Below are 121,896 nucleotides of genomic sequence, written 5' to 3'. Positions count from 1 at the left end.
CGAAGCAACGCTCGCACCATTCCCGAGCTCGTTCGAACGCGGAACGATTGTCCCATTTAACAACGCGGGGATGCAATTTTTTCCTCTTCCCTAATGTACACATCGTATATCGGTCTCTCGATCGGGAACGAAGACAGCGCGATTCGTTTGACCAGTCCGTGCTTGAACACCGAGAAGCATTGTGAGCGCGCCTCTCTCGTGCCGGCAGGTTCTCTCAAAGCCGTCATTTCCGTCTCACGGGGGAAATTCTCCCCAGGATACGCGCCGCGAACCGCACGGGACACCTGCGGGTCCGCGTGCGCTGAATCGAGGTGCACCTCTCGCCTGCGAATCGCCTGCGTTCGATTTTTATTATGTCTTACAAAAAGTATACAATACATCATGTCGACCGGAACGCAAGGGGATAGTTAGTTCGTGCGCGATCAACGTCAGAAGAGGCGACGGACGATCGTCTCTCTCTCCGAGGAGAAATTTGCCCAAAGCTTCTCTTGTGGGAAATGAAAGAGGAGCCAAGGTTCTGCGAACGTTTAGAACGACAGGTTTCGACGGGAGGAGGTGAAGGATCTTCAACAGTACATCCCTAATCGCATCGATGTGAATGAAAATTGTCGGAGAAAGGGACCTCTCTTTCGATGAAAGTCGTGAAAGTTTCTCATCAGGCTGCCGCTTCTAACAAACGATACGTCCGCGCAAGCGAAGATACGCCGCAAACTGATGGAGCAGAAGGCAGTCTGCTGACTGACAAAGTTACCTCATCCTCGCCTCTTCTGACGTGAACGTCAGCGTAGACTTACGATACCGATCCTAAAGCTTAGCGCGGATAAGAGGGAGGAGGCTGGGGCGGGGGGGGGTGGATTAGATAGTCCTTAAATGCTTGAGATCATCTTTCGCATCATGCACACCGCTAACAGTATTTTCTCCCATGCAGTATTCGAAGTTCCGTTTTCTCGTATTGTCTGATATTGCAGTCTGGAGGAGTGTATCTGGAAGCGCAAAAGGAATGAGCCGCCGCGGGACTCGCCGAGGCTGGCAGTGACGTACAGCTGCCAGGTAGCCGTCAGTGATAACTTCCACAGCGGGGACGACTTAGGGATTTCGTGGATGGCTCGCGGCCATATCCCATGTTACATAGAAAATTCATCGGCAGCTCTCTCTCGCGCGAGAATGTTTTTCCCGTGGTACATCCATAATACATTTCACTTCCGGCGGACCGTATCCCGATACCGAGCGTCGCCGAAGTTAAAGGTAAAAGTCGGAAAATAAGCGCGAGGAATCAGATTATCCTGCGGGGCTGGTGGCAGAAGCGCGTGCGTGTGCCCATATCCCGATGTTATCCGTCATCGCCAACAGTGTTCACCATCAGCTGCAAGAAGGCTGGGAGGTTATCGTCGTCGTCGTCGTCGTCGTCGTCGTCGTCGTCGTCGTCGTTGCCGTCGTCGTCGCGCGCAGGCGTGAACTTTTTTTCTCGGCCTTCTTATACCTTTAATTTTGCACAAGCTCGTCGCGCTCGTGAGAAGCGCTACGAACGATCGTCGATGAAATTCTATCTATGAGAGGGGACTTTGCTAAGACGTGTCGCGTTTCATCCCGTCTTCACGGATCAGTAAAGTGAATTAAAAGGATATCTTAGGCTCGATTAGTTTTCGCGCGAGTTTAATTCAGCACGATGTTCCCCGCTGCGGGTAGATTGCGAAAACTACCGCGGTAGCGGAAAGGAGAACGAGTGGGAGAGGAGGAGCGGAAAATTCTAGAACGGATATTTGGATTTTTAGGCTTTTTTGCCAGGGTGTTTTCGCTCGATAAGGAAGATATGATGTTATTTACGACTCAATAAGCGCAAAGAAACTAACGGCTGCAACAAGCCACGCTGCGAAACTAAAGTAAATAAAAGAAGCGCCATGAAAAAGATAAGCGTGGGTACACAGCGGAACAACAAAAAATCAAAAGAAAAGAAAAGGAAAGAAAAAAGAAATGAGCATAGTTCAGAAATCGTACATTATATCAGCTTCCGCGTGAAAAAATATTTATGCGGGTAATATCGTGTAAAAATGTAACAAAAAGAGAACGAATAAATTTTGCGTCGCGCGGAAATCAGCGTAGCGCGTGTATAATCTGGGGAATATCGCGAGAGAACGTTGCGGGGCCGGAGAGGGGGAGGCTGAATGAAAACGTGTTATCGTTTTACCGGTGTAAGGACCGAAAGGGACGATACGAAGAAGACGATAATTCACGCAGATAAAAGGAAGTTGGCTAATTCTCTCCTTTTCCGAGGCTCTCAGAACTTTACACCAGTGTTCAATCGACCCACTTAAGACTCATAAAACAAACTTTTCGAGCTGTTCGATCGTGTCGTGAGAAAAATCCGCGAATCGCTCGCTGCTGGAAGCATCAAAATATACGAGCGCCGAGAAACGTGAACGCAAGGGCCGACGACGTACCGCCGACGGAAAGAAAGAAACATTAGAAAAGAGTAAGATTCTTAAGAGAGGGAGAGAGAGAGAGAGTCTCGCCGATCGACTTATGTCGACTTACAGTCATGCCGATAAATATCGGCAACGGAAGAACTGTTTGGTCCCGCGGTGCGAGGAGTGGAAATATCGCGCACGTAAGCGAGACTCGGGCGTCGCGCGGAACAACATTGACCGTCTCCGTTGCGACGTGTTGAAGCGCACGTTTCTGAAGCTAACTGCATCCTCGGTCCGCGGCACGTCGGGATGGCGAAACGAACCGACTGCGAGCGCGCGATAAACCAACCGCCGTGCAAGCAGCGCGCATACGTAACTATCCGTGCCCCCTTGTATATAGCGGTCCTCGACGGGCTTACACGTCGTACCTCTCGGGACTTTAATAAGCGTAACCGGCGGGGATTAAGCGAGCGGCCGAGAAGCGACATCGGAATCTACGGCCGGCCATACGTAGAGAGAGAGAGAGAGAGAGAGAGAGAGAGAGAGAGAGAGAGAGAGAGAGAAAGAGAGAGTGTGTGTATGTGTGAGTGAGTAAGAGAGACGGCCGTGCAGCTGCAGCTGCAACTTTGCAGGGACGACTTTGCGTCGTAGTTCAAACGGAACGGCAAGCCCGTTTAGAAGTCGTACGATGGAATCGTCGACGTCGTCGGGCATCGCGACGACGAAGAAAATGGAGGCTACGGCGACGGCAGGCAGGACCTCCGAGGTGAGCCGTGAAATCCTCATCCCTTCGGCTCTTGCGCGGTTCGATGGGGCCGTATCTCATGCGGCCGTTCACGCCGCCTTATCCGCCCCGCGGATAATAATACCGCACAATTACTCCCGAGATGCCCGAGTTCGCGAAAGAAGGGAAATAAAATCAGCATAAAGCGAGAGCCGCCAAATGGCGCGGCCTCAGCGCAGCGGCAGCGGCGGCAGGTCTTCTAATGAAAGCGCGGAGGAGGCCGCCGAGGGGGTGGCAGCGGCGGCGGTGGTGGCCCTTAAATTAATTCACGATGAATTACGTCCGCGCCAGCTGCGCGGGCAGTTGTGTTTATTTATGGTGGAACTAAGATCTTCTTCGTAGTCCTTAAAGGCGGATTCGCCCTTATAATTTCTCACGGTGGCCGAGAGAGAGAGAGAGAGGGAGGAAGAGAGAGAGAGAGAGAGAGGGGGGGAGAGAGAGGGAGAGAGAAAGAGAGAGAGGGAGAGAGAGAGAGGGGGGGAGAGAGAGAGAGGCGACCCGCCTCTACGTCGTTGCCCGCGTCGGGTCCCGAAGAGGGACGATAATCGTCCTAGAACGAGAATTCCGTGCGACGAAATAAGAGGGAGTGAGCCGCGAGCGTGTCGCAAACGAGCGCGATTCGGACCGCTGGCTGGGAAAAGCTTCGCTATTCTCTTTCTCTCTCTCTCTCTCTCTCTCTCTCTCCTCCCCCCTCTCTCACCCTCCCCCTCACGCGCTGTTTTTCACACGCCGAGAGCGCAACCATTCATTGGCACTCGCGAGGACGCTCGAGGACACTTTGCGCGTGAGCGCAGATTTTTTATTTTTTATTTTTTTATGACTGCCCATTTCGACGTAGGTGGTGATGACGAATGCGACACGTTGCATATTACATCGAACGCGCGATGGGCCGTTGGTTAATTGAAGGGCTCCTCGGGAAAGCGTTGCAAGCGACAAGTTTATCAGACGCGACGTTTCAGTAGAGCAATGTGAATGGACTACGACGGGGGGAGTAATGGTTCTTCTGAAATATTAACCCTCTCCCTCTCCTCCTCGGTACACCCGTGTGGTTGTATATTTCATCGAATAAAGCGTTTCTGTCAAATTAGCGCGACGCTTCTCTGAAAATGGCGCTCACGAGGGGAGAATTCGCTACTTTCTTCTTCTTTTTTATTTTTGCGCGAGAATTTCTGCTATCGGCGGGAAAAAAATAAAATATGAAACAAAGGAAGAAAAATCAAACAACCGCATTTGGATAAACAAAAGCGGTTTATATAAAGCGGAACAACACTGACGGTTTTTCACGCTGGACCCTTTCGGCGCCGAAACGTTCTTTCGTCCTTATCGGCAGTCGGAGAGACTGTGATCTGAACGCGTAGCGCTCGGAACTTTGTTTCGGAACTTTCGCCGATGACTTTGTAATTTGGCAGGACGGCGAAAGTGTTTGGCTCCTGCCGCTCCCGAGGAGTATTTCGCATGAGAGAAGATTATTTAAGAATAATCACAAGTGTGGCCGCGAAGCGACACATTAGCGACAGATCGGTGGGGAGTGCAGCGATGGTGGAATGGATTTCACCGAAGATTGGACACACGCATATACGTATGTATATACGATGGCGCCTGCGAGAGCTGTCGACGAGATCTGATAACGAACCGCGGGTGTAACGAGATGCAATTTCGCTCGCTATAAAAATCCAAAAACCGCGTGCCCGCGGGAACGGCCGATTTATTTAGGCGAGTGAATACAACACGCTCTCTCTCTCTCTCTCTCTCTCTCTCTCTCTCTCTCTCTCTCTCTCTCTCTCTCTCTCTCTCTCTCTCTCTCTCTCTCTCTCTGTCGTGGCGGGAGCGGCGCGTGGCGAAGCCGATGCGATCGATTTTATTATTCCGTGCGGCCGTGCTGGGTCCGCTTTGCGGAACCGCGTCCGAAGGATGCAGGATGTAGACCCGAAAACAGCCCGGTCGGCTGACATTTTTCACACGCCATTAACGTCGCGACGCTCGCTGTTGCGCGACATCTAGTGTAATTAAAGCAATCATTGCAAAAACGTCACGCAGTAGCGACGTTACTGCGGTGTGGCTGAATAAAACTGACCGTAATTAAAGAATCTATCGTTACGGAACATAAGCACGCCCTCTATGGGATAGAAATATAAAAATATAATTAATATCGCTTATATTTTCTCTCTTTTACTCTCAGTTCCTCTTTTTCTCTTACATTCTCTCTTCCTCTCTCTCTCTCTCTCTCTCTCTCTCTCTCTCTCTCTCTCTCTCTCTCTCTCTTCCTCTCTCTCTCTCTTTCTCTCTCTCTCTCTCTCTCTCTCTCTCTCTCTCTCTCTCTCTCTCTCTCTTTCACATACACGCACACGCATACACACACACACACACACACGTGCGCGCGCGCATTTTTGGGCACGTTTGCCCGGAGCAACTCGCGTGTCAAAAAAAGGATCGAACACTTACGAGTTGTTTCGCTCACGCCGGAAACGAGCAATCGGATATCAGACCGGATATCGGATCGTAGAACGCGCGATCGACGAGACTTGTCGTCGGTACACGTTGCGTTTTGATTAGACTGCTCCTAAATAATCACAAACGGCAATTCACGCGCAACGTAGACTTCGTCGTAAATATCGTTATTGTCGCAAGTATTTTCTATGTGTATTCACTTGGTTCACTGGAAACGCGTCAACGTCATTTTATAATTGTTACTTTTTATACTTTTGCTGATAATTTCATTTTACATGTCGGGGCTGTGCAGGTGAAATAATAAGTTTCATGTCATATTTCCTATATAAAGGTCTGTGTCCCCTCGGAACTGAAAATACACGGCCAACCGATGCGTTTGCAAAAATATCTAGTTCCGTTAGCCCGAAATACTATGTCAGATTCACCGGCATGAAAATAGTGAAAATTTATTGTCTTGTCACTAAGCCGTCTGATGTGAGAAAACTGGAATTATTCTTCGCGCACATGTGCGGCCTTGTTGCTCACTATTTTCGGATTACAAATGTATTATCCGCTCTTTGTTTAGTTTTGCGAACAGTTACTACTTGTCACAGTGTCTTACAAAGTATACGTTTGAGTTTTTTATATCATTACATCATTTCTGTCTCTGAGAAAAAAAGCGAAAAAAAAAGCTTTTAAATAGATGCTCTTAGCGTCGTTTATTTCAATCTCCAATCAGAACCCAGAGCTTTACGATCTCGACAGTCGCTCTCGAAGAACAAAGTTCCCGCGTAAATACCCGTTGAATATCATTCGATTTGACTTGAACCGGAGAATTCTAATATCTATGGTCGCTCTTTCTCTCTCTCCCTCGAAAGTGGAACACTTGAGTTCTACCGGTCATCGAAAATCACTCACCGCGGAGTTTCTTTATCGAGAGTCGCCGAGATATCCGAGTCGGCGAAAGCTCCGGCGGAGCTCTCCGAAATAAACCTTCCTCGAAAGGGTCACACTTAATTCCACGTTGACCATCGGCGGAGTTTCACTGTCGAGAGCCGTTGGGTAATCAGCGCCGCGGAAAACCCTCGAGTAATGAGCAGCAGCGAAGGCGGCAACGGCAACGTGCAACACGAGGAGGGGAAAACTTGGCGACGAAGAAAACAAGAAGAGAAAGCGGAAGGAGAAGGAGAAGAGGTGCGATCGCGCGTCCGCGACTGGGGCGTGTGGCGGGCAGAACTTCGGGGCCGCTCTCTTCGGCAATCGCGAGTGGTCCGGCGGGGTGGGGTCGATCGAGAGGATTCGCCGAGACGGACGAAGCTCGCACGCGAGGCGGCCTCGCCACTTCCGGGCCTTCCGAACTCGGTTTAAAGCTGCGTCGATATTCGTTATAATCGCGATATACATATTCTATTACACACCAGCGATCGTACAAGGAGGCTACCTATGAAATCGCTACGCCGCTCGCGCGTATTCGCTGACGGAGCGGCGGGGAGGGGGGAGGTGTAGGTGGCACTAAAGCCTTAGATTAAGAAAGAAGCGCGAGCGAGGTCTCGTTTGCTGATTGGCTGACCGCCATATTGGTCCCGTAATGAATCTCGTGTGAAACCAAATCTCAACTGGCGTATCGTATGTGACAAAATAATATATTCGTAACGTTATTTCCTTATAAAAAACATTTTAGACATCTATGAGACAAACAAAAAAAATCATATTATGATAATAACCTCACTTACTTTAATGAAATATTGATGTATCATGTATCAAGGTGGTCTGTATTTCTCAACTCGATATGATATTCCATAATTTCAAGAATCTCTTATTTAATGTTAATTACAACGTTGGAATTAAAATAAGAGCGTTTCTGAGTGACTTACAATTGACACTTACGATTGACTTTACATCAGACACGCAGGTTGCTTTTGTGGTCTGTTCTTTTGGACTGCACTGCTAAACTGCTGCAGTAAGTTAAAGTGAGACCACTACATTTTTTCTCACCCTAACTTATCGCATCAGTTCAGCAGTGCAATTAAAAAGAGCAGACCACTAAACAGCTGTGGGCCCAACATGGCGACCATAGAAAGCATGAAGAGAGGGTAACGCTTGCGCTTCCTTCTTAATCCAGGGCTTTAAGTGGCACGAACGTGTTAGTTACCCTGACGTGTCAGTATGCACACATATACACGTGCAAGCGCGTGCCCGCTATATGATACACGTACATATATACATCGCGCACATAGATTTGTGTGTCACGCCGCCGGAACTGAAGAGTTATGCTTTCCCGATTGGCGGGAATGCCGCGGGACGTCGCGCGACGACTGTCGCCGCTTCGTGAGATGTGTCCTCTCTCTTTTTTCCGGCCTTCGGTCTCTATTGCTTCTCGTTGTCTTCTCTCGTGTTCCCTCGTGCTTTGGTCGCTCCTTTGTCGCTACTTTGTATTATCCGATACACCGGCGCGCGCATGCGCGAAGGTACCTCGATCGACCGAGCGTTCGCGCTCGATTTGATAATTCGATAATGCGTGATCGAGCGCAGAGAGGATCGATCGTCTGTCGCGTAAAATTCGCTGCTTTGCTCGACAGCCAGTCGTGCATTAATTTTTCTATTAATCGCCGCTGAGAGAGAGAGAGAGAGAGAGAAGACGGCAAATGAGACGGCGACAGGCGCGAATGCGTCGCAAGATAAGGTTACGTCGCGTTTACATGAATCAAATTTGTACAAATGAGGAAATCGGGGGTATTGCCTAAAGTATGTGAAGAATAGCACCGAGCGAAATCATGAGAAGCTGCTCATCTGAGAACGTCAGCTCAGAATTGAATTAACGTAGCACTCACCGATCGGTCCCTGATGCAATCGTTAAGTCGCAACGATCAAGATACGCCCCGCGTCGCGTATGTTCGTCTTCGACCCCACCTGGTTCATCCCTTCCGCGAGCTTCCGGCATTGATTAGGTCTACGGATTACGAATAAGCCGCTCGAGGACAACGATACGTCGTCGTAAGCGATGGTGGTGGTGGGGGTGACGGTGAGGAGACTTTTAAGCCTGCCCGAAGCTGCTTCCGTCGCGTATTGTCGAGCGAGTTGTTGAGCGCTCAACGAAGCCCGAAATTCGCGTTCATGCCTCCTACGCGAGGACGGCGTTTCGCCGAGCGTGAGATGCACGCCTGTGCTTCGTTCCACGCGACTTGCCGCCGCCGCTGATCAGCCACTGGAATCAAAGAGTCACGCGTTCGAAGAATAGCTTACCGGAGCTGCCTTCGAAAAGAGTCAACCCGACAGCCTGGTCAACGACGAGGCACGTCGCCGACGTGTCTCCCTTTGCCGGAGCTCACTCAGCAGGCCGCGACAGAAGCAACTTCGGAACAACTTGTGTCGTCGAGTGTCGATTGAGTGACACGCCTCTCCAAATGTGGTTACGCTGTCGCCGAAATCGGTGCCACGACCCGCTCTCCTTGAGATTCGCTCTCGGCTCGCGTATTCTCGCCTCTCACCACCACCACCTCCGGCAGACGACCATCAGCGACACCAGCGACGACAAGACGACAGAGAAGCGCCGCGGGCACGGGTCGCTGCCCGATTTCGCGTTGATCATCGGCCGTTTCTTGCCGCCGCGGATTGCGGACGACGGCGTGGCGACCGACGCTGAGCCCACGTGTCCGTGCACCGTGTTGTCCACCGGCAGTGGCCTGTTCTCCATCTTGTCTATCTCCGCCGAGCCGTACACCACCTCGTCCTCCTCGTCTTCGAACGACAGCTGCACCGCTGTCTGCGTCTTCGCCGGCGCGGCGATATCTGCAACAGCGGGAAGAAACGCGGTTTCCGGCTGCGGGCAAGAAACACTTACGAGTTACGGCGAGGCGAGGAGGCGTGGAAATGCCCCCGGTCACTCGCGGAGACACTGCGGAGAGCGGTTCGCAGCCGTGGCTCGTAGAATAATGCTGTTCTATCGTCGCGCGACCGAACCAAGTATCAAATGAAGCTGCGACGTCGAGCGATCACCGGCCACGTTCCAACGATCATCATCAGCGCGACGATGGACAGATTAGGCTCTCTCGCAACGCCGATACTCGCGTATCTCTGCATCACCTCGGGACGAACCTCGAGGTAGCCCCGTAGTCGTTGCTTCGACGAGTGACAACATTGCGAATTTATCGGCGCTTATCCCCGAGAATTCTGACACTTACGCTGCAAACTTTACCCGTCGGGAGTATCGTGAACAAAGGAAAAAAGGTCAGGTCGAGAGGCGCTCGGAGATAAGACAGCTTAACCCACATGCATGCTACTCCCATGCAGGGACTTTAATAGCGGCCGCGGGTGGACACGTGCGTACAACATCCGTGTATGTACAGCGTGTTTTCTAAAGTTTCCTTCGAATACGCCTGGAAGTGTATCCCATCGGGCGGTTCTCGGGCGCAGATTGTCCCACGACGAAAATCGATCGGACGCCATCTTCCTTCGTCAACTTTATATTATTTTCGACTTTGCGAGGACCCTGTTAGCGCCAGGCGGTCGGTCAGTCAGTCAGTCAGTCAGTCAGTCAGTCAGTCAGCGGGCCGAAAACGCGAATGGAGCTGTTGCGAGCGCATCTTTCTTTCTTCCTTTTTCTCTTGTACCGTCACCTTTCAATTCCGCCACGCAAATACGTCGATTCTTAGGTCCGGCGTAACGGCTGGAGAGCCTGCTCTCGAAATCGATCGGTCGATAACGCACGACGATTTACGAAAGCGCGCAAGGTGCACTCGCGTTCTGCAAGCCTGCGCCCCCCTCCCCCCGCCCCAAGTGAACGTATCCCGGGAGAGTCGCAAGCCAGCCGTGAAATCCGACATCGCGCGCGCGCGTCCTGGCGAAAAGATGAGGATTGACCGAAGGGCGTCTACCGCTGTGATATAGGAGGCAGATCCTCGGAGGTTTCCGTCCGCAAAGTGACGATGCTTGTACACGCGAGGCGTGTTTGCCGTAAGGAGGAAACCCTCTTATTCCTATCATCCCGCGATCAGTCTCGGCTGAGAGAGCGCGGCGCGGTCGAGACTCGAGCAACAATTTCCACGTCGAGCTGCCGGTACGGAGGACTCGTTAACCTCGCGACCCGCCGCATTAATGTAGGAATAACAGGTCGTGCGGCGCGAGAGCAGATTTCACCCCTCGCCTCGCCGCGCTCCGTCGCCACGCGAGATACACCATGAGTGTAACCGAGTTGCAACGTGGCAAAAAGCCGTTTCACCGCGCGCCGTACTTGGTCCGCGCGCTGCGGGAGCAGTCGAGAGCCTTGTTACCCGGCCGCGGCCCGTAAGATCGTTTCGTACGCAGCTACGCACCGGCGTACAGCGCATTTTGCGCCGTAACGCGTGTTGGCCCCAGCGGCAAACACACGGCGGGCTCGCGGAGACGAGAGGATTTTACCCTCTCCGGTAAAACTTTAAATCTCCGGGCGTAAAAACGGCAATGGGGTTGGCGTTCATATCGGGGATTGGCAAGGGAGGACGGGGGGGGGAGGGAGCAGGGGAGTTTCGGCGAGAGAACTCGGCGATATTGTACGGCGGAGTCTTATTCTTTATTTAATGTCGGACGAGAGCTTCTCGGACGTCGCCCCGACCGGGGGCTTGATTCACGCGACTCGCTTGCCGGTCCGACGGGAAGTTCCGGCGGAAATCTTGCGGAACACGCCGCAATAACGAGCGCTCGAAGCACAGCGGAGTCCGATTCGATTGCGATTCGCGCTGCCTTTTGCCATAGTCAGGCACGGAGAGGGAGCATCGTCTCGCTTTAAACGCCCGCCCGTGAACGTGAGCAAATGACTCCCCTCCCTCCCTCGGCGCCGGTCTCCGATATACTCGCTACGATTTTCCAGATATTAGTCACGAAATACAATTTTCCACGTCTACAGAGCCGAGCCGAGAAACGCCCGGGCGCGGCCGGTACTAATAAATCCCGACGCAGCGTTATCTCCGAGGAAATAATTGTTATCAGCCGGGAACGTGCGGGAAATTAATCGCGGTACGCGCCACACTTACCGCGCGCGATTATAAGTACGGTAATTCATTCACAGGCCGCGGAGGCGAACTTTTCATCGTCCTGCGGCCTGCCCGCGCCGCGCGCAATTATCCGCGGTCTACCCGCGGATTTTATTTCGCGGCACGGATCTTAATCCCCGGTGTTCACGAATATCGAAAAGAGAGTAGACACACGGAACTACGCGGAAGCGAGAGGAGAATGGTTGAGGCGGGCAGTTGAGGGGGTTGACGGCGGGGAGAACACAGACGGTGGGAAGAATGTACACGTGTATTGAAACGAAATGCAGCGCAGATAACGAAATTCTGCCCGTTTTGACTGCGTTCCGTCGTGTAACCGAATTAGGTATTCTTTATGGGCTCCCCGGGAAACTTCGTTTGATAACGGGTCGAAAACGCGCTGTGTACTCACCGTATAATCGAATACTGCTCTCGACATCGCCGAGGGAATTTTTGGCCGCGCACCGGTACGTTCCCACGTCGTGTTTCTGCAGGTTCCGGATGGTGAGGATCATCCGGACCTCGAACTGCGACTTCGCCACTGCCTGTACGTCGTGCCTGACGCTGGATATTATCATCGCGCCTTGGGAACAAAGCGGGGAGCAAAGTTGATTATCCCGATTCCGATAGAATAGACACGAGGCCGCGAACGACACGAATTTCTCCACGAGAGAGCATGCATTTCTATCGATTGACACGCCGGCAACAACAAGCAACCTTCCGTCGACCGACCGATCGTATGTGCGATTAGAAGAGAGAGAGAGAGAGAGAGAGAGAGAGAGAGAGAGAGAGAGAGAGAGAGAGAGAGAGAAAGAGAGAGAGAGAGAGAGAAGCAAAAGGTGTATGTCACGGGACAAGTGAATCGCGTTCGGAGAATGCGGGTAACATTTACGGAATGCATTTGGAATGTATAATTAAAGTTTCTTCCGACAATCGCACTTATTTCCAGGATATTTGAATTCAGCCAAACAAACACCGCAACGAACTGTTCGTCTTGATCATTATTCTGTTTATTCAATTATTTCGATGATAGTATTCTGGTAATACGATAAAATCCAAGGGTGTACCGCTGCGTGCATTTGCTTTGGATTAGCTGAATCGTTTCGAATTATTTTAATTAAACTCCAGAGAGAAGACGCCATCGCGCTCGCGGGCGCGCGCGCGCGTTGCGAGAAGTTGAAGGCACCAGAGAGGTTACATCTTCTACTATAAATAAGACATCTCTCGCCGGTTCGCCGCTATGCTTTCTTATTACACGTTGAAACAGTTGCATATAATGGGAAACAAGTGAAAGGTATCTTCCACGCGAGACGAAATTGCATACGAATGCGTTGGAGCGAAGAGCTCCGGATAGCTGAGCGTGTGTTAAACCGGCAGCGAGGACGTCTGCTCTCCTGCAAGACGCAATCCACCGCGGGAATATTTCCGCGAGTCTGAATAAGTAGTATTCTCTTATATCTATCTAAAGTTTTCCCGGGAAATTCTCTCTGAGCCGCGATATTATATATCGCTGTGATATGTGACTGCTCGCGTAGTCAAGCAATTTGCGATACCGAAACTAATTTTTCAATGTTCCCGATGGAAGAGCCGCTGCTTCTTACCGTCGTCGTGTGTACACGCGCGTGTTATCTCGTGCGCGCATCGCGTCTGGGACACTCCGAGAAAATTAGCTTAGAACGGGAGGGACTTACGCGCACTCGCGCGCGCGCGCGCAGGCTTTCAATTACGCCGAATAAGTTCCCCGATGCGCCGATGATATGGGAAGGGAATGCGCGATAGCGTTCGATAGCCTGTACTCGCGTGGTATCTTCCACCCTTGTACATCGGAATCGCCTAGACTATAAAGTACGGGCCATAATCGGATTTGTCTTGCGAGGGTAATTAACGTTTGAACATTTCTCCGCTTGTTACAGTCGGTAATTAGTTAACAAACCAATCGCCGCTGTAACGGACCGTGCTATTTGCGGCAAGTAGCGCGCCGGTCGAGTTGCTTCAACGTGGACGCGATTTATTCGCGTGTGCGCCCGCGAATTGGAGTATAGTTTCTGAATTATTCATCGTCGCATTCGATAACTTTATTCCGCGAGGAAGCGCAACATAAATCGTTAGCGTGTTACTATTCATTTTATCATTATTTCTTCATTAAAATCAATACACGTCGTATCGTTGAATAATAGATAACACATGCATATGCACGTGTGGGGTATCAAGATTAAGAGTTAAGAGGCTTTGCGGAGGAAGTTATTTCCAGTTGGCGGCTTTAAAGTTGCATGGCTATTCGTGAGAACGCACTTATCGTGTAACTCAAGAGATACGTGTCGAATCGAAAGGATCTGAACGTCGATATTATTCTGCATGAAATGTTGAGGAAAAGAAATTCGTAATTGAAAATGTACGATCAAATAGCTCGTACGATCAAACCGCAGCGTATCGCTAAAATTTTCGTCCCTTTCCTTTTCCCTTAAATATATTTTTAGTCTGCCCATAAGCTCCATCTGTGTCTCGCTAAATGTAGCGTATTTTTCTCAATATTTATATTTATATTTTATCAATACGACGTATCGAGAACATCTCTTTCAGCGTCTATAAACAACATCTCCGTAATAACTGTAACTGATACACAAACGATACGAGGAAGTATGCGGCGTGTCCTTTGATGTCCTCTAATCTGATGTCGCGATCGACGCGCGCCAGTCTGCCGCGCTATTACGCTAAAATATCGTAGCGCCGAAGTACCGCGGTACCGGGAAACTTGAACCTCTTACGGCGCGCAATACGAGAGTTTTTAGTGAATGAACCAAGCGTGTCATCTCACCCTTGTCGTTGACCCAATAGTTGATCGACTTTGGGGACGCTTCGACGAAGCATTCCAGGACCACGTCGGTTCCCAAAGGCGCGCCGACCAGCTGATTGGGCACGTGAATCACCGGCGAAACTGTAAACGAAATCGGAAGATACGATTGCATTTTCGGTGGGCGGCGGGATCGAAGTGCAACGGAACTCTGTCGGACGTTGTCCGAACGGTAACCGCTATTACTCACAATGAACGTTGATAAAAATACGTTTGCTGACCGCGGGCGGGATGCCATTACTGGCGATGCACAGATAAACTCCCATCTCGTTCCGCGAGATCTTTGTTATCTTCAGGTCCTCGCCAAAGTACTCGGTCATGGCATTAGATACTAAGAACGGAAACACAATAAACTATATATAATTCTTCTTAAAGTATTTTAAAGGCGTAAAGGCGTATGCCTCAGCCGTAAGCTGTTTTTTTTCTCGATTCAGAAAAAATCAACATTAGTTCAACTTAATTTATTAGCTTATTCGGCATATAATATAGCTCATTAAGATCTAACGGTACGTAAGATGTTGAAAAAAGTGTTTGGCATTTGTAACTTTAATCGCGTAATGAGAAAGAATCATAGTCATAAGAGAACCATTTTTATAAGTATTACTATAATATTGGCGATGGAATAATCATATATGTGTATTGCAACTATTTTTTCGTTAGAACAAAAAAGATACAGTTGGATTCAAGATACTATGTATATAATTTTAATGATATTAACTCACTCTCACAATGTAAAATTTAAACAAATATTTATCGTACAAAAAGAGGAATGAATAATTTTAGCCTGTGCATTGGAGAAGGATGAAAATTCTCTTTATCGATTAATAAAGATAAATGTATAATACAATCAGAATAATTTCATCGTCAATAATAGCAAGTGTAAAATAATATAAAACTTATTGATTTGAATGCGTGCTTTCTTGCTTTATTCAAATCAATTTTTCCCGTAGAGTACCCTAATTTAATGACCGATGTTTACGTAGCTAGTAGGAACGCTAAGTGACAACCTGTTTTTAGTGGCTTTTGTTTTTAATGGAGAGCAACTATTAAATATGCTACCGTCCATTAAATTCAACGCAGTTTAATTTATTTTTTTTTTAAGTCGCGCTTTGCTTTCAAAGAGAGAGAGAGAGAGAGAGAGAGAGAGAGAGAGGGAAGACATTTCTCGTAAATTCTTATTTAATATGGAACCTTTTAGGGCTGTATATTTTTATTAATAACTTAACATCTTCCGGCTTTGCAGTTTACTTCGTCATTCGTGGTTTGCGAGCTAAAAATGAACATTTTGTTGCGTTTGCAGAAATTAATAAATGATGGTGTGTAAACGAATGAAGAAAGTATAAAGCGAGCGATTTGTCATTGAAGTTACTAAGAGCAACGCCCGATAATGAATAAAGTAACATCCTCGTGTAGTGAAATTATACTCGCCCTAATTATGCTTCTCCGATACTTTATCGCAAAACACGCCATGTCTGTACGCTATATTAGATGTACAAATGAATAATCCAAATTATTTTAAGCAGTTACGAAATTAATTTTAAATTGAATAGATTTTCCCGCTCTTTTGTGATTATGCAATGTTGACATATAGCTATTAAAAAGAATATATAGTTTGGCGAAAGGCCCAACATAACCTTCAAAAGTATTCAGTTCAGTACAGTCGAAAATGGCAACAGATAAGGTGCATATCCGACACTGCATCTTTACAAATTCCAACAAGGAAAAAATGCTGCAAAAGCGCGCGAATCGATTTGTTCCTTTCTCGGCGAAGGTGTTGTACATCGTACGATGTGTGCGCATTTTGGTTTAAGCGGTTTAAAAGCGGTAATTTTAGTCTAATCGACAAACAACGCCTTAGAGGCCCTCCGAAGTGCGATAATGATGATTTGGAACAACTGCTCGCTGAGAATTCGGCACAAACACAAAAAGAGCTTGCAGAACAGTTGGGAGTAACGCAGCAAACGATTTCCAAACGCCTACATCAGATGGGAAAGATCCAGAAAGAAGAAAAATGGGTGCCTAACCGCATGAACTCACTGAAACCAACAAAAATCAACGAGTGGCAGCGTGTCTTTCTCTTCTCAATAAGCAGCGTCGAAAGTCTTTCTTGTGGAAAATCGTTACGGGCGATGAGAAATGGATACTCTATGACAATCCGAAACGCAGAAAGTCATGGGTAAATCCCGGCAAATCATCAAAATCGGTCGCAAAACCCAATCGCTTCGGAAAGAAGGTTCTTCTCTGCATTTGGTGGGATATCAAGAGCGTGATTTATTATGAGTTGTTGGAACCGGTTGAAACAGTTACTGCGGACTGCTACCAACGTCAATTAATCTGCTTGAGTCAAGAATTGGAACGAAAACGCCCGTATACTGGCAAAGGAGAACGTCCAGTGAAATTGTTACATGACAACGCCAGGCCATACATTGCTTCCAATACAAAAGACACCTAATGAGTCTTGGCTGGGACGTCTTGCAGCACTTGCGGCGTATTCACCAGACATTGCTCGATCCGATTATCACTTGTTCCGGTCGATGCAACACGCCTTGTCCGATATGCACTTCCAATCAGTGGATGAGATCTGAAAATGGCTTGACGACTTTATCGTGTCCAAAGACGTAACATTTTTCCGAGATGGAATTCATCAGCTGCCTGAAAGATTAAAGATGCTTAAAGTTATAGAAAGCAACGGCGAACACTTTGATTGAATAATTTAATTTACTTTCTTTTAAAATAAACCTTGAATGTAGCTGAAAAAATTGGATTATTCATTTGTACACCTAATATTTTATATGAGGTCCCTATTGCAGTTTTTAAATTCAGTCGTACATTTTATGGCCACTTTGCATGTAAAAATGTGCCGGATACAAATTAAACATTCATCAAGTTTTTAATAATTGCGTTGCAGACTCGGTAAAAAATGACATAAAAATTGAATATATTAAATATAATTGCCATATACGCATTTAAATTTTTTTACGCAATTATCTTCTAAACTATACTTGTTACTCGAAAAAAATAAAATATTTCAGGTAAAACTTACTCAATTTCGAGGAGAACGAGCACAGTTCTTTTTTTTTAAGTGTAGGCACGTCCGAAATTTCAAAGTGACTTTTATTTCTTAAAATAAAACTATATATATATATATTGTTTTTAACTAGTCCTAAAGCCCATCCAACACGAGTTTATTAACCCATAATATATAGGTCTCTCCAAATCATTTGCGATTGATAAGGTCACTCAAAGTCTATCTTAGCTAAACGGCCTGAAAATTTTTCTTATCTTCTGTTCCCAGAAGAAAGACCTTGGCCGACTCTGCCATTGAATGACAGCTCTACTCCTTTCAAAGTTACTCGGGTAATTTCTTGGCAGATATACGTGATCTGGTCTCTCATATTATCTGATGTGGTGGGCTCTTCCCGGTAAACTTTATCTTTTAAAAAGCTCCACTAGAAATCTAAAGGCGTCAGATCCGGGGACCTCGGTGAAAAAGGTATTTTACTTTCTCTTCCTACCCAACGGCCAGGAAAAATGTTATTGAGCGCTCTTCGAACTCTGCGGTCACTACGAGCAGGAGCACTGTCATGCTGAAATCACATTCGTACTCTGGTAGCGAGTGGGACATCTTCCAGAAGTAGTTGAAGTTCATTGATTAGAAAATCGTTATAACGGGTTCCAGTCAGTGCGTACCGTTAAAAAAATGTAGGTCCGCTAAGTGGCCGTTTACGTCACTCCAAACGTTCAACGATCACTGATGCTGACATTCAAACGCTCAATGCCAGTGCGGATTCGTGTCCGGCCAATAACAGGCATTATGTCTATTTATTTGTCCACTGCTGTTGAAAGTGGCTTTGTCGGGAGATAGCACGAAGGAAGAAGAGGTCATGTAATATTTTTCACCGAGTCCATGAGACGAAACCGCAATCTAGTTGCACAGTCGGCATTAGTTAACGCTTGATGCAGGGATATATGATGAATGTGATATCGTCTTAATATTTCTCTGTGTCTTAGTGATTCTCTATGAAACGAATGCTGATACGTGGATCTACTACTATCGTTGCGAGGATGACAATTTTCGAATCTTCCAAACAGCGCATTGCGGTGCCACTGCAAAAATGCTTGCCGAGCACGAAGTTTACAATTGCGAATCACCACATGTCGACCAGAATGTCGACAGACTGCAAAACAACTGCCTAGCTTCCCCATAACTTTACCGACGCTCACACAAAATCAAGAGCTCGATAATTTTATTAGGCGGATAACCTATTATAAATTCATTCGCTACAGGAAGAAAGTACGAGTAATACTAAAATAATATATTAATAACATGAAAAAAATTACAATCTAATGTCTTAATAAAAGTATCGTGTTTGTAAACACGAGCTCCGGGAATTCATATCATTTATATGAGTTAATATTACCCTTACAATCGTGCCGACTATTTCTACGTTAAGAAAAGTTTTTTAGCCATTCGACTAAGATAAATTTTGAATGATCAATCATAATGATCTTGGGGGACCCATGTGTCATGTGTCGACGAACTTGTTTCAGAGGTAACTATGGGACTATAATCAAAAAGAAATAGTCTCATTAGAGAGAGAGAGAGAGAGAGAGAAAGAGAAAGAGAGAGAGAGAGAGAGAGAGAGAGAGAAAGAGAGAGAGAGAGAGAGAGAGAGAAGAAAAAGAAACTAGTAAAAGTCGCTTTGAAATTTTGGAGGTGCCTTCACCTAAAAATAATATGTTCATTGCGTAGGATGTTCCCTTTAAAACTGAGTAAGTCATATTTCATCTGGAACATTTTCTCGAAAAAGTTTGGGAGATAATTCCACGGAAAGATTAAAACCTGAGATATAACCTGTATATACTAAACTTGCCATAAAATAATCAAAAAAGAAAAAATATCACGTGTCGGAATATTGGTTCTGCATTAATTCTGCTAATTCCATCAAATTTCAATAGAGTTTCCATTGTATTATTATTATATAGGATATTTTTCAGACATGTGTTCTATGCTTACAAATTAAGTACGTATTCCATGATTCGATATAAATAAGAAGGAGAAGTACAAAGATTGCAAGATAATATAAAGTACAAAAATGGCACGGAAAGTGCAAAATGCAACCAAAAGAGATCACATTGTAGTTCTATTTATAATTCTCCACGTCGGTGAGGGCGCTCATGTACGAAATATTCGAATCAGCTGCCGGAAATTGTAACATACCGACGTACATTCTCCGCATCGCACGCCATATCGGGACGTAAGGTAAGATTCGTTTATAAAAAAGTACGCAACGCTCGAGTAAACAGTCGACAAGAGTAAAGTCACGCGCGACATTTATCAGTCCCCGACTACACGACGTTCGCATTCAGTGACTGAAGAACGGCAATAATCAACATTCCTATGTGATTCGCATATCTAAATTTTGTCTCTATATGATCATCTATATAATCATATCAAGTTCTTTATGTGTCCATGCTGAAAAAGAACGCTATTAAATCAAGAAAATTCATTCAATTATAAATAATCATAGATATTAGTTATTTTAACTGTATTTGTACAACAGCATCTTTGTCAATGCAAACATATATAATTATAAAAGATATCTCATTTTAAATCAACCAAGCAAAAATCTCAAAAAATATAAAAGATACTAAGTTAACAAAAGTTAGGGCGCGCTATTGTAACACATGTATTGGGTTGGCAAGAAAGTAATTTCGGTTTTTTAGTGTGAAATAAAACTCAATTTTTTCTATACAAAAAATGAACTTTAATCGGTCAAACATTTTCCATCCTGTTCGATGACCTTTTTCCATCTTTCTGGTAGCTTCATGATTCCGCGCTCATAGAACTGCTGGTCCTTATCAGCAAAAAACTCAACCAAGTGCGATTTGAGATCATCGTTGTTGTTGAAATTTTTACCGTTTAAAAAGTTTTGTAAACTTCGAAATAAATGATAATCCGATGGTGCAAGAACGGGGTTATATGGAGGATGCGACATCACTTCCCAACCAAGCTCCAATAATTTCGTACGTGTTGCTAAAGATGTATGGGGCCTCGCATTGTCGTAGTGGAACACGATTCCTTTACGATTTGCCAATTCTGGCCTTTTCTCTTTGATTGCTTCCTCCAATTTCATAAGTTGTTGGCAGTAAACATCCGAGTTGATCGTTTGGTTGCTTGGAAGCATCTCAAAATACACAACACCTTTGTAATCCGACCAAATTGACAGCATGATCTTTTTTTGATGCAATTCAGCTTTCGATACGGTTTGTGTCGATTCATCATGCTTGGACCATGATCTTTTTCGATTAATGTTGTAGACGATCCATTTTTCATCACCAGTGATAATTCGCTTCAAAAAAGGATCGATTGCATTACGTTTGAAATGCGTATCGCAAATATTGATCCGGTGTGTCAAGTGAATTTTTTTCAATTCGTGCAGAACCCAAATATCCAGCTTCTTACCGAGTCCAAGACGTCTTATGTGATTTTCAATTGTTCTGTGTGACACATTTAACCTTTTTGCAATCTCTCGCACAGTTATATGATGATTTGATTCAATTATGGCTTTCATTTTGTCTTCATCAACTTCAGAAGGTCGGTCAGAACGTTGGTCATCTTTAAGTGAAAAATCTCCACAAAATTTTTTAAACCAATTCTGACACGTGCGTTCTGTTATGCAACCAACACCATAAACTTCACATATCTCTTTATGAGCCTCAGCCGCTTCCTTGCCTTTACGAAAATAAAAAAGTAAAATATGATATGTCGAAAATGATCATTTTTGCACTTCATGTTAAAATCGACCGTAAACCAACAGTTGTAAACAAAATTACACGGAATTTGTTTCTATAGTAACCTAAGAGTGTCAACTACCAAATCTGAAAAGAAAAAAATTATAACATTGACAGAAGAATAACGACACAAACATAACGCTATCTATTGGCGCAAACCGAAATTACTTTCTTGCCAACCCAATATATTCTTGAGACTAAATAGAATACAAAGGTCTAATACTATTTTTTCTTTCGACAAATAGTTAGTGAAATATCGTAAGTTAAATGTTGAAAAAATTACAAAGTTTTTCATAAATATCTCCAAAAATATTAGATAAATAAAAAAGTGTTTCAGACAAAAGTTGTTCAAATTAATTGATAGAAGATGATATAATATAAAATTGAGATTCCCATTTAAGAAAAGTAATCAGTATATATCGAAAGTCTGTAAACAAAATGATAACAATATAAAGTTGTTTCATGTTCTCTTTGAAATCATACAATATTTGTCCGAAACGTTTCTTAGTATCTTTCATATTTTTCGAGATTTTTGCTTGGTTCAGTTAAAATGGGACATCCTATATATGGTCATAAAGAGAGAAAATTCATATATAATTATATACAATTATTCGATCGAATTATTACGAGCAAGTGAGAAATGAATAACATGTATCGCATCGCGACGTGGCGTATGTGTCGTGTTGTGTTGGTTACAATTCTCGTCAGGTAAATCGAATATCCTGCTGGGTTTCTTGAGATACTCCATCGGGTTCTCATCGGCATCGCGTTAGTTAAGACGTGTTAACCCTAACCTAACTTTCGATTAAATCGCAGTGCCGCGAGCGTCGGTGTCGCGAGTGAATATCCGAAGTGCCTCGACGAAGCAGCTGGAAGCCAGGACAAAGGACGCATAATGCCGAGACATGGGCAAGCGATACGTCATGTATTTCTAGATATGTCAAATCATTTATTATGCCGTTTGGCGAACTTGGAGAATGATGAGGCACTAGACTCGAAATTTAGGCTAACACCCATAGCGATATTTTTTGATAAATAATTTTAACTTTATAAATCTTTGATTGCTTGTCAATCTGTACCACATATAATAAGAAACGTACAACATAACGATTAAATGCAGAGATAATCGGATAATTCGGATCGTTCTCGAATGAATTTCATTGTTTAAACCTCAACATAGAGAATACAGCGGTAAATGACCATATGCAGAATCAAGGTGGTACAATATAGCTTGTTACTATAGTTAGATGCAGTTTGTATTAAGTCGCTATAGTTAGATCGCGATATTCCGAGCCGGTCCTTCAAGCGCGACGGATTAATATAGAAGCAAAATTTCAGCTCGCGGGATGTCTCGAGACTCTTCGTTGATTCTTCAAATTCAAGCAAAATTTGTAAGGTTAATGTAGAACTAAAATGCCGGCTCAGGTCATTCGTTAGGGCCAACGTATATCGTTCTCACGAGCATATTCAGATGCAAGCAACGAAGTGGCGCGCGCGCACGCGGATAAGACGAGCGCAATTTGTTGCACCTGCATCTGTTCCTTACCGTAGGGCGCCGTGAGCAAACGCACGAGCCCTCCTCACCTGCGGCCTCGTTACGCTCGCGTCGCAATTCAGCTCGCAAAAACATCGATTTTCCCGAAGGTCTTGAGACACACGTTCGTGTTTTCCGCCTGGCGAATTAATTACGCGGCACCAACGAGCGAGCGCCGGTGTTTTGCTTGCGCTTTAACACCACACGCTGCGGAATCTCTAAACCGAAATATCATAAAGTCTCGACTCGAATCTCGCGACTATCTCGCGAGCCAGCACAAACTGCTCTCTCTCTCTCTCTCTCTCTCAGCGATAACACTTTGGTTGTTGCTCGCGCTTACGCGCCCAAGGATATTAATAAAAACTCGAAATAATCCTAGCGAAAAATCAAACGAGAGTAATTAATTAATCAAGATCGATTAAGCACGACTGAGAGAACCGGAAACGAACGCGGATAAAGTTTCTGTTTTGTTTTTCTTTTTTCAGAAATGTCTCCTCGGCTGGATGGCATTCATTCGAAATGTTTAGTAGTCGGGAAAAATTAACGAGACGTGGATTTCTACGGGATTTAAATCTAATACGATATCTACAGGGCGAGATTGAATGTGAAAATTTCATCCTCATTATCGCCATGCGCGCGCTCTTTCTCTTATCTCGCCTTCTCGTCTCCCTTCGCCCGCGCTTATTCTTCCCGCCGGGCGCTTCAGCGCGAAACGGCCGCGCGACGTTAATTGTACCGCCGTGCGCGACCAAGGCGCGAACTTTTCCGACGTATCTCTGATAATCACCGCGATTGTAGCGCCGACAATAAGCCGACTCTGAGCCATCTGAAGGTGCAGGGCCGCGCCCGGCATGTGTCGTGTGCACCGGTTGCAGCGGCGCGCATCCTTACCCTGGACCGCGCGCCGACAGTACGGTGAAATTTGCCCGCTATTAGCAACGCCACGCTCAAGTGAATACTAAATACGTCGTTTAGCCGGGAGCCGACAGCGAGGAGGACGAAGGAACGGCGCTCTCGCTCGACCCACAAGCGCCGTCCCCTCGGTCTGCGTCCGGATGTTCCGCCTTTCCGGCTTTCCGTCAGAGAACAAGCGACGATTTTAATTCGCTTCGCCGTTCTCGCCCGTCTCGAATTTCCCCGATACCGGCGCGAGCAACTGCGGAGGATGTGTCTGCCCGACGGAAGGTCTTCCTCGAAACCGATCTCGCGCGGGCAAAGTGGAGTGTGAACGATCGAGAGAGAGAGAGAGAGAGAGAGAGAGAGAGAGAGAGAGAGAGAGAGAGAGAAAGAGAGAGAGAGAGAGAGAGAGAGGGAGAAGAGAGAGAGAGAGAGAGAGAGAGAGAGAGAGAGAGAGAGAGAGAGAGAGAGAGAGAGAGAGAGAGGGAGAGAGAGAGGGAGAGAGAGAGGGAGAAAGAGAGAGAGAAAGAGGGAGAGAGATAGAGGGGGGAGAGAGAGGGAGAGAGGGGGGAGAGAGGGGAGGGAGGGAGAGAGAGAGAGAGAGAGAGAGAGAGAGAGAGGGGGGGAGGAAGCTTCAGACTGATGTCATTGAACTAATTGGAGAGAAAAATCGATCGTGGGATCAGCGGGATCGTACGGGAGAGTCAGTCCATGGCACGTCGCTGGAGATAACTCCCGGCGAAGCACGATTTTCTATTTTAAATGAATCCGCTACTGGCTCCTCATAAATTACGGGAGAATTGCCGACGAGGGCAAATGCGCGCGCATCGCTCGCTCGCGTTCTATAATTGGCCCGATATTAGACGCGATGAAATTCGACATTACGCTGAACGATCCCGCGGTATGAGGGCCGGCTATTCAGAAGTCGCGGCGGACGGCATCATCCCAGGAAGCATCAGCGGAATCGGTCTCTCTCTGCGGAATTTGTCTTTAAGATCTGTAAGCGCGCCTCCCGTAATGAGGAGATTTGAATAGCGGCGGGATCGTGCGCGTGAGAGTGCGTCTAAGGAAAACATAATTGTATATTCCGCGCTATATCGGCGGAACAGCGTGACGCGGCGCGGCGTGGCGCGGCGCGGCGCGCGTATGGGCGTACCATCTATATTAAATCTTACCGTGAGACTTCTGGTTCTGGCCGCTTACTGCAGACTGCTCCCGAATTATAATGTTCTTGCCGTCTTCCCGGCGCCAGGATACGCGCGGCGCGGGTACGCCTCTCGCCCGGCACGTTAACTTCACCTGTACGTGTTATGAAACCGGAATTATAAAGAGAAGCGAGTTCGTTATTGCACTCCACTAATGCCGTGCTTCATCCAAATATATTTGGGGGGGAATAAAGGAGCGTGGCAAAGGGAGAGGGGGAGAAATGGGCGCGAGCGCGCGACCCTCTGCCTGCGACGCTATGTAAAACACGTACGCGCGCGAGCACGCTTGTCCGGAACAATGGTCGCTCGCTCGCGCGTATACTCGAGCGGAAAACGAATCTATGGTTGCGAGAGGCATGAAACATCCGGGGTACCGAGGAATTTTTAACGGCTACTTGCGTCCTTCCGCTACGTTCGCGCGCGCGCGCGCGCGGCCAGTTTTTACCGCGCGGGCGCCCACGCTGCTCTTCGAATTTCTCGGATTTGACGTTTGACAATTCGATCGGACGATCTTGCCAAATCGCTTGCTCCTCTTTAACACGATCGAACGGTTATCCGCGGCCATTCGCAGAACGGCCGCGCGTCAACTCGAACCTCAAAATTTGTCGTCACCTCCCTGTTCCCATCAATTATGAATATCGGTTCGATCCTCATCTGTTACGGAGTTATGGATATTCGAATCGAACGGCAATAGCAGAGCTGCGAGTTGGGAAACTCGCGCGCGCGAAATGAATATCCGCGTGTTCCACAATGGAAAATATAAACGGCATGTTGACAATTAACGACACGACACGTGTCGCGGCATAGTGCGCTGTTTGTTGGCTTACACTCTACTGACGCGCGGTCGCCTGCTAGCTCGCAATATCTGTGACGTTTTTAGATGAACATCGCGTTACCGAGGTGTAACATAAGTTACCACATCGCATGCCGCGTGCACATGTAATGCTCGCACGTACGTGTGTAAATTACATTACCTACGGAGCTAGTGGAAAAAAAGAGAAAAAAGAATTAATTCGACGAGGCGTTTTTAGCTGCCTCGTAATGTAGCGTTTTCATCAGCGCTTCAGGTTTATTATATCGTCGCACCGTCGACGTGATGCGCGTTATTCGTATATTCATCGCCGCAGTAACGCAGTGAACTCCGAGGCGACGCCGATGGCGACGACGACGCTTTCGGCGGCTGTTATCTCTAGAATTACGAAAAAGTTTACGCGAGTGAAGGGAGTGTCTCCCGCGTTCTCGCCGCGGGTCTTATCAATTTCGAATCTCGACGCTGCGGTTGGAGGGCTGGAGGGGGGGAGGGAACAAATATCCTAAACGCGCGACATCCTATTGCTCGGAGGAAACGAGTTTGAAAGTTGTAATCCCCGCGTATCGAAATTCATTCGGACCGGAACGGGAAAAAGCGCGTCGCGTCGCTTCGCGCAGCGGAAAAAGAGAGAGAGAGAGAGAGAGAGAGAGAGAGAGAGAGAGAGAGAGAGAGAGAGAGAGAGAGAGAGAGAGAGAGAGAGAGAGGATGAGTTAGAGAGGGAGAGAGGACGACGCATCGTGGAAAATTTGCAAGCTTCAGATTTTCCCGCGAGCACACGAGAGAGGCGGGTCGTTAATAACAACAGTTATCGTCCGACAAAATTACTTATTTATCCGGATAGAGCCGGACGGCGCGCCGACAGGAGACGAATTCACGAACCCGAAACGCGATTGAAATTTCAATTTTTTATCAACTTTATCTGGTGCGTCGGGCGTGCGGCGGGATTCTAGAATATTTTTTACCCCTTTTTCCGACGTTCGCGGCGCGTCGGCTGACAGTCATGTTGGAAATCCGTTGCTGCTGCCTGTAGTACGTGTTATATTAAGTCCGCGAAATTAAAGATGATTACGCGTGTTGTGCGACGTGATACACTCGACGAATTAACGCGAATAATGCGTCGCGTTGCAGGCCGAGGCGTTTATTTTTTGTCAATGCGTTTCCTAATATTCTTCACTCGCGCATGCATGATATCAACGAAACGCAACATTTTAAAAGGTTACGCTTGACGTTACATTTAACCGGCATGTGTGCGGCGCACGTTGATAAGGAAATCACCCGCGCGGAAACAAGCCGGCCAGAAAAATCAAAGCAGGCGGTGGTGTATAGTTTCATCCCCCAGCGAGTACATCGCGCCTGTCGCGCGTCGCATATTCACCGTACGTAATTCCGTCGTGACGAATTACGCGCGATAGTCGGACACGCGACGATGTCGTTGTCGGAGGCGAGGAGCTAACTTGGACAAACGGACGGCGGTGCAATTTTCGAGTGTACCGACCGCGCGCGGCGGGCGCATAATAAGAGGAGGGCCGCTGTAGTCCGCTCGCGCCGGTATAATTTCAAAGTTTAAAACGCTCCACGCGTGACGGCGGGGCTGTGCGGGGCTGTCGCGTCTTCGTAAAAGCGTCCTGTCAGACATTCTGAGGGAGTAGCGCAATATTCTTTGCTCACCGGAGCGACACCGGAAAAACGCGCGAGGATGAGACGCACGGGTATTCGCGCAAATTGCACGGCTGCCACGGAATATGAATTGTGAGCAACAGGTCACTTATTTTAACTGATGGCTTACTTACGACATCCAGTGCGAAGCGCCGAAGCCAGCTGGCCGGCTGGCTGCGTGCGTTGCGCCCGGATTGCGTGCGCCGCGATCGCAAAGACCCCGCCGCCGGCGCCTCGGCGTCTTCGCGCAATTACGCAAAGCGAGGAATTACCGGATCGAGCGAATCACTCGCGAGTACTTGGCCGGGGAATCGATCGCGCGCGCGCGCGCCCTTCCGCCCGACTGTATTCTTTCGATCTGTCTGGGATTACGCGAAATTACGGCGCCCGGCGATTGAAGTTTCTAAATAATGGGAGGACCGGATATATATATATATACAACAGCGAGGAAGGGAATCCCGTGACATAGCGCGGAGCGCGCGTTAAAATGGCTCTCGCAACAGGTGTCGCAAATTGCAGTCATGCTATCGCTTACACACACGTCATGAAGCGCGCCGCGATATTACGTTTGCACTTGTTCCGTTAGTTTAAATAGCGCCCGTGTCTTTTTGAGTCGGCCGATCGATCGGCGACCTTGATAACGCGCGCACCGATGGTCCGTGTCGAAGCCACTGACGGCGTTTTAATCCGACTCGGCCGGTTTAAGGCGCCGGTTGCACGGCGTTCGGCCGGCGCGAGCGGCGAGGCCGAGCCCGCGCTTAAGGCGTTAATGACGACGAATAGGCGAAGTTGCGAGTTATTTGCGGGCTCGCCCGCGGATACCGTTGCGGCACTCGCGGTGCCGTATTGCCGCTCTCCGATATATAGATTTCTCCGACATGAATCACGCGGTATAACGTTGCCCTGATGATTTACTACACGCGTAAATCAGCCCACATTTGTAAGTAATAAACCGTCGTTTATTCACGACTGCTCCTGCACGGGGTAAATTATTTAACGACCTCCGGCCTAGCAGCGTGCCATAACGCATCCCTCTTTCTGGCATATTTACTCGCAAATTTATTTCCGTGCATGCGCGTGCGCGCGCACTCGCGTACTGCGGAATACTTCGACGCTGAGTCGAAGGCGGTTAATTAACCGGCATCGGAAACGACCCTTGACGGAAGCTCATGTGACGCTTCAAGGTGCGACCGTCTGAAGCTCTTTTTTCCCTCGTTAAAAGGTCGCGACTCTCGTTCATTATTGCAACCGACGATGCTGTGTCGCTTCTTGCCAAACGGAGCGAGAATAGTAGCGAGGCGACTAATTAAAGGAAAAGTATTTACCTGGCCACCTTCGCCCACGTTCATATCGCTGGAAGTACCTTCGGGGATGATGTCGGGGGGCTCGACAATCGTCAGCATACCTGTCTGGAGGAGAAACAGATGATTTGGGGTTAGCGTTCATTCAGTCACGGCTAGCGCAGCGAGTCGAGGTTCGCGCACTTTATTATCTCCTTTCAAGGGCGACGCCCTTTTAATCTACCTCTCACAGCGAACGTGAATCTCCCCCCACTTCTTATACCACGGCCGAAAATTCGTATTTAAACAAAAGCGCTTGACGCGAGCGCGCGTCGTAATTTCCCCTTTCTTTTTATCGCGGATTATTCGTCCTCGAATAATAGAGCGGAATCATTCATATGCGAACATCGCGCCTCGACTCGTCGGATTTTTCACAATTGGCCGCGCGAATTTTAATTAACGCATTTGCGAATTTCGCGATAATGACTTGAGGGGGAGGGCAGACGGGGTGCGGCGCGGAGCGGGGCGACGGGCCGAGGTTGTAATTATATTTCTGACTTCAATTATTCCCCCTCCCCCCCTCGCGAGACACCGTAATACGCGGTGCACCGCGAAGAGAGCGCGGTATTTTTTTCCATTAATATAATACGGCATCGCCGAATGCGGCTCTCTCGTCCGACGCGCGCGGCGTTGATAACGGCGGAGCGAATCCGGCCGATGACATATAGCGTGCTTTGTTTCCCTCGTCGCGCGCGCCGCGTACACGCCGCGCCGGACCGGCGCGGCGGAGACAATATTTGAAATAGCCGGCTGTATAGCGGCGACTGCTGGCGGACGTACGGTAAATAAAAGCATGAGATTAATGAAAACAAGCTCCATCTCTCTGTCCCGCGAGTGCTTAATTCTCCGGGATTAATTGTGTTGCCGCGTTCGGAAGAACGCGCGATCCCGGCGCCGACTTATTAAACTTTCGCTTCGTAACGGCTCGCTCGCTCCCGTCCTTTCTTTCCTCTCTTCGCCAGCGCCGCCGCGAATCAGTAAACTACGCGATGCAACAGCTATACTAGTAGCGCGCGAGGCAGTCGGATAATGCGTGGCGGCTCCTTAAATCTCAAGTGTCTCGCGCTTGTACGCTATACCTTAGCCCGACGCCGCTAACGTATTATGGCCGCGCGCAACCTGCCGGTAACGCCAGCGCGGATGCCAGTGTGTGTCACAGGTTATTCGTTAATTAACGGCACTCGGTGGCGTTAAATATCATAGCTAACAGTCGGCGGCGTTATTATCACCCGTCGCGATACGCGACGATGTCGCGCACGCGTTGCATGTTACACACGTGTGAGTTACGTGTGAATGCGAACGGAAATAAAGAAAATAAATTCGCACCGTGTAATCCGGCCACTTCTCGCCCTCTCCCCCCCCCTCTCTCTCTCTCTCTCTCTCTCTCTCGGCGGTGGTTTACGTTCATTACATATTGAAGAATTGCACTCTCGTTACGCGCGTCTCGTTAACTCGATTAATATGCTTTGATAATAACAAAGCTTTGAATAATACAATTTTTTGAATTACACGCTGCGCGGAATTTATCGGTAATACCGACGAGTTCGAGAGAGGACGACTCTCGATTTTAGAATGCCGGAATGTAAATTGTACGAAAATACGTGCAAAATATTCGCTCCGAGAACATGCGCAAAGCTAATCTCGCACGGCCGGCGTGGCGAAGCGGCGCAAAAGGTAGGGGGGGGGGAAGGAGCGGATGCACTTACACGAGCCGGGCTGATGTCATCGAAACGCTCGATTTGCGACATACTTTGCCGGCCGAGCCGCGAAATAATCCTCCTCCGCGACAAAGCGCCTCGCGCTAACTATGCACTCTCGACGCTTATCAGCGAGCACGCGGCGCGTTATCGCGTTATAATTCCCGGGGGAGGAGTCGACACAGAGAGACGTGGCGCGGGATCGGGGACGAGTGAGGATCGCGAGTCACGACTGCTTCGGGGACTTTTGTCGTACGTCAAGCCACGAGGCGTTGGTATAAGTGCAAGAACCTCTCCCTCCCGCGCACCTCTCCGCTTCCACGCCTCCTTGCACCCGCCGAGTACTTCCACCCCCCTCAAACCTCCTCGTTTTACATGCGATTTAAAGGAACCCCCTCCGACGTCTCCCCTCTCATCTTCTCTCGTTTTCCTTCTCTCTCTCTCTCTCTCTCTCTCTCTCTCTCTCTCCCCCTCCCACTTTCTCTCCCTCTGTCGTCCTTGCAAGACGGAGGCGCTCGAGGTGTGCGCGCAATTACGAGGATGTAATCCACGCCACGACGAAACTTCAATCGTTATAACCGAGTTGTCTGGCAAGCCGCCGTCGCGTCGCCTCGTCGCTCCGCGTCGCGTCGCGTCGCGTCGCGTTGCGCCGAGCCGCGCCGTGCTTTGCCGCTCGAAACAGCCCCGACGAATGCAAACTGCGTACCGCAGCGACGATGACGAGCGCCGCTAGACACGTGCCCGAGCGCGTAAACTCGTACGTGTCGCCACTGAATTATGAAACTCCCTTCCTCCGCGTTACTACGTCGCCCGCGCACGCCGTAAATTAATTATTACGCGCGTGCGAATGACTGTATCAGTCCACGCCGGGGCGACGACGAGGACGATGACGACGACGTTGACAATGAATGAGTGAGTCTCGCGTCGATCGACCTCTGTTCCCGCCGCCGCGCCGGCGACGATCGTCCTGCTGCCTCGATTCGTGAACGTCGTCATTCCTTCGGATTTTTTCCGCCGATTCGCCCACAGCAACGAACAAATTCGCCCTTCGCCGTCGCGGAATGAGGTTGTCGGCTTCTTGTGCACAAGTCACTACATAAGTTTTGCAATACAGCCTTCTTTATTTATTTTCGTTCAAAATAATCTCCGTTACAAGCTTTACACTTCTTCATACCAGTAAGCCAATCGGTAAAAATTTGCTGCCACTTTTCTTCCGGTAGATCTGCACATGCCTGGTCGCATGTTGCTAAAAGCTCTTCATCGCTGCTAAACTTCCATCCTTTTAATTTTTCTTTCACTAACTGGAACAAACCAAAGTCACAGGGTGCTAGATCAGGACTGTAGGAATAATGCTCGAGCACTTTCAAGCCGGAGTTTGCCAAAAAGTCTCGCGTTAATCGCGCCGAATGTGGTCTAGCATTGTCGTGCTGAAAATGCCAGGTATTCATTCTCGAACGCGGACGGAGTGCTTTCAGCTTCTGAACCATTTGAATTAGGCATTCTTCCACGTACCGAGAAACTGTATGTTGACTGTCAAAGACAATGTGCGTTAAAATACCCCTAATTAAAATATAGCGATCATCTTCTTTCGTATCTTCCGATCGCGATTTTCGTACCTCCATTGGCGTTTCTTTATTTTTAAACAACCACACTCGGTTATTATGCTTTATTCTTACGTCGTAGTAACGCAGTCAGGTTTCGTCACTCGTAACAAGGTTGTTCAGGTTGACTTCTGTTCTCGTAGACTTTTAGCATTTTCTGCCAAGTCACTCTACGTGCCATTTGCTCCGCTATGAGCGAATGAAAGACCCAAAGTGTCCAAACTTTACGTACTTTTAAATGCTCATATAAAATTTTATGAACACTTGGTGCACCAATCGTCAATGTTTCCTCAATCTGTCGATCAGTCAGTCGTCTGTTTTCGGTAATAATATTTTTTACTCTTTCGACGACACCTGGAGTCACCACATCAGACAGACTGCCTGAACGCGACACGTCATCAGTAGAGAAATTTCCGCGTCGAAACTTTCAATACCAACAATGAAACACGGTTGTTCCCTGAAGACGATCATCGGCCACCACATTTTTCAACTCGTCCATGCACTCATCGATTGATAATTCCCTCACAAAATTGTACTCTAAAATTGTTCGAATTTTGTTCTTGGACCAAGTCGCCATACTCGCAACACTCAAACGTGCGCAGCAGATGAATCTTTCGACTCAGACTAATCAAACTTGGCACGTATCTTTCTATCGAAGTATATTATTCATTGATGCCAATTTTAAGGAACTGCGGTGAAAATAATAATTAGCGTATTGCAAAACTTATCTAGCCCCATGTACTTTCGCATTCGCCCCCATACACGGAAAAAAGTATTTTGTTGGGTTAACAAAACACCAGTAACCGCAACAAATGATTTGTCAATGCGAGACAACAAATGACCCCGTTGTGGTAACAAATGATTTGTTACTCATGATTTGTTGCTCCAACTAACAATTTTATGATGGAAACGAATGTATTGCATTTTCAGCAATATATTAGGTTGGTATAAAAATAATTTTTTTTTTATTATCATTTTAAGTTTAGCACCGATTTTTCTAATTACCATTATCTTTTCCACAATTCTATCTTGTAGGGATAAACAAACTTGTTTCCCATTAGGAGAAATGTGTGCAGGCCGATGGTCTTTATTTTGATTAATAAATATAATAAATATAATAAATACTTTTAACTGTGGTAATAAATATTTTTAACTGATATCTTTATACTCGATGCGTAAAAACTTCAATTATTTTTGCACCAACTTAATATATTTGTTGAAATTACAAATCATGAAAAATGATTTGTTGCGGTGACTGTCTGATTTGCTTCCCGTGCAACTGTCAAACAGCAAACGTTCATTTGTTGTGACAACACAAATCTTTTTCTAAGTGCGAAATAGTGACAGGTGACACCAGCAGCGGCGGCGGTGTTCTCGCGAGGTCCCATTCAATTACCCGACGCTAAATCGGTACGTTCGTGGCGGCTCGAGATTATGCAAATAACCTTGAAGAAGAAGCGACTCTGTATGAAACTCCAAGAAAGCCGACGCGCAAGCCGACGCCTCTCCTTTACATAGGTACATGCAAATTTTATCAGACGCGCATTCGGAATTATACGCAGCGACGCGCGAAGGGTGCCGTTCGGTAACGAGCGGGGAAATATAGTTAGTCCTCGGGGGGAAAGGGCGAGACTGCACCCTTTGCCAAGGTTGACGTCCGTGCTTTTAACTGCTGATATATACGCCCGCGGGCGTGGAGAAACGCTCGAGAGAAAAGGAGAAAAGAACGATGATCCGGAACACAGAGAGAGCTCGTGTTTACGCAGGAAGGATTTGTCAGTATGAGAGCGGCGGTTTATCTCTTTGATTACCGGCTGAATCCCGGCGATCCGATGAATGTATCGAGAGAAAATATTGGCGGCTTTGGCTTTCGAGCCGTTCGAGAAATATTCTCTCTCTCTCTTTTCGTCTCGCTTTCTCGAAACTCTCTGTGTCACGTCGTGCGGGTTAATATTTTAACAATATGCTATATACAGGCACGCGTGTGTAATGGGTTTTATTATAATACAATATATTATTACCGCGTACAAAACACGGTGTGTGCAGCAATATTTCATCGCGCAAATTCTATTTACGAGTGAAATTTATTCTGCAGTCTGTTCTCGTAAACCTCGAAATCGCGCGCGCAAACTAATATCCCGCATCGTTGTTTTCCGCTCATTTGACACACAGTTCGCGCAGTTACAAGATTCACATTTCGACTTGCTCCCCAATCGGATTTGCCGAAGAACGTCCTGGCAAATCACCGTTCCGCGGTTCGACCGCTCGCGGCAAACTGTGTGTCTACGCTCGAAAGAGAGCTGTAATCATGCTCGAGACTGGAATCATGCAAAAGATGCTCGCCAGATAAGGACCAATGCGGGACGGATAAGAAGGAGACACGCGGCGCGGCATGAGAGCCAGAGACGGAAGAAAGAAGATAGCAGCGATGCGCGGGTGAGATAACAATCACAGAACTCAGCCAATTAAAGGGTGAATGCGATTGAGGAATGAAAGACGTGACAAAGTACGAAGATTCCATCAAGGTTTCCTCGATGTAAAAGCGCGCGTATCGCGGAGAATCTACACTCGCGACGGATAACTGCCCCTCCCCCCCCCTCTCTCTCTCTCTCTCTCTCTCTCTCTCTCTCTCTCTCTCTCTCTCTCTCTCCCTCACTAGCGCTAAACCGTTAAACAAGAGATTGTTCGTTCCTTTTTTACACATGCGGAAGAGAGCTCGAAGTCTCTCCCCTCGCTCGTTCCAAGTATTAAATTTCGCCTCACTTAATATTTCGTCCGCCGCAGATTATCCCTATTTCATATTCACCCTTCTCACGGACACCCCGGCGATCGGCCAGGGCATTCATCGGTGTTTCTCGCGGAGTGTTCATTACTTAGCTTAGTGCCTCGTAAAGCAAACGACGAGGGCGACCAGGAGGAGGAAGCGGGAAGGAGGAGGCACCTGCCACCGTCTAGGCAGCCGGCGCGCGTTACGCTTCGTGTGCACTATTTAAGATTACAGCTTTCTTCCCGCGAGAAGAGGGAAACTCCGACTGGCAGGCAGGCAGGGCGGGGCTCGAATTCAATCCGAAATGTCGGAAAATTAGATCCCCCGACTTGACTTCCAGCGGCGTCTCTCGTGCCATATCACTTTGCCGGATGCTGTCTGCTGAAGACGGACGAGGCGTTACTTTAAGACCGCCAAAGACAAGCGCGGTCGCGTCTTTCGCGTGCCTGCTCGTCCTCTCATGAAACAACAACAGCGGAGGACGTTTGACCAGTGAGATAGGGGACGAGAAGCGGAGTGCAGGGCGCGTTATCTAAAGTGCCTCGTTAAGTGCGCATTTCGCGCACCTTGAGAAAAATCTCCACGACGCGCTCTCGTAACGCGAAATTTTCGTGCGTTTAATTGCCGCCCGACCACGACGGGACGACGTGTCGCGCATTCAGAAAGGTAGTGCGGAATTTGGCAAGTCGTCGTCGTGCGACCGCGAGAAACGCGCTGAGCGACAGCGCCGTCGTTCGATCGCGGCACGGACTCGTGACTCTTCGACGTTTCTTCACGTCACGAAAAAGTCATCTTGCCGCGTGACTCGTCGCGCCTTCGTTTTCTTATCGACGATTATTACACTAGTCGCGTGTAATACTCATTAAGCGCGATTTGATATTCCAATTCTTTTCTGATAAAACTATAACGCGGCTGTACTGTAACGTGGGAAAACAGGGGGAGAGAGAGGGTGATCGGAGGCGCGAGGAGGATTTAAGTGCTACTAGGTTCATAAACGGGCACCGACGTTCCCGAACTGGCGAAGACGGCTCGTTAAGTTCCCGGGCTCGTTAAGTATGCCGTGGTTCTGCCAGCCGCGCGCGGAGGGCGAAATGCCTTCGATACTTGTACAGATTGTTATGTCGGCGGCAGCTAATACTCACAGCAACTCGACGCGGCCCGGTAATACTCTCGCGGTTTGCTATCGCGTCGCTTACGACGATTACAGGCGGCGGAAAGTATCGAGATGTGTAAACGAGGTTGCGCAACGACTGCACTGAGAAAAAAGATTTTGTTGGCTTGACAAAATGTCCGTAACCACGACAAATGGTTAGGTTTTTTAATGCGAGACTGCAAATGATTGACTCCGTTGTGGTAACAAATTGTTTATTGCTCTAACCAACAATTTTATAATGGGAACAAATGGTATTGTTAGTCAATCCAATAAATCACAAATGTTTGATTTGTCGACAATACAGAATATGAGTGAAAGTTAGAAATTATGTATAAGCAAATCAGTTGCATTAACTCTTCTTCACCAATGTATAATAATATAGTATAGCAAAATACGTGAAATACTCGATGAAACCGCACACGCAATGCTACACCGTAGGTATCATAATTATCATATAATTCAAATGTAGCTCCATTATATCCAATCAAACATTGGCGGAGAAAGATTAATAAAATAATAATCCTATGTGTGCGTGTGTTTTGCAGGAATTCGGGAGAAGAAATAGAGCAACGCATTATTACATTAATCTTTATTCTCAGCACGATATATTGTATAAAATTAATAAACTATTAGATAAGGTTAAGTAAAGTTAAGGGATATATATACAAAGATTCGTACTGTAAACGTACTTTTATCAATAAAAAAGTCTGTAAAAGTGGTTCGTAGCTACTTAGAAAAGCTTATAAATCACTTTAAGAGATGCTTTTATCTACGTATGAAAGTTGAGAATATGGAGCATAGAAGAGTCACGTATATATATATACAATATTATATTATTACAACGTTGCTATTCTTTTTATTAGAAGTTGCACATCCAACAAACATATATGATTTGTATCTCCAGTAATGTATATTTGTTAAAATTACAAATAACAGAGAACAATTTGTTGCGGTAACTGTTTGATTTGTTTCCCGTATAATTGGTTTCCCGTATAATCAAACAGCAAACGTTCTGTTGTTGTGACAATAGAAATCTTTTCCTCAGTGTACATTTCGCCTACTCGCGAATGCGGTGAGAGCTTTGGATTTCTCTCTCTCTCTCTCTCTCTCTCTCTCTCTCTCTCTCTCTCTCTCTCTCTCTCTCTCTCTCTCTCTCTCTCTCTCTCTCTCTGTCTCTGTCTCTGTCTCTGTCTCTGTCTCTGTCTCTCTCTCTCTCTCTGTCTCTGTCTCTGTCTCTGTCTCTGTCTCTGTCTCTGTCTCTGTCTCTGTCTCTGTCTCTGTCTCTGTCTCTGTCTCTGTCTTTCTCTTTCTCTGTCTGTCGTAGCCACGATTGTTCGTGTTATCGGAGGTTTCATTACGAACGTAATGAATACGATAATGAACGCGACGTTTATTATTAATACACAGAAGCCAATGATATTAAATAAAGGTCCCATCTCCATGGTTAGAGATCGCATTATGTTTGCGGTGAATGGCGCGGTTTTGCAATTTCCAGCTGATCTGCTTCTCCCCGTTAATGACTTCTGAATTCTATCCCGGATTTCTCAACTCAAGAGCCGAGTTTTTTCTTCGTTTTTTTTTCCAGAAGAATATTCTTTCGGAACGTTGTTGCGCGCCGAAAGTGAGAGCGAAAAGTTCCGCCGAGAGGGAGTCTTGTCGATATCGCGCGAGAATGTTTGACGCGACGACGAATGCAAATTTCGAGAGGTCTTACTCGTTTCCCGCGTTGTAATGTGAGAGCGGGCCGACGCGTATTACGCTAGTGGATTATGTTAATGATAGTTGGCGAACTGAGGCCGAGATGATTAATTGCGTGAGCCAAGTGGGGCGCGGTCCGATTGTAACTGGGCAACTATTGATTAACTCGAGCGCATCTTGGCGCTTTATCGATGCGGGCATCATCGGTAGCGAGCGAGCGGGCCGCTCGATTAATTGTTTTGCTCGCCGCGATCGATTTCGCGATATTCTTTGTCAACCCAGAGAGAGGATCTATTTCGGCCGGAAAGACATTTAAAATTCGATGTCGAAAATCCATGAAATTGTGTCACGTCCGTCAATCCTCGCAAAGGGAACGTTGATTACGCAGCACTATCCGTAAAGTTCACGCCAAAATTATCGAACATCTAGTATGTGCTGCATATTTTTAAATCCTTTGCGAAAAAAAACTTTTCTTATTCGACCTTGTTTGCGGGACACTTATGACGTGTGGAGCAATTTCTCTTGATGGGATTATTTCATGAAAAGAGAGGGGAGAGAGAGAGAGAGAGAGAGAGAGAGAGAGAGAGAGAGAGAGAGAGAAGCGCGTTAAAGATATGATTCATATTCAGTGGCTCCTTTATAAGCTAAGCCTCTATCGGAAAACCGTCATCCTTCACGAAGTTAAGTCCGCGTTGAAGGTCGAAAGATCGCATCTCTCTTTAAAGCCGATTGTCGCGGAACGGTGGAATATTTATTTATACGCGGAAACATTATTGTCGTTTTTTACGACATTTTTCCCCGGCATTATACGTTTGCACTGATATTGCGGCGAGATCGCATCGCGGATGGACTATTTTACATCGAGCCGATATTCGAAATAAGTGTCGCCTGCTAAAATTGCGATAAATCTAATGCGCACATTAATTATAATAGCTTCAGTTTAATCCACGCGTAATTTGGATTATGCCGAAGTATATTAAGCGATATCTTCACGTTGCAAATTAATATACGCGTACAATTGTCAAATGAAGTACGCGATAAAATATACGTGATAATACGAGAGTAGTGAATTTGCCAGGTCCAAATCGCGCGATGGTCTTTCGACCACCGATAATGCATCTCTATGCTTTACCGACCTAAATACAATCGATAGGGCCGCCCTAATTAGTTATTTCACCGAGTTTGTCGGTTTACCGCGGTTAGTTTCAAACGAGCTCTATACGTATCCGGGCTCGTTGCATCCAGGCGAAATATCGAAATCACTGTCAAAGGGAGGTACGGGTGACAGCGGTGCGGAAGGAAAAAGTAGAAGAACACCCCCGAATTCACTGCCCGATTAAGCTCTCATTACTAGTCACTTTAACGTTCGTTCCGAGAATTGTGGAAAAACGGCTTGCAAGTTGCGTGCGTCTGCGTCGTGAATCTCGGTGAATTAACCACGGCAAATTTTTCCGATCGAGAGCAGGCGCGTGCCGCGAGGTTGCCTTCGGCACGAAAGGATTCCAAGGGAAGCGTCGGGACCGGTTTCGTTACATAAGCGAAGGTGGAGCGCGTGCGTGGCTTCGGCGAAAATGTTCGAAGCGTCAAGCAGACGTCCGTCCCCGCGCCTACGCGAATTCCGCGCGTTCCTTCCGTGGCTTCGCGCGTTTCTAAAACGGGGCAAACTGCTATTAGAAGCGCTCTCTCGGCAACTTCCTAACGATACTTCCGCCGCCGCCGCCGCCGCCGCCGCCGCCGCCGCCGCCGCGATGTCGTCACTCTCGCAAAGCCCGCGATCGCTCGCGAAACTTGCGCCTCGTTAAATTCACCCGCTAGCCGGTATTTAACGGAAGAGCGCGAGCGTGCGTCGCTCCCGAAACGGACGTCGCTGCCGAGTCGAATGAGCGGCGGAAACTTCGTAATTGAGAGGAAAACAGCATGTTCGGGAAAAAAGCTCGCTAACGCGCTGCGTTAGAAAAGAAAAAAAAAGTCTACCGAGACGAGAGAGCGGCACGCAAGCGGCAGCCGCCGGTGAGACGCGAATAAATCAATAAATCGCGATATTCGTCGAATTATAGCGAAGTGTACTTCGCGGTCGTACTCTTCTCTGGCTTGTGAGGAGAAAATAGATCCCAGACTGATCTGGAGTAACGCGGCGGTAGGCACGCGGTAGGCAAACTTGTCGCCGCGTCGTATATCGACTCGTATCACTGCAGCGATGGGCAGCTCCGGTGAGGTACATACCTGACTCTTCATGGGATCCGTGTTGATCTGACACATGTAGAGGCCACCGTCCTCCCTCTGGACACCCTTGATGTGAAGGTTCCACATGGTGTGGTCGCTGTGGGACACGGTCACCCTCTGATTGTGCGTGATCACGTGGTCGTGTATCGCCTGGATCGCCTTCGTGTCCGCCTTCACCCAGCCGACCTGGAACATCAATCGCCAGATCGAGACCTTAATGGGGGCAAGGGGCGGCTCTGGCTGAGGGCTGACGGCGGGGGCGAGGGGAGATGGGCTGACGGCGGAAATCGCGGTGACGGCACCGCGGATTTCGCCGAAGACGCCGCAATTTCCTTACAGGCATCCGACTGCGGAATACAAACAGGTATGGGGGACGCCTATCCCGAGGTGTGCTTGCATGCGCTCGCGTGCGCGCGCACACATACACGTACACGCATACACGCAAGCACGCGGGCGCACTCACACGTGCGGATCGACACGCGCGATTCCCCTTGGCCAAACTTCCAGCGGTATTTGCATTTTCCTTAGAATATTCCGAATCCCAAAGTGAAGCTCTCTCCCTCCCCCTTCTTTCTCTCTCTCTTTCTCTCTCTCTCTCTCTCTCTCTCTCTCTCTCTCTCTCTATATATATATATATATATATATATATCTTCTCTCTCTCTTGCGACTCCACACGAGCGAACGAAGGAACGAATACACGCACACCGTGCACCGTGCAGTTACACCGCGTACGCGCCCATTCCCGGTCTAGTAATAGAAAACCGGATATCCTCCCCCTCTCCCTCCCGACTACGCCGCGACTCTGTCATTATCTTCGCGTGTGTACGCGCGATAGTGAGCGCCCTCACGCGCTCGCACACGCGTTACACGTTCCGTTCGCGAGAAGATCGTCAGCGATCTTCGTGTCTTTGGCGAACGACAGCGACGGCGAGAAGACAGAAAGAGTGGGAGAGGGGGGATCTCGATGATCCTCGCGCGTCCTCCGACGATAAAGGAACTTTTATGTTGTTCCCCGGAGTACACGAGTAATTATTCGCGATCCTTATTTCTTTCAATAACAGCGAAGACGCCGACGTGATCCTTGGGCGTTCCAATTACCAGAGGAGACACCGGTCTTCTCCCCCTTCCTTCCCCCCTCTCACCGATCTTTGTTTCTTTCGCGCGCAAGAGAGATGCCGATGAACTTGCGCGCCGCTTTTATTCATAACAACCTCGCCGGCCTTAATCATAGCCGTCAAAAATTACTCGGCGTACGTCTCGATTGCTCGGCGCGCGGAATTTACAAAAAAAGAAAAAAAACAAAAACAAAAAGAATAAAAACGTCAGCATAAAATGGGTCACGAACGTGCGCTCACGCTCGACGATGGCGGTACTCTTCGGATTTGACTTTCAGATTCCCTCAGGAAGTAGACTATAAATGGAGAGGCTATCTCTCGGCGACTGGCTCCTACCGTAAACCGACAGATTTCCAGCGCATTACACGGTTGCATTTCGTATAAATTTAATTATCGCGCTCCCCGCCTCCGCCCCTTCCCCTAGCCCCCTCTCCCGCCGCCGCGCGTCCGTTCGCCGGAATTGTTGTAATTCGAGCGTCGCGTGACGTCGCGTCGCGCCGCTGACATTTATTTACATGCGAGCGGCGTCAACTCGTTGCGCCGGGCGATCAAATTAACGGCAATAATAATTATGCGATCCGCGACGCGTGCGATGCAAAATGGCAGTGGCGGAGACAACACGGTCGGCTTACTTGGCGTGCGGCGATGATTCAAGCGCGCGCGCACGGACGTCGAATTTCGCGGAACACCGGCGATGTTTCGCCTCTGTTTCAGCCGCAACTCTCTCTCTCTCTCTCTCTCTCTCTCTCTTTCTCGGCCGCGGATTCGGATCGATGCAAAACGTAATCGGGTCTTCCGTTCTACGGTTTACATTTCGACGGACGCCCCGGTATGGATAGCGTGAGCCGGGGCGCGGCGTTTCTCTAACCCGAGTTTGATTCGAGCGCGTCTGACCGGCGCTGGACGAGCAAATATACTGGTTCAGAAGCAACTGGTTACGCCATAATGAGAGAGCGGCTCGCCGTCGGCCGTAATGCAATTTGCGGACGCGCGCGAAGAGGTACGATAATGCGCGAAAAAGATAATCCGAGCGTAGAGCGTGGCGCGCGTGCGATGGAGATAAAAGTGTTATTAAATTCCGCCGGCCGCGTAAAGGCGCGAATTCGCGGCCGGTAACGGCAAGCGCGCTGAAGTCAAGTTCCGCGGCGGAGCGCGATCGATAGCGCGCGATCCGTATAATACGAGATTAGCTTTGTAGAAAGATTTCGTTAACGCGTCGGCGAGATCTTCTTATGGGCGCGTGTATCGATAAAAGTTCTCGCTACCACGATCCGAAGGGAGAAGCGGAAGAGAGCAAAGGGCTAAAGTGCCCGGAAAAATTCCTCTCTCGTGTGCTCCCTCTCTTTCTCTCACCTGTGAGGGGGAATTTCGCTGGTGTCAAGATCAGCGACTGATTCCGTGAAAACTGTACGCTCGGATGATTATTTCAAGCGTCGAATGTATCTTTCATACGCTCGTCTCGTCGAGTGTACTTTTCTCATTACGGGCGCGCTTCCGTTCGGCAGAAAGTGTAATTTCCGAATGTGTGTGCGCGCGCGCGCGCGCGTGTGCGTGTGTGTACATGCGCCGGGACTTTTCTGTATAAAGACAGTATCGAAAAATAGTCACGTCCGCGATATGTGACGAGTGCAATGGCGCTATCGTCGTTATCTCTCATTCTGTTTGTACCGCGCATTCGTTGCGGATTCTTTTTCGCAGCGCGCTCGCCGCCCGGCCCGGCCGACATTAACATGGTGCACCGAATGAACGCCGCGACAAGGAAGGCGCGCACGTTACACACAGACACACACACATACACACACACACACCGCGAAAGACCAGCGCGACGCGCTGGAGATATGACTTTTTAAAGACGCGTCCTTTCAGAAGTTAAGTGAGAGCCCGAGAAGTTAAGCGAGCGTTACTGACATCACAGACGCGGCGTCGCTTTTCATGTAACTTACTCTGTAGCCTCCTAGATGTTTCACCAGACACGTGAAAGTGGCGTCCCTCCCGAGCGGCACGGTTAGATTGGTGATAGGGCCGGAAAATTCGGGCTGAAAAGCGCCTCCTGAAACGATAAAATACGTACGACGTTCGTGAAAAATACATACGCCATTTGCATAGCGCCGCGCCGGCAATTTTTCGACAGCGACGTCAATTCGCCGTCGCGCAGAATGCACTTTATGGAAAAGCGAATAAACGTCAAAAGGGGCTCCGGACGTATACGCGACTCGGGCGACGCGGGCGCGGAAGCGCGTCTCTCACGACTGCAAATTAAATGCGCAGACGTGACGTCGAATTAGCGGGAATCACACGCGCTGCCGTGTGTGCGCGCGCGACACTTGAGCGAACTTTCGTGCACGCGAGCGCTGTCAATTGCCGCTAGACAATTGCGTTTTTCGGCTCCGTCCGCTTCGATAGTCATTTGCGGGATTTACGGGAGCGACGGCTATTCCACGCGGCGATCGCTCGCTGCTGAATGCGCGAGCGTTTGTTGAAAACAAAAATCTCACTTTTGTCACTGCGAAGTCGCACACGACGACACAGCCGGACAAGATCACGCATCGCTTGATCAGGCGTCAATTAATCAGTTTACGTAGTTTAATCTTTTGCATTGCCATTATACTTTACTTTTTTTAAATCAGATAATGTGAAATTTCGTCGAAATGTATGCGCGCGCGCCATCTGAATATTACATATTTGAAAAGAGGATGATGACAATGAAAATAGGAAAACTTGGTTTTCACGAAAATTTAATTATGACGCTTGGTCAAGCGACACGTGTGCCCTGTATACAGATTTTTTTAATTATTTTCTCTGTGAAATATATTTTCTCTCTCTCTCTCTCTCTTTCTTCGTTATATGCTCGAAATGGAGTGATTATGAAGTGTCACGCAATTTCCGAACGTGAACACGTTGTCGACGTGCGAAACTAAAAACGTCCGAGACGATTGTAATAATTGCGACTGGTCAAAATAAATTAACTTTGTAAATACGCATATATATATATATATATATATATATATATATATATATACATATATATGTGTATGTATATAAATCCAATTCGCATAGAGAAGCGCACATAACACTGCATTATCTTTCTAACGCAAAATTATTGTGCAGTGCACACAATTGCCATAAATATCCCGCGTCCTGCACGATTACAAGTAACGCGCCGCCTCTTGTACGAATAGAATACATCTCCTTTTACTTTCTCATATTTTTCACGCGTTCCCGGATTGTTTCGCAGCTGCACTATGAATAATACCGCGGCGATGGCGATAGCGCCCGATACAACGCGGCGGCCGTCGGCGAGGTAAGGCGAGATGCGGAAAAATACGATGCGTAACGTATATAAAATCGCCTCGCCGGCGAAATCGAGATTGAGGGCCGCGGAATCCGCGCTTGCCGCTTTCGCGCTTCGTCAGATTTCCACGTTACGGAGGTCTCGCGTCGCGCATCCGCCTTGGGAGAGATAATTTATCGTCGAAACGCACCGGCGACGTTCAAGCGCGCCGTCAAATTTTGATTTTTGCGTCGCGTCGCGTCAGTGAAGCAGAGAGCGCGATACCGAGCGATTCGTCGAGCGAATCGAATTAATCCCGTAACCGGCGAGCGAGTATCGCGTCGGGATGGTTACCCAGTGGTTCACGGAATAATGACGTAGATGTTGATTGAATCGATCACACCTTGGAAAGAGGCGAGTTCCGTGCGGGGCGGGGGCGCGAAGCCGCCGCCCGCCGCGCTCGAACGCATTTCCCACCGCAAATAGAATTCTTTCGCGAGTGTTTCACCGTGTGGGCAAATAGGAGGAGCCGGTTTTGCGAAAATATTATTTTCATATACCGCGCTTCTTACACAATAAGCTGTGTGTTTCGGTCCTCGAAATTCGCCGAGGCTAGAAAAAAACGTCGTGCATATATATATATATATATATATATATATATATATGTATAAAGGAAGCGCGCGATACACGAGGTAAAGTTCAACGCGTGGCTTTCAATAGTATAAACCGAATGTGCGCGATAATATTTTCGTACGAATTTTCGCCGAGAGTATTCGCCACCGGCATACAACAGGGCAAACGGGACAATGATACTTCCGCAGAAATTTCTGTCCCAGCTGCTGCATAAGGTACTCGATTTAGAGGTTTTTATATTCCGCAATACGCGGGGTCGCTCGCGCAGCTTGGCGTCATAAAAATGCGACATAGCAATAACATTTTCCTGCTAATTGAATAAACTAGAAAAAATACCCGCTGTATATATTCGCCGCGCTGCGGATGCGACGATACGTTTATTTGTAAACTTAACAAATTTTTTTCACCTTTCCAAATAAGTCCGCCCTTTTGCTCTCTTATTTTCGAGAAAATAATATCCGGTAATCGTAATTTTTTCATTGTAAAAAACGACGGCGATAAATATTGATTGTATATTTGCGAGTAGCAGGATATAGAAAATTTCTAATTAATGGCAAGGAAATTTCTCCGACATTAAATCCCGGCTATCAGTTCACTTTTAAGTCTTTTGTTATTACGGACTTTTAATTCGTTTTGATCGAGTACATCGCTTGTACGTTGAATTTTAGACAGACAGAGAGAGGGAAAGAGAGAGAGAGAGAGAGAGAAGATTTAAAAGTCTGATCTTTAAAGTCAATAAAATTGTCGTTACCGAGATTGTTTTCAAGGTTGCAATCTGTACACGGCCGATAAGTTGTATGCGAGATTAATTAGAGCGCACTACGCGAATATGTACGAACCGAAACAATTTCGTATTGCGCAGTTGTAAAACGACCTGTTAATTTTCGATTATCCTCATTCCTCTCATTACAACGCGCATGACGATATGTTTCAACGAAGCCCTGTAACCGTAATAAAAGATCTTTAATTACACCGGACATTCGAAATCCATTAAAGAGTGACAAGAGTCTAAAATAACTGTGTACGTAAAATGAAAATATAATTCATTATAAAATAATTTTAATTAACATTCGCGCTTTCGCGAGCGAATTGTTGTACCCCGGTAATGCTTTAACAATGAGAGTTCTTAGCGCAAATAATACATAAACATTACCTATTGATACGAATCCACCTGCGCTCGACAATCGGCATTTACCGTATATAAACGGAGAGACGCGATTCGAACAATTCCAGTTTGTTTCCGCGAGTAAGAGAGGGAGACGAAAAAAAGAGTCCCCGAAGATTGTGTCAGTTGATTTTAATACCTAAATGGCTAATCTAAATGTCGCCGTTTCATCCATAGCCGACGCAATTAAAACTGTAGGCGATTAAGAGCGAATTATAAGGCGGAATGGTTGTTGTGTAGAGCGTCGTGTAGCAGACGAAAGAAAATTCCGGAGGTAGGAAAATCCTACGCGAGGAAACGCGACGAAGGAAATAACGGTAAAAGATCTGGCAGGGAGGATCTAAGGAGAGGAGAGGCAAGCTTGACCTATTTATCTTATAACACGAATAATAGGATCAGGAAGTATTATAAGCAGAAGCGACAATCACCATGGGCCGCCTGATATTCCACCGCCGACGGTAAAGCGCGGATTGATACGAGAGAGAAAGAGAGAGAGAGAGAGAGAGAGAGGGTGAGGGGGAGAGAGGCGGAGAGAGAGGGAGGGGAGAGAGAGAGAGAGAGAACTCTCAACGCTGTGTTAAAAATTGCAACACAGTTCCAGAATATGCATAAGCCCGCAAAATCGTTTATCTCGGAAAACTAACGCGCGTAATTACCGCGTCGCGACGTATACGAATTTAATTGCTCGGCGGAAAAAAATTTTCTTGAAAAACTGCGTGTTCTTCTCCGCGGTTGAATTAGAATCCAAAATCTCCTAATGCAAAACAATGGTTTCCAGGCAATCTGCGCAGATATCTCGTAACGGACGGATTTGAGTATACGCGTGTTGTTATATCGAAGGTCGCTCGATCTTCAGCACGTATTAAAATACTTGGGCGTCAGTAGCCGAGCCACTCCAAGAGCCATAACAAGCATAGACGCGAGTTAGCACGTAAAATCACGTCGTTCACTGTTCCCGATTTTATTAAATTACTCCAAGTTAACGTAACCGTAATTTGCGATATTCGCGTCGCGATCAACACGCCGGGATTATTGTAAACATAAGAAGAGGTCTATCGTAAAGTTCACTAGGTGAATACATTTGATTCTCATTAAATATTATAGCAGAGCACAATCTTTGTATGCTTCTAATTAAATAACCGGTTTGTTCTTGCACTAAACAGGAAAACTGTTTCGTGTTTCAGACCTGACAGTTTGTGAGCAAGAGGAAGATCAGTTCTGCGGATGTAATTGCGGAAGATGCAACTGCAACACCGGAGGATTCAGTTCGGGCCGAGCAGAGTCGACTCGAAGATACGTTTACATTCTTTCATTTAATTCTTCGCGATCGTGAATTGAAATATAGAGTGTTGTCAGAATGAGAAATCATGTCAAATCGCCACGGTAAAGGATTAATAATTCACTCGTACTTACACGACCTTGTTCGTAAAAAATTGAATTTTTAACTCTAATTAACAAAATTCTACTGTTTTGCTCCAGATTTGTTGCAGAATGCGGCCCACTCTGAGTTCGAGAACTTTTGGTGAGTCATAAAAACTGACATACAAAAACTGAAAGATGAAAAGCTTAAAGTTTTGACATGATGAATATTTATAAGATTCGTTAGAATCAATGTGACTTACTGTCCGCAGATCTTTGCACGTTGGCTTTTGCATGATTATGTGCTCATGCCGTTGAACAAAATATATATATTGCTCAAACAATTATTTATTGTGATCTTTTGACCAGAAATTTATTACATCTTTTGATTGTATTGGGCAATATATATTTTATGTGATGCGCTTTCGTGCGCATCCACGCATTTTTTACATACTTACGTGCGCGACTTTTTGCACGCATCTGCATGTATAACTCTCGATTATTTCGTTCGTATTTTGGATTTCGCGGTCGGTCTTTTCAGCTTGCGATCTTTTTTCATACGAGTTTTTACCCACTAATCGCGATGAGATTTATTGTATTACAGGAGTGCTCGTGAAGTAGTAGAAGCGGTCGTTTCGCGATTAAATTTTCACTAAACGAAATCGTAAAATCTCATATGATCTTCCGATAATTAAATTTATACATGCCGCAATCGAAACGCGGTTCAGACGTAAATATTAACCGCGTCGCAAGTAATATAGCGAAGTGAAGAGCAATGTGAAATGTGCACATTGCAAGAGCAACGTGGGACGAGGCTGGACGTCGACGAGTATATCGGATGTGAGACGATGTGGCTTGGGATGCGGAGAGCGACGAGTTTCGGCGATAGATCTGGCTGAACGGCGGTGGACTTCGACGCGAAATGGTAAGCGGTGAATCTCGACACTCGCAGCATGTCTTACGTAATGCATGTGTAGTAGTAAATCGCATTGATTTTCAACGAGCGAGAGCGTTGTTACACACCGTTATAGTTGCAAGCTTAGGTGATAAATGTTTGGAAATATCACTGAACACCACCAAGAGAACCGCAATGCAAGACCGCAATATAAAGTCACATATAAAGAAAATTAATGCAACTTTTCAAGGAGGCACATAAAGTTATCGTAGGAAAAAACCTACTGCGTTTTTTGTATTTCTTTCGAAAATTGGTTGAAAAATCCCTTTATTTTATTACACTTTGATAAACGTTACACACAAAAGTAATTCCATTCTTGGTCTGTCCGCCGTCGGTGTCAGACCAACCGCGTTTTGTTTTTGCTCCGCGTGTGACGGTTTCCAGGCTTCTGAACTCGCGACCTTTTCTCATGGAGCCTAAGGTGTGCCAGGGTTGCTCCGCCCGGATTGTTAAGCCTGTTTCGTGCAACTCTTGCGGACTGATCTCCCATCCGGGATGTCTTTCACTCTGTCAACTGGGCATCCTAATTCTAAGGGTCATATAACGGACTGTATGCAGTCTAATTTTTCATCGGGACCACCATTGGATGACAATCTGCTACGGAGCATAAGAGACATTATACGCTCGGAATTTGATAAGCTTCGTCTCGAGTTTAAAGAGGTGTGCCTTGCTGAGCTTGACAAATTCAAGTCAGAAATTGGGGAACTGTCTGCGAGGATATCTGCATGTGAAAGTCGCAGGACATCGTGCCACGTACACGAGGAGGAACTGATGGGAGAACTGCTGGATAGAGAACGCAGAGCTCGCAATCTAATATGTTTTAATCTTGAAGAACAGGATACATCTTCTTCTGATCAGGATGCTTCCCTAGTTAATAATTCCGAATAATCGTTACAGCTTAAAATTGGTTCAACTTGGGAAGAAACATGTTGGTTCTCATAGACCAATATAAGTCACCTTTCAAAACAAGAATGAGGCTTTGACGATCGTCTGTAATTCGAGACGGTATGACGGTCCTGTTCGTATCCGTCATGCATGACAAATAAACAAAGAAGTTATCTTGCGGGTCTGCGATCTGAATTGAAGGCTGCCCACGACTCTGGTGATATTAATAAAATAATTAGATATTTTGATGGCGTGCCTAAAATTGTGAATAGGAAAACTGTTTTAAGTAAAAAAAACTAACCGAATACCTTTCGGTGTACTTTCAAAATGTGGTTTGCGATCAAAGCTGCTCAATCTAAGATGCTCTATTGCCTCGGCGGCGGAGTCCTTTTGGATTATCATTTTTGTTGAGACTTGGCTGTGTAGGGGTATTACTGATGCCGAGCTTGGTCTTAATGATTTCATGGTCTATCGTTTTGATAAATGCGTTGATACCTCGACCAGTAGGAGCGGCGGCATGTTCATCGCTGTGCGGAAATCGATCTCTAGTCAGATAATTAATGCTGCGATACCTGGGGTTGAGCAGTTGTTCGTTAGAATTTGTCTGGGATTTAAATCTATTATTATTGGTACTGTTTACATTCCGCCTTACTCTGGCCCAGGTGCTTATGAGAATCACTATGTTGCTGTCTGCGATGTAATGTCTCGCTATGCGAACAGCGAGTGTGGTGTAATTGTCGGAGATTATAATATACCACACGCGACGTGGAATAATATTAACGATGGGTTCAACTCGAACTCGTTGCAGTATGAGACTAATGGCCACTTTTCTATGTTTGCTCAGGCCAATGTTATTTTAGAATATTTTAATTTCCTTCATCTTTACCAACATAACTAAATATATTACTAATGGCCTGGGACAGACATTGGACCTGATGTTCTCTTCCTATGAGTGTGTTTCTGTTTCTGATGCTTCTGACAGTCTATTGCCTCTTGATGTGTATCATCCAGCGTTAACCTTCTCGGTGCCTTACTCAGCATGCGGTGGGTCTCCGTCTTTTTATAGGTTTTACAAGGACTTTAGAGCGGCAGATTACTCTGCTATCAATTGCTGTCCGGGAGAAATTAGCTGGGACAATGCACTGTCATCTTTAGCGGTTGACGAATCTGTCGATTTTACATATTCCCATCTTAATTTAGCAGTGTCTACCTTTGTACCACTTAGGAGAGTTCATATATCTTTCCAACATAGGTCAGTGGGGAGGTGATCTCGCTAATTAGAAGAAAAAAAATTGCCCATGCCAAATATAAGCAGTCCAATCTACTCCGTGATTATCTGTCTTTTTCTAGCTTTGCATGCTAGATGCAAAGTGCTAACATCCAAATGTTGGCTGCAATTTACAAACAGATCTGAATCCTCCATCTCCGAGAATCCAAGAAACTTTTGGGAGGTCGTTAACTCCATGCGGTCTATTGATTCCCATTTTAAACATCGTTTCCTATAATGACTACACTACTCAGTATGAATCTGAAATTGCGGATTGTTTCGCTGATTATTTTAAGTCAGTGTCTGTCTCACACAGTGGCCCTATCCCTACTTTTGATTGTGATCTTTGTGTCGATGCCTTCACACACATTGGCATTGACATTGGTGAGGTCTACTGCTCTCTGACTCTTTCATCTGGATTCTCACAGTAGACCTGGAACCGACGGGCTCAATCCTTTATTGTTCAGATATTGTGGACTTGTCCTCTCCCATGTTTTGTGGATAGTGTTCAATAAATCCTTGTCATGTGGTTATTTTCCTACTGTTTGGAAGAGTTGGTTGTCCCTGCCCATAAGGACAGTGATAAATGTATCTAACTACAAGTATTACTACTATTCAATAATTAAGATACAAGTAACTACTATTAGTATTCAAAACGTATTCAAACGTTATGCCCAAGGTTTTTGAAAGCATTATTACTGGCAAATTGTCATCCTAGGCCAAGAACATTATTATCGATGAGCAGCAGGTTTTGTGGTTGGACGTTCTGCTGTCACTAATCTGGCTGTATATCAGCATTTTTTGGTATCGACAATTGAGTCGGGGTCTCGGGTCGATGCCATATATATTGACTTTCGCGAGGCGTTCGACACGGTGGATCACTCGGTCCTCATGGCGAAGCTTCATGCTTTGGGCCTGCGGGGGAATCTGTTATCGTGGATTTTTAGTTTTATTTCTGACTTTGACTGTTAAATTCAAGGAATTTTATTCCAAAGACATATATGTTACATCTGGAGCGCCGCAGGGGTATCACTTCGGTCCACTTCTTTTTAACTTTTTCATCAATGACATTAATGTTTTTAAGAATTGTGACTTTTTATTGTATGCCGACGACCTCAAAACAATATATATAGACATATCGACAGCCACAATGATGAGCTCCTTCCTCAGCAGGATCTCCGACGCCTGGAGGACTGGTGTGATCGCAATAGACTTCACCTCAATGCCGCTAAGTGTCGGGTCGTTCACTTCTCTAGAAGCAAAGTTCCCTCGTTTTTTGAGTATGTTCGCCAGTGATCTGGTGATTTTGGTTATCATACTCGGAGAATAATTGCCCTTGCGTACGTAGGGTTTTAGGCTTTATTTACAGAACATCCAAGTTTTTTAGTAATGTTGTTACTTTTAAAAGATTATATGTGGCCTTAGTGCGCCCGCACTTAGAATACAGCTCAATAATATGCTCACCATACCAGAGTAAGTTTATTCTCCTAGTGGAGAGAATACAGCACCGATTCTTCAGAATGGCGAGATATTGTATGAGTGATCCTATGCCAACTACTTGCTATAATTATGAACCTGAATTGTTGCGGCACGGACTTCTGTCCTTGGAAATGAGAAGGATAGTTGCTGATCTGCTCTTCTTATAGTGTGATGCGTTGCAGGACCGTATGTCCTGCCATCCTTGAACTCTGTGGGCTTCATGTGCCGTCTAAACGCGTTCGTTCTTCCGATACGTTTCATGTTGAACATCACCGAACGGATTATGGTAAATTCCACAGCATCATTCGGATTTGTCGTCTCGCTAATACTTACTTGTATAATTCAGATATCTTTCATGATTCATTTTGTACGTTTAGGGCCACAGTAATTCGTTCTGTATCAATGCGGAATTTGCAGTCCGCGTGATGCTGTGTGAGATAAAAAGAAATGATAAAAATGGTAAAGAAAAAGGCATAACTGGAAACTTTATATTTTAACTTCATTTGTATCTTAACTGTGTCATAATTTCGTGGGTTGTTATACCATTATCAAGTACTGATATTAAAGGGTTTACACCCGTATATTATGAATAAATAAATAAATAAATAAATTTCTCATCATTCGTTTGAGGCGTACATTTCCTAACCGAGATTAATTTCGTTAAGTTAAGCTAGGTCTGGTTAGGCTTAAGGGATGGACTTCAGTTTTTTTCACGGAAATTTGCAAACTTTTATACATGCGAAATAATATAATTATAAATTTAACTTTGCGCGGAAAGCACCGCGGTCGATGTAGACCGCGGTACACATTTGCAAAAACCTTACCTCGAGGAACTTGGTCATGTAACTTTTTATAAGTTGTTTTGTTGATTACTACAAAGAAGATCGCGGTTCCTGGCGCGGTAGAGTATTTTCAAATATTTACCGTTTCAGTCGCGCAAGTCGGCAAGAGGAGATTTTAGAAAATGACGAAAGGAAAACTCTAGAGGGGCACTGAACGAACCGAGGCACACATATCGCGTCTCTATTTTACGAGCGCCGGCGCTCGGTCGGGTCTTTTAATTAATCGAACGTAGGTCATAAGACGTTTTAAGGTGCCGGCGGAAAAGTCGGAAAATTGACGATAACCCATCCGCATTCTATCAATATTAAAAAGTTCTACTGGCATAAATTACTCAGGCGCGTCGTACTCGTCAACGCTGCAACACGGCCGAGTACACAGGAGGCCACGGTTTTCCGTCCGGAAACTTAGTTGAAAATTGTAAGTTGCTTATTATCGAACTTCCGTCAGGGAAAGAGAGAAGGGGAGCGGTCTGGAAAGGGGGGAGGGAGGGAGGGAAGGAGGGGGAGAGAAAAAGAGGGCGCGGATAAGATGTTATGGATATTAAATATCGTAAAATTCTTCGCCCTGCCGGAATGTACAGTCGGTAGCCGAATTAGCAGCTCTCGCCGCTCGACATACAATCCTTTGGCCGTAACAAGGAGTTTCATTAATTCCCGGGCACTGTAAACTCTTTGTGTCGCTGCCTCGAGGTAATTCGGGCAATTTTCACGCCTGGGCTTCCCATTATCCGCGGGGAGGCTGTTCGTTTCGTTAACGTCGTTATAGTGACAGCTCGCTCTGAAAAATCACAAAGCTTCCCCGCTTGGTTTCCTACTCACTCCCGCAAATTGATCCCTCAAGGGCGGCTGATAGCCGGCCGTAACTTCGTCGGGAATCAGCACGGTATTGATAACGCGACGCTTTACCCCGTCAAATCGCCGTCGAATTAAATCTGTCCAGTGAAAAGATAAAATGCGCAACGGCGCCTTTTGTCGCGGGTGCCATTCGTCGATCAATATTTGACAGTTAAATATAATAACAGCAAGTGTTTCTAGTACACGTGTGTCGTGTTTGCTTTAAAGCGCGTATGCGGGTGAACGGACGAGCGGGCCGGTGCGTTAGAAAATAAACAGTCGATGGCAAAGTAGGAAAAACAGGTTGACGATTATCGCGATGATTTGAGCAATTTGTCCCATAAATGGTATCGCACTGCGCAATTATTTACTCCCTACTGGTCAAGCGTTATTTGACAATAATTTTGCGCATCACTTCGTTCACGCGCACATCGGCCGATGCGAAAGCGTATTTAATGAAATTTAAGCGATACTAACAATCAGTTACAAGAATATCCGGTCGTCCGTGGTCGCCGCCGTCGGTTAACTTTGACGTTCGTCAGTTGCAAAATTATGACGACTTGTTTCTCTCTCTCTCTCTCTCTCTCTCTCTCTCTCTCTCTCTTCTCTCTCTCTCTCTCTCTCTCTCTCTCTCTCTCTCTCTCTAATTTATTCGATATATAGCGTGTTTTTACCCTCATCGTGCGAATTTTGTCGAACATATCGGGATATCTGTTTATAATTTAATGCTGACATAATGTCAAATATTTCTCCGTAAATTATGAGAATATATATTTTGTGAAATGTTAATTATCTCCCGACAAAACTGGATATTATGTGATAGAATTAATCGTATTATCAATTTAATTAATAGGATTCGCGCGCGGCAACTGTCATTTTATAAAATATTCCGGCAATTAATCGTTAAATACATAAGATCTTAACGTCTCCGATGTTACTGCGTCGCAAAGACGAGCAATGGATTTATCTTGGGTTTCCCGAAGTTTTCCACTCGCCGGAAATCCACTGCGAATGAACTTTGCGCGATTTACTCGATGTACCATCACGTGCCACGCGAGCGTAATTGAGCATCGGGAGTGTTGACTGAACTATCGCTGCGCGGTGTATCAATTGAGGTAATATTAATTACCTGTTTTACTCGTCGCGCTACAATGCACTCTACGCGCTCTCGTCCGCTGTATTAATTGTGACAACTTCGTCTGGCGCGCGCGTCACATCGTCGGTGTGTCGGAACTGTCGCAAATTCGGCCGAGTTTTATCGCTCCTCGAAAAGACGCGCTGATAACGCTACATCATTGAATGGTCGTTCGATAAGGTCGAATAGCTAGAGCTCGAGACATCCGAACGATCCAGTGAAAATGAATCCCGGGGAGAATCGTTGGAACGGCCTAAACTGATTATCGCGATCAGCCTGCGTCGTTCAATTCTTCGCGAGCCGAGAGACGCGTGATTTAACACCTTGCGTTGAAACGGGAAATTGTATCGCCGGCCCTGGCGCCGCTTGCGCGCGCGCGAGCAAACGCACTTTTCTCCTTCGCGAGTGGCCAAAGTAAACGGCCAAACAAGCAAACAGACACTCTACAAATCTCGTCACCCAACAGCCACCACCCGTACGTATAACTCTGCCCGGCTAAAGAAATATTCGCGAAGTCGACTCTCGACGGAAAGTCGTTCCGGAGTTTCAGCGTTTCATTTTTCTCGTTTTGTATCCTTTACCTTTCCTTCTCGCCCCCTACCCCACTCCACGCCGCCGCCACCCCTCTCTCGCGACCTCCCCGCCGACTCTTTTTTACTCACTCGGTTCGCTCGCTCTTATTTTCTCCAGTTACACTGTTCATGTTACTACGATCCGGCATATGCAATTAATTACATTCTTTTGCGAATCTCTCTGTTTCCCTCTCGCGAATTCGTTGTGAGCTACTATATCCTATTTACAAGACAATTTTTTTCAGCGTTATCGCTAGATCCATCTCTCCCATTCCTTCCTCTTCCTCCTCTCTTCCTTTTTCCGCTTCCCTCTCTTTTCGTCCGTTATTTTATTTGTGTCACTTGCATTCCACTCATTCAGTCTTTAACTATTCATTTATTTTATTATATTTATTTTACCATAAGCCTGTCTCATACGTAGGCTGCTGGAAACGTTTCTGTAATCTAGTACTTGCAGTAGCGCTACCGTTCTGCTACTATCATACCCGTAAAATCAGACGTTTCTAACCTATAATTCAGTTGACAGTTTGTACCTAGTCAACTAGTTTTGTCTGCACAGTATTTTAAAAGAAGTTATTTTGTGAGAAAATGGAAATTTCGCGTGACAATTTTCGGGCAATGATTTTTTACGATTATAAATGTAGTCTAACTTGGAAACAATGCATCGATCGACTTCATTTGGCTTTTGGGGATGAAGCACCATTCAATAGGACTGTTTATAATTGGTGTGCCGAATTCCAGCGTAAGGTGCGGACGCACCTTTCTTAGTGACGAGTTTCGTGAAGGTCGTCCATCCACGTCTGTTGTTGCCACTAATGTTGATGCTGTGGGTGAAATGACTGAGCGAGATCAGCATATGACATACCGCGAGATTCAGGCATTGACATGAAAGCAATACACACGATTTTACATGATCACTTGAACGTACGGAAACTTTGCAGTCGTTGGATCTGACACAATTTGACCGAAGCTCAAAAACAGGCTCGTGTGAAATGATGCAAAGAAATGCTCAAGAAATTCCATTGAGGTCGGTCAAATTTAGTTTATAACATCGTTACTGGAGACAAAACGTGAATCTATTCGTACGAGCCCGAAAGTAAATAACCAATACACTGTTTAGGTGTTTCAAAATAAGTCGAAACCAACAAAAGTTGTTCGTTCACGCAGTGCTGCCAAGCAAATGATTGCTTGCTTCTTCGGTTATACCGGACATGTGACAACCGTGGCTTTAGAGGATCGAAGGACGATAAATGCTGATTGGTATACAGCAATTTGTTTGCCAGAAGTCATCAATGAATTGCGTAGAACAAACCGAAATCGTCGCATCATTCTTCATCATGACAATGCCAGCTGTCACTCAGCACGTCAAACCGTTGATTTTTTATCGAGTAAATATGTCGAATTGATGACTCATTGTCCGTATTCACCTGATTTATCACCTAATGACTTCTTTTTGTTCCCAAACATCAAACATAAAATGCGTGGCCAGCGATTTGTGCCGCCTGAAGCAACTATTGAAGCATTCCGAAAACTGGTTTCTGCGGTTACAGCTTCAGAGTGGAAAAAATGCGAATTCGAAAATTGGTTCGAGCGTATGCAAAAGTATATCGATCTTAAAGGCGAATACTTTGAAAAATAATAAAGCCATTTACCGAATTTTACATGTTTTTTTTTTTCATATCGTTTGCAGAAATTTTTCCAGCAGCCTACATACTTGTATGCGCCAAGTACTCGATGATATATTTGATATGAGTCTTGTAATGCTTCAGGCATTGGACTGGCATTCGATTACTTTTAATTTTCGCAATTTTTAGCGTCATTTCATTTAATACACCACCTATTACTTTAAATTACTGTAAACTCTAAACTCGGTTCTGAACTACCGAGTCTTGATAAACTTTGCTCTACTCCTTTCCTCTTTCTTTCTCACCCTCTTTCTCTCTCTTTCTTTCTTTCCCCTTCTTTTTCTTGTTCGTTCCTTTTTTCGCCCCGTTTTTCATTTCGTTCTCTTTCGCGTCTCTTCCCTTTCTCTACCTCGTTCTCTGCCGGTCTCAGTTTTCCGATTGTCTCGCGAAAGCGGCTTTGCCTATCGTAACGAGGGACGTCCGTGAGCTCTGTCGCGATTCGACAGAGTGGTACCGGTAATGTAAAACATAAGCGAGAGAGCTTTGTCGACGAGCCCTTGTGTCTTGTGCCCGCTAAATTCATCAGGACATATAAGTGCGAGGGGAGAGAGAAAGAGAGAGAGAGAGAGAGAGAGAGAGAGAGAGAGAGAGAGACGAGTCACATCGACGCGTGTTTATGAAATCCTCTTGTTCGTCGCTTTTCGAAATCGCAGCGCGGCGCCAACGGTTGTTTCTGAAACGAACGCCGACCTACGGAAGATTTCCTCGCACGAGACGTGAACGTTCGTGCGACATTCCGATGGTTCCAGTAAAGTATCGTTTTGTTAAAAAAGTGATTTCGATCGTGCATGCTGAGATGTCGTGTGCGGTGCTAAACGTCGCTCTTCTTACTTCCCTGTTTGGTATTAATACCGAGCGCCTTGTTCTTAACGCGACTTTCTCGCGCAAAGTTCTCGTGCGGAGGAGAGGAAAGAAAGAAAAAAGAAAAAGAAAACAGCTCGGGAACTTGATGGGAGATAGTCCGCGTTTATGAAAAGTGGCGTGTGTCCGGGGTTAAATGAAAAAAATTTCTAAATAAGGGGAAATTTGCATCCGCGGCGGTGCTGTTTCATCGATGACATCGCTCGCCTTTAGAAAAGCCAGCCGCAAAAGGTGGCGCTCGTTTAATTCAACTCAATTTATTCTTCCGTTTGCACGCCTCTGAATAGCCCATCCCCCACACCCCCGACCCCTCCTCTTTCGCCATTCATCCTTCGTTAAGCGGCCGATAAGCGGAAGTGCCCGATTGGCCGGATGCTGCCTCCTTTCTCTGCAGTCCTCACGTCCCGCTCCTTATTTATCCTTTTCAGCGTCACGCATTTACCGCTCGATATTCGATATACAATGGGACGCCTCGCGCATTTCCCGGCCGGCGACGGCCACTTCGTTCGGCTCGTAATTATTGTTTCGCGGCTACTCGAGCGTGTCGCAACTACTCCACGACTAGTCGCGCAATCCGGATGCTGCAGTGTCGCCTACGGTGCCCCTCTGGGTTTGTTTTGGACGCGGTTCGTCCCGCAACTATTCGATGCAAGCGTGACTCCGGGTCAGCGGATCGCTCGTGTCATATTTATTTCGCGGACGGTACACGAAAAGAGCGGCGGGACGAGTAGCGCTCTAGATTACGCCCGAGAGTTACTCGGAGGTAATTTAATTTGTAATTATAAAACTACAGCGCGCCCCGCTCGCACGATTAACGAGCCCGACATTTTTGTACGTTGGAAATACGTTTGGCTGGCTTAAGCACTCGGTCTTTCTCCTCGCCGTTCTCACGCGAGAGGCACGTCGCTGAAGGAGAGTGGATTTTCAAGTGAAAGAAATGAGCACGCCGGTTGAAGAACAGCGGCTATTTATGGCCGCTCCAGAATCATGTCGATTCGTGCCGGTAATATTTATAAGTTGCGACGGATGTTAAATCGAAGCCCGAGCGGCATCGCAACGGAGCAGTGCGGTCTGTGTGGATAATCAAATTTCATTTTTCGGCCTAATAAACGCACGTCGACCAGCGTTTCGTATCGACCATACGCGGTACTCGTCGAATGAAACGAATCATCGGCTCTCGCATGATGGACTATCGATTCCAATTTTGCAAATTTCCGGAGTTCTCTGGCCCCTCGCTGCGATGCTATTTTGGCGTCCAGAAAATTCACCGGGAAACCACCGCGAACCGATCGACCTATGTGTATGTGTATGTGCGTACGTAGTTCTCCTTACGTCACATATCGCGCGAGCGCAAACGAGAATTACAGAGAGCCGTGAGTCGGAGTGCGAGCTTTCGGGCGCGCGGAAGGGTTGAGCGGTAGCCTAAAGGACTAACAGGGACTCCCCCGCGCGACGACTGTTCGCATCGACAGGGCCCGTGATGCAAATTGGCCAATTTACAAAGAGAGCGGAAGAATGCTCGGTCGTTAAGGCAATGCGTATCGGGTGCAGGTGTCACGGCGAGTCCCAGCTCGCGTGAAACGGATCCGCAAAGAATATCCCAGACGCGCTAGTTTTCCTCTAGGAAATCTTATTTACCCGTCGCTGCGCGCGCGCGAGAGAGCAAACGGGTCGGGGGAGGGGCGATGGGAATCGAGTAACGGAGCGAGGATGGGGGTGGTCGGCTGAAATTGAGTGACGTCAGTAATCAAATGCCATTCACCCGTTATGAAGACGTTTCGCCTCGATGGAAATTATCATGCGAATGCGCGACTGGCGGAAGCGATAAAACCTTGATAGTTTGCGAAATTTTCTTGTCTACGTCAAACTATAATATCCATCCCCCATCTCTTTTCGCAGTCAGCCTCCTCCCCGCCCCTCCCCCCCGCTGCCTCCTCTGTCACGTTCGCATTCCCCCTCATCACGTCGCGCGTTGCTCTCTCTCTCTCTCTCTCTCTCTCTCTCTCTCTCTGCGCATCTGCACTTTTTATTAAAATCATAATCTTTTATCGTCTTCCGCGGACACTCGTGCTTGTAGCGTTGAAGCGTCCGCGCTGTCTATTTAGCTCTTCAGCGAGATAGTCGAGAATGCGGTATAACTTTATATTCGATATTTAGATGCTTGCGTCGGCGAAGCTGGCTCGCTGAAATTCTTCCGTTCCGCTGCCGCATAATTTATTTGTTGTCTACCGCATTCGATTCTACCGTCGTATTGATTAGAAATCTCGTCGCTTGTTTATAATTCAAAGAGCGTTAACATCGGTATCGTGATGGCACGTGTATATATGTGTGTGTATATGTAAGTTTATGTAGTAATTAATTATTACGTATATGGCCATATTAATGGTTGATTAATATGATAGCCGAAATAATCCCGATTTATCGGTTTGTTAATTAGCTTCTATTGTATCGATGCTCGAATATGTAAACATAAAACGAGATACTCTGATACGCGTCTCCATTAAAATTGCTTTATTTCTATTTCCGAAATAAACCACACTTGAAACGAATTGAAAACCCATTTGCATTGTCGAAAGCTTAATCCACGTGGGGAGCCTTTTAAATTCCAATATCAAATGAATCTCCGCCCCCTTTACCCCCTCCCTTCCTGCCGCATCCATCGGTCGAAGTGGCGCGCTAAGAAAAACTCGAAGTTTTCCTTTCACATCGCGCGGCCACGTCGCGTTAAGTGCGGATAATTTCACCGATATTCCAGCGAAATCGCCGCGTCGCGCAGCGGAGTAGACACGGCTTTATTTACATATACGAACGGTAAGAGCGCGAAATGAACGATAATGCGGCGTGTTTTAAAAGCCGAAACGCCGAATTATCCGCTTTTTATCCGCGCAGCACGCGTCGGTATTCACAAAAAGTAATATCTCACTGAGAGGGCGGAAGGTCGTAAGGCCAATATCGCCGTATGTCGTGCCGTACGAGTGTGCGTTTCAAAAGCGGATTAGTTCCGGTATTGTATTTACAGGTGGTCGTGCGCACCGAGCGGCTTAGTTGCAAAATTGCCCGTACACAGCGAGATATATATCTCGTGGCCTCTCGTATTCATCGGGTTCGACGACTCTCGAAATCTGCAAACGCGAACGCTCGCGTGACGCGATAGGTATCTCCTCTCTCTCTCTCTCTCTCTCTCTCTCTCTCTCTCTCTCTCTCTCTCTCTCTCTCTCTCTCTCTCTCTCTCTCTCTCTTCTCTCTCTCTCTCTCTCCTCTCTCTCTCTCTCTCTCTCTCTCTCTCTCTCTCTCTCTCTCTCCCCTCTCTACCGGTAGTCCTAATATCGCGTGGATCAGTTGGAGAGTTTCGTACTCGCTCGTAAGGATTTCGCTGAATTAATCTTGTTTTTTATGAAGAGTCCCGTATGCTTGCCGCACACTCAGTCGCAGGACAGTTTGGACACATTTTTCCTGATACGGTCAGACGCGTATCATGAGCTTGTGGGATCAAGTACCAAAGTGACAATATAGAGATATTCTTCGTGGCAATTGCCACGGAGAATATAGGAATACGTCAGGAGATCTTTATTGCATTCTCATCTATCAGATTAGAATATAATAAAAAAGCAATATTTCTATATCGTGTACTGTCAAAATTTGGCTTCTGTTAAAATTGCCGCGCATAGCCGTCAGCAGTAACTCAAAATTGTAACGACTTGCGGTGCTCCGGATTCCGTTGAAGAAAAATGTATCTAAAAATCGAGTGCGATTACTTCGCGTTAGCGTCATTTGCACGATCCTCGGATTGACACGATTAATATACGGCCAATCGATCGGTCGGTCTGAAACAATTTCAAGGATACTTACCGAAGATGTCGTTTGGGTAAATCAACAGTGCCAGTAACACCATCAGTAGTGCCTTTTGCCGATCCACCATTTTGACGCAATCATGGATCCAGCTGCAACATGGAGCGTTATTATTGTGTGCGCGTTGCGCAGCGAGTAGTTTTTGCATTTTCTCACTTTTTTCTCGCACATCTATATATGTATGTACATGTGTATGTGTGGTATGTGTGGTATAATAATACTTTCTCCACCTCCCTCTCCCCATCTCTTTGCCTTGCGTCGCTCTCTTTTGAAAACGCAACACCGCGCATAATGAGCACTCGTATAAATCGCCATCCGTCGAAGGATTATCGTTTTCGACAAGGTGAACATATCGAAGCCCTTCACATTGTGCGATGTGATTAATAGAATATCGCTTATACATGCCAAATGTACCGTATAATTCGCGGAAAAAAATATTATTTAACGAGAACCGTAATTGAACACAACGTGTCAGTTAATTATAAACGCAGTCTATCCTCCGCGTATCTTTTTGACGGCTCGCGTATAAATTATCGACGCACACAATTAAATGAATTCATCGTATTCTCGTACTCGACAGTCGGAAATGAAATCAACGCAATTACAAGGAAAGAGACCGCGCGCTCTCGAGCACGCTGCTGAATAACGAATACAGTCTGGATTGCACTTACGGGAGGCGGGGACGGGGGGGGACCCCATCGTCGATCGATTCTATTCAAATTATCTATTACGACGGCGAGTAACGGTTTGATCGCCGATATGCAAATAACCGACAGGATTCTCTAAGCATTAATCTCGACCAAACGCGCGCCGCGCGCCGTGGCCATGACGTTATTGGCCTCGGACGTGTTCGCGCTCGCGCGGCTGCGGAGAAAATCAAAATAATAAAGTAGATGCGCGAGAGCGCGAGCGCGAAGGGGGCGGCGCGCAAGGGGGGAATATATTACTGACACGGGAGCACATTAAAGTCGTGTCAGCGTCTGTGACGGTATTCCGCAGGGATATTCCTTATCCTTTCATCTAGACTTCGCGTACAGATCAAACCGCGCACCCGCGTCCGCTTCCGGTTATATTGGGGTAGTGACGGAGGAGGAGGAGAAGGTGGAGGGGGGGAGGGAGGGAGAGAGAAGGGTGATGACGGCCCGTTTGTTTCCGCGATATTACATCAAACATCAAGAAACGAGGAATCGCGCGAATGGGAGGCGCGCGCGGGAAATAAGACGATCGTCCTCCTCGCCCGCGTGTGATCTACTCTCCCGCGAGCCTAAGTGGCGACGAAGTTTCTCTGGAATATTTCTTCGCTGAGAGCCGGAGAGCTGAGAGCGAGGAGAATCCTGCGAGCGGTGTAAAGATCGTCATCGGACGTTACGATACGTCGAGATCTCGGCCGCGATAAATCGAGACGCGTCTCGCTAAGGCAGTCGTAACATTCGGCCGATTTTTCGCGGCGAGCGCGATTGATCGGGGATGAAAAGGGTTGGGAGGGATCTTGGGCCAAACCCCCAACGCGGTGCCGCGACGACGACGATGGCGATCAATCACGTCGCATGTCGAGGCGCAAGAATCGCGGTTAAAGGGAGACGCGCGCTCGAAAAGTGTAGAGCGTTCGCGCGCGCGCGACAATAACGTCGCCCTTGGCGACCCGGTTGGCGAGCGTAGCGCACGTTAAACGCCAATCAGGCAAGTTTCCCTTATGCAGCGGCACACTGATAACTCCATTACGGGACGCTGCATAGCTAGCGGGACTTGTTAGACACTTCGAATCATAACATTAAATTGATGTGACAATCATATCGACCTTCTTGCGTTTGCGCTTACAATAAGCGGCGGCGACAGCGGCGGCGGCGCTCATCCGTCGTCCCCTTTCGCTCTCGAGACCGAATCGATCGCGCGGCACGGAGACGCTCCGGCGGTTCATCCGGTCGCCTCCACGCGTTCGCTTCCTCGCGAGTACGCGCCAAAGGATCCAATCGGACACACTCGAGCGCTCTCCTTCGCGCGCGGCTGGCCGGCCTCTGAACGCGCCAAGTCGCGCCAGCGTCTCCACACGCGGTTACCGCCGAGAAAGAAGAGTCGTCGCGCGCGCGCGAGCGTGAAAGTTGGGAAACGACGGAAGTTGAGCACATTTATCGTCCGCAGCGCGCACGCAACGTCAAGAGCGAAGTGTATCCGTCATTGTGTGAGCGCGCGCGCGACGCTCAGGAAGCGAGATTCTCGAGTTGCACAGTACCGGCGGCGAGCCCTTCCGCTCGGTCGCGACGAGCAATAGCCACGACCTTGCCCGGCAACTTTCGAATGTGTGACGAGCGCGAAGGGGCGAGACGATAAAACTCGCCGTCGCGAAGTTGACGGAGCGTCCACCCCCGCCCGCCCGTCCAAGCTTCGCGAGCTCTTTCCTGGGGTGTTCTTTCTTCTCCTCGCTCGCTTGATCTCGCGAAATTTGCAACTGTCGTGGGCGACTCGTCTGCGGGCGAGCGATCGCGGTAAAGCCGTGAGAGATTTGTGAGACGCGAGAGACATCGCTCGGAGAAAAGACGCCGAAAATGAGAGTAATCGGCCGTATGCAGATAGCCCGTTATCGGGGGATATTCGCTCGGCGAGGGGAACGAACGGTAAAGAAATAACCGCGGCTTATCCCGCTGTGCACACTTACGATATCCCGTTGTTAACACTTACGATACGGCCGTCCGCCGTACGAAGGGCCGCCGCCGCCGCCGCGCTCATATACCACGGGCGACGTGACTTTATTCAAAGCGGATTTCGTCGTTTACTCGATACACACGGGCCGAAGTAATATCGAGTTTGGATTTCGACTAACAAGAGCCCGGGCGCATGAAAAGACGGCCTGGCAAGCGACGAGCGCGCCGCGCAAACAATGCCATCGAGTAATTAGACGTATACAAGGCGATTCTTCCCCGACAGATACAGCGCCCCGTTGCTGCGCAGCCGCCTTGGCTTGGAGGACGGGTCGTATTATTTTACGCGGGTTTAGGACGACAATTTGAAACCGGAATGAAGACGCCGCGGCTCTTTGTCTTACGGCGCATCCTTTGTGTACCCCGCGCGAATTTTCAGCGGAAACTCTTCCCGTCCGCTCGACTCGCGTCCACCCCTCGTTCGCCATGGCGCGTCGCTCAGTATAAGCGAGAAACGCTCGCGCTGCACTGCTTTACATTCGCTCGGGTACGAAGAAGAAGAAGGACACGACGTGACTCGAATAAGATCCCACGCGTCACCGGGGAGCTGCCTTCCTTCTCCCCCCTCCCTCTCCGCCGCGATTATCTGCAATAAATAATATATCTCCGACGACTTTGCACCAGCTTTGTCGACTTTGTCAACGAACGACCGGGAATTTCTCATTAGAAACGGCGAAGAGTCGCGGATGTTGTGTGTGTGTGTGTGTGTGTGTGCGTACGTGCGTGGGTGGGTAACGAAGGGACGCCACGTTCGGCCGGACGCAAATTATTGGGGATCTCTGAAGTATTAGAGTAACCTCAGTGGTTACAGTCCGTGATTAGTCAGACGCGCCGAGCTAAGCCCAGTCGTGTACACCTGAGTTCGGTAATTTACGACCGAGCCATTGTAACATTTATCGTGCAAGTATACATGACACTTTCGGCCGAAACACACGATTATTACCGGCGTCTCGTAATTGAATGGGAACAGGCGGTCGGTGGAAGGCGCGTCGCGCTTCGACGATTATTACGTTTCGTCGTGTTGCAATAATATATTATCTGCTCGTAAATATGCGGAAGAGACTTGACGCGCAGTTTTAACTATGAGCTGTGATTTATCACGTTGTGAATGCACTCTTGTACTATTCTTCCATCTGCGTGAAATGTTTAGTCAACTTGCGCTCGCGCGATGGGGTTGATCGCGGGATTCGACAGAGGCCGGGAAGAAATTGCATAAAATCGTTATATACCATGAATATTTCGCGCGATATAACAATTCGAAATTTAATCTAAAATTTCCCGAGCCCGGCCAAGTTTCCCCTTCTAATGAGTTCATTTAAACGCATAAAATTCAGATCTTCCTAATTGCGGAACTTTTAGATGCACACAGTTGGAAATTAAACTATGCCGCGGTCGCATGATAAATGCGTCCACAATTCGAACGCCAACGCGGGCGTCGCGATCGGAGCAACGGCCAATCTTGCCGTGATAAATTCAGCCTCCTCTCGATTATCCTATCTGATTATCCGCGAGCGTCCCTCTATATCTGACGGTGAACCGACGGTGTCTCTCGTACAACCACTGGGAACGCGTTTCGCGCGCAAGCGCTTTGTTACGTGGAATTAAATTATTCCCGACAAGTGCCGGTTACATGAATCTTTAAAAGAAAAAAAGGGGAAAAAGAAGAAAAAAGGGAGAAAAAAGAAAGATTCACCGGCACGTATCGCTGATGCTGTAATGTGATTCACGTATGTAAAGTAACATGGCGTGGAGCGTAGCTGCGTGCGGATATGAGCAAATGGTTTTTACAGCGCGAGCATTATGGCGGTTGTAATTCCTGCGGTACTCCGAGCTGCCCCGGTCGCTTGCGTCGTTGTGCCGTGCCATGCTGTGACGGCGACGGCGACGGCGACGGCGGCGGCGACGGCGGCGGCGGCGGCTTCAGTTGCACAAGAAACTAATCTGCATCCGAAATTTCATCCTTGTCGAATGTGAAATGAAATTTCCAGTGCGCTGACGTCGTCGCGCGGCGCACGTGCGTTCATTTAAGGAAGCCCCAAGGCGAAGCCGAAACGTTTCATTGGTTTACGTTCGTAAACTGGTATCGTTTCGCATCGCATCGCATCGCATCGCATCGCATCGCATCGCATCGCGTCACATCGCATCGCGTTGCGTCGCGTCGCGATCTCGTTTCGTGCGAATGTCCGTTTACCCGACTAGCTGTAAACACGATTGGCTCCGAGGGACACCCGAGACTCGGGATCATCGTATCAAATCCGAGCGGTTCGAGTCGTCATTGTCCTCGTTTTACGTCATTGTCCCTTATGGAGAGGTAAGAGCAGCTCTTCCCTTTTCATCTTGGACATTTTTTGCGGCGTGCGGGCGCTGATAGTAACTGCCGGAAAATGTCAATCCAGGCGGGATGGTTAGTGTTGGTAACCGCCGGAGTGACCGCTGGAACATATTAATCTTTTCACTGCGGCGCACTTTCGGAGCGAACCATCAATACAGACGGCGCGATATTCACATGTTAGTCTTTGCGACTGGTTGTCCATTGACTACTGATCAATACAGTATCTGGAGATTTCATACTATTCTTAGGGATTGAAAAAATAAATAATTGCAAATAAATTGAAAATATCCAGTATTTGATCTATTTTAAGTGGTTTTCTAAGCTATTTTTAATTTACTTAATTTGCACATTCCTTCAATAATAATTCGTGAAAAAAATGCAAAATTGATAATGAGAAACAAATTTATTTTGTTTTAACACAATTTTAACACGATGAGAACAAAGATAATATAAACAAATAAAGATGGTAGAAACAATTTAATAATTAATGAGAACAAAGATAATATGAACAAATAAAGATAGTAGAAACAATTTAATAATTAATGAGAACAAATATAATATAAACAAATAAAGATAGTAGAAACAATTTAATAATTAATTTGTGAGTGATATATTCTGAGGCATGGATCAACGCATAAACCTACATCGCATTCTTTGCATTGATATCTACTTTCCCGTCGGATTTTATGTTTACTACATACCGCACATTTTAGCGCTTGATTTTTTCTTTTCGCGGACGGATTAAAATATTTAATTGGAAAATGCCTTTCAATAAGACGTAATAGATCGTCAGTATTTCTTTTCCCTTGATATACATTATTTTATAAATTCCATGTTGAAGCAATTGGTAAAACAGTTAAAGTGTGCAACAGTAAGGAAAACGTAGATTGCGTATATTTACGGCTTTCGTATATATTGATAGACTTGTGAGAGCGTATAGATACGCCTTTCGCGTATATGGACCGAATTGTGAGGGCGTATACATGTATACGCCTTTAGCAGTGAAAGGGTTAAGCACGGCGCGCTTGTGTCTCCCGAGAGCCTCGGGCGCTGCGGTTTTTCGGGCATCCTGATGCCTTATAATTTCGCGCGTATAAAGGAAAAATCAAAAGAGCGGGCACGAAACATTTTATTCGGTGCACGCGAACGCGACAGGTCACGCTGGCGTCGTGAAGGTGCAGATAGGTGAGAACGGGATTTCAAACCGACGAGAACGCACGAACTTCAGTCCGCACGACCTGTCTTATTCCAAGCGAAAAAGTTCCGCGCTTTTATCTCGATTATCTGAGAAGCTGATTTAATTATGAATCGTGGAATCTATGAATATTTTGGAAAGTACAATCCAGGCAGGGAACAACGTAGCCGGGGGAAGGGCTGAGAGCTCGGGGAGTGAATCCGAGTATACTGGTGGAGGGTTCATTCGTGTTTCGTAAGAGGTCGGCTGGTCGTGCTGTGTCGCGTGATTAAGTAATCTGAACGATGGGCTAATTTGATCGTCATTTCGCGCGGCGTGTCGTGCTACTGACGGGCCCGGCTTTGTGATCGCAATTTGTCCGTGAGCGCTTTCACTGCCGTCGTAAATGGAGAAAAAGAAACCGTTCACGTTGCTGCTTTCCTCCCCTTCCTTCTCTTCCCCTCCGGATGAGGAAAGTTTCCCTTTCTAATGAAGAAAGAAGTCCGCCGAGCGACTGCAACCGTTTTAACGAAGTTCGCTCGGAGAAAACTCCCATTTTCCGCGCGCGCGCGCGCGCGCGTTTCTCTCATCCCTTCGGATTCAATACGCAACGCGGAGAATCGCGGCGGATCGAGAGCGTTTTTTAATTCGACTTCCTCGGGCAGTCGGGAGGACGCGGCGAGACGATACGACTCCCCCATGCAATTTGACGGGCCGTGAATAAACGACGATCGAGCTCAGTCACGTCCAAAATAATTAATTAACCTGTTTGTGCGGGGCGAGAGTCAATTCGGAGCAAGCTGCGGCCGTACGCAATTGCGATTAATCTTTTCTTCTTCCTCTCATGTTTTCAGCTCTGTTTGAAAATTCGGAAGCTCTGTCTCTGCTTATGAAGGATATAAATTCGTAGAAATACGTAAGCAAAAAAAAAATATATATATATATATATTTATAAATGTAAAATTAAATATATTTTATATATGTATATATATTTATTTATTTATTTATTTATTTATATAGGACAGGATATCACATTTTAATCTTCCCACGCAATTACCTCCCAAATTATTTTTTATTTGAAGAAAATATTTCTCGGATGAAACTTACTCAGTTCTGAAGGGGAACGTTTTACGACGAGCAGCTTTTTTTCCTTTTTGTTTTTTAGGTAGACGCATCTCTGAAATTTCAAAATGAGTTTTGCTTTTCCACGTGGAACTATATATTTCTTTTCAGCTAGTCCTATAACACACTTTGACACAAGTCCGTTGATATATAACACACGGGTCCTGCAAAATCATTTCGGTTGAAAGATTTTCTTATCTCCTGTATTCAAAATCGATGATCGTAAGCATGAATGCATTGATCGATTCTGTCTCTGACTGACAATTCTGCTTCCGCCAAAATTCATCGGGTAATTCCTTGGCAAACATCCGTGATTCGGGTTTTCATATCATTTGGTGTGCTCTTTCCGGTAAACTTTATCTTTTAAAATGTCCCTCAAGAAGAAGTCTAGAGGCGTGAGATCCGCCAACTTCGATGGCAAAGGTATGCTACTTTCTCTTCCTATCCAACGGTCAGGAAAAATGTTATTGAGCGCTCTTCGAACCCTGCGGTCGCCACGAGAAGGAGCACCGTCATGCTGAAACCACATTCGTACTTTGGTAGTGAGTGGGACATCGTCCAGAAGTAGTTGAAGTTCATTGGTTAGAAAATCGTTATAACGGCAGTCAGTGTATTATTAAAAAAGTGTGGGCCTGCTCAATGACCGTTTACGATGTCGCATCAAACATTCACCGATCGCTGACGCTGACGCTTAGTCGTCCAATGCTAGCGCGGATTCGTGTCCGACCAATAACAGGCATTGTACCTATTTACTTGTCCACTGTTGTTGAGAGCGGCTTTGTCGAAAAATAGCATTGAAGGAAAGAAGAAAGGGAGCCATGTAATATTTTTTCGTTGAGCTCACAGAAAAACCGCAATCTAGTCGCATAGTCGGCATTAGTTAATACTTGATGCAAGAACGTGTAACAGGAAGGAAAGTGAGACGTCGTCTTAGTATTCTGAACGCAGCAGGTCGCGATACACTGCAACGATTTTCTACTAACCGGAGGCTGATATGAGGATTCACTGCTGCAGCTGCGAGTGTAACAGTCTTCTGAACAATGCGCAATGTGGTGCCGTCGCAAAAATCCTCGCCGAGCACGAAGTTCACAATCGCGAATCACCACATGACTAGGATGCCGACGGGCTCGAAACAACCGTCCGGCTTTTCTACAACTTTGCCGATATTTTCTCAAATATCAAAAGAGTATCGACAATTTCGCTAGGCGTATAATCCGCCTTTGCAAATTCGTCAGCTAAAAAAACGAAATACAAATAATCCTGGACAGAACAATACTATACTAATAGCATCGAAAAAATAGTGATCTAATGCTTTAATATAGATATTCTATGTGCGTAAATTCATACATTATTTATATGATATTGTTGCAAAGATATCATTTAGGGGAGTTGATGTTACATTTACGGTCGTGCCGACAAATTTTTACAGGCAGGAAAGTTTTCTGGCCGTTAAGGTATGACAGACTTTAACAACCTTAATCAATCGGAAATGATCTTGGAGGACCCATATGTTATTGAATTCTTTTCGGCGTGGGCTATAGGACTAGCTAAAAAGAAATATATAGTTTTACTTAAAAAACAAAGATCACCTTGAAATTTCGGTCACTTTAAAACTGAGTAAGTTTCATCTAAAATATTCTAGTCAAATAGCAAGTAGTTTGGGAAATAATTGTATGGAAAGATTAGAATGGAACACCCTGTAATATATAATATATATTTACCTGAAATATATATATATATTTAAAATAATATATATTTACCTGAAAAGATAATTATATATGATTATATATGAATTTTGTCTCTATATAATTATATATAAACATTCATAATTATATATGTCCACACTGAAAAAATGCTATTGTACAATAAATACAATTAAAGCAATTACTTTTGTTCATGGCAACCCGGGATGCAGACCCATATAATTGAACGAAATAATTTTTTCTTTTCTTCATTTAACAACGTTTTGCCTCAGTGTGGGCATAAATAAAAAATATGATTATACCGGGTGTTTCAGACCATTCGGGTCACCCCGATTTTTTCGTTAACGCAACATTTCAGAGAAAAATATTTTAGACAAAAGTTGTAGGCCTTCAAAGGATCTATTTACTGACGTTATGAATTTGACCTTGGGATAACTTTGAAAAGTCCTGTCAAGATCAACATAAAAATCTTAAATGAATATCCCAATTTTTTATTACATCATCTTTTTCTAGCAATTAATTTGAACAACTTTTGTCTGAAACAATTTTTTATTTATTTAATATTTTTTGAGATATTTAAGGAAAACTTAATAACTTTTTCAATATTTAACTCACGATATCTCGCTAACTATTTGTCAGAAGAAAAAATGGTACTAGATTTTTTTGCTCTATTTAGTCTCAAAAATATGTTGTTCCAATAGCGCCCTGAATTTGATTAATTTGATGATTTTGAAATTTCCAAAAATCAGCAAGTTAACAAAAGTCAGGTAAAAATGTATTCTTGAAACTAAATGGAACAAAAAAGTCTAGTACCACTTTTTCTTCTGACAAATAGCGAGATATCGTGAGTTAAATATTGGAAAAGTTATCAAGTTTTCCTTAAATATCTCAAAAAATATTAGGTAAATAAAAAATGTTTCAGACAAAAGTTATTCAAATTAATTGCTAGAGAAAGATGATGCAATAAAAAATTGGAGTATCCATTTAAGATTTTTATGTTGATCTTGACTGGACTTTTCAAGGTTATTTCAAGGTCAAATTCATAGCGTCAGTAAATAGATCATTTGAAGTCCTACAACTTTTGTCTAAAATATTTTTCTCTGAAATGTCGCGTTAACGAAAAAATCGTGTGACCCGGATGATCTGAAACACCCGGTATAGAGACAAATATATAGATCACATATAATAATATACAATATATCTTATTATACAGAGTGTATAAAAAGTACCGACAAAATGTCTCGAAAACTAAGCACTTTAGAAAATGTTTCAGACAAAAGTTGTATGATTTTAACGGGGACATAAAACGACTATATACATAATTTTGTTTACAGATGGCGCTACTTTTGAGATATTCACTGATCTTAGATGGAACTTTTCTCAGATGAAAATCCCAACTTTTTATTATATCATTTTTTCATAGCAATTAATTTGAATAACTTTTGTATGAAACATTTTTTTATTTATTTAATATTTTTTGAGATATTTAAGAAAAACTTGGAATCTTTTCAATATTTAACTTACGATATCTCGCCCTGACTTTTGTTAATTTGACGATTTTGAAATTTCTAAAGATCCAGTACTATTTTTTCTTCCAACAAATAGCGAGGTATCTGAAAAAATATGAGACAAATAAAAAGATATTTCAGACGGAAAGTCGTTAAAATTAATTGGTAGAAAAATATGGTAAATATAATAAAAAATGGTAGTTTCCATTTAAGAGAAGTAATGATGAATATCTCAAAAGTAGCGCCATCTGTAAATAAAATGATATACCTGTTTTATGTTCCCCTTGAAACCATACATCTTTTGTCTGAAACATTCTTTTTTCTAAAATGCTTAGTTTTCGAAATATTTCGAGATATCCCGGTATTTTTTATACACCCTGTATATGGGAATATATAATTATATAATCTTTCTTTGTGCACATGTTATTGTATATTTTCTTCAAACTTGGCAACATTCAACCAGATTTTGCTACAGAAAGCATGGTACCTTGTAGAGTGGATAGAAATATTATCCGTTATCATTTTGCGGGCGTGCGCGCGCGCCACTAGGATTAAACGCGTTATCTTTCGTGTCCTCGATGAGTCGCGAAGTCATCGCTGCTCGTGTCTCGCTCCTGCTCGCGAGGTGAGACACAGAGAAAGATGAATGAAGATTCGGGTAACGAACGCGACAGCCGAAGGAGGATCGCTCCTTCTTCCGTTCTTATTATCAGTTACTGCTTTCGGGAGAGGGCGAGCGGCTCGTTTCGATCCCGCCCGCGCCGCTACCGCGGCGAAAGGTCGCGATAAAAAGAGCAACGACTATCGCCCGCGATATTACGAAAGGGACAGTATCGTAGCAACAGACGCTCCCGTCGCTGATAAAGGGAGGACGGGGGTGGCTGCAATCCCCTCGTGTCTTCGTGTTCGCCGGCCGACGATAGGTCTCAATGTTTTCCGCCTTCCTCTGTTCTCTCGTCTTCCCTTTTCCACCCTGCGTCTCGATATTCGCTGGAAAATAGTTTCGAGCACTTGGCGGTACGTACAATATGCGGAGATTCCACGCGATCTCGAGAACCGACCGATCGAACCCCTGCCTCCCCCTCCCACCTCCTCGTTTTTATCTCGCCCCGCGTTCCCCTCAACGGTAACGACTGCGCGCCGCTGCGATAACTCGTCACGGATAATCGCGCTCGCTCGTAACCGAAGATTAGCCCTTCGCGTCAAGTTCGAACGCGATACAACCGACTGCCTGCAAGCGTGCGTCCGAGAGAAGTCGCGTTCCTTCCTGATGATCGCCATCGATCTCGGGGTTGATTGGCAAAGTTCGAAAGAGATCCTCTCGCTCTCGCTCGCGGCCGATCATCCAGCAGGGATTTTGGAAAAGAAAGACCGCGACGCGACAGTTGCAATATCGCAACTTCGCCGCGGGGCAAACAAGTAGCGTGATTCGTTAGTTTAAGAAGAGGAAACGGGAGTCCAGCGGCCGATAAATATTCTCTCAGCCGGCGTAGAGCACCTGTAGCTGTGCGCTTCTGGATTAGCGGCGCCGCGCCGCAATTTCAGCGCGGTAAAGCGCGGTCATCTCCGTTAATGGCGCGCCGTGGGCGTTAGTGCATCGCGGAAGTGCAAAAAGTCGTAAAACGCGACGGCCGGGCGGAGGAAACGTCAGGAAAATACGACTCGCGCGAGGCTCCGTCTAAATCCATACGATATCGCTTATCCTGATATTGGCAATCTTCGATATCCTGATAGCAGCAGATATTACTTTGTACGATGTCTGTACGTGCCCTCTTGTGTTTGCCGGGACTTCCATTCTCGGTGCATTTATTGAAGCTACTCTTGGACGATACGGAGATATGTAAAAATTTCATATTTGAGGAAGAAGAGCGGAAGGAGTCGCGTCTCGTGCGACGAATCCGTACGTTGTGAGATTACAATTGGTTGTTTAAAAAAAAAGGAGATGCGGAGCTATTTTTCGGCTTTCCCCCGGTTTTCCCTTCGACGCGGTGATACAATATTTGTTTCTCAATATATATCTTTGCGAACGCGTTCCTTCGGAATTTCAGCCAGTGTCCACATTTAGAACTCTGAATTACAATGGCGCAGTTGTATCCCCGGTAAGAAAAAAGCCTTATTGATTGTGCTATGCAAATGCGGATGTGCTCGACAGCGCTCTGCCGTAGCACACACCTCTCTCATTAACATGAGGGATTCGTGTAAGAACCGCCCTCAAGGGGATTCATGACGGCCCTAATATTGTCGAATCGCCCCTCTAGAATCTGCCCGAGTCGAAAAACAGCGCTCTGATCGAAAAAGTTGTGATTAAAGTTGCGTGCATCGGTTTCCGTTTTCGGCTGCTTGTAATTTGATGATCATTGTTGCATCAGTATTGCATTGGCGGAAAAACTGGCTCGAAAATAATCGGAGCGATAGCTGAAACTATTCTCCCCTCTCCCTTCTTCCATGGTTCGGACGGGGTAATTAATGTGTGGCGTAATTTGTTTACGTATATTTTTGTGTTCATCGATAAGTAAATAGATTCAGCGTAGAGCGATTTGGAAATATACTTAGCGTGAACGAAGTTATTTTGTGTCTTCGAAACTTAGTTTTTGACTATTTGCGTGTGATGTGACATACACATATACACCCACCAACACACACACACACACACAGGCGTCCACCGCTCGAATCGGCGCTTAAAAGCGCAAAAACGCGCACGAAGCTGGAAAACGCTGCTTTAATACCCGCGGAATAATAACTCCCACCGCTGAAAATAAATCGTACAAAGGACCGCGCCCCGCGTCCTATCCGCGGAACCGTCGCCTTGTCTTTGACGTTTCTGACTAATGATCCTCAGTCCCTCCCCACCCTCTTCCCCATCCGCCGTCCTCTTCTCGCGGAGGTCAGAATATATTATTATATTCCGAGTATAATGATTGATTGATTAATGCGGCGCAAAATTACAGAAACCGGTCGGACTTTCCGCGTTTAAACTCCGCTGCAGACCGGAGAAAAACTCGGAACGGCGCTTTCGTTCACGGTGGGATTAATCGAGAACCTAATCATTCCGGCTAGCGCGCGGTGCCTAAGAAATAGGGCGTCTCGCGCTGGCGAATCCGAGGGCGATATTTTCTCGGCGAAATTTTGGGATCGGAAGTGCAAAAGAGTGAACGGAAGTCGGGACGGATATATTGCAAAAACAAACGCTGAGGGGGAGGGGGCGAACGGAGGACGGCTCGTACTCCTATAATGGAGCAGGACTTCGCTTCTCGAAGAAGTCGTGTTCGATCTTGGAAAGTTTTCAGGTCTTTCCGCCCGCTTCTTTCACACACACGTGTCGGCTCGCTCGTGGTAGACTCGCCACCTTCTTCGCTCCTCTACCAACACGTCCTTATAATTCAAGAAATATATCGTCGCGCCGAGAGAGGAGAGAAAGCGAGAGGCTAAGAAAGGGAGAGAGGGTGAGGGTACCTGCATCGTATTGCATTCCTCGCTTTCTCCGTTTTCCTCCTTCTTCTTTTGCTATCCTTTGAACAATGTCGGAACTCCCAAGCGATATCGCTTAGATTTACTAATGAGTCTCTAAGTATGAATGCCGTAAATATATGGACGACAGTTTTCGCAACAGTCGTGCAAGTTCGAAAAATTGCGAGATGCAAGTCCGTCAACGACTGTGAAATGGAATATCGAGAACAAGCTTTTAATCGAAATGCGCTTAAGTTGTCGACGGTGCGACGCTTTCCCGCAGAACGTACGCGTATTGGCGCGCCGGCAGTTTAAATTGTTTTTTCTTGGCTAAATAATAAACGGTTCGCTTCGTTAATATTATTTTGGGCGGAACTGAGCGTAACGCGCGAAAGTTATGTCGACCGCATCGCGAGTATTGGCAGACGGAGCATGAAATTACGAAAAATTCGTGCTTTCCGTTTGCCCGACGATGTCGTTGAAATATTACGTCGAGGAAATTAGCACGAATTAAGCTCCTCGTTTTAAGCGGGCCGCGCGTTCAACCTCGAGGATCATTGATCCTCGTTGAGGCACGAACGACAGGAGCCGTTCTTGACAAGCCGTAAGTCGTTACGCCGATTGGCTGCCTTTAAATTGTCCTATTTCTAAATTTAAGCTCGCGCTATATTTCAACGACCGACATTTTCTGATCTAGTCTCTCTCTCTCTCTCTCTCTCTCTCTCTCCCTCTCTCTCTCTCCCTCTCTCTCTCTCTCTCCCTCCTTTCTCTTGCTCTCTTTCGAGAGACATTGCGTTGACGAGCTTTCTGCGCTCCCGTCGGGCCGCGCTCGCGGGGAAGTCTGTAAGAAATTAAAATTTTTTCGCGCAATGCGCGAATGGCCCGGGTGGTGATTTTTTGTTGTTCGGTGCGACAACGTTGGAAATGTCGACGTTGAATCCTAATTAAATCCCGATGTTATTTAACGAAGGTAGTACACCGCATATTAAAATTCGCGTGCAGTGGCAGGCAATAAAAAATTCACTCGCCACTCGCCAACCGGACCGCAATTACAGACGGGACAATCGCAGGCGAAAGCGTTTCATTAAAGCGCGTGTTATTAAATTTCAGTGTTTACACACTGTGGGGATTTGTCTTTGTGCTGATTTGCGACTTGCGCAGAACGATGAGGACGATATGAGCGATCGTCCCGTAAAGTACTCAGGACGACAGCTCTCGTTAACTCCGGCGGAAAACATTTATTAGCAAATTAATTGCAAAGGATTAAAACTTCATTTACCATAACATGAATTGCTTTTATCGCGCAGGGCATTAACGTGTTTTTTTTTTCGAGTGAGCGCAATCTTGAAAGTCCATTCTTCCGTTCTGATACGAGTTGTGTTCCGCAACGGTTACCTTATATAAAAGTCGTATAAATTGTGTGCGCGCGCACGCACACACACACACACACATGAGCGAGATTAGTATCTCTTACAATTAAGTCGATTAATCAATGAATTAATCATTTAAGGACCAATAAAACCGCAGTGTCGCGGATTTTCATCTCTGTTCGTTCGCTAACGCAATCGTGCCCGTTCGCAGATAATTCGTACGTAACGGATGAGAAAAAGTACACCTGAAAATATTCACCTTGCTATGTTTTAATTGCTTCCCCGCGCTTCGCTCCTTCCGTGTACGCGCGCGCAGAGCAGGCGGCAACAGGGGGTTGTCGCCTCCGGGCGAAATAAAAACTTTACACTCACGGAAGCCCGAGAACGAGCGATGCCCGTCGTTATGGAAAAATAAAGTCATAACACTTTGGACCATTTCGCGGCGTGCAACGCCGCGGGATCCGCTGCGGAAATCTGACAGAAAGGACATCTAACGTGGAGCATCGTTTTTATTCAGCGCGCGCGAGGTGTAAATTTCTATACGAATGCACAGGGACACGCCGCCGCCGCGCCGTCCTAGAGACGTCTCGTACCTCGCCGCGAAGGAAATCCGTAATTTTTCTCTTCGGGGCTTTCTATATTGTAAATGAGACAACCGCGTCGCGCAAAACATTGATTTAATTCCACTTAGCTTTTTAATTCGCCAAAGTGCTTCCATTTTGATAATTCTGTTGCTGACCGTTGTATTCAAAAATATGAGCAGATACTTTTAGCGGCGGCATCTGGTTGCAAGCTTCCCCCCATTCACGAAGCCACGAGTTACATATTTGTATTGCGCATACGTGGTTTCTCGCGCGATGTCGCGTGAAGTACGAGAATGCTCCTATAATTGGAATTTCTATTTACCGAAGACGCTGACTTGAAAATACGACTTTGTCCGACTCGTTGCTCCATATCTCTCCCTGTATCCCTCTCTCTCTCTCTCTCTCTCTCTCTCTCTCTCTCTCTCTCTTCTCCCGCGGCAAGAAGACACATTCATATGTGGAACACCGATCGGCATGGCGGTCGGAGAACTGGAGCGAGCGGACGAGAGCCTGAAGACTCTCTTAAATTCCCGAAATCCCGTACACGCGGTGTACACATGACACGCGGTAGTCTGCTGACTTTTCGAAATTGTAGGCGGGCGCTGCCGCTCTCGCCGGCGTAAAATAAATCAGAGTACAGGGTGAGAGATCTAGCCGACGATATATTCCGGCACGTCGGCTATATTCCCTTCCTTAAGTTCTCGTTGCTCCGCCGTGCCGTCGTACCGCCGACGCGCCTCTATAGATTTGGCTCACGTCGAAGTCAGAGCGCCATAGAAAGAGAGCGAGGGTGAAAGAGCAGGGGAGAGAGAGAGAGAGAGAGAGAGAGAGAGAGAGAGAGAGCAGGAGAGAGAGAGAGAGAGAGAGAGAGAGAGAGAGAGAGAGAGAGAGAGAGAGAGAGAGAGAGAGAGAGAAGGCGAGAGGAGAAGGGTGAGGGGATGCTGCGTCTTTCTCCATAAATCTCCGAAGAATTCCTTACCTACGGCAACGGTACGCACGACCCGACGTTCGCGTTTCGCTCGCGGAGCAAACGCGGAAGTTAAGCGCCTTCCAATTATGTCGATATAATCATGAGCTCGACGACGATCGGACGGAAATTCCGACGGAAAAATCGATTTCGAGAGATCTCGCGAAAACGACGCCTCAGCGGCGCTGAATGTCGCGCTTTGGAAAGGAACCATTGGACGGCATCCTTGGGAAGGAGGGGGGGGGCGGGGACGGGGAAATAATACAAGTCGAAACAATTATACCTTACTCGCGCGCACCCCGAATTCTCACGATCACTTGGGCATCTTGCAATATCGTAATTTGAATCACTCTGATCACATGACGCCACTTGAACTCTTTTCATGAATTATAAAGCTGCCTCTCAGAGGTTTTCCCGATGGCGAAGAAGGAGTGGTAAACGTTTCATTAGTTCTTCCTCAAGCAAAATATTTTATCGCGTTGCGTGTTTTATTGCGTTGATTACGCGAAAGAGCGTGTGAATATTTTACAAGCAAATAGACAAGCTACGTTGGGAGACTGACAAATAACGTTGAAATTTATCCGACGCGCGATTCAGCTAATTAATTCCACTTGTCATCCTCTAGCCAACGACAGGCGGGAGAAGAGCACATTTCCAGAAACTTGTAAAAACAGGTTTCGTCGAAGCTCATTCTCTTTCTCTCTATGGGGCTGCTATCCCTCGAGGAAAATATATTACGACCATTTCTCACCATAAAATGGCGTGAATTGTGGCCCCAACAATCGTTTTGCGGTTATAGAGATTATGCAAATACAGTCTCGCCGACTATAAACTATGGAGAATTTAACTATTTTTCACCACGCGCGACGTACTCGATCTTGTCTGCGCCTCCCTATAGCCGTGCATTGTAACAACGCTGACGTAAAAGGATAACAGGATCCTTTACCCTTTCCCATTTTTAATACCGTCGATGGGATATCAGAAACGCGAAGAGCATCGGAGAGACGAATGGCAGAATTGTCGCGCGATTGAATTGCCTCTCTCGGCCTGATAGTTTTCCGCACGCGACATGCACAACGACGGCGCCAACTTATTTATTTATTGCTCTTTACAGCCGATAAATGGAGATCTTTAATGCAATAGCTTCGCTTGACCGAAATAAAATTCGAGATTCTTGATACCTGTCTGCTTTGGAAAATGGAGGAGATATTCTCGTATGGCACGTCGTTGTGAAGAGGGATGTCATAAATATAAATCCGAATTTGCGACTTAAGACCGTTGCAGATAGAGTTACGCTTCACTCAAATATGCGCTGCGATGGCTTTACCTTACTTTTACACCTAACGTGTTTTTACTCTTCCGAATGTACGAGATGATTTTTCAGTTTCTATTCAACATTGCCTGATGTTTTCTCACTTCTTACTTCTTAAGCGCCAAGGTAACACTTGTACACGCGTATTGTAACGGCTCATAAAGTGCAGTCGACATTACGTAGTATTGCAGGTGCTGAAAAATTTCTCAGAGATTTATGGCGGAAGCTTTATAAAGGCCGCGAGTTATATTTTACCGACTTCGACGTAAACTGGAAATGCACGCCTTGTGCTATGTGAAGAATCTCTAAAATTACTTGCAGAGATAAATAGACATCGTAACGTCCGACGGTAATATCTCCTTCCACTGCTACTTTTATAATACTCATCACCGTTCATCATTTGAACCACACGAAGATACGCGCGGCGAAAGATTTCCGCAGAACTCGATTATCGATCGTAAACTTTGTGATTGCATTTTATCCGGCTTTGCGATATCTCGAGGAACAACAACAAAGAGAAAGAGAGAGAGAGAGAGAAAGAGAGAGAGAGAGAGAGAGAGGGGGGGGGAGAGAGAGAGGGAGAGATCACACAGCTAATTAAAAGAAAGAGAGAAAAAGCTTATTTCTTTTTTTTTCGCGGATAAAGAGCATACAGTGGAATTCTTGGGGAAATCTTACGACTCCTGCTCGTTCGGTTTCCACACGCGTTGGCAAATAAAATCAACTTAGAAAAAGAAGAACCGACCAAGTAGCGGTAAATTGAAATTCTATCTACACTAACGGCTCCCGCATTAACGGAGGAAGCTCCCTGCACAGTACGCAACATTTCCTCGGGACATTTATGGCGATCTATTGCACGGAGAAGTGATTTCGCAACAACGTCACCTCCTCGAGCGGAAGTTTATAACTCGCGATAAAAGCGAGGGAAAGCTTAGCGAAATGCTTGATATTCCTTAGCGCCCGATGAGAGCCTTAAGGTCCCGGAACTTTTTCTCGCAAAGTTCACCAGCAATCTGCGAGCGGTGCTGTTTATATTATATTATATCTCGTGTTCGCTTCGCATTTACCGCGGTCATTAAACCGCATATACATGGTCCAATCATTCGAAACTTATGGGAGCAGGCAGCGAGTAAAAAGGACCGCGATGCTTCTAACAGGTGCGCGAGTACACTTTTGGGCCGAACATCATTCCCGAAATATTTACGAGGACCACCGCGACTCTTTTTCGTGCCGGCTAGCATGACCGAGAGACGTTAGGCAAAATTGACTTTTACGCGTGGTTATTTTCGAGCGTGCTACAATCGCGCTCGGTTCGTGGAAAAATCTTCGCATAGTATCCCGAGAGTTATAAGGATCCACATGGCACTCCTCGGTGTTGGGATGTTCGATCGATGTCGACTCGGCCGAGTGGAGTTCCGTGTTTACGACTCCATGATTTTTACCTCTCATTCTGTCTATCCATCCGTATTTAGCAACAAAAGAAAAAGCAGCCCACTTTCGTTGAAGTGACGACTCGACGTAGTTTCTATCTTACGTAATAATTCACATTTCAGATGAGACATAATTGTGAACAATTGAATAAATAAGGGTGGAAGCTAAGGATACCCGTCAATGTAGTTACGTGACGTTCCATTATTATTAGATCTGCATTTAATGCAATAATAGGATTATCCGGACGATTAAAGATAAATGCTAGAACGTTAAAACGATAATAGCGCTCGAAATGCGCAAAGAGACTGCAGCTGTAACGACGTTAACGCAATTTTATTTATCCTCAGAGGTGTGTCAGACGCGTTCGTCGTTAGCCGGCACGGTAAACAGCGTGCACACGTAGAAATTGATCGAAGGAATATGAAAAAAATCTGCACGCGCTTCCGGATTGAATAAGGTGGATATTACAAGCGACCGAGAGACGTGTATGTTCGTTACTATGGCAACGCGAACGTTAAAATGTAAGCACATCTTTGCGGATTAACGGCCGAGAGCCGAGGGTCGGGGAACATTGAACATTCAATTCGCGAGTTCACGGTATTTTATTCCCGCTATATGCTCCGGGAGGAGCAGCTGAGCGAGAGGCTGTTTAATTCTGCTCGTGTCTTTCATCAATCTGACTTTAAAGGGATCAGGCTAATTCAACGCGCCGTTATTTAATTCCGGATTAGGCGGACAATCGCGGGAAAAAAAGCAGCCGTGGAATTAATTCTATTGCCCTCGCAGCCTCGCTTATAGCCGACTCGAATGACTGACGCGACTCGTCGAAGCGGCCGCTCGCGGAGATCGCGCGGATTCCCGGCATCGTGAAAATAAATTGGAAATAAAACGAAATTGATTACCGGTAATGTAATTACGGTGCAAAAATTTTACTCTAGAATTACGGAGTTAACGGGAATAATTGCATTACGACGGCTGTTTGCGCGATAATTTGCCCGCAGTTATATAAACAATAAAATATAAAATCGCGGATTATAATCAGGCCTGACGTTTTTATTCACGAATCGGCAATCCCGCGTCGAATGATCATTCGGAAACGAGGTTATCCGATTAGTACCATTAAGCATAAACGTTATTTAGCTTCGTAGCACGAGAAGGTTTTCAATCCTACCAACGGCAATACCGCGCTCTGTCTGTCATAATAGCTCGCAAACGGGAGGGTACGATTTCGCGGCGAGCATAATGTGTACGGCCGATCCATCGCAGCTGACAACAATGCGAAGGCAATTAGAACACTGCGTCAATTATTGCCGCCTGTTCGAATTGGGCGGATATTCTTTCGGGATCGATGACGCTCCTACTTGGAAAGAGACCGTAAGACGAGGAACGTCCGCTCGGGACGCTTGGGGCATACGTGGAAATCTTGCGGGAATTCTTTGAGAGAAAAAGAAAAATAGCACAGATACGGACGAAATAATGACGCGCTTGAATCCACGATTGAATCGTTAAAATATGTCTATCAGCCGATATTCTATTTTCGAATGTACCTCATGTGTGAGTATTTTTGTAAGAAGTCATCCGATTATAAGCGATATAATATATGAACAAAGGCAACGGTTTCGTCTCTCAATATTATAAGAGATTTATTATTAATCTTTCGCTGGCGAATTGCAGCTCTCGAATAACTGCGCGCGCGGGCCAACTTATATTTAATACATTACACTTGATGCGGTTAAAATCGATTGAAAAATACGCTCAACGTTCTCAATTGTCGCACTGTCTCGCTATCACGATGGAATTATCATTGTAGATCACCTGTGGTGTCAAGCGGTCGAGTCCCGCTAGAGAGTCGGCGGCGCTTCTTACTCGGTCGAGTGTGCGCGCGTGCGTGCAGCTCTCGTTGCGATTTTATCCCGTCTGACTGTTCCGCCGTCCCCGAGCGCATTATTGAGATTTAACGAAAGTCAGAGTACCGCCGCGTGGGCGGATGATCCAAACGGATCGTCGGTTATCCGAATCGCAAATTACCGCGACTTGTAATACCGGCCGCGACATCGGTGGGAATATACGACGGCGGATTAAAATCGCGGAGATCGGACTTTGGAAAATGTGCATGAATCATCCGCCGCCGGGGCCGGACGGAGGCTGAGAGATAAGAATGGAAACGATGATCTCGCCTGGCCGGGCTGTAATTTACGTTTTTACGGAAGTCGGATGGGCGGGCGGGCGGCAGGGGGAGGGGACGAGGGCGAAGGCGAGGGTGAGTTAGCGCAAGACAGCCTAAGCGGGCGGGCGCAAGAAAATTAGCAACGTTTGCTCCGCGTAAGAGTTATGAGGGCTTTGTAGCCAAACTACTCATGCGCATTAAGGGTCATTACAATGCCCATAAATTGCGGCCACTGTCCGCCGCGATATTTATGTTATCAATTCTCTCGAAGCCGGGAGCGAAGATAGCGACGCGCCGCGAGGCTCTTAGGCGCAGCTAGCCGCCCGCCGCTCGTCACGCCGCGCGCGCGTTGCTTCTTTTAATTTTCGCCTCGTCCGCTGCAAATGTACTTCGCCGGCGTATATTTTTGTAAATTATTGCCTCGTTGTGTTATTGAACGTGTACATATATATTACCGTTACCGGCGAGAAGCTCCTTCCCGACGTCGAGCGCGCGTCCGTGTGTATATGTGTGTGTGTGTGTGTGTGTGCCCTGGCACTTGCGAGAAACGCGACATTAATTAATTACCGGCAATGGCTGCGGCTCTTGAGCGATTTTTATGATGTATTCGAGCGCGCGTAGTGGGCTGCAAATAATGATTTGCCGTGTAGCTAGGTAATATCCGCTAATTTTTACCTCGAGCTTGACACACATTACGTGCGCGCGCGCGCGGTGAAATTCCCCACTTGCGCGAGATGGAAGGCGGTAACGATTTTTAAATGGCGGATTCGACAAACGAACGTCTGGAGCAGTTTGAGCTTGATGCCGGCGAGAGAAAATTCGCAAGAATTTTCGTTTGTTTTGGTGAATGGCGTTTAAGTGATCCGAGAGGGAGGTCTGATATCTGCGTTTCACGCGGCATAATTTGCATTCGCGATGCATGTAGCGGCGGCAAACAAGTATCTGTGCTACAAAAGGCGACCGCGAGAAATCTTTGGCCTGAAATATGCGTTTCATTTACGTGCACCTTGCCGCGGTTGTGGAGCCGCGGATATCAATTCCCGCCCCGTCACAAAGAAATATCCGACATATTCGGCGACGAACGAAAATATCTCGTCCTTTGAAGCGATTCTTATCGCGTTTCGCGCGACGAAATTTGCTCGATCCTCGCCGTTTCCGCGCCGCCACGCGTGCGTAATTAAATTCAATCATAATCAATTATACGGAACACGCGATTTGTTGCCGCTGTTCCCCATTATGAAATAAAGGCGAAGAGCGATGTGCCGAGAGAGAGAGAGAGAGAGAGAGAGAGAGAGAGAGATACTCGCGATCTCGCGCACGAAATCATATATTCGGACGCGCATAATATAAAACATCCCTTCGATAGTCTCCTCTCTTTCTTTTATTTGCGCACGAAAAACATCGGCGAATATGAATTTTGCGCATTGCCGGTGTCTCGCGATTAATATTAATTACGGGGAATTGCGAATTAAGAGACTCGGCTCGCGCGCGCGTCGCGAGAGGGGAATAAATTTCGCTCTCCTTTTTTCTACCTGCAGATTTATGACGAGCCGCGAAACGTCGCGACTTCACGCTCGACGCATTCCTACCCTTTAATGTAGTAGAAAAATGTTTCCCCGGCCGGAAGTGCTTGAACGAGGCAAGGCGCGTTCGTATCTCATGGAAACGTATGTGACGCGAGTATGATGGTAACAACGCAGGTGTAATGAATAAATCCCGAAGTTTTTCGGGCCGCGGAAGTTACCGCGCGCAAGCGAGCGGGCGCACCTATATATTCACCAGGCGGCCGTTGAAAAACGAAATAGCGTTCTTCGGTATGCTCGCTCCGCGACTGAAAAAAACCTGCGTGATATTTGTCGCGAATTTACAAAATATTATCGATGCGCCGGATTTGTTTTGTGCTCCGTATACCGAGCGATGCGAAGTACACATATTTTTCCTGCATTTATCTACCGGAAATAAAAGTAAGTCCCTACCTATTTATTCGTCCGTTTGTTCGTTATCGCATCGCGCGAAAATGGCTGGGTGGATTTTCGGAAAAAAAAGTTTGAAGGGCGAATGCGCGATCGTTTGACCTAAAACACGGGTCTGCATGACGTACACGAGTTTCAGTCAAATTATTTTCCCTCTATTCGCGTATCTGCCCCCTCTCTTCCCCTCCCCTCGATTTTTTATCGGGCCAACAAAGATATATACATGTCGTCCGAGATGTGATTTTCAGCGTGATGGATATTTTATAAAGCTGCAGGACTCATCATTATTATTCTCGCAATCAGCTTTTATTGAACGTTGTTAAATATTATTTCGTCTATTGCATTAACGAGGAATTACGTTCTCAGTTGTAAAATCGTACTGCGCCACGCGATCATTAGATCTCACGTCCACGACCGTTAAATATTTATCGAGCTTTACATTAGTTCCTTTGTGGATTATCAGATGGCAATTTACACGCTCGAGCGCTGCGTGAATAGCCCGCCGGCCGTTTTCGCCGAGATCTTTTCTTTTCCCGCCGAAATTCAAGCCTGCAATCGCACGATTGTAATGCGCGATCATCCCGCCTGGTTATCGCGCGCGGGCGGCGAGGGAACATTTTGCAGGCCGTGGACGATACCGACCTTGCATACTGAGCGAAATAAGTACACCGTCGAACTTTATCGGCGCGTTATTACGCAAGGAGATGCATCCGCGTGCCACATGGAGACGATCTGTTCCGGCGTTCTATCGACGTGTCGTAACGAGATACATTATTCAGCGGGCGAATGCACGCGCGTCTGCTACCTTGGGTCATTCCTCGAGTTCGTCACGTATTATCCGGAGGGAGAAACCGACAAAAAGACGGCAATTGGATTCTTTCTTCAGAGCAATGAGAATCATTGCTTTTCACACTGAAAACGCGTACGTGTGCATGCAGACGCAGTGTCATCGAATGTCCCTTTGATCTAATCGCTTGAGGGAGGAACCGATGATTTATACAGGATGGGAAAAGAGATCGAACCTCCTGAATAACTTTGAAAATATGCCGACAGTGACCTTTGGAAGTTTTAAAATCATGTTAACAAAAGTTAGGGTACTATTGTAACAAGATATTCTTGATGCCAAATAGATTTAAAAAGTCTAGTATTATTTTTTCTTCCGACAAATAGTTACTGAGATATCGTAAGTCAAATATTAAAAAGGTTATCAAGTTTTCCTTAAATATATCATTAAAAATATTAAGCCTTATAAATATAATAAATATTAAGACCTTTTTTCCTCACCCTGTGTACGGAGAAAGAAAGCCGTGTGTGTGTACATAAATGTGTATACGCGCTATCTGAAAATCATCAACTCTAATTAATAAATCTCACACATCGGACTAATTGAATTATACATCTCGAGCAGGTATTCCTTCATCCGTCACTGTTCGGGATACTTAGCTGATTAAAAAGTTGACGAAGCAAAATTTACACGTCGGCGAATGACGGTGTCGTGTGATTCGTAGCAGAAAAGTCGCGAAAGTTCGTCATTGTGCTTCTTGTCCGATTGTATCCTACTTTCGCCGTATTGTATTATCGATGCTTGTTCCCTTCTGGAAAAAGCGGAAACCGCAACGCAATCTAACTTGGTTCGACGCGCCGCGCCGTGCTCGGCAAAAACGAAGAAATTAACTGCTTATTTACCGGCGGCAGGTCGCCGGGCTGAGAGCGTCGGAGAAACCGCGGACTTTCCCCTCGGTCACGCGCGCGCGCGCACGCGTAATCTTCAAGATCCGCGAAGTCGTGAATTTCCGCGCGGAAAGTCCGCGTGTCGGCATCTCCTTTCGACGTCTCTATGCCTCGTGGAAATCCCTTGGCCCCTGTAAGGTCAAATATTTCTTTAGTCTAACAAGGTGACAAAAGTGTGGGACGGTGATGCAAAGAACTAAAACAGGCAGGACAAGAGAGGCCGAGAGGCTGAGTCAATTATTGTCCCGTCATTAAAAATATATTATTTAGCGCGAAGCTCATTTTAAGACCTGACGAAACGTTACCTGCGCAGTTCTCGTCCGCTCTCTCGTTCGCTCGTTTATAATGATCGGTACTTTGGTCGTTCTAGAAGTCTGTTTCTAATTTTGCATGATAAACATTATCGTAAAAAGGGAGCGTGTAATTCGCGGGTAAGAATAAACGCGTAGCTGACGATAAATTATGTTTAGCGTTCAGAGTATTACAGCGGTATAACGCAAGCGTCTCCGAACGTTCGACTAATAAGGGAAGTTCGGTCATTTTATCATTGAAATGTCAGCAAGTATACATCTTAATAATCACGTCTCGTGCCGGTCGCTTATTAAGTATTATCAATCAGCCCGCAAACAAAGTGAGGCAGCTGTAACCGTGGGCCAAAACGAAGGGAGCGATTCTATAATAAATCGCAACGGCCCGAGGAATTAACATTCGCCTCGGGTCGGCCGACCAATTAGTCGGCTGTGCGAACTCTTAACTGCGCGATTTCACGTTTCACGGTTACGGCAAGTGCGAACGCGCCGAACGTTTACATGGCGAGTGCTTCTCACCGGCCGGTGAACGATCCACTTGCGCGACACGAGCATAAAAATTTATCGTTACGTCGCCACGTGAGCGTATTTTGCGATACGCGACGCAGCGCACGCGACGCGGAAATATATAATTTGTAATAATGAACTCGCCGCGCGCGCACGGCAAAATTCCTTCTCGCGCTTTCGATCCCCCATGTTTCGAATTACGATAGCGTCGGTCTTCGGCGGAAACAAAATTCGTCGCGAAGTTGTCGCCCAAGCTGTCAAAGATCCGATGTCGCGGATTAATCCGCGATGCAAAAGTACCCGCGTCGTTTGTGACGGCGCATCTGTACAATTCACGTTCTGACTTGGCGCGAAGATCAAACGTGAAAATCATATTCATCGCGCGACGCTGATTTTTCCCTTCGCGCCTCGCCTAATCAGAACTTGCCGCTCGCGACGGCAACCTTCGAGAGATTCGAGTCGGATATAATATCTGACCCAGTGACACCATTAGTGGCGGCTTAATGTACGCCCTTAGCTCGCCTTAGCTCTTTGGCGTCTCAAAAAACTTCCAGCTCGCACCTCCTCCGAGAAGCGCGTGAATCCCGCTTGATATCTCGATACCGTGGGAGTGGGAGAAGGGAGGAAGAAGGAGAAAAGGACAAGCGTTTTGAATCCCGGAAAACGAGCGAGAGCCGGAGAGGTCAAAACGCGGACCGCCGCCCGGAGAAACAATTCCCGCGATGAGTGACGGCGCGAGGAAGAATTTCCAAATGAAACTTACCTACCATTTGCGAGATGACGTCCACAACGACGAGGACGAGGACGAGGACAAGAACGAGGACGAAAACGACAAGGACGACTATTACTACGCGACTGACTCTCGAAACGCGGCGAAACGATGCTAATCTCAAGAACGCGTGTGCAAGATACGCTCCTCTCTCGCCAAACACGCACGATGAGCCAGAAATGCTCTCAAAGTAGCTTCTTTAATCAATTCCGGCTCTAAGAGATGCTCCTCGTCTTTTTACAAGTGCGGAATATTATTAATAACCTGGTAATGCAGCGTGAGTGTACACGCGAGCGCGAGCGCTAATGATCGCTTTGAGCAATCCTTTCGCCGCTTGCATCATTGAAACGTGTACCTTTTTATGCCGGACCGGATGCTCCATTACCGGCGACACGAGACGCTTAGAGAGAGAGAGAGAGAGAGAGAGAGAGAGAGAGGCTTAGAGAGAGAGAGAGAGAGAGAGAGAGAGAGAGAGAGAGAGAGACGGTCTGCACGGAGAGAAGAGACGCACTCTGTAGCGCGCACGTTACTCCTCTGAAGGTTGTCGCTCGTTTCGTCGCGCGAAAGAAACGGGGTCTCCTTCTCAAAAACAATTTCTCGCGACTCCGCGTGGTTGCTCCGCGAAAATATGAAGAAACAGCAACCTTCCGCGCGTAGCCGCACGCGATTATATTTATAACCGCGCGCGCATGTATGCGTGTGTGTGTGTGTGTGTGTGTATGCGTGTGTTCAGCTGTATTTGTTCTCCGGTTTCAGATATGATTAAAAATGAAGTGGCGGTGCGGCGAGGAAATAAATACCATTCCATTAGCGTAATCCCGGAGATGGTGAAACGTTGTTGCCGCGGATTACGTTAGGGGAAATGTGCTGGTATTATCGCGGCTACTTTCATTCGACTGCCTCAAGGTCAATTGGATTATTAAGCGAAACAACGTTAACATCAGTCGTAACGGTCATCTTGTATCTTCTTTAGTTCTTCCAGGCGGGAGGAAAGTCCCGCCGCGGTGTTTCCGGTACTCGAGATTACAAGTTATCCAAATCTAAGCGTAACAGTTGGGGGTTGATTGACCTGGTTGACTTGACCGTAGATTTTTCCGGCAAACTTGGCAGTCAGCTGATAACTATGTATACTGGAGAAACACCATTACGCGCGTTACATGAAGTACCCGGGGTGGAATAGCCGTAGAAGAACTTAGTTTCTAGCTATCCAAATATTTGCGCATTTCAGTCCCGAGGATCATCCTAACGTGATAAAGAATATCCGTTAAAACTTATCACGGCACTGCAATTTCGCGGTAGTTATCTCAACAGTGACTGCTCAACACACAACTGTGCACACAAGTACATGTGCGCACACACAGACATACACGGAAAGCTTATCAATAGAAATGTTATATTTGAAAGGTATATAATTTCCATGCTCCGACACACACACACATGCATCGATATATGTACGCGTTTATATTTATACCGGCATGCTCTGGTACCTCGTAAATAAATTGCATAGATAATAAGTTGTCTCGCCGAGTTGTCGACGTCGGCGAAAAAATATGAATTAACCGTGAATCGCGACGTTTTTACGCGCTGCCGACAATTTGCAGTTGATGAAATTGCGCAAGGAAGGAACTCCGGCCAAATCCGCCGATAATCTATAGTTATCGAACGCGCAATAAAGTATCAAGCAAGCGTGTTAAGCCGTAAGAAAAAAGGACGGAATTACGAGGGGATAAATCGGAGATTACTTGTACGTAATTCACGTTCGCGGATTTTATCAACAAGACTCGCGATCTTGCGATCGAGTGAGTGTGCGCGCGCGCGTGCATGCGTGTGTGTGCGTGTGTGTGTGTGTGTGTGAATGAAAGGCCGTTACCGCGCGATCGGCTCGTCGCTAATGTATGTACTTTCAGCGACGAGTTAATCTCTCATGGATCGGATCGCGAATATGCGGCCCATTAAATGTCAAGCGATTCGAACACGAGCGGCGGAAAATTGATTTCCAGCCGTCAAAGAAAGTGGTCGATGCTCGAGAATGTCGTACGAGTCGTTCGAGAGCGCGACGGCAGTCATTCAGACACTGCTGCTGGATGTGACGCGATGTCGTCCGGGCAATAAATTATTTTTCAGAAATTCCCTCTCCGCGCGCGAGCGTCGACAGCGATAGCAGATTTCCAAGCCGGATTTCATTTGCCGTCCCCCTCCGCCCCTCCTTCCTCATCGTGGCGCGACGGCGCGAACATTTTCTTTGTTTCTCTTTCTGTTCTGATTATTGTCGTCATTCTTCTTCTCGGGGTTGTGATCTTCGCGATTTGTCGATTGCTGATCCCGCTCAATAATAATCGGGACGACCGGAAAAAGCGATTGCGGTACACTCGGAACACTTGCGGAATATTCATTTGAGGATATCGCTTGGCCGCTCTCGAGCGCCGCTACAAAGATCGCCGGTAATTGCCCCGGTTTGCTTTTCCGGCAGACGTCGGCGATTAAATGTCGTTAATACGAGGAGGAGCCATTCCGACGCGAACTTGCCGCGACGTACATCCGTCGCCTTTGTAGCGACGACAATTTATGCAAATCGGATACGATTGCTGCTTCTGCGGAGACAACGACAGCGGGACGTCGGATCGGTTGTGATTTGTTATTAACTAAGTCGGCGGACGCTACGTACTCGACTCGACTCGGAATACAAATAGTCTCTCTTCGCGCATTAGCCATTTTCTTTTCTTCCGCTACAATCGCGCGCGCGCGCTCGCTCGACCTGCGTTTTGCATGAAAAGCACCGAGTCGAGCTCGCGTGGTGCGTGTGTACCGTCAATGTCTCAATTAAAAGAGATAACGACGAGCGTCTCGCTCAAGTGGCAATCCAATTATCCCCGCGGCGATTTTTACCGTCCATTTCGGTGACCGAGGAACCACGTGGCTTTGATTCTCTCTCTCTCTCTCTCTCTCTCTCTCGCTGTCTCTCTCTCTCTCTCTCTCTCTCTCTCTCTCTCTCTCTTCCTCCCTCATGCGCGCATCGACGTTCTCCGCGAGCGGACTTTTGAAGAATCACGACGCAATTTGGGCGCGCGCGCCGTTTCGGAGCGACAGCTCTCAGGCAAAGACCGCAAGCGGTAAAATGGCCTCTACACATTTTATAATTGGCGTCGCGCTCAGTCGTGGCAGGTCGCGCAAAATCCGCGACCTGCCGGTCCCGGGATACGGACGTCACGGAGCGAAATAAACGAATACGGGAATATCGATGTGCAAAGTTGCGTCGCGCGCGTTTTCGGCTCTCCGGGAACTTCTGGATGATGCTCGACGGCCGAAAATCGAAGCTTTCATTAAAAACTTACGGGAGCCAGCCCGGTCTCTCCTGCGTACGGGCGCACGGGCGAGATTAATTTGTTTCTTGCCGCAATGCGCGAGAACGATATTATGGGACCTGCGCGAGCCGACTCGTGCTGCACTCCGCGCGCAATTACGAGACACGGATTATTAATAAAAAGCATCTGCATCTGTCATATCAGCAAGCTGATAGCCGTGTTTGATTTGCATTAGTCATTGCGAAGTAATATACATTTCCGGCCGCAAATTAAGTACATTGGATTCTTGTCAGTCGCGATCAGCCAGATACTTTTTTCCTTACCAGATATGTCGACACTGGCTCTCTCTCTCTCTCTCTCTCTCTCTCTCTCTCTCTCTCTCTCTCTCTCTCTCTCTGTGTGTCTCTCATTGTAATTCCGGAATAACTCTCTCGGCCCCTCATCTTTCTCCTCCCAGCGACAGCGATCGATGTAATTTGAAATTTGCAAACCCATTACACGAATCCGAGGAGAGCTTTGCATCTCAAGGACTGCTCGAGGGTGCGACAGTTTTGACGCACACTCGTGCAGAGATTGATTTTCTTTGACGATAAGAGAGCGAGCGTCGTTTCGAGGGAGTAGGTTAAAATCGCGTATCAAGGATGAATTAATTTCCAAAGGGTCCCGTCCACGCGTTCGCGCAAACATCCGTTCCCCGTGAGCGCGCGAATTCATAATCTTTCCATTGGAACGGAAACAGTTAGAAAGTTTTTCGCGAATAAAATTAGCAAACGCGATACGGCGGTTCCGCAGGGCTTCAACACGAGTCGGCTATGCAAATGCTTCGACACACAATCGCCTCAAAGGTAACTTTCTCCCATTCCATGGGCAAATCCTGACGCAACCGAGTGGAATTAAAATTCGTGAACCCGCAGAGCAACGTTAATCCCGGAAGACCACTTCGAAAATTCTTCACGTCGCTCGCACGAAAAATGCGAGCCGCCCTGGCCGGGAGATCAAACACCATCGCAACCGATTCGAATGAAAATTCGTGATACCGCGTGGCGAGTCCCGCGAAAGTTCCGCACACTTTATGGATTGCTCAAAGGCCGGCGCAAAATCTCTATGCACGGTTGCATCGAGATTTGCCAACTTTCTCTCTTTTGTAAGATAAACCGCAACTGTGCGTCTGGATTAAAATTCACAAGTCGGCCGAGTGAATCAAGAACTTTAGCGGGACTCGCGCCCGAGTCCGCGAAATTCTTCTCGTATCCGAATGTTAAAAAACAAACACGAGATCTCGGGCGAATTAAGATCTGCGAGCCGGCAACATACTCCGCGGAGATTCGCTCGAGACACGCGCGAAAACTCTCACGGAGGTCTTCGCCGCGCGTTATGATTAAAATCTTGAGAGCGGAAAGTCTCGCTGTGAAAGGCGGTGTGCGCGCGAGACTCGGCATAAATCGCGATAACTTAAACAACAACACCTAGCTTTTCCGGATTTTCCGCACCATCGCTGCGAAAGCTCGTCGCGTTCATTTCCGTGCGAGTCCCGCGAGCTCTTCGAAGTTAATCCCCGCGTTAATTTGCGCGTGCCGCGCACAACGCACCGTTCGTTCCCCCCGCGTTGCCGATGTCTGAATGAAAAGAATCGCAAACCTGCTGCAGTAATCCTGGAGGACTTTCACACATCTCGGGCTCGGTTCGACGACGACGACGACGACGACGACGACGACGTCGCGGTGACACGCTCGGCGGTCGACGGTAAGGCCGACATCGTCCGCTCCCTTTTATACTTCTCTCACCCTTTCTGCGAGAGGACGCACGTGCGATTCGGCGGCTCGGGCGCGAGTTACGGACGCGACCGTACGGACTGAGGGACGCCGGTAAACTGATCGGGATCCTGATGGTCCTCCTCCGCGGAGGAGACCTCCGGGTGCAGGACGAGGCGCGCAAGCTCACCGCTCGAGCGCGAGCGCGAGCGGGAGGCCGCGAGAAAGCGGCAGCTTTGGGGTGAACGAGAGGGAGAAGCTGGAGGAGGCACGGCCGGGAGTCTGATTTAATCGCAAAGGCGGCAGGACACAGCACCGCGCGCGGCTGCCGCTTCAAAGGATAAAAAGCTCCGGTAATTTGCACTGGCCCGCAAGCAAGGGACGAACGAAGGAGGCAATTCGCGAGTCCTCTCCGCGAGACAGCTGGAAAGGCGGGACGCGCGGCTGGAGACGTGCGCTGAAATATCGATGCGCGCGGGATCGACGAGCGACTGCTGGCAGAAAGCGTTAATTCGAACGTCTCCCGAGCAAATCTCTCGTGTTACTCCAGATCTCTCGTTTAATTATATTTCAAACGCAGAGCGAATGCAGCTCGGATACGCGCCTCGCCGCGAGATCAATTTTTGAAATAAACATGTTGCTCGATTTAGACATGGTGATTCGTGCCGATTGGAGTCGACTGTTAAGTTCTAATGAAAAATCTCTCTGCTGCATGTTATTTTGCCTTTTGATGTACCGAGATATATGAGAATGCCGCTGGTATTGTTTTACGATTCTATTTCGATTTCTATTTAAATATTAACACTCAGTATGAGTAGATCGATTATTGATGGCATTAATATCGCGACCGAAGCATCAATATCATAAATGTTGCAGCTCGCGCTCAGCGAAGAGTACCGACATTTTTATAGGATTACGATATCATTAGCATTCCAAGTCGTGGCTTATTTTGGATCAGAATGCATTATCGACTGTGCCCTTGGCCGTTCGTGCCGAGTCGTCGTTATCGGGATCTTTCGGGCTGCCGAAAAAGTTTGTACGTCGTTTTGCTGATCGATGAGCGCGGCTTTTATTCGGAGGCAAAGGCGCGGCGTTGATATTAATTTCCCGGACAAACTTTTTAACTTCAGTCCGATTGCTATCGTCGCTTTCGTCGAACTTGTTGGAGAGTGAACGATGGAAGGTGAACTCCACGATGAATGCAACAACTGAAATATATCGAAAATATGAAATATGGAAAATATATATATTTTTTTAATAACTTGTTAGATTTAATCGGCGCATGTACAGGAATAATTTTATAGGCAATTAGCCCCTTAGTTGTATTGAGGACAGAAATATCCGGAAGCGGAAGAAAAAGTCGCAATTTCAATTAACCGACCTCATAAAATTATAGTGTCATGTTCCAATTACTTCGATATAAGTTTCTTTTTTTTTTAATATTTTGAAATTTGACATTTCCGTCATCAAGAGATTGAAGAACGTTGGGAAATAGAGCATTTTTCCCCAAGTATTTGTAAAACCTCTTTCAAAAGTGTTTTTTCGGCGTGTATATATGTCGCTTTAGTAGACAATTTACTAGTTTAGGAATCTGCTGTTTAAAGATTAGAAGACTGGAGGAAACTTTTCTAGTTAAAGAGTCAGTAAGGACGGAAAGTTTGAAACGCTCCTCGCCGCGGGCTGTGACAATTGAGGAATTACTTCAATGCGCTGTTTTGCTTTTCGATGTCCTCGCGAGGAATGATTTAACTTTATCCTTTAGCAGGAGTTTCTTTTCACGAAGACCAACTTACTTGTACCAACTTACTATATGCCTTTTGTCACTTGCATCTGTTAGACGCGCGCGTTCACAATCCTCTCGTGCTAAGATTATCAAAATATCACTGTTTACCGGCGTTGTTTGTCGAAAGTTCCGTTGTAATCTCAGCGCAACGGGCACAAAATTTGGTTAATAATTGATGAAATCGATGAATTTCGATCCGGCTGAAATTGGGCGAAAAATCATCGCGCGCCGTAACTTCAATCTTGAATATTAAGACGCGAGACGCTTAAATTCTCGAAATCTTAAACTTTTGTAGAGGTAAATGCGCGATTGGGTAATCTGGTTATATCGGCACGTGGAGTTAATCGACTTCGTCAAAAAAGAGACCGTCAGTGAGATGATTGACAGTCAAGTCGAGAGAGATTGCAGTTTTCAATTTTCAAATGTCCGACCAATTCCGACATTCTATCACTCATAATACGGAACGTCGTCGCGCGCACTCTTCACTTTGATTTTGAGATTTTCGACAATTTTGAAGGCTAATCAAAGCGACACCGTCGTCACTCGCGCGAGAGGACGCATTTTCCACTTATTCAATCGCAACGACGGTCCGTGGCCGATCTAAGAAATAAACTGGATTGTGAAGCGCACAAAAGTAGATGCGGAGCGCAACGAGCGAAGGTCCTCCAGTACGATAATTGAATCGACCTTTATCGCTGTGATGCTGAGAGCATTGTTCTCCGGTATCTTCTATTGGATACCGAGATTTGGTGCGTTTCCATGATTACCGTGACAGTAGGGCGAAGGTATCAAAGGCCTTCCTCGTTCGAGGACGCGACGACAACGGTGTTACATTTCCTCCCGAGTATCGTAGACGCGTTCGTGATACTCTTTGAATTTATGACTGCTTTACGACGAGCCTCATGGAGTAAGTCGACTCCGGCGGGAAGTTACTGTTTACCGAATTTCACTCGGAATCGTCGCGCGCGCCGATGCACGAGGCAGCGGGTATTTGTGACTTAGGAACATATAAAAGTATTCAAGATGTGCGCGCGCGCGCGCGCGCGCGCGTGTGTGTGTGTGTGCGTGTATGTGTGAGAACATCGTTTACCGAATATTACTGGAGAATATCGCATGAAAATGTCGAATACACACGTCTCGTACAACACGTCGAAGCAACGTCGATAGACACGATACACGCTGCGCATGTGCGTGTAAAAAGCGAGAACCATCCGGTGCAAACGCAAAGAAAAACATAATTAAAAATTATGTAATTTCGTGAGAGAGCGCGCTCGGGTACATATATATACATACGGACACACATACAGCCATATACAGCTCGTCTCTTCCACTCCCGGGAGCGGAATTAACTCCGCTATTATTTAGAGGGCGTTCGACAGGCTAACGTACGTGATCTATGAAAAAAGCGAGAACCCGTTTGCTCGCGAAAATCGCCTTGCCTCGGCTCATGGATCGGATATAGATCGGGCGACGGGTTAAGTGAAAAATGAGCTCGCGGCGGTGGATAAGACGAAAAAGGAGTTACGGGAATAGGGAGGGGGGGCAGGGAGTGGACTAAATGAAAAATGAAACAAAGCCAAATTGGCTCGTCCCGAAAATCCGAACGAGCACGCTCGCGCAAGAAACGAAACGCTAGAGAATTCACCTCAAAGGAAGCCACGCGCGCCTCGACGAAGAACTCTCTTTCCCTCCCCCGTCTCTCACTCTCTCTCGTCCGGTCCGGGAGACGAAGTCCGGGGCAGGTTCGTACCCGGACGCGAGCGATGCGGCACGGAGCGCGAGCTCGATGTGTATCTCTTCGTGCTCCTTCTCTCGAGAAGCTCTGATTATCCAGAAAGTCGTAATCGCGTTAGCGCGCAGCTAAGGGCCGCGCGTCACTGCCGTCTGAAAATTAATAGACGGTCGTGCTTTCAAGGATGTATCTCCTCTGCCTGAGAGGAGGAAAAGTGACGGGGCCCGGGGAGGGCTAGGCCGATCCACTTCTTGAGAATACATTTCATAAAGAGGCAGCTATGTTCATGAAGAGCTCTATAATTACCATGAGCTCGAGGGAAGTCGCCCGGTGGGAGAATTTGATTTCCCTTAACGATCCCTTTCCTGAAGGCGCGACTGAGAGCGTTTTTTAGCCCGAATGAGGTATGCGCGAGGTGTACGTATCGAATCGAATCGTTCGCGCTCGCGTCGGTCGACGAAAGCGATATTAGACATAACGATTCACGCGGATATGCGGTCGATAGCAATCATGACGTCACTCGACCCTCTCGCTCTATTCCGCGGGATAGCCAATTTTCAGCGATCTCAAATCGCTCGCGAGAGTGAATTCGGTCTTTGACTGGGCACGTCGCTTTTTATTTTCGCATTTAATCTTCGCCCGCGCACGATTTCGGGGGAGCGCATAAATAGGCATAACCACGCGGCCGGAAAGGATTAAATAGCTCTCAATTTTACTCGCCGATTATTTCGCGATAGGAGACTCCGGGAAATTATAACAGCTTTGCGCTGATAATTACGAAATAACGGCGTATTGTGACTGCGTATCGCAGTCATAAATATCTAATAAACCATACGAATTCGGTTATTAATAATCTCTCTCGAGTGCGATGTGATGGTCGAATCGGCCGATTATTCCGGCATTCTGTAATTAATAAGTAATAGCTATTTGCAGTTCCACCTGTCCGTTACATCTGTTACGGACGAACTACGGAATAACTCGGATCGCTCGCGGATCGTTCTCTATCGGTATGCGCGCGTGCGCTGTGTTATTGCAGAAAATACTCTTTCTTGTGTCGTCGTATCTATGCCGAAGATTCAAGTTATTACGTGCGATGCCGCACATTTTTTGAAGTTTTCGAATTCTTCCGTGTACACTATACACAATCCGGTCGAGGAGGAGAGAGGGAGAGAGCGGGGGGAAGGGAGCAGAGTATAAGATTATTAAGTCTCGAATATGGAACGCGCACGGTCAAACGCCGACCAGATCGAAACTATCGAAAATCTCGCCAGAGTCTTCGGGGTAAAGAAGAGAGAATGCATTAGCTCAAGAGTTCAATAACTGACGCCGCCGCGCCGCCTCCACCGCCGTCGCCGCCGCCGCCGCCGCCGCCGCCGCCGCCGCCGCGATTAGGCTACTCGTACCGAGGGCGAACGCGTACTATTGCATAATGAAACGCTACCGGTTAACTGGATGCGCCGCTGTTTTGCCCGCTAAATCCTTCCATGCGCTTTAACCGCGTATCATTTATACATCGCACGGATTTCCGCGCTGCGTTCTCAAAGCGCCCGCTCGTAAAAGGCACTCGTACGGATAGGGCTTAATTAACCCAAATTTTTTTCTGCTCAAGAGAGCGCGTCGACTTTGCCGATGGCCGGTGAGTCGCTAAATCGACCTACATGCAGGTCGCCGCAAGAATGTTTTACGCGGGAGGATATTGAGATAGACGAGTTTTGCCTTTGCCGATATTCAAGCGAGACTTTAACCTTCTTCCGTATTAACACCGTGTTTCGCGTCCGATTATGTACTCGAACGAACTTCGCGATGACTGACGCGTCGGTCTCTTCTCGACAAAATTTCAACGAATTATCAATTGTATCTCGCTGTCGGAATTGCTCGAATCTCCAGGTACTCGTTAAATGGAGTCACAGGCGCGAAGGTGTATTATTAAAACGTTATCCGCGCCGGTTAATGTCAAGCGACGTGCTGTAGGCGGAGGTCGTCAGCCGAAGGACGAAGACATTCGTCGGCGAGTATCGCGAGGCGACAGTGAAAATTACTTTTTGATGGATGACGGGAGTAACGGCTTGCACGTCATTAGACGAGTTAGATACCGGCGGCGACCTAATTAACTTGTCTCGATACTGCGGCATGCCCCGCTCGCTCGCTATTGTTTCGTGTGTGTAATTATCCGAATGCGCAACGTGCACGATTCTGTGTAACTGTACCGCGGGTTAATCCGAGAATATTGTTAAAGGACGATCGCCTCTCGTCGGCATCTCGCGATTTACTCGTCCGCTCGTTCGTTCGCGCGAGCACCGCGTTTTCTTGGAATTGCAGCTCTGATCATGGCATACGTACATACATTGGGCCGTTAGGAGCGCGGGTTATATCACAGCAGTATCTACGCGGTTGTAAGGCTAACGTACAATGCGCAATCTCTCGCGGTAACGCGTTAGAAGCGAATCGACTCATAATCCGACAGACGTATGCAACAACGCGTTTTTCAGACCCTCGTAAATCCCGCACGCGGCACAGGCGAAAGGAACGCGAAAGGAAGGGCGACGCGGCGCGGCGGGAATCGTTAAGATTGATTCCCCGCGTTTAGCGACCCGCGGTTTGTTTCCCGCGGGTCTATTTTCATAGAGCCTGCGTGCGAGATACGCACTTGGCGAAATTGTAGATCGTAAGCGATGTAACGAATAGTATTAACCAATAAACGCGCCGTGAAACACAAACAATTAACGAATATAAACGTCGTGTTTCACGCGACGCCGGCATTTTGTCTCTCGATTCCGAACGACGCAGAGGTATGAAACAGAGAATTGGCAGTAAATTAAATTATCATCCTCCTGATACCCGGCTCGCGCGCGCTGTGGATAATAATGGCCGCGGATAAATTACGACGCTACGTTCGCGGCAATAGATTATGCGATTATGCAAAATGCAGCGCGCGTGATATCGGAAAATAAGTGCGACGAAATTTTCCATATGCTTTTTCGCGCCGTCAGAGATACCATCCCGCCGGCTTGCATCTTAAATCCCGCATATATATTTTTTATCGCTAAGTTCGCGCTCAACTCCGTTGATCTTCGCGAATCGGTCTTGGCATTCGGAACGCGGGCTGAACTTTATTGTGTGTATGTGTGTGCGCGCGCGTATATGTGTGTGCTAGGAAATTTCCATTCGAAATTTCATTAGCGAGGCTATATAGCTTGACATTTGGGCGAGAAGTCGATGGTATTTCAATCGGGGCGCTAATAGACGTAATTCCCGATTCGATTGAAAAATACTCCGTCTAATGCGCCGAAATGTAAGAAGAAACGCTTCTGCTCGCGTCGCTCGCCGTAGAGGCGAGCGATAAATTTCGGCACGCAAGTGCGGGGAAAATCCATCGTTCGTAGGGGATTAATGTCGCTCGAGTACAGTAGACGAGTACGTACATAGATTCGCTAACGTTTTCCGTCGATCAGTTCGTCGCGGCGTTGCTCGGCGCCGAATGCGGAGTGCATCGCGACGGATTAATCGACGGTAAACGGCGCAAGAGGGACGGGAAGGACAGAAGAGAGAGAGGGAGAGAGAGAGAGAGAGAGAGAGAGAGAGAGGGAGAGAGAGAGAGGGAGAGAGAGAGAGAGAGCGCAGGAGATGGCTAAAAGGGGGGGGAGAGAGAGAGAGAGAGAGAAAGAGAGAGGATAAAAAAGAGGTGCGAGAGAGCGGAATCCGCGAAAACCGCGCGCGGGCGGTCGATTCGACACGCCTCGAGACGAAACTCCATTTGCTTCCATTCGAGTTGGCGCGTAGCGATACGTGTGTGGCACAATGCTTCAAAACTGCGGACTATAGCAATTACCGGCAGCGGGAGCGCATCTATGCGGCCTTGTGGCAACGAGTTAAGCGACACCGACCCCGCGCTGTAAAGTTTCTTTGATGTTACCCTGAATAATCTCCATGTGCACGTGCAACATCGGCTGTCTTGCGTGTGGACGTTCGCGCGCGCGCGCGGGTGTGAGTGGGCTCAAGTCTGCGCGGGGGTGGATATACGCGCTGTGTCCGCGCGCGCCCGGGGAAATTCGCAAAGCTCGACCGACGAGCGCGCGAGACGGATAGGAGAGCCCGAAGAAAAATGCATCCCATCGACGACGGAGATCGGAAACGCAGGAGGGGCGAGGAAGGGGGGAAGGAGCGCTTGTTCCGCAACGTAGCAGCGTTTCGCGGTCTTGCCGCTCTTGCTGGTGGCGAGGAACTCAATACCGCGGCGGAGCGGGAACGACCGGTGTCGTTCGTTCGCGAGAAGATGCGAATGTCGGCTGGCAAACGACGACGGCCGGTCCGAGAAAGAGAAAGAGAGAGAATATCGAAGAGACGAGAATCGGACGAGAGTCGCGAGCGAATTAAGCACGCGATAAGGAGCGTCTCTTCGCAACCGCAAAAGGAACGATATCGTAAGCGGTGGGCAAATTTTTCGCACGCGGAATTCGATTCCGCTTCTTCATGAGTTCCGCGATAACAATTAACAAACTCACCCTTTCGTTCGCGAGTCGCAGGACATCGCCCGCGCCGGTCTCGCAGGATCGAATTAATCTCCCTGGCCTTTGAATTTATTCTGGCATAATATTACGAAGTTACGACTCATGCTTGACTTTTATATAATTTTGCTCCAAAAGCGCGCGGGCTCTCTCGCTCTTCCTCTCTTTTTCTCAGAGTCACTCTCTCTTTCATGCGCTCGCGCGCGCGCGCCGACTAAGGAAATTAATATCGCTACTTCGCGCTATAGCGCATGCTACTTCCTTAACGTGACAAGATTTTAATTAGTTTATATAACTATAGGATATTAAATCGTCGCAAGTAAATGTGGATTCTCCCGGACAGATAATTAACTCCTTTTTATTTGCACGCTAGATTATGCCGCGCTCCTTTCCGAGATGCACAATCGCACGATGCGCGCGCCTTGATGTTTTGATATACAAACTTTTAATTAGCTACATCCTACGACAGAGCATTGCACGATCAAATTAACTTATTCTAAGCGGAGGCCTTTGTTCCATAATGCCGTTTGCCATTGTCCAGGGCTCTCGAGCACACGATTTAACGTGTCGAACAATCGAAACAACGCACGCGTTGCAAGGCATGCACAAAATCGCGAGTTCCTTCTGCTCTAATAAGCGGGAACGTCTTTCACGGGGACGAAGGGCGACAAGAAAATGCGAGTATTAAATTATCCGCGGAAATATGTACGGCATGCGTCTAGTCGTCGCCGTCGCCTCGTGTCCTTGTCGAACACGCTATTAAAACAAGAGCTGTCGTCGAATGTGGCGCGGAAGCTCGGGCTGCAAAAGTTACAATCGCTATCAGTATTCGTTAATGTTCGCTCTCGTCCGAAGGGATTAAATCTTTATCAGGCTTATTAGCGCGGACGTCACGCGGGATTATGCGCCGCTGAATGACGTCGCGTTTCGTAGAGATGCCGACGATTTCACAGAGCGCGCAGCTGACACGCGCTCCACGTGGCTCCGACTGGCCTCTCCGGCGTTTACGGCGGGCCGTTTTTTTCAATGTATTTTACGACTCTTCCGCCGAACAAACGACGGACGCGGCAAATTACGAAAAATGACGATATTTCGTACGGGCTGCTCGTCATGCTCGCTCGACGCGCGCGGAACCGTCGTCGACGCTGGCCGAAGGCAGCGGCTGACGAGACGAGACGAGGCGAGACGAGACGAGACGAGACGAGACGAGACGACGAAATGGAGGAAAAAGGAAAAAAGAGGAGAGAAATGACAGAAAAAAAGCGAGAGAGAGGGTGGAGACAAAACGTAGCGGCAGCGACACGCGCGAAATCGAACGGGGAGTGTTACCGCTCTCGCGCACAACGATCCGCGGTGATGGACACGTCCGGAGCTTTGTTTCGTCGGGTTACCGTGAAATCGAGTTTCAGCGCATCGACGATTGGAAGCGGTCGCTGCGATTTCCACGTCCTTCCCCGCTTCTGTACGTAATGGCGAAATAGATTAGATCACACAAGACGACCATTTCACCGCGTGCGATCGCGAGCGTTTTCGCGATACCTTCTCGCCCTGATACCCAGATATTAATAAGGGTATGGTAACCTCTCTCTCTCCCTCTCTCTGTCTTCCTCTACTCTCTCCATGTCTCATGCTGTCAACGTCGAAATCCGTCATCGTCGATCGGACGCGCTTCCTCAGCCGGACATAATTAATAACGTCACGTTATCGGCGAGGCTTCTCCTGATACTTGCTTGTGTGCGGCCAAATACACTAGAAAGAGCTACGTCAACTACGTCGACCACGTGGAGCTCCTTGGCGCCGTGACTTTACGATAACCGCCACTAAGGGAAATGAAACCTTGCGCTCGCGATTAGCGTTGCAATCGTCGTGCTCGATATGAAGCTATATGCTCGCGAATTCCAAAGAGACCAATCTTCTCTTCTTGGTCTCCCGGCAGGGCCTACTTCTACGTCGGAAGTCTCACTCGTTCTTTTCGCCCAACATCAATGAAGTTTGTATCTGGTGCACATGGCGCGTGTGTATCCAGGTTGAGTTAGTGACGGGCGGGCTGTCGCCAGTATGTGCCAGCTGTTTCACTACTAGCCGTCTCCCCCCTCCGCGATACCGTCTTCTCCGACCCGGTCTTCGTTGCCGCCGCCGCCGTCGCCGTCGCCGTCGCCGTCGCCGCCGTCGCCGCCGCCGCCGCCGCCTCCGGCCGCTCTAAGCTTTAACAATCTTGTATGACGTTGGGGTCCGGCCGTCCGGGCACCTTTGCTCGTGAGTCGCAGCTGTGACGCTGTTCGGCATATCATCGAAATATTATTTCGGCGAATTTTAACTCGCCACACCAGGGCCCGTTACCCCTCTCGCACCGTCGCCGCCTCGCTTCGCAAGATCGCTGCTTCTGCAGCTCCTCTTGTCACCGAGGTGTCTTCGTGTGGACGCCGGTGATCAACTTACTTCCTACCGCGGTGCATATCCGCTTATTGCGGGCGTTTACTGCTGATTGAAGGACCGAGAATATTTGACGAGGGCATTCCGTGTAATTCCGGATCGACGTTACGCGATAAAAGTTGAAAATTGCGAGGGAAGATGGTGTTTGGTGTGAACCTTCGTCGAGGAAGCTCTGACTCGAAATTAATGCCAGATCCGGTGCACACTAGATGTGTGTGTGTGTGTGTACGGAATTTTCATACGGATCTTCGTAAAGCACTTTGCACGCCCTCCCGCTAACGTATCGGGTGTTCTTTGACGAGAAATCTTCTCCGGCCCTTTGCGTGATGGGACTTGGAAGATTGTCAAAGGGATCTAAACAACGCGACAGGTATATTCGCGACGGTGTGCCAATCATACTCGCACGGCTCACTGAGGACGATGTTGTCACACTCGTCAGGGTCTGAACATCAGGCGTGAAGTATCGATTGTCTCGAAAGATCGTACAAGTTTTCCCGGCGTTCGCGAAGTTGCTCGTGTCTCACTTCTTATTTTTCTCGTTAAACACGGCGCAAAGAAAAAGGGAGAGGGGAGGGAGACGAACAAGATCCTGGAAATAATACCTAATCGTAGTAATTAAACAGCTTCTTTGAAAGGGGCAAAGCATAATTATAACGGCCGATATTACACAACAGCGGCGATATAAAGAACTTCACCCTACCGGGCACAAGTTTTTCCTTTAAACTCCGCCCTTATTACATGGCCGATGCAACCGATTGCGCAATAAAGTTTCCCTTTCCGCTCTTATAATTTACTTATAACGTTTCCTCGCGCGCGAGCGAACGCCGTTGAGAATTTGCGAAACTTCATTCTCAGCCTGTCTGACCAGTTCTCGCTTTTCGGCCATTCGCCTCGTGAGCGAAAACGTGCGGGGCTGTATTATGCTAACTTTCGAATCGGACGTCTCTCTTCTCCATAAAAGACAGATATTTATTCGTACGATCGAGTGCTTCCATTTATCGGCTGTTTCGGCTATTTCGGATCGCGAAACTCTCCCGTCAGACGGGCCATAATTGACACTGGAAATCTTTTTTTAATACAGTAGTGCCACAATTGTGCCATCGTCGTCATCGACGACGACGACGACGACGACGATAGAGTTTCTCGCGCGTCCCCCGTACCTGGCCGTGCTCGTCTATTACTACTGCCGTGTAGAATTCGCCGGTACCCAGAACCGAGGTGAGGGGCGGCTCTTTGTCGTCTCGCGCGTAATTTCGGGGATTCGTTTTATTACGGACGCGCAACGCGTTGTATACGAGCGCGCGCGAGCGCTCTCGCAGCGTCGTTCCGAGGGGTTTACGACAATTTTCGGTATACCCTCTTAAACGGGCAGGCAAATGGCCATAATAAGCCACCGTCGACTTCACCGCCGCCGCCGTCACCGTCGCCGGCGGCGGCGGCGGCGGCGGCGGCTCGGACTCGTGCGGTTTGCACAAGAGCCCTCCCGGCCGCGTCAGGCTGAGTTAAGGGACACCCTGGGACTCGGAGGATTTGAGGCGATGTGTAAGAAGGGGATCGCCTCGCCTAATTAACAAACTGCCGGCGCATATAACCGGGCGCCGTCGACTTAGCTGCTAATAGATGCGCGCCGCGGGTTGCAGGCGCGGGGGGCACGCTATCAACGGCGTGTATTACCGCCATTGTTGTCGCGAACTGAGAGACGACTGGCCGAGGCAGTTTGCCGGCAACAGCCGGCGAGCAGTTGCAGTGCTCGTCATAATTACAGCGCGCGCTCGCCGTCCATTTCGGCTGAGAGAGGCCGAAGCGAAGTCCTTCGCGATCAGCGTCATGTATTATAAATCCTTCTCCCCGAGACGTTACATTTCCTCCGTGCGGTCTCGCGACGGCCGGGCGTTGCACCGCGGCACTCGCGAGTGGAATCTTCGCGCGCGTTTATTAACCCAGTCGACGGAAGTGCCGTGTAGACGAAAATATCGAGTTGCGACGACGCGTAAGCGTAAGCAACGCGTGGCGTCGACGGGGATGTAAAACCCCGTGTCGCCGGTCACAGCTCGCTGCGATCCCCTTCTCTCCCTCCACGGCATTACGATCTCAATCTCGGTGAGATCTTTCGATTTTATAGCGCGGCGCCGCCCGTCCATCGACCGTAATCGTGCACGTGCGGTGAAATACGGAGTCTCGGCTAACAATTACGCTATTTGTCGTTTCGTCGCGATCGCCTGATTCGTTCCTCAGAGGACCGTCGTCAAGAGAGAAGGAGAGGGGGCTAGGGAAATTGGAAAATAAAATCCCGCGTATATTAGCTCTCTTAACGAAAGTACCGCTCTCGCCGCATGTCGTCTCGTCGCGATATGTCGCTCGCTGATTAAACGGACTTCTCTCGCAGGCGCGTGGCGGCAAATAAATTGGGATGTCGATGGAGCCGGCGACGCGAGACGAGCGGCATGCATCGCGGGAGTTCAAAGATATCCGGGGGCAATCGCTGCGCTCTTTATGAAATCCGTAACGAGCGGTCGGCTCCGATGAATGACCGTCGCGCCGAGATAAAATCGAGCCATTCGTTAATGTATATTTCACGGGTTACGCCGGCTCGTCTGCGCGCAGTTCGCTTACCGTCGACGTCCGGCGCCGCTTTTAATTGGGCTATCGCGTGTCAATCAATTAATGGCGTCGTAATTCCTTCCCTGTCCTGCCGCGGTGATTTATTCGTCGTTTCATTTCTGTTTTTCTTTCTTTCTTTCTCGTTTCTCTGTTCCCTCCTCGTCCGGAGGCCGTAAAATCACCGTTGCGCTCTTAACACGCCGATCAATTGTTAGGGTGTTAAAGCCGGGCTGTTAAAGCTGGAAACCGAAGCTGAACCTTCTCGTCGTTAAACGGCGAATTCTCCGGCGGAATGCCTGAAAAAGATGAAGTTACTGACAGATCGTTTCGCTGACGGTCTCTCTTTGCATATCCCGTTCCGGCAATGATTTCCTTTCACCGACAGGTCGCATCACTGTCACGCGAAAAACTGCGTTTTATGCGGAGGATTGTCTGCGACGTTTATTTTTGCTGCGACGCCGGTATCGCTCTAAATACACGCTACGTCATGCATCTCAGCGGATAACAAATCTGGCAAAGGCGCTAAAGTGTAATAACGCTCAGTCCGCTGGTGTCATTTACTATCGGCACAAGTTCGGCACACATTAAGACAATTCTTTTATCGACTTAATTCAGAATGCATTTTAATGAATGCAAATTCTTACGAATCTTCCGCACACATTTTCGCCTCTCGCGAAATTACAAAGTAAAAGAGAAGTCGTTGATTCATTATGATTGAACGTAGCCTCGTTTTGAGGTTCTTAATGTGTTATTTTTACTCAACAAAGTACCTCTCTCTCTCTCTCTCTCTCTCTCTCTCTCTCTCTCTCTCTCTCTCTCTATTTCCTTCTCTCTCCCCTTCTCTTTCTCCGAAAAAAAAAAGAAAGTAATCTTTCGGCTCATCTTTTCCAATGCGAGAGGAGACTCTTCTGAAAATAACGCGCGCAACGATCATAATTTGGAAGAATGTAAGCGAGGCAACTCTCGGGATCGCGAACGGCGGAGTTTCCTCGTTGTCGAAAAATACGCCGGAGACCTACGGTCTTATCTGATAGCGACAGAGGTGGTTAGATCTTCGCTTTTTATTCGTCGCGCATCACGAGCCGCGTTGAGAGGGTCCTCGTCGTCGTGCATTGCGGTCATCGCGATCCCCCGCGAAAAAATCTAAACAATAGCCCGAACGTTCTCCAGGGCGAAGAGGACGGAAACAATGGTTACGGTCATGGAACACCTCGGTATTGCGCCCCGCGGCGATAAGCCGCCATAATCGTCCGTGTCCGCTCACGTTATACGCGCCAGGTTCCTATGTGGGTGTGAGAGTGTGCGCGTATATACGTGTACGTGCGTTTACCCGGTGTTTTATATAAAATATAAACACCGGCCGCTCGCGCGCGCGATATAGCCAGTCGCGCGGGCCGAAATAATACTTCGCGACGCTGTAAATGTTCGCCGTTGAGATACGGCCGTGTGTCGCAGCGCCGTCACAGCACACTTTTCAAGCTGTTCGCCTTTTTTTTTGACAACGTGAAGAAGAAAAAGAGTCGGAGGGGTGAAGTGAGGGAGAGAGAAATGAAAAAGAGATGGAGAGGAAGGAGGAAGCAAAAGGAGGTGCGGAGAAACAGAGAGGGTTAGAGAGAAAGGGAGAGAGGGAGAGAGAGAGGGAGAGAAAGAGAGAGAGAGAGAGAGGGGGGAGAGAGAGAGAGAGAGAGAGAGAGAGAGAGAGAGAGAGAGAGTGCTGTTCCCGTTTAGTTTTACGTCCGGATCGTTTTAATGCTGCGAAAAAGTTGGGAATTGTAGAGAGAAGATGCAGAATCCCCGGGGAAGGAGTTGCGAGAGAGGAACGGCGCATTCCTTCTTCGTCGGGAATGAAGGAGTAATGTTGAAAATGTGGCGGAGGACTATCAATGAGCGAGTTGCGCTTTGCGCGAAATAACACGCTGCCGTAGCCGTGCAAGTCCGCTACGGAGAAGCTCGCCTATGTCAAGTAGTCGCCAAATATTTTACGTTCACTCTTCGGTCTTCGACGGGGGAAAAGAAAGAAAGGGATAGAGACCAAGGCGCGCGCGCACACACACGTATATACATACGTGCGCGCGCGGGTACGCACACGCACACAAGTGCTCAATACAATGACGTTCAATTACACTTACGTAGGCAGATAGGTCCGCGCGCGTTCTCGCAGCGCGCTGACGAACGCCGGCTTCCTCCTGGCGGCGCGGAATTTTCGTTGGGCCGAATATAGCGGGTTCCATTAGAGCGGATACTTTTAATACCGCCATTGAGATCTGTTTGCCAATGACAATGCGGACCGCGCGCGGCCTGGGAGCGACTGTGAAGAGGCGATGCGATGTGTCGGTGAGAGATGGAACGGGGCCGCGCGCGGTCGCAAGCAGGGTTGTATGGCGGAAAGGGAGACGCGGCGCAGAGGGCGACGAGGGTGGAAGGGCGAGCGGGTGAGGAGGATGGGGAGCAGAAGGAGGAGGAGACGCAAGAGGGGGAGGAGAGCTGGAGCTGCCGAGAGACGCGCCACGGCACAATGGGGAAAATTAATCGCTGAAATCTGGGTACAATGTAAAAGAGTCGCGAGGTTGGGGTTGACTGGGGGTTTATGAAAAAAGGTATGACTCCCCGGCGCAGCCATAAGTCAGCGATTTCCTCTGGTACATTGAGCCGGCGCCCGCGGCCGAACGAGTGAGCGAGTGAGCGAACGAACCAACGAACGAACCAACGAACGAACCAACGAACGAACGAACGAACGAACGAACGAACGAACGAACGCGGCCAACTATCTTGCGAGTTCTTATACCGTGAAGGCTGCCGCTGCCGCCGCCGCCGCCGCCGCTGCTGCTGCTGCTGGCTGGTAAGCCGTAGGACGTGTCGCGTATGTCATTTCGGCCAACCGACCGCAGCGACAGTGTTATCTCCGAACCGTTCTTCGGTTGCGTTCAAAAAATTAGGGGAAACATTACCGGTTATCGGGGCGAGTTCGGCTCCGTTCGGGAGGAAGAACTGATTTCGGCTCTCGCCGTGATTTCCCGCTCGAGCGCGTCTCCACACCGCATTTTCGTCGCGGAAATGTCTCTCTCTCTCTCTCTCTCTCTCTCTCTCTCTCACTCTCTCACTTAGGCTGCCGGATAAATGTACTACTGCTTTTTGAGCTCGCCTTATGCGCGGTTATCTTCACATTAAATCAGCCGCTAGCGCAGGTCAGTAGCGAGTTATAAGACAAACGACGATTGCGCGCTGGTATTGATATGTATCGTACCGCGCCGCTGAGGGAGGATACGTATTGATTAAAAAGCAGAGATAGCATGACGGAAGGAGAGTTCCAAAGTAATTCTCGTCGCTTGTCCGCGCGCGCTAATCTCTTAACGGTCGATCACATTGTGAGTCGTAGAGTGCACTCTGTATCGCCGCTCTCTTACGTGATGTTTCTCGATACGTGAAATTGATCGCAGAATCGCCGACAGCGACGACTCGAAAATCTATTACGCAGAATTGTTCAAGGAAGACGCATTCTGTGGATATGACATAATTCGCTAGGGTGAAAAATGCGTCAGATGAATGTAACGGCAGCAAATCGGAATCCTTTTGTTACAGCCTGCGCGCCGAGCACCTTGAGAAGCTTTTTCCTCGGAAAGTTGTTAAATATTCACTTGACTGTGATAAACCTTAAGCTACCTTAAGAAGTCCTGCGGGGCCCATTACTTCTGCTTTACCGCGCCTCACAGAAACGAAAGTTCGTTGTTATTGGAAGCATGTAAGCTATCCGATACACTCGAGCCCGCGGCTTCGCTGCAGTAACTTCATTGCAGTAATAGTTAAAAATTTTCAAGACTCGTCTCTCGTTACGAAACTTTTCGTTTTAGTTGGGCGAATTTAAGTAATCGCCGCTGCCGCCCATACGCTTGCTTGTAGCGTTTTACATATATCCCATTTTACACGGGAAAGAGCGAGAAAATGCGGAGGGGTGGTGGATAAAGTCATACGATAATGCGGTAATAAACAGATCAGTAATTCCTCGCGGAGATGCAAATGTGATGTTAGTAATCAGAGATTTATAGGGAAGATATTTCAGCCCGAGTGTCGGAAGATCCTGCGTAATCCCTCGCCCCGGGGAGTGCTCGCCGGTTCTTCGCTTCTGGCTAATCATGGACGCAAGAAATAATTATCGGAGATCCGATGATCCTGCCAGTCGTTGCGCCCGCGAGTACAAGAAGAGACATCTTTTCTAGATCACGATATAAATTTCCGTCCTCCTCCTCGGCCTGATGCGAAACAAATCCTATCGGAACTCCGGCAGCATTGTGTCAGACGTTAACCCGATTCCTCACGGTGTCGTAAAACCGTGAACGACACGCGCCATTTCCAAAACGGAAACTGCCTCCGTTTTAGAGATACGACGGCTACATATTTCCGTAACGTCGAGAGACCGATCGCTAGCTGCGCATAAAAATCCTGGTCCCTCTAATTTACGGGTACGTCTCGAAGCAAGTCCGACATTTGCGGCCACCATTGTTGTCTCAATCGCGGGGTTAAATCGGGTGTGGCTTGAAAATATCACGAGACAAGTGTACAGGAAGCGATTAACAGCGGATAATTCGACGTTCGATTCGCATTCGCTCAAACGCCAGCGGCATAAATATGCGCGACTGTTAAGTAAGGAATTGATTAATTGTATCAATTACGTGTCAGGTCTTTCATTAATTCGAAAGGGAAACCTTTGATTTGGATAATTCGCGTGGAAAATTTTTCCGAATGACGCGGCTCTCTCTCTCTCTCTCTCTCTCTCTCGAAACGTCCACCGCACTCCCTCATAGATATATCTCGATATATACGTAGATTCAATAATTAAGAAACTGCCATCTTCGGTACGGCAGCATAATCCGGCTTATTCCTTTCTTCCGTCGTCTCGGCTCGACCTTGTTATCCGTGATTAACTCCCCGCGTCGTCCCGTCCGCTGTTCGTTATGTTTAATTAATCGCGTCGCGATATTAATTCAACGAAGAGTCCCGCGGACCCGTAATCATCCGGAATTGAAACGTATCGTCGCGTTAATTCGCGTGAGGCGGGAGTGGAGTGGGCAGGGGGCGCGACAGACCGTGAAGAACGTAAACCGCGTCAACGGGGTAGGCTCGCCGTCGCCGACGGGCGACGGCGATACACCTTTCGGCATTTTAGCCGACAAGCGATCAGCGAACATGAGCGGCGGCACAGGGGCCGCGGCTCCGTGTGTATCGTGCAGGGCTGCGCTACGTGACAATGATTAAAACTGAGTCAGCGTCACTTAACACGCTCGTCATTTACCGGCGTTTAACGGAATTATAATGATCATCTCGCGTACATGACCGACGGCGCTGTATTCGCCGACGTCGCGGTAGTGGGATTACCGCGTACAGCGCAGTTGTGGAGTAATCGCCGGAAGGACGTAATTTTCGCGCGATGCGCGATCTCGCATGCTGCGGTCGATCAAAATTAAAACGACAAGAATCGCATCGCCCCGCCCGAGGAGCGAGTAGGACAATATCTGCCCTCTCCTCTTCTCTCCTCGTGGATTAAGAAAGAGGCTATGAGCATTTGGGCGATATTTGTCGAAATGCGATTCAATCGCATTCAAACGCGCAACGAGATTTATACATATATGGAGGCGGAGTATAATCCTTTGTATCCTGAATTAATTTATTCAAGATCCTGCGAAACTTTTGCGTAATTAAATAGCTTTCGGAATATTATAAACATAAAGAACAGAAAAATAAATTTTATAACAATTTAATGATTACAAGCACCGATAGGAACGTCGGTAAGACATAACGTTTGTATAGAACTATACTTTTGTAAGTACCCGCATGATAGGGGAGGCGAGGGAGAGTTGATACCATGAGAGAGGTAGGACAGTATTATTTTCTTTTTAACAGTTGGTAGTACACTTTGAATGAAACATAGCTAATATGTCTCAAGGTGATGTCTATAAAAAGCTTCTTACCACGGTTATAAGAAGTACAGTGTTAAAAGAGGATAATTTAAATTATTTTCAACTATTAAAAGTGAATATTTTCTTTTGTAATATGTAATATGATATCTCGTTTGTTAGTCATTAATAATATTATAAAAATCTTATGCAATATATTCCTATATATAGTTCTTAATTTACAGTATAAATATACTCTAACCTCGATGTTTAACCTAAAAGTTGTAACAGCTGTTTTAATGGAAAGAAGTCAATGAGGAAGAAACGGGACATTGCATCGAAGGAAAGTTTGAACGTCCCAATTCTCTTTTGAAAAATATTTTTAAACTTCCATAGGGCCGTGACACGTAGCATAAATGAAAGTACACTATAAGACGTAAACGTAGATAGTAGACGAAAATTGAGTAATTACAGCCAATTATCTTCTTTACAGTTAAGAAATTATGCTTGCGTTTTGCTACATGTGGTACATTATATTATAATCATTGTTTTCATAAAATTCGTTTTTATTGCTTGGTTTGTTGTTTTTTCATATATACCAATTGTAATAAATAACTTTTATTTATAACAGTTTTTTTATGTTTACAAAACTGTAATTTTAATTTTATTATTTGTTCTAAAAATTGCTTTATTTTATTTAAAACTTTCTTAGGAATACGTTGTTCAAAGTAAAAAAAACTTTATTTTTTGTTTTATTCGGGCAACCATAATAGTTTATGTTTTGTTAATAAATGAATTACATTATACGTGTTATAATTAAAGTAATATGCATTAATGATTAAAGTATAGTTACTTTTTATTTTGTCCCAATTCTCCCAACCATCTATCTCACCTCTTCCTGGTAGAGGGAAGAGTTGGAATAAATTTTCTTCTTCATAATGTAATTTCTTTCATAATATTCTTAATTGTCAAGACAGTTTATTCAAACTTTGCACTATATTTTTCAATAGAACAACAAATCAATCTCAATTGTTGTTTAAAAAATTTGGAAGCACAAGTTGTAGGAGACAAAATATAAAAACTATCCCAAGTGTTCTTCATCTACCCTATAAAGGGTTAACAGCTCTCGTTGGAAGGACGACAGTTTCGTTGCTCTCGCGAGCTGACGCGCCGGGTTTCTTGCGTTGTTTCTGGTCGAGTGGCTCATATTCAAGAAGAGCAATGCACCTTGTCGCACTCGATACGCGCGCGCGTGTAATGAGAGCGGTGCCTCGATTTCGGTCGGACTGACGTCACTTCATAAATCAAGACAAAGCGAGACAAAAAGGCTGCCGCCCGGAGGGGCAGGCCGGTCAAGGAGAGGGTAGCGCAAAACAATATTCGCACGTCGCGACATCGTAACTCGCATCGATTCGACGCCGCGGTGTAAATAATGCACGTCGCCGGCCGAGATGCAGCGCGACCGATAGCAGCGCGACGGTAACGCAATTACTCATCGATCGTCTTTTAATTGCTTCCGACGTAACGTTACGTGTAATTCTATTTTCTCTCCTATCCACTCTCTCCTCTCTCTCTCTCCTCTCTCTCTCTCTCCTCTCTCTCTCTCTCTCTCTCTCTCTCTCTCTCTCTCTCTCTCTCTCTCTCTCTCTCTCTCTCTCTCTCTACCTCTCTCTTTGTACGTTCATTCGAGTATTATCAGTGGTTAATGCATTATGTATTATTGTCGATTAAGCTTCTGTCGATATCGCGCGAGCGAATCAAGCGCGACGTTGAAACCCGTCCATCAATACATCATGTTTGTGAAATTTGCAAAATTGATACGATAACCCGCGCATTTCGATGTCGCTGCGACAACACAAGTCGCAAACACGCGCAGGTCGTCGTCCAGGCAAGCCCCGCATCTCCGACTGATCCACGATCGCGAATTCAATTTTCTTCCTCCACATATTCTTCTCCATCCGAATGCGCGTTCGGAGTGCTTTGACTGTGTAGCACACCGATGACCGTTTCGGTCGGATACTTTCAGCGTTTTCTGCCTATAAACGAACGGAATAATTAAGACGAGGTATCAGTGAGTCGTTACGGTATTTTCAACGACGTAGATTGGCCAAATGGACTAGTTTGTTCAAAGTTCGACAGAAGTGTGAAATAAAACTGGTCTGGAGCTCAAATTGCATCTCTCTCTCTCTCTCTCTCTCTCTCTCTCTCTCTCTCTCTCTCTCTCTCTGGATATATTTCGGATATATTCGTGATATTCCTATGTGTCTATTTACTCCGTTTCAAGCGACGTGTGGTGAATTTTTGAACTCGTATCGTGTATTGCTCAATTTCAAAGTAAAATGGCAAGATCAACGCTGCTTTGTATTATTTATTTTATTCAAAATCGCGAATACCCGAATTTCGGGTCGGTTGACTGACGGCGGCGGTCCCGCAAGTTTGACCGTTTCATCGATTTCTCCTCCGGTAATTGTTATTGACGCCGTGAAGCTCGAACCGAGCGCACGTTCAGGTTAGAATACACGCTGGCGATGCATATGGCGCGATCGTGGACTCGTGCAATGTTTATCGGCGACGGCGAGATCGAAGTCGCGGGATATACGGCGAAGGTGCGCGGCAGTCCGCCATCCCGCGTTGTCACTTGTCGCGGATAAACTTTTTCTCCCACGGCGGGAATGGTAAAAGTAAAGTCGGCGGGAGAGGAGATTTTCTCCTTGGCTGGGTTATAATGAGAAAAGTAATTCCAATTTAAATAATATTCCGAAGTGCCAGGGAAAATAATATCCGCGATTACGTTGAAACTCTCGGCGGAGGAAACTAATTCCGAAAGATAGCTTGGCTCTGCGCGATCTCCTCGGAAACGTCAGAGAACAATCGATTGAACGTGCCCGCTAACGCTATAACTCTTTAGCGTGACTATTGTGAAAAACACCTGTCACTCGCCCGGCAATGGCATTATTATCGAGTCGCGTCCGGAGAGTTTTTTAATGGTCCTCACTGCTTGCCTCCTCTGGGAAAGTTTAATTAATTTCTTCAACAATTCCAACGCACATTTGTGCGACTAAAGACGGTCTCTCTCGTGTTCTTCTTCGTGATATCCTGTACGTCGGCTGACATATGTCAAAAGAGGAAACGTGGAAAGTACGAAGAAGGAGAGCACCGCGGGATACTGCATGCAACACAAAATTATCTTTCTGCTTATTTAATTCCGCTTAATTTTCAATCTGTTCCCCCGCGATATGCAGCCTGCGATTTTGACACAGCGCGGTGCGCGAGATATACCGTGCCGGCTCACCCGTTTAATTTAGTCGAAGGCTAGGGACTGTTTTGCAACTCTAGCCGAATTTGCAGCGCCTCGCCCGCTCGCTCGCTCGCTCGCAGCTAAGAATAGCTTCGCAAATCCGTGAACCGCAAACTTGCAGCTATCTTATTGCCGCGAGACGCTTCTCGGGGCGTCGTGACGCACGTCGGCCGCCGTTATAACAAGCCAATGGCGCATTATCAAGTCGCAAACTCCAAGGGTAAACACCCCCGTGCGCTCGCATCCGGCAGCACTTTCATACTCGCTGGAAAATTTGCCCTCGGAATTCCGCGCTCTCCGACTCGCGATTAACTTATCACAATAGTGACTCGGACGTCGTATTACATTCCGCCCGGTATCATCTGCAGCTGTAAAGTAAATCGCAATTTCCCGCGTGCTCTTCTTTCGCAAATGCGCCCGCACAAACGCTCGTCTACGTTCGATTATCCTGATTACCAACAAGGAATATTCCGCGCGTGGAATATCATTTCAAAGGTTGGATACATCTGGGAGCGCAGATCCCGCGTCTATATGCGCTGCAGTGGTCAAAGGAGGATGTTAAAAAAATACTATACGGAAGAGCAAACGGCCCACTATACGCTACTATACAACCGCAGACGCGGCGTCAGGCGCAGCGCACTCTCGCTGAGCGTACTCCTGTCAGCGATTACTTGTGCCGTACGCAACAATGACTTTATTTTTATCATTTAAAGCTGTTCATTCTATACACCGTTATAGGAGAGACTTATAAGGAATCATACGGAGGTGTGATTCGCTTAGAATAATCAGTAATTGCAAGTTTTTGGCTTGTGGCATTTTTTACTATATTCAGGCCATTCTTGCAATGTTCCCACCACTGGTCGGATAAATGATTGTTATTTTCTGTCATCTGAGAACCCAAGCAATGATTTTTCAAGGTCCATTCACTTTCCCCTTAGGGGCCAAAATTGACACTTTTTTAACATCCTCCTTTTTCAGGCGGGAATATTTGTGATGCGCTGAAGTCCAGGTTAAGTCTCTTGTTTCAGCTCATGACTCTCGCCTTTGACCTTTCTTCATTTAATCTTTCTTCAAGTAATATCCGAAGCGAGAGCAGAGATATTCGTCATTCCGATTATCGCTGTCCAAGATTATACTTTGTATAACCGAGCGCGGTACATCAACGAGTACATCGTTTATTGCTTTATCTCCTTTAAACTGTCTGTGTCCCGGAACTTGACTTTATTTGATCGCTGCGTTTGCAAACGCTAACGATCTCTGTCATGTGCTAGCGCACTGCCATGTTGCAAATTATACCGCAAACATAGGAAACCGTGTCGTTGGGCATTCTTTATGGCTATTCTCTATTTTTTTCATCGCGGACAAGCGTGACGTTTTCGGCTGTGTGTGTACACCGGATGATGAGAGATGGAAAGACTGATAGCAATTTGGAAAAATCTGATTGACCGTGTCGGAACATAAATTGGCACGCATCAATTTGCGAAAGTTCGTACGTGAAAAGCGTGTCAATGCAAATGCAAACCGCGATGGTGTTAATAGATTTTCCGTGCATCGACATGCCAAGAAACGAATAAATATTACACGCCACGGGAATTCAGCTTCTGTGCGGTTCAAAGCCTCGTGTCTGTCGACGAGAAATTAAAAAAAAAACGAAGGGGGAGGAACAAAAAAGGGAAAAAAAAACGGATGGAAAAGGAGAAGGGAAAGAGGGGGAGAAAAAGGAAAGCCAAGAGATTTGCATCAAACAAATCGTTTGCGTTGAACGCGTGCGTGGAAGACCCAGATAAAACATAAAGAACGGATATTCAAGAGGGAGAAAACCACTCGCCAATCCTCTTGCAAAAATTGAATGTTTCGCTGGAGCCAATAACGCCTGATCTGCATCCTTGCAAAATGAATATCGAAAACTATCCCGCACGAGTGCACGCGAAACGTCGATGAGCGCACATATGCTCGTGGGATATCAATCAAGCGATTAAATCGATTCCGCCGATAGCTGTCGGACTTTATTAACTACAGGGAAACTAATCTCCGGCTGACTATAGAAAGCAAATATATCGAATAATAAGCGCAAGAGGAGATTCCCGCCGTGAAGCCTGCGACATTTATTTCGGCAAGTGAGAAGTGAGAAGATCTCTCGTTGCACGCCATGTACGCGTACAAACGTACACGTACATGATAAGAGGACGTGTTCCGTCACGACAAACGTCGTCGCGCGGTTAAAACGATGCAACCGTGCACCTGCAAATTTTCGGCCAAGATACTGTGCCCGATTCTCTCTCTCTCTCTCTCTCGCTCTCTCACGCGACGTCGCAAGGGACGGGGGTGGAACGGAAGCGAGAATCCGCCGCCGACCCCTTTGCGGGCGGTGGATACGACTCGTCGTCTCGAGGCTCGAGAAAAGGAAATTAAATAGATAACATTCGCTATCGCGAGACGCGACGAGGACCTAATCGGCCGCGACCGCGTGAGACAATTTCATCCGCTGCTAACGGCCGGCGATACGTTTGAAGTTTACTCGTTGACTCCTATCCGGCGCTGGAACGAGAGAGGGTGGGAAAAGCGCGACGTATATCCTGCTTGATATCTCTTGTCTTCCTCCCCCCTCCCCCGGGCCACCTGTGTTTGTACAAGCTCTCAGGGACGCGAGTTTAACGCGGTCGCCGTCGACGCAGAAGACAAACGCGGTCTTCTGCGTTTCGTAACGATGGTCCGGCGAAAAACTGAGAGAAAAGAGGGAGAGAGAAAGAGAGAAAGAAAGACAGGACAGAGAGGGAGACACAGGGGCGGAAATTTATCGCGCCGTAGGAAAAATTTGCTCGGTTGTAAGAAGCGAGTTGCAACGTTGCAAATGAACGAAGGATTTGCCAAGTAATAATTTAGCGAAAGGCAAATAAGACACGACAAGTTGTTGTCGCGTGCGCTCTCCTCCCCCTTCCCCGTTCGCCCTTACATATCTGCGGATTTTTTAATCGACTGCGAGAGCCGCGGCTTTTCGCTTTTGTCGGGCGACCGCGCGCGCGACGGCGGCGCGGGCGTCGTGCTCTTTCCGCAAATTTCGTCGCGTAAATATATACGCGACGATCGATTTCGATTTGGCATATGACCGCGCGCTCTCGAACAGATTACATTTAGTGCGAGATTCCTGCAGCGCCTCCTCGTATTCCTCCACCTCAGCGAAGGAATCCGCGGCGAACGTGTCGGGCGTTGTAACCATTCGGGAGACGCGACGGGTTTCCCCGCAGTTTCCCGCGGAACAGCGGGAGAAGTTAAAACGCAGGTGGCGGTAGGAATCGCGCACGTTAAAGTCCAATTCACGCTAAAGCAGCGTGTCACCGTTAACGCCCCAACAATGTTTCGCGGAACGACAAGAAGAATTTCATAGCGACATAACGCGCGCACAACGCGTGCCCGCGCGCGAATGAGAAATCCACGAAGGAGCGCTTTCTTCGCGGCTGCGGCTCGAGAATGTGCTACGAGACCCAGTTCCCGTTGCATTCGCACGTGACGTTCCGTCCCGGTTGATCGAGCAAACGCGACGACTAATATAATTAATAGCTTCCCGATCGCGCTCCACCGCGCGGTCGTGGAGGAAAAATTAACATCTTCGGGAGTTTCCGACTCGAAGAAATTATCTTGACGATTGGGCGCCACCGTTAATAACTCTTTAGTGGGACGCTGAGATCCCACCTTTTTTTCAATTTTTCAAAATTTTCGAGGATTTTCTAACAAAAAATATGAATATTAGCAAGTGTAACAAAAGTATATACAATCATTAATTGTTAATTACAAGAGTATTATAAATAGGCAAATGGTCAAAATTAGCAGTCATGAAAGTCTTATTAAGCAAGTTTTCTTTTCATACTTAACCGCGTAATACTCTTCAGTATTTTAGCAGGATTTCCGACCATGTTGTTTCTTTGTTATTAGCATTTTTTCGTAAAAAAAAAAATGTAAAACATGCAACCTTTTTTTAAATATCCAAACCATTATATTTTTTAAAAACTTTCCCAAATCTGAATTTTTTTTGAGAAATTTAAAATAGCGAACCCAATATGACGGTTGAAAATATAAAAGACAGTTCTATCGGTAAGAGATATATTTTCGTACGGGTTATTTCAGAGATCGTTGGATTCAAATTTATGATTGAATTTTTTGATATTTTTAGCCATTATATTAGATGCACCATATTGAATCTTAAAAATTCGAAAATTTTGATCGTGGGATTTTGAATTCTACGGTTCGAGAAAAACTCTTACAAACGTAAGTTTGTAAAAAATGGATCCATGTTTTTATATTTTTGGCTGCCATATATTGGGTTTTCTATTTTGAATTTTCAAAATTAAAAAAATTTGTTTACAAATTTGGTTTCAGTGACGCGAGAAAGTCCTAGATCGTATATTATCAAATATTTTTAATGCAAGGAGTAATATATACCTGAAGAGATTATAAAATATGTAACATCTAAAAGAGCCTCGACAACGTTGTGGGGCCGAAATCTCATGACGAGTTTTGTATGTCTCGACGTTCTTCTTCCCTCATCCTGTTGTTCGACGAGCGATTTTTAATTAAGAGAGGAAAACGCTAGGAAAACGATAACACCGTTCGAGGAACACGTTGATTTCCATCTGCAAAACGAGTGTACCAATAATGGTGCAGTTCTGCTCCCGACTAAAACCTGCGTCGGGGCTAAAGGGAAGAAACGCATTTGCGAGAAGCGCGTACGGATCGTAACGGTTATACGAGGGTCGTGAAACCGCGTATGGTTATACTCGGTGCCGCGTCGAAAAGCTACGAAAAGACTGGCGTAGTATGCCGACCGCGGCCGCTCTCTCGCGTATGCTCGATACTTCGACCGCGACGATACCGCGGGGCGAGTAAAAGCGGGCCGGTTCCGAGGCGCTTCTGACTTTCGTCGTGGTTCAGCAGCGACATAAGGAGACGGGAATGAGGGTGAGACGGAATTCGACTTCGTGGCTTATTTGTGCACAAATGTCGACGCGTCTGCTATAAGCGGCGAATTTTCATTAAAAAATCCGGTCGATGTGACAAAACTGCGTATACGGCGCATTATCCTCGGGTCATTTCGTCATTTATATTCGCGCGAATCAAATCTGTCGTGAAAGCATAGTAAATATCGCGCTGCTGTCAAACGCGACTCCGGGCCGCTGCCCGTAGAACATCGAATATCTCGTGTGGTCACAAAGTTTATTACGAGAAGTATTTAGTATTTGGCACTGTTATATAAGGTATATCAAAAGTATCGGGACGGCGAAATATCTAAACTAAGTATTTTAGACAAAAATGTTTCAGGCAAAAGTTATATGGTGTTAAGGAGGACATAAAATAACTATATCATTTTGTTTGGATGGCAGTTTGGATGACAGATGGCGCTACTTTCGAGATATTTACTGAACATTACTTTTTGTAGATGGAAACCCACATTTTTTATTATATCATCTTTTTCTACCAACTAATTTTAACAATTTTTATCTGAAACATTTTCTGTTTGCCTAATATTTTTTAAGATATTGAAGGGAAACTTGATAACTTTTTCAACATTTGATTTATGATATCTCGCTAATTATTTGTCGAAAAAAAAAATAGTATTAGATTTTTCTACTTTATCTAATCTGAAGAATATATTGTTACAATAATGCCCTAATTTTTGTTAACTTATCGATCTTTGGAAATTTCAAAATCAAATTAATAAAATCATCACATCAAATTAACAAAAATTAGAACG

At 46.9% G+C, this 121,896-nt stretch overlaps 1 protein-coding gene across 1 annotated transcript; it reads right to left on the bottom strand.

The window, feature by feature from the left end:
• Positions 1-7,388: 7,388 nt before the first annotated feature.
• LOC105192478 (lachesin) lies at positions 7,389-94,172 on the bottom strand. The gene is made up of 10 exons (XM_011156643.2): positions 93,798-94,172; positions 61,757-61,848; positions 42,908-43,014; positions 39,850-40,035; positions 28,696-28,779; positions 24,874-24,997; positions 14,663-14,803; positions 14,437-14,556; positions 12,034-12,204; positions 7,389-9,405 (listed from the first exon to the last, which is right to left on the bottom strand). The coding sequence occupies exons 2-10, from the start codon at positions 61,824-61,826 to the stop codon at positions 9,101-9,103; spliced, it is 1,308 nt and encodes a 435-aa protein (XP_011154945.1). The 5' UTR covers positions 61,827-61,848; positions 93,798-94,172; the 3' UTR covers positions 7,389-9,100.
• Positions 94,173-121,896: the final 27,724 nt, after the last annotated feature.

The sequence above is a fragment of the Harpegnathos saltator genome, unplaced genomic scaffold, assembly GCF_003227715.2.
Source record: "Harpegnathos saltator strain DR-91 unplaced genomic scaffold, Hsal_v8.6 scaffold855, whole genome shotgun sequence".
NCBI classification, from domain to species: Eukaryota; Metazoa; Arthropoda; class Insecta; order Hymenoptera; family Formicidae; genus Harpegnathos; species Harpegnathos saltator.
The sequence above is the reverse complement of the archived record's forward strand: the minus strand, read 5'-3'. Positions and strand labels throughout refer to the sequence as shown.

Excerpts from the sequence above, each read along its gene's own strand:
- LOC105192478 (XM_011156643.2), bottom strand. The coding sequence starts at position 61,826 with ATGGTGGATCGGCAAAAGGCACTACTGATGGTGTTACTGGCACTGTTG. Across the intron at positions 43,015-61,756 it reads TTACCCAAACGACATCTTCG|GAGGCGCTTTTCAGCCCGAA; the intron begins GTAAGTATCCTT and ends TTATCGTTTCAG. Across the intron at positions 24,998-28,695 it reads ACGTGGGCGAAGGTGGCCAG|GTGAAGTTAACGTGCCGGGC; the intron begins GTAAATACTTTT and ends TAACACGTACAG.